At 38.8% G+C, this 144,179-nt stretch overlaps 10 protein-coding genes and 1 long non-coding RNA gene across 24 annotated transcripts in view; 8 read left to right on the forward strand and 3 right to left on the reverse strand.

The window, feature by feature from the left end:
* The window catches only part of LOC106092296 (solute carrier organic anion transporter family member 74D), a 112,694-nt gene extending 102,542 nt beyond the window's left edge, over positions 1 to 10,152 (forward strand). Inside the window, exon 9 of the mRNA XM_059369601.1 lies at positions 1,740 to 10,152. Coding sequence (XP_059225584.1) covers positions 1,740 to 1,909 — 170 coding nt within the window. The 3' untranslated portion in view covers positions 1,910 to 10,152. The remainder of the gene's footprint in view (positions 1 to 1,739) is intronic.
* Positions 10,153 to 12,969: 2,817 nt separating this feature from the next.
* Positions 12,970 to 15,201, reverse strand: LOC106092292 (U4/U6 small nuclear ribonucleoprotein Prp4). The gene is made up of 2 exons (XM_013259106.2): positions 13,880 to 15,201; positions 12,970 to 13,816 (listed from the first exon to the last, which is right to left on the reverse strand). The coding sequence occupies exons 1-2, from the start codon at positions 15,102 to 15,104 to the stop codon at positions 13,434 to 13,436; spliced, it is 1,608 nt and encodes a 535-aa protein (XP_013114560.1). The 5' UTR covers positions 15,105 to 15,201; the 3' UTR covers positions 12,970 to 13,433.
* A 3,017-nt stretch (positions 15,202 to 18,218) lies between these two features.
* LOC106092295 (enhancer of mRNA-decapping protein 3) lies at positions 18,219 to 21,275 on the forward strand. Its single transcript, XM_013259121.2, has 5 exons — positions 18,219 to 19,134; positions 19,201 to 20,145; positions 20,203 to 20,357; positions 20,418 to 20,502; positions 20,562 to 21,275. Exons 1-5 carry the CDS (start codon positions 18,746 to 18,748, stop codon positions 20,785 to 20,787), a joined length of 1,800 nt encoding a protein of 599 aa, XP_013114575.1. The 5' UTR covers positions 18,219 to 18,745; the 3' UTR covers positions 20,788 to 21,275.
* Positions 21,276 to 23,020: 1,745 nt separating this feature from the next.
* LOC106092293 (E3 ubiquitin-protein ligase Nedd-4) lies at positions 23,021 to 74,971 on the forward strand. 14 transcript variants are annotated; one of them, XM_013259109.2, is made up of 19 exons: positions 23,022 to 23,584; positions 23,666 to 23,900; positions 45,908 to 45,990; positions 46,072 to 46,153; positions 46,227 to 46,265; positions 48,346 to 48,515; positions 49,019 to 49,160; positions 53,968 to 54,095; positions 54,167 to 54,269; positions 54,993 to 55,186; positions 58,321 to 58,458; positions 59,032 to 59,215; positions 69,856 to 69,960; positions 70,790 to 71,030; positions 71,091 to 71,215; positions 71,289 to 71,430; positions 73,412 to 73,568; positions 73,635 to 74,327; positions 74,407 to 74,971. In XM_013259109.2, the coding sequence occupies exons 2-19, from the start codon at positions 23,736 to 23,738 to the stop codon at positions 74,507 to 74,509; spliced, it is 2,994 nt and encodes a 997-aa protein (XP_013114563.2). In that variant the 5' UTR covers positions 23,022 to 23,584; positions 23,666 to 23,735; the 3' UTR covers positions 74,510 to 74,971. The 14 variants fall into 14 exon arrangements, with proteins under 14 accessions (XP_013114565.2, XP_013114563.2, XP_059217793.1 ...); XM_059361810.1 differs by having other exon boundaries at positions 23,022 to 23,335; XM_013259110.2 differs by having other exon boundaries at positions 23,022 to 23,335; positions 23,669 to 23,900.
* A 10,819-nt stretch (positions 74,972 to 85,790) lies between these two features.
* LOC106095262 (serine protease 1) lies at positions 85,791 to 90,699 on the forward strand. The gene is made up of 3 exons (XM_059362189.1): positions 85,791 to 86,154; positions 90,028 to 90,290; positions 90,359 to 90,699. The coding sequence occupies exons 1-3, from the start codon at positions 85,880 to 85,882 to the stop codon at positions 90,670 to 90,672; spliced, it is 852 nt and encodes a 283-aa protein (XP_059218172.1). The 5' UTR covers positions 85,791 to 85,879; the 3' UTR covers positions 90,673 to 90,699.
* A 905-nt stretch (positions 90,700 to 91,604) lies between these two features.
* On the forward strand, positions 91,605 to 93,658 carry LOC131994945 (uncharacterized). The gene is made up of 4 exons (XR_009396986.1): positions 91,605 to 91,696; positions 91,765 to 92,176; positions 92,272 to 93,197; positions 93,256 to 93,658. It is a non-coding gene; the product is annotated as an uncharacterized LOC131994945 (long non-coding RNA).
* Positions 93,659 to 112,893: 19,235 nt separating this feature from the next.
* On the reverse strand, positions 112,894 to 113,709 carry LOC106094341 (brachyurin). The gene has a single exon (XM_013261551.2). The coding sequence runs from the start codon at positions 113,707 to 113,709 to the stop codon at positions 112,894 to 112,896; it is 816 nt and encodes a 271-aa protein (XP_013117005.1).
* Positions 113,710 to 118,019: 4,310 nt separating this feature from the next.
* Positions 118,020 to 118,958, forward strand: LOC106094337 (brachyurin). Its single transcript, XM_013261544.2, has one exon. It carries the CDS (start codon positions 118,045 to 118,047, stop codon positions 118,891 to 118,893), a length of 849 nt encoding a protein of 282 aa, XP_013116998.2. The 5' UTR covers positions 118,020 to 118,044; the 3' UTR covers positions 118,894 to 118,958.
* A 3,411-nt stretch (positions 118,959 to 122,369) lies between these two features.
* On the forward strand, positions 122,370 to 123,288 carry LOC106094340 (brachyurin). The gene has a single exon (XM_013261549.2). The coding sequence runs from the start codon at positions 122,395 to 122,397 to the stop codon at positions 123,232 to 123,234; it is 840 nt and encodes a 279-aa protein (XP_013117003.2). The 5' UTR covers positions 122,370 to 122,394; the 3' UTR covers positions 123,235 to 123,288.
* Positions 123,289 to 128,553: 5,265 nt separating this feature from the next.
* On the forward strand, positions 128,554 to 129,427 carry LOC131998101 (brachyurin-like). Its single transcript, XM_059370263.1, has one exon. The coding sequence runs from the start codon at positions 128,559 to 128,561 to the stop codon at positions 129,375 to 129,377; it is 819 nt and encodes a 272-aa protein (XP_059226246.1). The 5' UTR covers positions 128,554 to 128,558; the 3' UTR covers positions 129,378 to 129,427.
* Positions 129,428 to 133,624: 4,197 nt separating this feature from the next.
* On the reverse strand, positions 133,625 to 134,549 carry LOC106094339 (brachyurin-like). The gene has a single exon (XM_013261546.2). It carries the CDS (start codon positions 134,526 to 134,528, stop codon positions 133,680 to 133,682), a length of 849 nt encoding a protein of 282 aa, XP_013117000.1. The 5' UTR covers positions 134,529 to 134,549; the 3' UTR covers positions 133,625 to 133,679.
* Positions 134,550 to 144,179: the final 9,630 nt, after the last annotated feature.

Consider the following 144,179-nt stretch of genomic DNA (forward strand, 5'->3'; position numbering starts at 1 on the left):
ATAGCTCCCTTATATATGAATCACCCGATTTGCACTTCAATGGCCGCAGTAACAACAATTTTCAAACGATCTGTCCAAAAATTTCGGTTCCAAATTAGATATAGCTCTCATATATAAATATCTGTTGCTCGAATTTATAATTGTAGGGTAGGTGTAGGGTATTATATAGTCGGCTTCGCCCGACTTTTGCCTTTCCTTACTGGGTTTTCTGATGTTTTCGCCAGGATTCTAAACCAGGCATGTAGCGTTATAAGCGGACATGCTAACCTCTGCTGCTACGGTGGCCTCCATTTAGTTTATTGTACCCTTTACCATAGGATGGGGGGTATACTAATTTCGCCATTACGTTTGTAATACCTCGAAATATGCAGCTAAGGCCCCATAGAGCAGCCTGAAACTTTGCACAAATACTTCTTATTAGTGTAGGTCGGTTGGGATTGTAAATGGGCCAAATGGGTCCATGTTTTGATATAGCTGCCATATAAACCGATCTTGGATCTTGACTTCTTGAACCACTGGAGGGCGCAATTCTTATCCTTTTTGGCTGAGATTTTACACGTAGTGTTTTCGTATCACATCCAACAACTGTGCTAAGTATGGTTCAAATCGGTTCATAACCTGATATTGCTACCTGATAAACCTATCTTGCGTCTTGACTTCTTGAGCCAATAGAGGGCGCAATTTTCATCCGATTTGGCTGAAATTTAGCATGAAGTGTTTTGCTATGACTTCCAACAACTTTGCTAAGTATTTTTGAATTCGGTCCATAACTTGACATAGTTGCCATATATACCAATCTTGGATCTTGACTTTTTGAGCCAATAGAGGGCGCAATTTTCATCCGATTTGGCTGAAATGTAGCATCACGTTGTTGGTTATGACTTCCAACAACTGTGCCAAATATGGTGCAAATCGATCTATAACCTGATATAGCTGCCATATAAACCGATCTTGGATCTTGACTTCTTGAACCACTAGAGAGCGCAGTTATTATCCGATTTGGCTGAAATTTAGCATGAAGTTGTTTGTTATTACTTCCAACAATTGTGCCAAATATGGATCAAATCGGTCTATAACCTGATATAGCTGCCATATAAACCGAGCTTGGATGTTGACTTCTTGAACCACTAGAGGGCGCAATTCTTATCCGATTTGGGTGAACTTTTGCATGAAGTGCTTCATTATGACTTCCAACAACTGCGATAAATATGGCTCCAATCGATACATAACTTGATATAGCTGCCATATAAACCGAACTGGGACTTCTAAAGCCTCTAGAGGGCGCAATTCTTATCCGATTTGGCTGAAGTTTTTTACAACGGCCTTCAACATATGTGTCCATAATGGTCTTAATCGATCTATAGACTGATACAGCTCCGATGTAAACCGATCTCCCGAATATGCTTCTTGAGCCCCTACAAGGCGCAATTCTAATCCGAATGGACTGAAATATTACCCAATGACTTCTACTATGGTCTTCAACATTCAATTCATCGGAATATATTTTGATATATCTCCAATAGCATAACAATTCTTTCCCACTATTCTTTGTTTGCATAAAAAGAGATACCGCTCAAAAAACTCGACAAATGCGATCCATGGTGAGGGGTATATAAGATTCGGCCCAGCCGAACTTGGCACGCGCTTACTTGTTTATTTGTTTTTTATTTTAGATAAATTTTTCTATCAGACTTTATTAAACCATTTTTTTAAACTGAAATTCCTTTTGTTTCTTCTAGGCATTACAGCGGGCATTATGTTTTTGGCCTTCATTATGGATCTGGTGGTTTGGAGCAAAGCCCATCGCATTGATATTGCGCCTGAAGAGAACAAAAAAGACGATGATGCGAAATCCTCTGAGACTGACTACAAAAAGGCCGCCGCAGTATCGCCAGATACTCGAGTTTAAATCAAAACCCCACGCATTTTGTTATAAACTCACTCACACACACACACACAACCATACATGAATACACGCCCCCATGCAAACTCACACTCAATACACATACTCCGATATTAATTATGATTTATTTTTGTTGTTTTACACATCAGGCAGGGATTCTGTATGTGCACTTTCTGTACACACACAAACACATCCCCACACAAATATTTATGTCAATATGTACTAGTGAATCCCTTGTTTTAGCATTTAATTTTTTAATTAGGAATACTTGGGGAGTAATCCCCATGCAACATAAACTATGCAACTTTTCTTTCAAACTCTTTTTTTTTGTTTAGTGTATTTTTTGTGTAAAGTATGTTAGTTGTTAAGAGACCGGCATATGAAAGGAAGAATGTCCCTTAAGCCTAAACCTAAATGTACAGTTCACCTTTTTTTTCTTTTTTTATTGTTGTTCTTTTGCAACTTATCGCCGATTTCGAAAGAAAAAAGTTTATTGGTTCTGTCGGTTTGCAATAGAAAATGTCTTTCTACAAAATTTTGTTAACACCTCCTCAAGGCCAAAAGAGATCTCAAATTGAAATTCAAAATTACAGTAGAAAATATTTGTATTCGAAATTCATAGATAACTTGAATGCATATAGAATTCAAATTAATTGACAATTTTATAAAATTTTAATTCAAATTGAATTTAAATTTTATTTTAAACTGAGTTCTAATTCATTTCAAATTATGCAATGCAATTTAAACTGTTTTTATACCCATCACCGTAGGAACACAACATCAAAATATCAGTTTCCGACCCCACAAAGTATATATATTTCGGATCGTCGTCAAATTCTAAGACGATTTAAAGATGTCCGTACGTCTGTCCATCTATCCCTCTGTACGTTCGTCTGTTGTAATCACTCCACAGCCTTCAAAAATTGAGATATTGAGCTGAAATTTTGGCACAGATACGTCTTTTTGATGCACGCTGGTGAAGTTCTTGAACGGGCCAAATTGGACCATATTTGGATATAGCTGCTATATAGACCGATTTTCCGATAAAGGGTCTAATGCCCATAAATGCTTTGTTTTTCATCCGACTTCGCTGAAATTCGAAAAAGTGAGTAGCTTTAGGACTTGCGATATCTGACCCATATATGGTCCATATCGGACTACATTTATTCAGCTGCTATACATACCGATCTGCCAATAAAGGGTCTGAAGCCCATAAAAGCTTTATTTTTTATAAAAAATTATTCTTATTATTCTTATAAAAGCTTTATGTATTACCCGATTTCGCTGAAATTTGAAACAGAAGGTTATCGTAAGCCTCCTGATGTCTGACCAAAATATGGATCAAAACAGACCATATAAGGATATAGCTGCCATACAGACCGATCTCCAGATAAAGGGTCTAAAGCCCATAAAAGCTTTATTTTTTTGCCGATTTCGCTGAAATTTGAAACATTGAGTAGTTTTACGCCTCCTAACATAGGACCTAAGTATGGTTCAGATCGGACTATATTTAGATATATCTGCAATATAGACCGATCTGCCGATTAAGGGTCTGAAGCCCATAAAAGCTTTATTTTTTAACCGATTTCGCTGAAATAATAAACAGTTGGTAGTTTTACGCCTTCTAACATAGGACCTTAATATGGTACAGATCGGACTATATTTAGATATATCTGCAATATAGACCGATCTGCCGATTAAGGGTCTGAAGCCCATAAAAGCTTTATTTTTTATCCGATTTCGCTGAAATGTTAAACAGTGGGTAGTTTTACGCCTTCTAACATAGGACCTTAATATGGTACAGATCGGACTATATTTAGATATAGCTGTCATATAGGCCGATCTGCCGATAAAGGGTCTGAAGCCCCTAAAAGCTCTATTTATTACCCGATTTCGCTGAAATTTGAATCAGTGGGTAGTTTTAGGTCTCCCGACACCCGTTCCAAATATGGTTCGGATCGGACTATATTTGGGTATAGCTGCCTTATAGACCGATCTCCAGATAAAGGGTCTAAAGCCCATAAAAGCTTTATTTGTTAACCGATTTCGCTGAAATTTGAGACATTGAGTAGTTTTACGCCATCCGCTATCCGAACCAAATATGGTGAAGATCAGACGGTTTTTAGATATAGCTGTCATATAGACTGATATGCCGGGTTAAGGGTCTGAAGCTCATAAAAGCTTTATTTATTACCCGATTTTGTTGAAATTTGAAATACAAAATTCAACAGTGACTTGTATTTATTAGCCCACTCAATATCCGTGTCGAATTTGGGTGCATAAGTTATGCAATTTTTACCGGATTGTGCCGAAAGGGGGTTTTCATATATACCCGAGGTGGTGGGTATCCAAAGTACGGCCCGGCCGAACTTAATGTCTTTTTACTTGTTTTTTTTTTTTAAACATTCGAATGCAATTTCAAATCAAATTCTTCGAATTGAAACAGAATCTCATAAGAAAAATTTTAAAATTTCTACTAAAAATATTAAAAATGTGTATGGACTATTTTTGCAAGTCCATTTAGAATATTGATACACGTGTTTTGGTTTTATTAACACAGACTATCCAAAGTTATAATATGTGGATTAAAAAAAAATATTAATTTTCCAGCAGTAGTCATTCCCAGACTAGCACTGGCGACATATACTGGCACATATACAATTTTTATAGCTTCACTACAAAAAATTGTTGTACACCTTGTCGTCATCATGGTCGAGACTCACTACTATTCTAGAAAAATTCATTACATTTTCTTGTTTAAACAAAAAAAAAAGAGACATCTTAAACAGTGTAAGGGAGCCACAGAACCACAATTACAAACCCATTGCTTTGTATAACTTGCTCAATCGAAATAACCGATGTTAACATTCCCCAGGACCCAGCTTACCAAGACCCTAACAAATCAGCTCTTGAAATGACTGTGGGGAAAACGATTTTTCACCACGATCAAACCTGAATACAAGGACTCAAGGTGGAAATGGTAGAAAAAATTCCCTTAACATTTTTTTTAAATTTGTTTTTACTTTATAGATTTTATACATTTTTATAACTCCTTATATATAAAAAAACTTCTTACATTTATATTACATTATTATAAGGAACATTTTGTTAAGATTATGTGCGTACATGTCTTTAAATTTAATTTTTAAAACTTTGAAATGTGTTTTAATGCTTAGTCGTCGACGTGCATATGTAAACTATGTGCAATTTAATTTATATCTCCTTAGCGTAATAATAGAAATAATAAAGGAACAAAATAAGAACTATAAGAAAATTATACAAATACAATATATAAACGTTGTTTATAAGAACACTCAAAGCTAGAAATGTGTGCAACAGTAAAATCAAGGCATATTTGTAAGGTAGTCGCATCGGCGAATTGCTACAACAAACCATCTTTTTTGATACGTCAAAATTTGTAAACAGGGCGAAGAAAATCAAATCGAATTTGCTTCGATCAATCAGGGCAATAGGAAAGAAGAAAGAAAGAACCGATTTTGGTGAAATCTTGCCAGTATGTTATGATCAGTAACAAAACAATTCATGCCAAATAGGGCGATACATATATATGGGAGCTACATCTTTATCTAAATCTGAACCGATTTTGATGAAATCTTGTAGGTATATTAAGATCAGCAACAAAACTGTCCGTGCCAAATTTTGTGCGGATCGGTTAAAAATTGTAGCTACTACGGCCATTTAAATGCAAATCGGGCGATACATCTATATGGGAGCTATATCTTAATCTGAACCTATTTTGGTGAAATTGAGCAGATATGTTAAGATCAGTAACAAAACAATCCGTGCCAAATTTTGTGCATATCGGTTGAAAATTGTACCTACTACGGCCTTTTTAGTGCAAATCGGGTGATACATATATATGGGAGCTATATCTAAATCTGAACCGATTTTGATAAAATTTTGCAAATATTTTAAAATCAACAAGAAAACAGTTCATGCCAAATTTTGTGCAGATCGGTTGAAAATTTTAGCTACTACGGCCATTTAAGTGCAAATCGGGTGTTACATATATAGGGGAGCTATATCAAATCTGAACCGATTTTTACCAAAACCAATGGCGTTTGTCCTTGGGCCAAAAAAGTGATATATGCAAAATTTCATGATGATTGGATAACAAATACGACCTGCACTTTGATAACAACAATACATGGACTCACAGACGGATGGACGGACAGACGGAAATGGCTTAACCGAATCATAAAGTGATTCTGAGTCGATCGGTATATTTATCATTGGGTCTAGCTCTTCGCCTTCTTAGCGTTGCAAACAAATACACAAATTTATAATACCCTGTACCACAGTGGTGGTGTAGGGTATAAAAATGTTCAAAACTCCAGTTAGCTCCAGAGGCTTTACCAACAAAAGTGGCTGGAACATTGAAATCCGATCTGCGTGGTGTTTATTGCTGTCGCAAAAAGATTAGCTGCGAGCTACCATCTATACTGCAGTATAGACTGCAACGGCAGTTGCGGACAATCAGCGGTATCGAGAGGAGAATCTCAATGAGAGGCTGAGCAGCACCGGCTCTTGTACAAATACTGGGTGCCTATAATTTTCGATATGATAAAGCTAAATTTATAAATTGATGTTTGTCGCTGTCTTGTATTCTAGAGAACTATTTTTCAGTGGCGACATTAATGTCTTGGCGGCAACCCATGGCGAAACAAGTACGGATGGTCTCATTTCAACAACAACCACAAATCATAAGGTGCAATCTGCCATCTTATCATCAAGCTGATCGACGTTTTCCCAACACACACAAAGAAATTTGTCTACGTGTGTGTATACGTGTGCGTACATGAGCAGAGAATATGCGAAAAAGAAGATAACAACAAAGAGAATGCTAAGAAAAATCTAACATCTTAATGCCGTCAAACTTTTGCCGGCGGTTAACAGCAGTTCGCGTGAGACCATTTTATTAAATCCGCTATGGCTGCAACCGAAAGTTTCGCCACAGGTGCATACCCAGCTTAAAAGTGAATCAACCATGGTATATTCATTTACCGGTAGGGGCAGTTGCCAAACAACAAAAAATTGAGAGCACTATCTGTCAAAATCAGTGATAAGTGCAACTCGGATTTTAAGTATGTTACTAGTAGGCACCATTTTTCGTTGTTTGGGTGTGTTATGGTTCTTAATAATAATGCACACACACAACCAAAACTCGTTGACAGATAGTGCGCTTCGAGGGAAAAAATTGTACTCAGCTATTTGCTGTACACTACCCGGGTTAATTTGTGTTGGAATCATGGCATAATTCCCAAGGAGTGTATCGTAAACAGCCGACTACAATTTTTTCTCTCGAAGTGCACTATGTGTCAACCAAGATATATTCATTTACAGGTAGTGGCAGTTGCCCAACAACAAAATAGTGAGTACATAATCTGTCAAAATCAGTGATTAGTGCAACTCTGATTTTGAGTATGTTACTAGTTCTCGCCATTTTTCGTTGTTTTTGTGTGCTATAGTTCTTAACTATAATACACACACAACCAAAACTTTTGATATAGCCCCCATATAGACCGATTCGCCGAATTAGGATCTTAGGCCCACAAAAGCCACATTTATTATCCGATTTTACTGAAATTTGGGTCAGTAAGTTATGTTAAGCCCTCCGACATCCTTCGTCAATTTGGCCCAGATCGGTCCAGGTTTGGATATAGCTGCCATATAGACCGATCCGCAGATTAAGGATCTTAGGCCCATAAAAGCCACAATTATTATCCGATGTCGCCAAAATTTGAGACAGTGAGTTGTGTTAGGCTCTTCGACATTCTTCTTCAATTTGGCTCAGATCGATCCAGGTTTGGATATAGCTGTCATGTAGACCGATAAGCCGTTTTAGGGTTAGGCCCATAAAAGCCTCATTTATTATCCGATTTTGCTGAAATTTGGGAATGTGAGTTATGTTAGGCCCTTCGATATACTTCGTCAATTTGGCCCTGATCGGTTCAGATTAGAATATAGCTGCCATATAGACCGATCCGCCGTTTTAGGGTCTTAAGCCCATAAAAGCCACATTTATTATCTGATTTTGCTGAACTTTAGGACTGTGAGTTATGTTAGGCCCCTCGACATCCCTCTTCAATTTGGCCCTGATCGGTCCAGATTTGGATATGGCTGCCATATAGACCGGTCCTTCGATTAAGGATCTTAGGCCCATAAAAGCCACATTTATTATCCGATGTCGCGGAAATTTTGAACAGTGATTTGTTTTAGGCCCTTCGACATTCTTCTTCAATTTGGCCCAAATCGTCCAGAATTTGATATAGCTGCCATATAGACCGATCTCTTGATTTGAAGTCTTGGCCCCATAAAAGGCGCATTTATAATCCGATTTCACTGAAATTTTTCAGGTCGGTCCAGATTTGGAGATAGCTGTTATACAGACCGATCTCTCGATTTTAAGTTTTGGTCCCCTAAAAGGCGCATTTATTGTCCGATTTCGCCGAAATTTGCGACAGCGAGTTGTGTTAGGCTCTTCGACATTTTTCTGCAACTTGGCCCAAATCGGTTCAGAATTTCATATAGCTGCCATAGAGACCATATCTTGATTTAAAGTCTTAGCCCCATAAAAGGCGCATTTATAATCCGATTTCACTGAAATTTGACACAATGACTTATGTTAGGCTTTTCGACACCCGTGTCGTATATGGTTCAGATCGGTTTATTTTTAGATATAGCTACTAAAAAGACCAATATTTTGTTATACACAATTGAACAATGAATTGTTCGTATTAGTATTTGGTCCAAATCGGAACATATTTCGATATAGCTGCTATGGGGCATAAGGTATGCATTTTTCTACGATATTTGACGAAAGGTGTTTTACATATATACCCGAGATGGTGGGTATCCAAAGTTCGGTCCGGCCTAACTTAACGCCTTTTTACTTGTTTTTTATATCGCCCAATAGAACGCGGCACATTTCCCAATCAATTAGTAGACAATTTTCGTCCTAATGCCAGGCTCAAAGCATCTCATTCACAAACAAACAAAAAAAATCAAATTTCTATGTTGCTGCTTACACAGATTTTCTTTTGAGTGTATCTAACAAAGATTTTGTGTGATCGTTGTAACAGAACAAGTAAATCGAAAAACATAACTAATCAAAATGTATGCAAAAAAAAAACACAATTCCTTTAAGTACTAAGTAAATGCAAACACAAACCCACATTCATATGCATACATACATACATACATATATTAACAAACACGATACTGCTGTTCAATAGTTTTAAGAAAAATATATTTGGAAAACATATTTAATGTGAACAAACAGATGGCAAAAACAAACAAGAAGAAATGCCTAACAATAAGCAACAAAAACAAACATAAAAATCTCAGTTTAATGAAATTATATACAAAAAGAAATATACATATTACTACTACATACATATATAGGTTAAATCATGACCGACTGAAGTGAAGATGTGTCAAGCAACCGTTAGGGTTTTGGGTGTTGCAAACTTCATATGCAGATGGCAGTGACATCAGCCAGCCCTGCGCCAACAAGGACCCAATCGACTATCACATAACAGAACGGCTATACTTTATTTAATTGATGAGTGTTTAATCACCCCATCACTAAACGATGATAATGACTATGTTACACACACTGTATGTTATTCATTCTATGTTAAAAAAAAAAAAAAAAACAAAAAAAGGAAATTGCAACCTATCTGTGGTAGTTATTATTTAGTTACAATTTAAATACACATTTAAGTTATTAATATATACACCTTTTTTGTATTTGTTTTAAGACAAAAATCAAATAAAATAAAATGAAGTGAAAACCCAAACGAAATTCCATATTAGTCAAATAGAATACTAAAAAAAACAACTGTTACAAACAATTCAACTGTCCAGACATGAATGATGCATTTCTATAGCCAACATTTTATTGGCACACACCATAGGCACAAACACGCCACCTACATACAGATCAAGGTTAACAAACTAAATGTATGGTGATGATGATGATGATGATAAAACCCTATAACGAACTATCGGTTTAAACTAAGAGCGAAACAAACAATTATAGATGAAACACTGTTAAAAAATTTCTTTTTTAACAATGTCATGTGATTGATGTGTTTTTCTCTTCGTTTTGTTATAACAAACGAAAGAAACATTAAATGTAAAATGTCATTTGAAAATGTAAATAGTTTTAAGTGTTCTTTGTTAACTGAAAACAAAACACGCCAATTACCTCTGCAAAATGAAAAACAAAAACAACATTAAAATACTAAAATCTTGTATCATTTGAAATAAAAATGCATTTATGTATGAATATATATCAAACAATAAAGTTTTTTTTTAATATGGTAACAGTATTTGGAAACAGTATTTGGAACAAGAAAGGTGATCAGAGAATATAATACCAGCTGTATTCGGGAACTCAAAAATTTGTGAAAATTTGCACACATTTTTACTGGAAGTCGTCCGCGTACTTTATTTGCCAGCAGAAGAGAGCGCGAGAGAGAACAAATTTTGACAGTTAGAAAATAGAGAACCTGTAAATTTCTATTGGGTCTTTTTTTGCCAGCAGAAATTTGCAACTTTGAACAGATGTTTTGTAAAGGTCAACTGTTTTATGAAGAGCAGCCGTTACATGAAAATATAAAAGCTAACGGCAAAATGGATCAAAAAGACAGAGGTAAGAAAAAAATGTAAATATTGTTTAAAGATTATTATAAAATTGGTTTCATTTTTATTTACTTTTAATGAAGATTCATGACAGCAGCTAGTGTTCAGTACCAGAAAACTCGACGAATGAAGTTGTAATTTACCTCAAGTCGGTTCTTCTACTATAGAAGGTAAAATGTGCAAAATTTGCGGAATTATTTGGAAAATCTTGACAAATTAAAACTTTATATCCGTTTGAAATTTTGCACAAATACTTCTTATTGGTGTAGGTCGGTTGGGATTGTAAATGGGCCATATCGGTCCATGTTTTGATGCAGCTGCCATATAAACCGATCTTGAATCTTGACTTCCTGAGCCACTAGAGGGCGCAATTCTTATCTGATTTGTCTGAAATTTTGCATGAGGTGTTCCCTTATGATTTCCAACAACTATCATAAGAATGTTCCAAATCGGTCAATAACCTGATATAGCTGTCATATAAACCAATCTGGGGTCTTGACTTTTTGAGCCTCTAGAGGGCGCAATTCTTATCAGATATGGCTAAAATATTGCAAGGCGTATTTTGTTATGACTTTCAACAACTATGCTAAAAATGGTTCAAATCGGTCCATAACCTGATACAGCTGCCTTTATCCTATCTTGAATCTTGACTTCTTGAACCTCTAGAGGGCGCAATTCTTATGCGATTTGGCTGAAATTTAAATGAGGTGCTTCTTTATGATTTCAAATAACTGCCCCAAGTATGGTCCAAATCGGTCTATAACCTGATATATGGTTGCCCAAAAAGTAATTGCGGATTTTTTAAAAGAAATTAAATGCATTTTTAATAAAACTTAGAATGAACTTTAATCAAATATACTTTTTTTACACTTTTTTTCTAAAGCAAGCTAAAAGTAACAGCTGATAACTGATAGAAGAAAGAATGCAATTACAGAGTCGCAATTTTTATTGGAATTGGCTGATATTTTACATAATGACTGTTACTATGGTCTTCGAATTGGACTATAACTTGATATACCTCTAATGTCATAGCAATTATTTTCTTTTATCCTTTGTTTGCCTAAAAAGAGTTACCGGGAAAAGAACTCGTTAAATGCGACCCATGGTGGAGCGTATATAAGATTCGGCCCGGCCGAACTTAGCACGTTCCCCAAACACATGGCTTTTCAATTGGATATTAAAATTCGTTTTTTTTTTTCTTTTAAGCACCTTTTGTTTGAGCTTTACATTGTCAGGTTGGTCTATATACCCATTTGGCGGGATTTGGACGGCCCCCCGAGGCACCCGACCCCAACATTAGACACCATGTTTCGTTTTGTAAGAGTGCAAACAAATTTTCGAACGAATCGCATCAACAATCTCCGAGATCTGGTGGTTTTGAAAATTAGGGTAATGAGCAGTGATTTTTAGGGGGGAGATGGCACTCAGACATTTCGACTCAAATATGGATATCAAATTCATGCTGCACTCCCAAATCCATTTAATGTTAGCCCTATATTGCCATGGTCAGTAAATATGCAATGTTTGGAGGGTATTTTGGGGCTGGGGCGACCACCGCACCTTTCCCCTGAAAATGGATATCAAATTCGTTCTTAACCCCCAAATACCGTTGATTTGAGCTCCATATTGCCATAATCGGAAATGAAGTACAGTTTAGGGGAAGCTTTAGGGCGTACCCCCAAACATATTGTCATAATGGGTCAATCAACCTATTTGACTTATTTTTGGAAAGATTTTTGGAATTGCCACCTAGACTTGAACACAAGTTTTAATGTTATATTCGTAATCTACTCCTAAATACCTTTCATTTGAGTTCCATATAGACATGGTCGGCTACTTGGTGGGGAGCCACCTCCCATTTATTGGGTCTAATATTTTATGCCATTTTTGTTATCTATTGTCAAATACTTTTCATTTGAGGCCCATATTGACATAAACGTCGAATATATCTGTTAAGAGAAGTTTTTGGGTCGGGGAGGCCCGCTGGGTACTGGGACCCAAATTTTAATACGATATGCGTTTTCTAGTCTCCAATACCTTTGATTTTATACCGCTTTTTTGCCTTTCGGTCTACTTTTGGTTTTGGATGGCGTTGTTGGGGTAAGGGGGAGGCACCGCCCACATCCGGTTCAGCCGTTTTTGAGTCTATACGGAACAAACAAACAAACACAAAATAAAATTTCAATGTTTTTTTTAATACAAAGTTTCAATGACATTTCTTTGAAATTTCTAATACACTTTTCTTTCGGAACAAAATTTTCTCTAAAATTTCAGTTTTTCAAAGTATGGCAAAATCTTATGATTTTTCAAAAAATCAAATCCATTAGCAGAATTTCGCACAGAAATTTTCGTCAAAGTTTTCTTTGCTTTTGCTGCGTACATTAAGAGTGAAATCATTTGGTTTATGGTACAAATTTTGTTTATTTTGTTTTTTTTTTTAAATTATGACTTTACAAGCGAAACACTTTCGTGTTCCATTGGATTTACATAATAAATTTTTGTCTTACGAGCCAGATTGTTGTTTGTATTTTTTTGTTTTTACTATTTTTGTGAATTATTTGCAATATAACAAAATTAATTTAATAATGTAATAGGTATTATATATTTCAACATTAACAGAGACAATGAGACGGCTAGAGTGTACCGGCCGTCTGCACCAATAAAACGAAGAAATTGCTGTTGTTGATTAGGGCCGGAAGTCAGTTAAGCTCTTAGTTTGTAAAGTTTTCTCTTGTGGATGGTGCTTAACGGGAAAGAGTATGATGTTGCTGGAAATTATGAGTCTATATATAAAAACAATGTTCAGACTTCAGTTATTACGAAATGGGATAATCAGACGTAACATTGATGTAAACTAGTACTAGCAGTCGGGTGACCATAATTTGAATGTTCGATCAAATGATGTTGTCACAATGAAATTGGAATTCGAAGATATATCTAAAGAGACCACTTTTCCATCGTGGCCTTGTAATGTCTTAAGGGGTTGCCAGGTTTTGTTTGACCAAATTTTAGTGGTACAATCATAGGAGCAGGTGGCTAGGAAACTACCACCATCTCGCTGATACTTTACATCAGATATGAGATTTAGATGGGCTGGTATGGTATAGACTGGCTGACGCCGCCTTAGATCCCATATTTTGCAAGTGTTATCTTGAGAACCAGTGGCAATATGAAAGCCGTTCGGTGAAAAATCAACACCAAATATGGAACCCAAATGACCTTCGAGAAACATTATGCAGCGACCTGTAAATAAAAGTTAAAAATGAGCGCATTCTTATATAGAAACAAAGCAAGTGTTTGACTAACCTGTTCGCAAATCCCAAACTCTGCCAAAGGCATCAAGTCCTCCGGTGACTATTACACTACCCTCTGCTTGAAAAGCCAGGCAATGCACAGCCTTAGCATGTCCCTCCTGATGCAGCACTTCTGTTTTTTGTTCAAGATCCCACAAACGCCAAGAAGAGTCATAACAGGCTGTGGCCAAAAATCGTCCTGAGGGATGAAAACCTACTTTGGAGACTCGATGAGGCATGTGTCCTGTGATATCAGCTATTGACTCTTCAGAGTTAAATCCCCAAAGCTTAACGGAACCATCGTGACCTCCAGAGGCCATTGCGACTACGTTCTCCTCGTCTTTTTTGATGCCGGGACGAAAAGCCACACCACCCACATAGCTGGTATGACCTCGCAGTGTTTGTTCCAATTTACAGTCCGGCACAGACCATAACTTGCAAAGTCCAGACCAAGATGATGTAACCAAAAGTGTGGAATCGTCATTAAAGGCACTCCCGCTTAATGGTCGGGTATCTCCCACTTGGCTACAATGTGGGCCCAATGATTGCAAACGCTTTTGTAGCTCAACCATTCGCCCGGCCCTTGTAGCACTTGGCACTTCGAGTGACTCTCTAGCCTTCTCCAAACGTTCCTTGGCCCTGGGTAGAGAATAGCGTGCTATCCAAAGTCTTGCCACCCGCAAGGTTTCTGGACCTTCGTGATACCAAGTTGTCTCCTGTTCCTTCTGCAACTGCTTTCTCTCTTCCTCCTCTGTCTGTTTTTGTTTTATCGCATTTTCACCCAGACTTGCCAATAATTCTCGAAGTCGCCGTCTACGCTCTGCTGGTCCTTCGCCGAAATAACAAATGGGCTCGTTTAACTGTCGCAAATTGCGTTTAATTTCAGCATCATCCGTTGATACATTTATTTGGCGCGCACGTTTCTTCCGCTCAAACTCTTCGAGTAGAGCAACTTTATCTTTGGATATCTCCGTTTCCAAATCAAAGTAGTCATCGTTTATTTTATTTGCTAGGGCGGCAGCTGTAGGAGGGGGCGCTGAAGCAGCGATTTGTTGGTGTTTCTTTGGATCTTCATAATCCTCATCCGAATCAATGTCTTCCAATGCGCTCGATGTTTGCGGTGCTACACCGGTAGTGGACGATGCTGCCGCCAAGCGTTTTCGTTCGGTCTCCTCCAATGAACCATAATAGAGAGTTCTTTGCCGTTTAACATATTGAATGTCTTCATCATCAGACATATTACAATACTCCGCGAAATTATAAAAACAAAAACTAACTTTTTATTTAGAACCAAATGAGAAGCCAAAATGTGTGGAAGTGGATGAAAATAAACCAGTAAACGTTCAAACTAGAGAAGGGATCATACATTCAATTATCGACAAATCGATTTTTGTTCGAAAAAATCAAAGTCCACTTTCAGTAGTTCAAAATCGAATAATCGACTATGAAATCAAGCTATCGAAATGTCAACTTCAATAAACTCTCATAAACTGGCATGGTACAATTAAGAGATGTGTCATTAGCAAAACAACAAAAACCAACCCCCCTCTTCCAATTTTTGCGCCATAAATGGATTTGCTAAAAAAATAACACTCCGTTTTAATAAATGTTTACTTTTTACCAGAAAAGCGTGGCAGATTGGCCAAACGAATGTCAACATATGTTTGTAGCCGAAATTTTCGGTGAAAAAGTAGTACTCTGTTTATAGTAAGGAAAATGCCAAAACAAAATTTTTAGTGGCAACGCTTGACATCATTGTCGACATCATTTTTGTTTTATTGGTTTCAATGGTTCGTTTAATCTTCGTTAAAAAAAATATAATGAAACCTTACGTGCAGATAAAAAACGTATTTTGGTATGAAAATAAAAACAACACATAACTGTCAAATTCCGCTCGCGGAACAATCTATGATTTCCGCGACTATTCCGAAAGCAGAATAGAATACCAACCCTTACACTGGTACTCACAAACTTAACGGTTGAAATTGTATTCAGCTTTCGGAAAAGTCGCGGAAATTTTTAATTGTTTCGCGAGCGAAAGTTAACAGCTAGCGAATATTTTTGTTTCTGTAGCGCAGTATGCACCTCTGGCGAAATTTTCGTTACCATAAGAATGCATTGAAATATCCTAAACGAAATTTTCGTTTCCGGTACAATTACCGAAAAATGAAATTTTCTTTGCACAACAGGGTGACATAATAGTTTTTTCTTGCAACTGCGAATGAATATATAACAGAAAATAAAAAAGTTATTTGCAAATAAAAACGATACATCATTGCACATATGTACTTTTTTAGCCAAAAATGATTAAAATTCGGCCAAAATTAAAAATCGATGTTTGTCGCCAACTTGTATTCTACACAACTATTTTTCATTGGCGACAGCTTATACCAGCTTATACCGAAACACTTCTTTTTGTCTGTACTGCTTTCTCTATTTAATATAATTATTCACAAATAAATAAGCAAAAACGAACATTTGGAATCAATAAAACAAACAAAAATGATGCCAGCCATAGTTTTAAGTGTTGCCACTCTAAAATATTTTTTGCTATTTTCCCCACTATAAGCAGAATACTGCTTTTCCGCCAACGTTTCGCCGTCGTTTTTATATGGAGTTTGACAGCATTCCGCTCTAAAGCCTAGTACTGATCTCGACTTTTCACACGAACAACTGTCAAAAAGCGTGCTATGTTCGGCCGGGCCGAATCTTATATAGCCTCCACCATGGATCGTATTTGTCGTGTTCTTTCATGGTATCTCTTTTTAGACAAACAACGGATAAAAGAAAGGAATTGTGCTAATTTTTAATGAATTTAATGTTGAAGACCACAGTAGACGTCTATGTGTACAATTTCAGCCAAATCGAATAAGAATTTTGCCTTTTAGGGGCTCAAGAAGTAAAATAGGGAGATCGGTTTATATGGGAGCTGTATCAGGCGAAAGACCGATTCAGACCATATTTGACATGTATGTTGGAGGTCGTGAGAGAAGCCGTTGTACAAATCGGATAGAAATTGCGCCCTCTAGAGACTCAAGAAGTCAAGACCCCAGATCGGTTTATATGACAACTATATCAGGTTATAAACCAATTTAAACCATAATTGGCACAGTTGTTGGAAATCATAACAAAACACCTCATGCAAAATTTCAGCGAATAAGTATAAGAATTGCGTCCTCTAGTGGCTCAAAAAGTCAAAATCCCAAAATCGGTTTATATGGCAGCTATATCAAAACATGGACCGATATCGCCCATTTACAATCCCAACCGAACTACACTAATGAGAAGTATTTGTACAAAATTTCAAGCGGAGAGCTTCTAAAGTTAGCGTGCTTTCGACAAACAGACGGAAGGACATGGCTAGATCGACTTGAAATATCATGACGATCAAGAATATATATACATTGTGGGGTCTTAGACGAATATTTCGAGGAGTTACAAACGGAATGACGAAATGTATATACCCCCATCCTTCGATGGTGGGTATAAAAATGGTGACGAATATAATGCTAACACATTCCCTTCAGGTGGTACTGAGTTCTGTGAGCAAAAAAGTAGCGACATATCGCTTCGTCAGGATAAATTTCGCACAATGCTCACAAAATGGGTCGAATAAACTCTGCTTCCATACTGATGTCTTTGTTGTGTGCTGTTGTTTAACTTTTGTTTGTGTTCTGACAAAGAAAAGAGTCCTTCGGATTTGGCAATAATTTAAAAGGCTTTTTCGCTGTGAATGGGAATTCTGTTCTGCTTTTGGAATAGTTGTAAAAAATTAACAAAATATCTGTATTTTTTTAAACATAATTACAGGAAACTTTTGATACCAACACAATCTTGCCTTCATATTACACAAGGATTAATTGTTTTTAATTGCTTTAATTTGCTGTGTTTTATTTTAAACCACGTTTGCACTACTCAATAAATCCGGATTTAATGGCTCAATCATTTGTTTTCCCTTTATAAAATCAGCTGACGAGAGCCATAAATCCGGATTTAAAGAGCAGTGTATACTGGGTTCTAGCCCTATCAAGTGCAACTCTGTTCTGGTTGAAATATCAGTGCAAAGTTACACTGATAAGTTTTCGATAACATGCAATAGAAGATAATAAGAAACGATTAATCGTGGTTTACACTATACAGTACTAAAATAAAACACGGCATTTGTGTCCTAAGCGTATATAGAGCGTTTGTTTTTTTTTTCACTCATTTTTCTTTACTTTTAATTTTTTTTTATGGATTTTGACAATAGTTCGGTCATGGGAAAAGACTAACAGAGTATGAAACCCAAGTTTTTTAGCCACTAAAAGTTGACTTTGACTTTTCGACTTTTTTGCACAAATAATCGATAACTCGAAAGTTGACTTTTAGATCCCTACGCAGGTGAAATCGTGAAAAATAAAACAAGATTAATAATTGGTATTAAAGAAAATTAAAAAGTTAACATTACAACGTGCAATTAACCCAACAATTGCAAAACATAAACAAATGCAACACAAAATCACAAACGCATCGGATGAATTCAAAATATATTTGTTTAAAAGTATTGGGAAATTGAAAAAGTTGGCCAATTAGGTACAAAAATTATTTGCGTTGTAACTCCAGCATAAATCTGGAGAAAACTGAGAAAGCCAGAACTTCGCCAAGAAAAAGAAAAAAGCACACAAGCACTGTCATACACTAAAGTGAGGGGCTCTCGATTAACGGTTCTAATTTTGTTGGAATATAGAGACGATAGACAGATAGCCCGAACATAAGACTGATAGTAGTAGGAAGCCATCAAGCCAATTTCAATTTCAAGCTCTCTTGTTGGCAATATTTGGCGAGAGAAAATTCTCCAATCGAACAAAACGTCGTAGCTAGCGGTTGGCCACAGGTGGAAATGGAAGACGATTGGACGGGCAAAGCGGTATCCATTGAGTGCGATGCCAAGCTAGGCGTATTTCAGGGCATTATATCTCAGTGTACTCCCTCGGAAATAACCATAGTTCGTGCATTTCGCAATGGTGTGCCACTACGAAAACAAGACGCCGAGGTGACGCTGCGTTCTTCAGACATTTTGAAGATAAATCTATTGCCGGCATACAATAACCAGAGTACCGTAACTCCTTCTGTAATAAATAAGCCCACCCCGGTTAAGCAACCGAATTTCGCCAACGTATCCAACGGAGGGGGTGCACACAGCCAAAACCATATACAAAAGCAGGACGTCAATTCTGCACTTAGCAACAAGATGAAACAAAGTAATGCGCCCAATCAAGAAGCTAATGTGTGAGTAGATAGATTACATTGGTTAAATTATTTTTCTTCTCTTAAACTAAACGATTGCATTTTCAGCCTATCACCCACATCTTCAAGAGCGCCCAGCGCACAACAACTAACGGCGTTCAACAACGGCAAAAAATCAAATTCACCCAATCCCTCGAGCAGTGTGGCCCTGTTCTTTGGCAATTTAATACCGCCAAAAGTAGAGGTGAGGCTGGGCGCGGCAAGTTGTTCGGCCTCAGTTTGTTCCACTTCTAATAGTTGTAATGCGGAGAGTTTTGGCAGTAGCGGCGGTGCATTAACTAGCAGCAAGCCCATCGATATTGTTCAGAGTGGAGGTTCTTATTACCCTGGCCAGAAAGAAAATGGCGCAGCCTCCTATTCGAGCGGAAATGGCAATGGCAATGGCAATGGTAATGGCAGATCACAACGCCAATCCATAAATGGTAATAGCTGCACAAGCATGACCAACGGAAATGGATCTCGTAATAAGCAACGCAACAACAAACAAGTCCGCAGGGAGAACAGCATTAAACATAGCCAAACGTTTAGCGCATCCATTGACGATCCTCTCCTGCATGAGGATTTCGATTTTGAAGGTAATTTGGCCTTGTTCGACAAGCAGGCTATATGGGATTCTTTGGAAGCAGGCAAAAAGCCGGATCTGGTGCAACATGCTGTATCGGCTTCCAACCAAAAAAAGTACAGGCACGATGAAAATATTCTTCATAGTGAACCGGCAAAAATGCGACAGATAGAATCGCTGTTTGAGGGCTCGGAGGATTTTGTAACGGACGAGGGACTTATAATACCAACGATACCCACATATGTGAGGTCGAAAATTGAAATGTGCGCTCAGAAATGTGGCCTGTCGCTGCAGCGCCAATTGGATTTGCTGGCTCGGGGAACTACTGACTTGGCAATTTTGTTGCTAGGTGGTGCACGACGTTTGACTCCGAACAATCGTCATCAGTGGCCAACAGTGGCAATCATATGTGAAAAATCGGAAAATTTCAGGTAATTATTTTATTCATTCGTCTCTGAATCATTCATATTAACACTTCCCCTTTATAGATCGAGCAATGTCGGAGCCGCTACGGGCCGTCAGCTAGCTTCGCATGGCCTGAAGGTACTACTTTACCTCGAAGAAGACTCAAATATAGAACAGAAGAGTATAGAAATTTCGCTTTTCAAGGCGACTGGGAATACGGTGGTGTATTCCGTTGAAGGTTAGAATGCCATTATTATTTATTTCCATAACACTAAATTTGTCTATCAACATTTTTCAGCTCTCCCCACACCTGATCTTGTGATATTGTCGACAAATTCTGCTAATTTGTCGGCCAATGTGAAAAAATGGTTAAGTGAAAACCGGTAAGTTATGACCACCTTCCACTCAGAGACGCCTTTCTATTTCAATTTCTTTTTTGCAGTGCATCCATTCTGGCCATTGATCCGCCACCAAGTGGCATTAATGATGTTTCCATTAAATATTCAATTTTACCAATCTTACCATTAAATGGCATATCATCGAATAGTTGTGGCAAATTGTATTTATGTAATCTGGGTATACCGGACAAATTTTTTTTCGATGCTGGCATTAAGTACAAAAGTCCATTTGGGCATAAATTTGTGATAGCGATCCACTCAAAGGACTGAAACAATCATCAGAATTTGAAACAAGCATTCAATCATGGAGATTAAACAAAAGCAAAGCATAAAGGAATCTTCAAACAATCAAACACACACAACCAAGCAACAATTTAAGCAACATTTTAAACGTGGCAGCAATTTTAACGCAGTACGATCGATAACTTTGTCGGAGGAGGTTGTTTTGCCGTGCAAACTTCTTAAAAACAATCGAGAGCAACATTCACATTAACAACAACAGCAACAAGAACAGAACAAATGCCATTTTATCAAAACGAAAAACAAAAAGCTTTAATATTTTCACTGACTGTTCTTTGTTGAATATTGAAATGAGCCTAAATAGGTAAACCGCTCCACTAATTAGTGTTGATTTCAAAATAACATTCCCGCCAAATTTAACTCTTACCCTCTTCCATTGTCCCCTCCATCGTGCAATGCAACAACATCAACAATTCTGAGAAATAAACAGAAAGAAGATTCCACATAATGTTGTTTAAGTGTTAGAATTAAAAATATAATAAGTCATAAGTTTAGGGTCATGTGGGAAATTTGTCCATATAAGACAATGTACCTATAATACTTGCCCAACCGCAAGAAGCCATTGGCTCTCATGCGGTCTCTATGTTGATGCTCAAGCTTGTAGATTGGGAACTTCAATTGTCAATTAAATGTGAAGAGAAAAGCCAGAGAATTCCTACTGAAGTCTGGTCTACGCACATAGATCGATCCAGGACCATTCCTGTCAAGAAAACAAAGAGACTCCATGGTTAGAGCGCCTGAAGGTTGTAATGTCAGTGCCGGTGTTGGTAAGTTTTGGTCTGCTGTCACACTCGAACAGTGATGGGCACACTAACAAAATTGTGTATTAATGGCAGTAAAACCAGAACAATCGACTAAGTAAAGTTGCTATGTGGAATGACAACTATGTGTCATTCGAACAAAGCGACACTAAGTTGATTACACAGAATGGGTGGTGGAGTGCAAAGAGTTATAAATATAAAATTAAAATATTAAGTCTTTGGTAGTTGCGACTCTTGATTTATCGAAGGTTCTCGATAGTCAGCCATGCCACGATTTTTTAAGGACGTCGCAAACACATCCTTAGAGGCGAATTATGGACCGCGAATTATTTGTAAGGTAAGAAGCAGTAAGAAGTAAAATGCCCGTTGATTGAAACATGAAGTTTCGCAAGGGTGATGTCGACTGCCCAGACACGTCGAGTTGGATCTTCATGATTTGGACCGAGAGTTAAAGCGCTCTAGATAAAGCAACATGTTAAGAGGTTCAAATAGCATTCACGAGGATACTGTGGGGAAGCGGTTAACAGCTAACGAGACCTTTCGCCGCCCGCATCTCCTGTGTTTGCAATGCTCATGTTTGAGTGAGCACCCTGTAAATGCAAATCCTCTCAGTGTTGCAAAAAAATGTATAAATCCGTTGGAGCATCTTCGATTGGAAATTCAACGATTCAATGCTGACTATATTCGTTTTTAGTGAAATTTTCACATGATTACTTTTTTTAGATAATGCATTTTGAAGCAAAAAAAACCTGCTGATTTCATTCAGTAGCATCTTCGCTCATAACTTGTGAAAAAATTATCATAAAAGCATTATGTTGTCATTGTAGTTATTTTTGTAATAGCAAATTACAAATTTTGCCCATGAACATTCCACTAAGGAACAAGGGCAAACTTCTCACATATCAATGAGTGCAGTCCGATTCAAGTTTAAGCTCAATTATAAGGGACCTCCTTTTTATAGCCGAGTCCGAACGACGTGCCGCAGTGCGACACCTCTTTGGAGAGAAGTTTTACTTGGCATAGTACCTCACAAATGTTGCCAGCATTAGGAGGGGAAAACCACCGCTGAAAATTTTTTTTCTGACGGTCTCGCCAGGGTTCGAACCCAGGCTTTGGGCGTCATAGGCGGACATGTTAACCTCTGCGCTACGGTGGCCTTTTGTAGCATTTCAAAAAAGTAACCGCGAAAACATGGGTTTTCAACTGTGAAAAACGAATGATAAGAAAAAAAACGCTGCTATAAATGTAATTGATGGACATATTGAGCTGAAGGCTATAACTCTTTCCTTATACCTTAACTAGCAGTAAATAAATTATGATTTCCAAATTTCGCCAGAGAAAATTAATCTATTGTAGTAAAAAACATCCTTTTATTGTTTGCATCACCCTGTATTTCTGCCAACAACTGTGTTATCGAAAATAATCGAAAGCTACCACCATCGAACCGTCGACGCAGTTGTTTATTTCCGATCTTAGTGTTCCTTTTTGATTTTATTTTATTTAAATTAATCTAAAGTGAGATAAGTAAATCATATATATGGTATAAATTAAACGACATTGCAAAAGCCACAAGGTGAAACCAAGTGATGAAGTAAGGAAGAAAAAAGCTAAAAAAAAATTTTAAGATTTATGTGCATGAGTTGAGGGGTGTGTTTTGTGTGGCTTTCATTGCAGAATACATACGTTGGAGAGACAACAACAAAAAGTCAAGTCAAAGTACCGTGTAAATTTATTCGAATAGTAATTTAAATTGAATTGTAAGTTCTAACGGGAGTTAAGAGGATGCAAAGAGAGGTCAGAGAATTTCATGTACTTTACTTCAATCTAAGGCATTGCGAAATTTCACAAGTGTTTATTACCATTGTACTGATTAAGTTCTTATCGAATATGATTAAAATTCAGTGATGTGCGATGATGACCTGTTTTGTTTGATTGTGTGCAGTGTTCTTTGTGTGGAGTGCAAACTCTTAACTCTTTATGGATGTACAATGTACATACATACATATGTATGTAGTTTTCGTCTTTTCTTTATGAATGTACTGTGCGAATGTATGTAGTTTTCGCCTTTTTTATATGTGCGATTTCAGAAGGCCACCACCCTTTCCTACGATTTTGCTTTTGGATTAAATGCTGCCTGTATTTAAATAAATAATAACAATGTCTACACGCTCGGCCTCAGCAACGGATGGAGGTGATGCTCCTCGCCCTCCGCCCAGACGTCGAGCTTCTGCTGCCGCAGGCCAACAACAAAGGCGTTTCTCTTCCAATTCCAGCCAAGAATTTAGTGCCGGTCATACACCTCGTCGTTCTTTAGCTACAGTGGTAAGTGTCAAGTGATTAAAATTAAAAAGTACCTATGTACCTAGTTGTTTTTTTTTTTCAATTTATATCTGATTTCTTCATCTCCCTATTACCTATTATTATAAACTTTTGAACGGTGTTGTCGTTGTCGTTGTCGTTGTCGTTGTCGTTGTCGTTGTCGTCGTCGTCGTCGTCGTCGTCGTCTCCATCAAGCCGACAAACGACGAATATACGATAAAGCAAATTCAACATATGTTTTTGTTTTCTTCTTTGCATTGTATTTATTTGAAACAGCTGTTTTGATTAAAACACAACAATAGCTACCTATACATAGGCAAAGAAGAATGCGAAAAAGTGGGCATTATTCATTTGGGTGGAAACAGGCGTGAGTAGGAGCGAAGAGCTCTTCCACCAAATGAACCCTCACTATATATATGAGCAATGTTGTCGGTGTTACCAGTGTTGCCATTATGAAAATGTTTTTCCTACCTGAAGTAAATAATAAATGTTTCCAAAAATTCAAAAAATTGAATTTTCGTAACTTTTTTCGAACCTTCTATTGGGTTGCCCAAAAAGTAATTGCGGATTTTTCATATAGTCGGCGTTGACAAATTTTTTCACAGCTTGTGACTCTGTAATTGCATTCTTTCTTCTGTCAGTTATCAGTTGTTACTTTTAGCTTTAGAAAAAAAGTGTAAAAAAAGTATATTTGATTAAAGTTCATTCTAAGTTTTATTAAAAATGCATTTACTTTCTTTTAAAAAATCCGCAATTACTTTTTGGGCAACCAGTGGTATGTGGGCATCATAGGGTTTTTTTAATACCGTGCACGTTAAGCACTTCGCCATGGTTCTGGACCATGTCGGAGAAATATCGTAATGCAAAACCTCTTAAAGTTTTATATGTATAGGCATGCTTGTTCCTGATCCCCGGAGCAAAAGAAACCTCATTCCTGGATCAAAGTTTCGGCATTAAATTAGTTTTCCAGATTTGCGTAAGGTGCCATCACATTACATGTTTTTGTCTTATGACATTTCTGTTTGTTATTTTTCGATTAGAGCGGTGCTCTATTCCTTCTGACAAAAATATAATAACATCAGCTGTTTTTGTTGTCAGTTGAATGAAAGCAACTCCAAATAAATTGTGTTCACAACCTTATAATTTATACAGCTTTCTCAAAACTTGAAATTTTTTTGCCATAAAAAATCTGCTTTTGATCCATTTTTAGGTTATGTCATACAAAAATAACATATTAGAGTGATAGCAAAAATGATGAATCGTATGTTAATTGGCAATTTTGACACACATAATGAAATACCAATAGTACATAAAAATTGGCATGTCATAAGACAAGAACATATAGTCTGATAACACCTTTACTAGCTATTGAGGTATGCCATACGCAGTTTCAAAATGCGACATAGATCGTCCTGCTTAGGCCCCAAAACTGTTAACACCGGTGATTCCGCGTTTGTTGGGTCAGTAATATATGCAGGTAAATTTGGTTTGTTTTTGAAAATTTCTAAAAATATCGTTTAAGAACAGCACCCCATACGTTCTCAAGAAGTCAAATTGCCTGATGGTTTTATGTAGAACCTGCAACATACCATACAAGTTGAAACTCATAAAATACATTTCATATATACGATAAATCGATTAGATCAGCACATTTTATGACCTCCAGATAAGAACTGACTTAAGGCCAAAACAGAATGACCGCGTTGAGCTTTGTTTTTGAGCGTTGCGTTAAAAAGTTCAACTCTGCAAACAAATCCCAAAAATGTAAATTGTGCCCATGAGCATTCCACTGAGGAACAGGGGCTAACTTCTCACATATCAATGAGTGCAGTCCGATTCAAGTTTATGCTCAATGATAAAAGGGCCTCCTTTTTATAGCCGAGTCCGAACGGCGTGCCGCAGTGCGACACCTATTTGGAGAGAAGTTTTTACATGGCCTAGTACCTCACAAATGTTGCCAGCATCAGGATGGTAAAACCACCACTGAAAAATGTTTTTTTTCTGAGAGTCTCCTCAGGATTCGAACCTGGGTCTTCAGCGTCAAAGGCGGACATACTAACCTCTGCGATACGGTGGTAAATTTCTTTATTGTACTTTACACCAGTTTCAAATTTCTTTTTGTTCAAAACATTCAGCTTTTCCTTTCAAATTAGGTGGAGATTATTAGAAACGGCAACACTGTTTGATGTTGTAGTAGGCTCCCTCAATTCAATTGAGAACAGCTACTACCTCCGCCGCCGCCGTCGTCGTAGTGGCTAAGGCTCGCAGCTCACATGACATTTGTGTGTAGTCATTTCACGAATGGGTCTCCTCTTTCAGTTCAGTTTAGTTAGGTTCACGAGAGAGTAAAAACGTTTTTGGGACAATTGGTGAAATTGTTCCTACATTTCGGTCTGTCTCTGTGTATGAGACGACGTCATGAGTCGGAATCGAAAAGAAAAAACCCAAAAATGTTAATATTTTAGTGAAATTTTTCTGTAAAAAATTTGTGTTTGAAATCATTTTTTATTAAACGATTCGCCAACCATTGTTAAATGACGTAGTGGTGTGTTAATTAAAATTGCAAAACAAAAAAAAATAATTTGCCTGCCTCCACCTAGTTAGTGGCCTTTTCCGTTGTATGAATATATGGTGTGTTCGTTGTGTGCGTGCGTGTGTGTGTGTGTGAGCTAGTATCACTGCTCATCAAGATTAACGAAAAAACAAAAAAACGAAAAAACCCATTGTTTTATTAAATTTAGAAGGAAAAAAAAGCCCTCTTTGAGTCTCATTTAACTTGAAAGTTAATTACATATACCAAACAACAACAACTTGTCATTTTTCCCTACCCTCCGTGGCCTTAACATCAAAATAAGAAGACAAAAAAAAAAAAAATAAAAAGGGTAAAAAGCCAATTGAAAATTTGGACAATTAGTCATCATCCATTGAATTAAAGCAACGAGAAGAAGGAGGGGGCGACCTTTGTAGAAAAAGAAGTAATGCCATCATCGGCCACAGCAGCGACAGCGACGCCTCCGCAAAAATATTAATTAAATTATGAAATAATCTGGATACCAGGCCATCACAACTCGTCAAACCCCCTTAATCGAAGGGTAAAACGAGGAAGAATCTACATAATTGAGCATTGAGTGCATGAGGTTGGGTTGTCGCCAATAGCGTAGAGTACAGCGAATGAGTGTGCCTGATTGAACTTATTTTTACATTAAAGAAATCAAAACAAACCAAATAAATAACAGCCGCAGCACAATGAGAAATGACAAAAGTCATTAGCAGAGGCAATTGAAAAATAGCACATTCCGTGGAGGGATATTTTGTGAAATCAAAATTCTTTCCCTCAGCCGACCAATCAAGCGAAAACCACGATCACTATCCACTCCCCCTTACTTCTCCGTCCATTGTATCAAAGCCACAGAGCAAGAACAACCGTCCGCGTCATTTAAACCAGTTTCAAGATATTTTTTTTTACCCGCTTCTCTCCCGATCTTTTGCAGCGTATAACATTAATGGGAACAGCAGCAACAACAACAACATCGAAACCAAAAACAACTACATATACAACGGCGGTTTGTTGATGAAGAAGTACGTTCTACTTACTACTTTGGTTGTCGGGCTTATTACGCTTTTTGTTCATGTGAATGCTCGTTTAAGCGTGCTGAAGTGAGCGCGTGTGTGTGCCCGCGTATGTTTTTTTGTTTGTTGAAATTCCTATCATAAAAAAAGAGAGCAACGACACAGCGCTAGACTGACTATACAACGATAACAAAGGTGGTAAGGTGGTTCCCCATGTCCCCCACAACAGCAGCACTCTTCAAACACGATAAAGAGAACATCCCAAGAGGGAGAGAGTAGAGGCGCAAAACAAAAAAAAAATATATAGAAGCAACAATATTCAAAACATTTGAGATATTTGTGTAAATATACCACACCACCTCGAAACCCAGGAAACTACATATTACCAATCTAAACTAAAATATGGCTGAGGGTCTTGGCGAAGGACAAGTTCATGGTTACATGGATGTAAGTAAAAACCATATCCTTGGCCAACCGCATACATGCCATCACACAAATTACCTTACCTTACTATCTTTACGCAGGCATAGTATAAGTCGTAGCTTAAGTGGCTATTAAAAATTTAAAGAAATGTCAACATTTGTTGCAACACCTAGCACAGGTGATGAATATTGGTTGTTGTTATTGCTGCTGCTACTGTTGTTGTTGCTTTAACTATTCTATTGTCTTTTCAACATCGTCGTTAGAATTGCAGATGACCTTTGAGTGACAATAAGAAGGCAAAAGAATATGTACAAGGGTTTCCCTTTCCTTTACAATAAGAATTTCTAATTAACAAAGTTGGTATAGGGGTATAATAATAGGATGACTTACATGTGGATACATACCAACATAGGTGGTACAAATGATTGTACATTCATATATAGGTGCTACGAATCTTCCTGGTAATTAAAATACGCTCCCTTTATTGTTCGAGCTCGGACAATAGTTTTTCCTCATTTAATGTCAGGGTTGCCAGTATTTTTCTTGTCCCCGAACATTGAGTCCTTTGTCCGCAAAAATTCCCAATTACAAATGAATATCCCCAAACAATTTTAAAACTTTTTTTTATAAAAAAAATTATAATTTATTTTTTGGTCGGCCAAACCGACTAAGAATGTGTGTCACTTGAAGGCACGTATACACAATTTTTGAAGTTATAAATGGATAAAATGGACAGCGATATGGGGCCTGTTTTTTTAGTATTATACATTCAATACAAGTCAGTTGTACTGGAAAGATAACCATTGCCAAGTTGGACTGGATATATTGCTATCGTTTTCATGCAATAGCATTCGATAACAGGTGCTGTGCATAAGTGGATAGAATTGTCCTGGATAATTATCGATATCATGCAATTACAGGTAATAATCACCGGTTAATCGTGATTTGGACTTTATAGTACTGAGGCAAAATTGCAAATTTTGCTCATGAACATTCTACAGAGGAACAAGGGCAAACTTCTCACAAATCAATGAGTGCAGTCCGATTCATGTTTAAGCTTAATAAAAAGGGGCCTCCTTTTTATAGCCGAGTCCGAACGGCGTGCCGCAGTACGACACCTCTTTGGAGAGAAGTTTAACATGGCACAGTACCTCACAAATGTTGCCAGCATTAGGAGGGGAAAACCACCGCTGAAAATTTTTTTCTGATGGTCTCGCCAGGATTCGTACCCAAGCGTTCAGCGTCAAAGGCGGACATGCTAACCTCTGCGCTACGGTGCTGAAGCAAGTACCTATAACTTGATATAAATTTTACCGATGGATTTTATTGAAATGTCTATCAAAACATTTTGAACATTTGAAAAATTCCTTCTAAAATTCCTTTTAAAAATCCTCAATTTTTGCTCCGAATCTCCATGAAATTCTCAAGTCCTCAAGTCAAAAATGTAGTCCTCAGTATTAGGGAGAAATCCCTAATACTGGCAAAACTGTTTGACGTTATTGATCGGTCATATCAGTGATGATAATTATGATACTTTGGTACTTTTTTTTGATACTTTTTAGACATCGCAAGCACCACGGCAACCCGCGCCATAGTGCTTTTTCGAAAATAACAATTTTTCATTATATGTTTTCGAAGACTCAAGAAAGATATATATAATATAATTTCATTATATTATATATATCTTCTTTATATATGTTCTTTAGACTGCATTGACTTTCCTGTCACTGCACTGCCTGATGTGAGCGTTTTAGGTTCTTTGCCTAGTCTAGTCTTCCGGCTCTTAAAAGTATTTAGACGTGGTGATTCTTATATCAAAAATTAACATGTACAGAAAGGAAAGCGTCAGAAGATACCATCCAAATGAACCCCATGGTCGGTCACCTTTGGCTTTTGGCGTGCATGATGTGAGGTCATACCCTAATAAACGTTTTAGAAAGTAAGCGACCTCAAGTACAACAAGTGCTGTAAGGAGACGCCATACAGGGATAAAGAGTATTCAGAGATGGAGTCGCGCCGTCTCAAGCCAAATACATAACTAGTAACGCTATTAAATAAGGTGTTTAGCTTACGTCTACTTACCCAGTCGCAGTTAGCAAACAACTCACAGCCGTGGAGAATGCCAGGAACAACATAATTCCTTGCCAAGAGAGACTTAACGCGCAGCGGAGTAACCGACTGAGTGGCGCAGAGAGCACGCAATTTTGAATATCCCTGACCAATGACAGAGCCGATATGATTACTCGAAGTCAGAGTGCTGTTAATAACCACGCCCAAGTTCTTTGCATGAGGAACGATTTCCAATCTAGCGTCCTTAATGAATATACCGAAATCACATGAAAAACGAGACAGCCTGTTTCTGATAACAACACACTTGGACTTTACAGGGTTGAGAAACAGGCCATTGGCTTTCGCCCACGTGCTGACTCTTGACAGATCATGATTAAGCAGACGTATGTTTTAAGTAATCTCATCCCTCGGACTTCCGATATATATCTGCACATCGTAAGCGTACATATGTACCTTACAATAAGACAATTGACTCGCCAAGTCGTTACTGTACAATGAAAAGAGAAGAGGACCCAGATACAATCACTGAGGAACACATTTTAAAACAAGCAGAGGCGACGATACAGAAGAATTATAACTGACGGACTGAGTGCGGTGTGACAGGTACGACAAAATAAGACGAACGGACGTAGAAGAAAAATTGTAAAGATGTATCAGGTTACATGAGGAGTAAAAAGGGGGAGCAAGAGTCTTACAAATCTAGGATCAATGCCATCAGATCCGACAGCGTTAGACTTTACAGTCGCGCCACACTCAAGGCGGGTCCAATACAGCTGAAGCCAAAACCAGAGTCGTCATCAAGAGAGGGGGAGATATTGATGCCATAGAAATTGGAAATAACTGGGAACTGTGGGACATTAACAAAGCTCCAATTTTGTTGAACATCTATTAGTATCTTTCCCAAATCCTATGTCTCGAATAACCTTCCAAGTTCTCTTGGAGCCTGTTGCAAAAGTAAAGCGTCTGTGATAGAAGTCTTTCTTGGCTATCATAATCAACTTATTGACGTGGTCTCTTGCTGAGCGAAAGGCATCATGTAACTCAGGCATCCTGAAACGTCTCCACCTGCGATGCGACATATTCCTCTTGTGAATAGCCGAACGAATATCCCGGGAGAACCACGGTTTCGATCTGGAGGACACTTCTCTAGTCTTGAGTGGAACCGTAAGTTTCTGTAGCTCACGGATATTCCTCTGTAGAAAGTCAGTTTGTTCATCGATAGTTTCCATACGAAATATCAGATCCCACTCGATAAGCACAGCACTCAAAAGCAAAAAATCATGGTCGAGACTGACAAAATCTCGATATGAATAAGTTTCCCTAGTCCTGGTGAGCTCAAATTATTGAGTTGCCCAAAAAGTAATTGCGGATTTTTCATATAGTCGGCGTTGGCAAATTTTTTCACAGCTTGTGACTCTGTAATTGCTTTCTTTCTTCTGTCAGTTATCAGCTGTTACTTTTAGTATATTTGATTAAAGTTCATTCTAAGTTTTATTAAAAATGCATTTACTTTATTTTAAAAAATCCGCAATTACTTTTTGGGCAACCCAATATAACATAACATAACATAAAAAGATCAAGTCATGGTTCAAAAACATAAGGCTGACAGTTGGTCGTATAGGAGGACTTTAGAAGTGTCACTAACAAAGTACAGATCGAGAAGCGTACTGGAGGATGCGGAAAAAATGCGTGGGAATTGTTGCAAAAGCCCCAAGGAAGACATTTCAAACGTCAAGCCCGTGTCCGGTAAAACGTTAGAGTTGAAGTCCCCAGCAACCACAATGTCTGAGTAAGCAAGAGTGAGAGAGAGAGAGGCGGACAGAGAAAAAATCTAGAGTATCCGTACGGTTGTTCGGTCTCTAAACGCACCCCACTAAATGATTATGAAGAATTGGATTCCAGAAGTCACTGAAATGAATGCGTCCTATCCCATGGGTCATATAAGGGAATTTGCTAAAAAAAGACCACACATCCATAATGTGGCATAGTCCTTGTAAAAGATGCTACCTCAAGCTTAAGTCCGTATTTCTATTTTATGGACAGTTGAAATTTGAAAAAGTTCGCATTGTAAGAGCTCAAGTTTTCTATTGTGAGACTAAATTAGCTTCCTCCTTATATGATTGGCATTTGTTTATATGTACATGTGGCTTTTTTGGTAGTATAACAATACCCAAAAAAAAGCATACATACATATAAATATTTGTTAATTTCGTTTACTTTGGTTTTAGCTGCGGATTGTTTGTGCGTACGTTTCTCTCCCCATAGTTCTTGTTTGTACTATTACTTAAATTGATACAGAGTGAAGTATATAATAAAATGCGAGCACATGCGTTAGCGTAAAGCATGCAGAGGAAACTTTTTTTTTTGTAAACAAAATGTACAATGTGTTGCAAAAGGCAAACTTGTAGACTGGCACAATTGTTTGCCATATAAATTGAAAACAAATATTGAGTGTCCGAGTACATACCTGTAGCTGCATGTTTGTCGATAAATACACGCCCCACATGAAAAGTATTTTTGAAGTTACAACACAAAAAATTAGGATATCAATTATAATGAAAAATAGCTGGTATACTAGTCTTCATGGTCTTCTTAGGCGTCTTCTTCAATCATTGAAATGTGTAGTGTTTAGGTTTTCTGTAAAGTGTTTGGATAACATTTTATCAACATTAGCTAGCCGCGCTCGATGATACATTGTCCATCAGTTATCGATAAAACGCATGTGTTTTTGGTGGGTGTGTGTATCGTATTGCAGATAAGAAATGTTAACAAATCAATAATCGTAATTAAATATGACTGGGTATTTGTCTTTCTCATTAAAAAAAGCAATAATGATATGTCTTCTAACGTTTTTTAAAACTTGGAAAAATATAAATTGGCGGGCCAAAGTACAAGATATGGAAATTATCTTAGACCAGTGGCTTGTAAATACACACACACACACACACACACACACTATTGCACAAATTTGTGTACGTGTACAAGTACAGAAGCCCATGTGCATGCAAATATTACGCACATTATCACATGTGCACAGGCTACCCCAAAGGCAACACGTCTAGATTCGGAAACTGCAACGCAGTCAGCCAAAAGGCTGCGGTCATCTGGAGGGCATCCCATGCCTAAAAGAACTAAGGCGAACAAAAGTAAGATGGGTCCTAGAACCTTTGCTAATGTCACTAGGGACAGGCAATTGGTGATGGCAATTGTAGACAAGCGAGAAGAACAGGGCTGCAAACCTAGGAATAATTGGAGTGGGATAGTCAATGGACTGTCATCAGTATGCTCCGATGTCCTTGCGGAGTTTCCTGGGTCTCCTTCAGTTTGTGACGATGCAGGCTGGTATCGAGGCTGATACAGACTAATTGACCTCGGCGATCAACGCTCAATTGAAATGTATCGTTGTGCGCTAAAAAAGATTGGTGAGATCTGGCCAGGTGCAGCTCTAGATTTAGTCAAGAAGGAAGATATTCCTTCTCGACCATTGGCCAAGGATTCCCGCAGATCCTGAAGCGATACTTGGAAGACTAAGATAATGTAATCCCAATCTTTCAACCACCGACTGGTGACCGGAGACATGCAGTATTCGTACTAAACTCCGGCTGTCTCGCAGACCTCAACATGTCTGAAGGCATTGTATCCTACGGATTGAACAAGTTGAAACTGATGGTCTATAGAAGCGGTGGGGTTGGGGAATCAGGAGACGACTCAGCAGTTGTTGCTGAACACTTGCCTGAGGAACTATCGATCACAACGCTAAAGTTTAGCGGGTTGCAGGAGACTTAAAATCTCCCTGCCACAATCGAGACGGGAGGGGATGGCATCGAAACGGGACCCGACAAGCCTTGTGTGAGTGGGTCACAAAGTTGGACTGGGCTCAAAGTGCGCGCCAGCGGTGAAGCACGGAATTCAGAAAGTACTTAGACAGCAGCAGTTAGTGAAAAATCTAAGGAGAAAGCGTCCACACAGCAAATGCCCAGTGTCCTGAGGAAGAGTGGTTCCACAGGAAGGAAGAGTGGTTCCAAAGTTCTAAATAAACAAGTCTCAAACCTTAAGTCGCTGGTTGAAGCTGCTTCTGTAGGAAGAGGAAGAAAAGCCTCATTGTAGGAAGTGATGCTAATGCGAATCACCAGATATGGGGAAGTTCGGATTTCAACGAAAGGGGTTGCTTATCGAATACATCATAAGTTGCTATCTTGTAATTTGTAATAAAGGGAAAAACCCGTACTTTATTACCAGGAACAGGCAGGAGGTTCTAGATATTACCTTTGGGAAGTTTTGGATGACCACAGCTTCTCTGATCATCGTTATATTATTTTTAGCTTTGGAGAAAATACTGAAGTAGTGGTCCCTCGGCTAAACAGAAGAAAGGCGGATTGGGATAAATTTCGGCACGAATTCTGCCCCACTATCCCTTCTAGACTTGACTGCGATTACCCAAAGGCTTTCGGGTGGACGCAGTCTGATTTAAGGGAGTGGGCGACAAACGCGAGACGAAACAGTCGGTAGGACGGCGAAAGTCCTATGGGGTGATCCGGATCGTGAGAGGACGAGGCTATAACTGAGAGAAAGTAAGAAGGATGTCAGTATAGCTTTTGGAGTCATAACGGGACACAAAGGACTACGAGCTCACTTATGCAAAATCGGTGCAGTAAGTGATAGCATGTGTAGGGCATGTGGGGAAGACGATGAGATGTTGGAGCATATCCTGTGTCATTGCCCGGCTTTCGCTTTCGATATCAGACATGAGCCATCTTAGGGGAGTGGTATGGAAAACAATAAAGAATTTTGTAAGTAGCACGGAATTCCTAAATTAAAATTTTCTTTTTCGTGGTTACTTTTTAGTTTTTAGAGCGCACAATAAGCCGATTACCGGCTTAGGTGTATGCCCATATTGGCATGGCGCGGATAAATATCTGCACCCTCTTTTGAACCTAACCTAACCTAGATACTAACCATATTCATTTTTATACCCACCACCGAAGGGTATATTCATTTTGTCATTCCGTTTGCAACACATTGGAATATCCGTTTCCGAGCCTATAAATAATATATATTCTTGATCAGCGTAAAAATCTAAGACGATCTAGCCATGTCCGTCCGCGTCTGTCTGTTGAAATCACGCTACAGCCTTTAAAAATAGAGATATTGAGCTGAAACTTTGCACAGATTCTTTTTTTTTTTGTCCATAAGCAGGTTAAGTTTGAAGATGAGCTATATCGGGCTACATCTTGATATAGCCCCCATATAGACCGATCCGCCGATTTATGGTATTACGCCCATAAAAGCCACATTTATTATCCGATTTTGCTGAAATTTGGACCAAATCGGTTCAGATTTGGATATAGTTGCCATATAGACCGATCTCTCGATTTAAGGTCTTGGGCCCATAAAAGTCGCATTTATTGTCCGATTTCGCCGACATTTGGGACAGTGAGTTGTGTTAGGCACTTCAACATCTTTCTGCAATTTGGCTCAGATCGGTGCAGATTTGGGTATAGCTGCTTTATAGACCGATTTCTCCATTTAAAATCTTGTCCCCATAAAAGGCTATAAATGTGCCTTTCGCCCTTTCCGATTTCGCTCAAATTTGACACAGTGTGTCAGTGGTGTCGGTATGTATTGGGTTGCCCAAAAAGTAATTGCGGATTTTTCATATAGTCGGCGTTGACAAATTTTTTCACAGCTTGTGACTCTGTAATTGCATTCTTTCTTCTGTCAGTTATCAGCTGTTACTTTTAACTTGCTTTAGAAAAAAAGTGTAAAAAAGCATATTTGATTAAAGTTCATTCTAAGTTTTATTAAAAATGCATTTACTTTCTTTTAAAAAAATCCGCAATTACTTTTTGGGCAACCCAATATTTGGATATGGCTAACAAAAAGATCAATATTTTGTTCTGCAAAATTCACCAATGACTTGTACTTATAAGATCACTCAAAATCCATGCCGAATTCGATCCAAATCGTACTATATTTGGTATAGCCTCTATGGCGGCATAAATTATGCATGTTTCACCGGAATCTAACGAAAAGTGGTTTACATTTACACCCGAGGTGGTGGGTATCCAAAGTTCGGCCCTGCCGATCTTAAGGCCTTTTTACTTGTTATTATTCAAAAAAAAAAATGTACTTCCCTTTATTGGACAATAATTTTAAGGGTTAAGGCAATTAGGTGCTGGCGAAAAGCTGCGCAATTTTTAGCTCATGTCGATATCTAACTCAAATTACAACACAATCAAATTATGACGTTTTACAACATTTTATAGCGCAATTTATGAACCATGCAATTGAACAGACGTGTCAAATCGTAATTTTAGAAACCTCAACTTTTGTTTCTTATTAAAAAAATACAAATGTTCGAACAGTAGAGAATTCTAAGAAGAATCGGATAAAGCGGAAAGTTTGGGATTATTGGGCATCGAATGACGTAAAAACAACAAATTAACTCTCTCCCTGTTCGCTTTCAGAAAAGTTGTTTATGCAAATATCTGTATTTGTTTATTTACAGATTTTTTCTTTGTACCATTGCATTCGTATACCCTAGCCCACTACTGTGGTACATGGTCCGTCCGTCTCTCCATGTTAATTTGTGTACAGACTACAGCTCGCAATTTTCATCCGATCGTCTTCAAATTTGGTATGGGCATGTTTTTCGGCCTAGAGACGAATGCCTATTGAAATTGGAAAAAATCGGTTCAGATTTGGATATAGCTCCCATATATATGTTCGTCCGATTTGCAGCAATACTGCAATGAAATGGTCATTTGTTAACCGATTCCCGAATGCCCTGTACCACAGTGGTGGTGTAGGGTATAAAAAAAAAACCAATTTATGCCGATGGTTAGGTTAGGTTAGGTTTAGGTGGCAGTCTGCCATCAGACTCACTTAGACGTTTTTATCCATTGTAATACCACAGCAAAAGAAGAAGGAAGATGCCTTCGCTTTCTATTGGGTTGCCCAAAAAGTAATTGCGGATTTTTCATATAGTCGGCGTTGACAAATTTTTTCACTGCTTGTGACTCTGTAATTGCATTCTTTCTTCTGTCAGTTATCAGCTGTTACTTTTAGCTTGCTTTAGAAAAAAAGTGTAAAAAAAGTATATTTGATTAAAGTTCATTCTAAGTTTTATTAAAAATGCATTTACTTTCTTTTAAAAAATCCGCAACTACTTTTTGGGCAACCCAATAGTTCCTGCCGTTGACCCATCCAGATCGCTTTAAAAAACCCAATAACTTGCGAATGTTCACATCCGCTAAATCAGACAGGTTCTCAAAAAATGAGAACCTAAAGTGGAACTCCTTCTAACTGCTAGTGCGGGACACACACACACAGAAGGTGTTCTATAGTCTCTTCTTCATCGATGTCCTCACAGCTTCTGCAAAAGTCGTTGCTGGCAACCTTTAGTCTATCAGCATGTTTTCCGATTAGACAGTGACATTTCGTTACGGACACAATGACTGAGGCGTCTGTTCTAGCCAATGACAGCAAAGCAGTAGACCTCTTCAAGTCTGAATTAGGCCTCTTAGCATTGGAATGCTCGCAGCCCCCTCTTTCTGACAATCTATCATTCGTTGTCCTTTGGGCCTGGTCCTGAAAACTTAGCTTACATGTTGCTAGAGGCATACTCAAAGATTCCAGTATCCCTGGAATGTGTAGGGTAGTTCCTAGTCTCGCAAGCTCATCCGCTTTACAGTTCCCTGGGATATCTCTATGGCCCGGCACCAAGAACAGGTGAATTTTAAAATGTTCAGCCATCTCGTTGAGAGATCTGCGACAGTCGAGGTCGTTTTGTGTGTTCAGAAATACGTTCTCAACAACCTTCACTCTGTCAGCATGTTTTCCGATTAGACAGTGACCTGTCATGACGGACACACTGACTGAGAAGTGTGTTCTAGCCAATCACAACAAAGCAGTGACCTCTTCAAGTCTAGATTAGGCCACATAGCTTTGGAATGCTCGCGTTGTCCTTCGGCCCTGATCCTGAAAACTTAGCTTACATGTCGCTAAAGGCATACCCACAGATTCCAGTATCCCTGAAATATTTAGGGTAGTTCCTAGTCTCGCAAACTCGTCCGCCACCCTGAACAGGTGAATTTTGAACTGTTCAGCCATCTCGTTGAGAGATATGCGACAGTCGAGGTCGGTTTTTGTGTTCAGAAATACGTTCTCCAGGGATTTAGTGGCTGCCTGGCTGTCTGAGAAGATATTTTTGCCAATCGTCGTAATGTCATTATATCTTAGCCATTCCACGACTTTCTTAGTTGCAAGGATCTCTGTCTGATACACACTGCAGTGGTCGGGTAACCTCTTCGATATGACCAGTTCTAGATCTTTAGAGTACACCCCAAAGCCTAGCTGGCCGTTTAGTTTGGAACCATCCGCATAGAAGTCTATGTAAATTCTGTTACCTGGGATATCGTAGTTCTAATCGGTTCTATAAGGAATAGTGGTACAGTTCTTTTTATGAAAAAGCGGCTCAGGTAGGGTGTTAACCACACTGCCTGGAACATTGGATATTGTATCAAGGATAACACAGTGTCTGTAGCCGCCACATGACCAATGAGAAAGTTCCCTTAGCCTCACTGCAGTGGTCGCTGCCATCTGGGTAGCCACAACGCATAAGATGTAGCATTAAATTCAGTGCATCAGATGGTGTCGTCCTCAGTGCGGCTGTGATACACAAACAAGCCATCCTTTGGATCCGGTTAAGTATTGAGCGGTAGGTGGACTTTTAAAGCGCCGTCCACCAGACCACAACACCATATATTAAGATTTTAGGTCTGACAACTGCAGCATATACCCAATGCAGGACATGCGCTCTAAACCCTCAACTTTTGCCAATGGCTCTCTTGCAGGTATATAGGGCAAGAGTTGATTTTCTTGCCCTTTCCAAAATGTTGGATTTGAAGTTCAACTTCCTGTCCAGCAAAAAACCCAGGTATTTTGGGCTTTCTGTAAGTGGAACTTTCTCTCCAGCCAAGGAGACAGATGTCTGTAGATGACTGTAGGCAACTTGTATCTCCTGCTGAAAAGAACTACTTGTGTCTTGGACGGATTTATACCTAGACCATTTTCGATAGCCCACTTTGCTGTTGCACGTAGAGCTTCCTGAATTATATCTCATAGAGTGCTGGGAAACTTCCCCTAACGCAATTGCCACATAATAAGCATACGAGAAAACTTTTACACCTTTTTTCCTCCAGAGACAATAATATATTGTTAATGGTTATATTCCAAAGTAGAGGAGACAGAACACCTCCCTGAGGCGTTCCTCTGCTGCTTTAGATCCACATATCCCAAGCCTGCCGTAATGCATCTATTAGTAAGTAAGTTAATAATAAACTTTGTTACGGTAGAGTTGATGCCTAGAAACTCCAACTCCTTCATGCTTTACATCGGTTTTGCATTATTGAAAGCACTTTCAATGTCAAGAAATGCTACCATTGTATATTCCTTGACGGCGAGAGAACCCTCTATGTAGCCGACTAGGTTGTTGTTGTTTTTGTAGTAGCAGTGTATGGTACACCGAGGCGGCAGCCTTTGACGATGAAGGAATTCATCGGGTCAATCCGGTATATAGAACCGGCAGCCATGGGATTGAGCCGACAAGGTCGTGAAGGGCTGTTTCAGTGGATTTGCCTTTACTAGATGCATGCTGCTGCTGCGACAGGGATCTCCAGGAATTTATGGCGATAGGCCAACTATTGGGTTGCCCAAAAAGTAATTGCGGATTTTTCATATAGTCGGCGTTGACAAATTTTTTCAACGGCTTGTGACTCTGTAATTGCATTCTTTCTTCTGTCAGTTATCAGCTGTTACTTTTAGCTTGCTTTAGAAAAAAAGTGTAAAAAAAGTTTATTTGATTAAAATTCATTCTAAGTTTTATTAAAAATGCATTTACTTTCTTTTAAAAAATCCGCAATTACTTTTTGGTCAACCCAATATTTTTGACAACAAACCTCTATGTTGCCGACTAGGTCTGTTTCAGTGGATTTGCCTTTACTATATGCATGCTGCTGCTGCGACAGGGATCTCCCGGGATTTATGGCGATAGGCCAACTATTTTTGACAACAGGTGCGATTTTATGTTAAAGTCAACAAAATCCACTTTTCTTCGCTATATGGTCATAAAATATTAAGAAACTTAACTTTTTTTTTGGAAAACATGGTGGTTTGTTGTTGTTTTTATTGATGATATTGGCGCCTTTAAATAACCAATAGACGTAACCTTTCCGGGGCGATCGGAATGGAACGAGCTTGCTCAACTCAATTAAGAAACTTAATTTTTTTTTTTGGAAAACATGGTGGTTTGTTGTTGTTTTTATTGAAGATATTGGCGCCTTTAAATAACCAATAGACGTAACCTTTCCGGGGCGATCGGAATGGAACGAGCTTGCTCAACTATGGAGCTTGACAAGGATAGCTACAACAACAACGTTAAAGAGCCGATTGAAATTAATCGAAAGAATATGGACTTCCATACGAATCGTCGCAGACTTCATCTAGGCCTTGTGGGTATACTTGGGTATACTCTAAAGAATTAGGAATGGGAATATATAGAAGACACCAGTCTACTGTAGTGAGTATCAAGCGGAGATGCTTGCAATTGAAGAAATGGCGGAGTGGCAAAGATATTATGCATTAGCGAAGATTGGGCTGAATGTTTTCTCAGACTTCCAGCCAGCCCTTAAATCACTTGGGAATGTATTTTTTGAATTCAAAATCCATCCTCGAATATCGTAGATCTTTCAACGAGAAAGTTGAACAATTCAAAACACGCCTATTCTTGGTACCCAGGCACTGAGATATCCTGGGGAATAGTGTTTGCAAAGCTGTTTCAGGGGAACTGGAATATGCGGGCATGCCTATAGCTTCATTCAAGCCAATTCTTTGAAATCAGATCTGAAGGACAATGCATGACAGAGGGTTACAAATTGGAGGCTTTAAAGGCTACGACACTGTATGGCCTAATCTAAACTTGAGGATGTCTATCGCTTTGCTGTCATGGACTAAAACGCAAGTCTCATTGATTGTTTGTGTCATGACATGTCACTTATTGTTTGAGGGGAAAACCTGCAGATAGACTGAAGTTGAGTTGCAGTTAACGAATTCTGCAGAAAGAGGAGACTGCACTAGCAAGCAACAGGAGTTCTACTTTATTTGAGGAGGCATCTTCCTTCTCCTGTTCCTGTATCTCTATCACAATGGAGGAAAATGTCTAAGGGAGACTGATTGCAGACTGTAACTGAAATCTAGGAATACAAGTTTATCTGTCTGGCAAAACGAAGTTCTATTGCGACTGTTTTTTGTATTGATTTCTAGATTAGTTCACGCACGTGATCCTCTATAGGGCCCAAATCTTATCGGTTAAGTGTGCAATTCTACTTGCCAAGTTTTGTTAAATGGTATTCTTGCCCCAATCTAAACACAAAACAATCTAATAATAAATTTTTCATAACGCAAGGAGCTAGTGACCTTTTTTCTTGGTAATGTCTTGTACTGGAATACAAAATAAACTCATTTCTAATTTTTAATTGATTATGATGTATTATCACCACCATAGTACTATCTATAAAATTTTTATGTATGACTGCAAAATAAGAGCTGTGTTATTTATGGGCGTTCGAAATAAAAAAAATTGTTTTCGCCAATTCATTCAACCAAATGCAAAGACTTAAACTGCTAGGCTAAATGATCCATCTAATCTTTGCATAAATGAGTGTCGCATATGGTGGAATTTGCTTGAAGGGAAATTTATGAAGCAGTTCTTTAACGCGTTCAATGTTCCCATACCCATCCCCACATTGAACTTTGAGCCGTTTGTCAACAATTTCCTCACCCAGTTTAAAATGCGAATTTGCCCAAGAGCATTCCATTGAGGAAAAGGAGTCCACCGTGGCGCAGAACAGAAAGAAATTTTCAGCGGTGGCCATCCCCTTCTAATGCTGGGGTCATTTGTGTGGTACTATGTCATGTTTAAACTTGAATCGGGCAGCATTTATTGCGCTGTGAAAAGTTTGCCCCCTATTCCTCATACAATTAATGATTCATTTAAAGTCAATACTGACTTCCAATACCATCACTGGGGTCCAGAATATTGCATTTAATTTTATGCAAGAGTTAGAAAATGTAGATCCATTGGTAGGTTGTTGTTGTTGTTGTAGCAGTTTGCTGTGTTCTATCTTACGTCTGCTTGATTCTGTTGAGTGTCAAGACCCAGAACCTCTGCGACTAAGATGGGGTGCGTCCACAGGGATCTGGGTCTGAGTCGAATGGGTCTGGCTGGGCAGTTAAACAGGTCAATTTCTTCAGGTGCAATGGGAGGCGGTCGTTCTCCTACACCTTCCCTATAAGTATTGGATTGCCCAAAAAGTAGTTGCGGATTTTTCATATAGTCGGCGTTGACAATTTTTTTACAGCTTGTGACTCTGTAATTGCATTCTTTCTTCTGTCAGCTATCAGCTGTTACTTTTAGCTTGCTTTGGAAAAAAGTGTAAAAAAGTATATTTGATTAAAGTTCATTCTAAGTTTTATTAAAAATGCATTTACTTTCTTTTAAAAAATCCGCAATTACTTTTTGGGCAACCCCATACAATGTGGGAGCTATATCCAATTCTGAACCAATTTTGATGGACCTCGGCGGAGCTTTTCCGATGGGTTGTCAAACAATACGTAACAAATTTGGAGCAAATGTGTCTGGCTGGGCAGTTAAACAGGTGACGTGCAATGTGTGGTCCCTGGTTACAATCGGGACATACATCTTGCATGTCGGCATCAATCCTTGCTCTGTAGGAATTGAGGCGGCTGCGTCTGCCGGAACGTAATTAAGTCAGAACTACTCTGGTTTGCCGGGGGAGGACAATTTCTTTAGGTGCAATGGGAGGCGGTCGTTCTCCAAGGACTACATTCAGCCGGTAGCCATTTACCGCATTTGCTACCGTGTCTGCACGAATGTTGTCTAGACCTGCTTGATATGCCGCTTGATCTAGAGGTTCTCTGTTGTAGCGCTGAACCTCACGCTCTAGAGCATCTAGATCTACCTTAAGGCTACTGGGCGGTGGATATCTATCCACAAGATGGTAATTTGAATGGTCTCTGTGATAACAGCCCAAAAGGTATTGCTAAGACAGCATGTAGTTATGTCTTCGCACTGCTAAAATCTTTATCTCCTGATGGAGGTGGTTCACATGAGAACTTAAGAGGCAGCCCGTTGCAGTTCGGAGGGCGGTATTCTGACAGATCTGAATATTATTCCACTGCGTGTCACAAAGTTGACGAGACCACACTGGCGCTGCATAACTTACCACAGACCGGCCAATTGTTTTGTACGGGGTCAGCAAGGTTTCTTTGTCTGCACTCCAAGTACAGCCAGCAGGTGACTTGAGGATCTGTGGCATATGGTAAGAATGTGTAAGCCAAGTGTTTTGGGACACTTGATGGTCGGAATCATTTCTTCATCGACCATCTCAGTCAGCTCAGTATTCACCTCACGCGTGTTTGTAGTGCACAATGTGGCTGAAGATTTGGTGGCAGATATCTTCAGATTTCTTTCAGCGAAATATAAGGCAAGTTCGACCATCACATTCAGCTCAGTATTCACCTCAGGTGTATTTGTAGTGCACAATGTGGCTGAAGATTTGGTGGCAGATATCCTTCAGATTTCTTGCAGCGAAATATGAGGCAAGTTCGTTGAGGTAGACGTTCAACCTATCGCAGATGCCAACAATGGGCGGGGGCCTGATGCCACGATCGTACAATCGTCAGCATATCTCTATGCCGTCTGGCGGGGGTGGAATGGAGGATAGGTAAAGGTTAAACAGTGCCGGAGATATCACCTCACCTTGGGGAACTCCCTGTTTCACTCTAGGGTGCTTTGACTTCTTATCTTGGCTTATGATTGGCGACCAGACAGATAATTCGCGACCCAGCGCTTTAGGCCTGGTTGGAGAGACGTGTTGGCGATGTCCTCAAATAGTTTGGCATGGCTGAACGTGTCGAATGCCTTCGATAGGTCCAGTGCCACGAGGACCGTCCTATCACATGGCCTGGCCTGATTGAGGCCAGGGCAAATGTGTGCGGTGATGGCATGCAAAGCAGTTTTTGTGCTGTGCAGTCTTCGAAAATCATGTTGATGCTCGGCGAATGGAAATTCTCTTACGAGACTCGGGAGGAGTAATGCCTCAGGCGTCTTTGCTACTGGTGAGAGTAGGGAGATCGGTCTCTACGACTCCCCCAAACTCGGGTCCTTTCCAGGCTTCAGTATTGGGATCACTTTGCCCATTTTCCAGACATCGGGAACTATAACAGTTCTCAAAGACAGGTTGAGGACAGTAGTAAGGTACCCAACTCCAGGTAAATCCAGATTCTTTAACATCAATGTAGAGATTCCGTCGGGGCCCAACGCCTTGGATGATTTGGCGCCACGTATGACATTCGTAACTTCGCCCACGGTAAATTGTGATGACTGTCCATCGGCTCGGAGACCACGGATACGGCGAATGACTTTCCTCCTTGCTCTGTCACTCTCGGGATGCACAATAAATTGACGATTGAACAACCTGGTGCAACACTTCGCATCAGTCACAGTTACGTCGCCAATAGTGACTGAGGTCCAGTCATCTCGTCTACCGAGGTACGAGAGTGACTTAACAGTTGACCACAGTTTGCCTAAACAGGAAGTACCATTGCTCCTAGTGTTCCAGCCCCAAATTCCGCTTATGTTCGATGACGACCCTATTTATTTCCAGATTCCGCTCGCTGGTTCTAGGGTTAGTGGTTAGTTCGTTAGTTGGCCACAGTTTGGCTAAACTGGTACCTAAGTAACATTGCTCCAAGTGTTCCAGCCACAAATTCCGCTTATGTTCGTTGACTACCCTATTTATTTTCAGACTCAGCTCACTGATTCTGGGGTTAGTGGGGCAAATACAACGAATTCTATCACTCTTGTCTGCGAGTGCCACTGCCTGCGCCGGGAAATTGGGTCGCACTTGGGATATTCGACCGGCTGGTATAAAGCGAGCGGCTGCAGAGTTAATAATGTCTCTGAATTTTCTCCCTGCAACTATCACATTCGAGGGAGGGTGTCAGTTCACTGAAGTGGCGGTTGGTGTACTTTCTGAAGCCGACCCAATCGATCTTCTTCTGATTGATAGACGCCCGGCGCTCAGAGGTTATGAAGTCGGGTGGTCGGTCGATTGTGAAAATAATGGGGAGGTGGTCTGACCCCAAAGAAATTACGGCTTGCCAGGTTACGTAACTCAGGAGATAAGGGGATGCAATGGAAATATCTAACGAGCTGCTGCATGTAGATATACCAATGCACTTAGAATCTCTCTTTTTCACTCATATTCTATTTAGTCATGCCTGTCCGTCAAGATGCTGAACCCAACGCATCGACATCAGCATTTTTCCCTCTATAAAATCAGCTGTTTTTAGCGAAAGATAACGAAAGGCATTGTTCGTTTCTTTTTCTCCTGTACTAGTTTATTCGCCAGAAACTAGGAATACCCTTAGATATGCCTTCTTTAGATTTGCATGTCTATATTATTGGGTTGCCCAAAAAGTAATTGCGGATTTTTCATATAGTCGGCGTTGACAAATTTTTTCACAGCTTGTGACTCTGTAATTGCATTCTTTCTTCTGTCAGTTATCAGCTGTTACTTTTAGCTTGCTTCCGAAAAAAAAGTGTAAAAAAAGTATATTTGATTAAAGTTCATTCTAAGTTTTATTAAAAATGCATTTACTTTCTTTTAAAAAATCCGCAATTACTTTTTGGGCAACCCAATAGTTAAGTCGTTGTATGGGGTATGTATGATTGTACTGTACTGTACTGTACTGGCCTTTCTGTATCTTTTATTAATAGCATCTCTTTCATTTATAGTTATTTTTCATAACATAAATATTAAATAATATTTAATCAATAAATCAATTTATTTCTATCATTTCAGAATGACGCTACCGACACCTGCCATTTGCGTATAGTCATTTTAAGTGGACAATCACTAGCCAAGAAGGATATATTCGGAGCAAGGTACTCTATAAAGCTCTTATGAATATCAAAGAGAAAAAAATAAAAAACGGCTAATTGTTCTGTTTTTCTTTTTCATTACAGTGATCCTTATGTTAGACTAGATCTAAATACCATAAATGGTGATATAAATATTGATTCCGTTTTGACAAAGACTAAGAAGAAGGTAGGCAAAATAGCTTTTTCCCCCCCAAACCTACGAAAGCTTCAATGTTTAATTTCATTCACTTTATTTGTAGACCCTAAATCCTACATGGAATGAAGAAGTTGTTTTTCGGGTAAGTTTATAGAGACTAGCCATGCTTTTAATTTTCAGCCGTTTTTGAGTCTATACGGAACAAACAAACAAACCGACAAACAAACACAAATTGAATTTTATATAAAAGATGAAAGCTATATCTAAATCTGGACCGATTTCTATGAAATTCACCAGCAGTTTCGAGAGTCAAGAAAAAATCCTTCCTACTAAATTTCAAGAGAATCGGTTAACAAATGACCATTTTGTTGCATTAGTACTGCAAATCGAACGAACATATATATGGGAGCTACATCAAAATCTCAACCGATTTCTCCGAAATTCTCCAGTACTGCCGAGAGTCATAGGAAAATCCTTCTTGGCAAAATTTCGAGAGAATCGGTTAACAAATTACCAATTTATTGCATTATTACTGAAAATCGGACGAACATATAAATGGGAGCTATATCCAATCCTGAACCGTTTTTTTTTCCAATTTCAATAGACTTCGTCCCTAGGCCAAAAAACATGCCCGTACCAAATTTGAAGACGATCGGATAAAAATTGCGACCTGTAGCTTGTACACAAGTTAACATGGACGGACGGACAGACAAACAGACAGACGGACATAGCTAAATCGAATCAGAAAGTGATTCTGAGTCGATCGGTATACTTATCAATGGTAGATTGTGATATTGGAGATATATAAAGTTATAGTCCGATTCGGACCTAAAGTAAATTGAATGTTAAAGACCAAAGTAGAAGTCATTGGGTAATATTTCAGTCCATTCGGTTAAGAATTGCGCCTTGTAGGGGCTCAAGAAACATATTCGGGAGATCGGTTTATATGGAAGCTTTATCAGGCTATGGATCGATTAAGACCATATTGGACACGTATGTTGAAGGTCATGGGAGAACCGATGTACAAAATTTCAGCCAAATCGGAAAAGTATTGCGCCCTCTGGAGGCTTTAGAAGTCAAGAACCCAGATCGGTTTATATGGCAGCTATAACAGGGGCGCCCCGGTAGCCGCATTGGTACCGTGCTTGAATTACCAGTGCAGTGGTCGTGGTTTCGATTCCCGCCAGAAGCCTTGGTCTGTCGCTACTGTGGTATCACAATGAACTTACAATTGTCTTTAAGTCTGTGAGTGAGTCGGTTAGTCTGTAAGACTGTAAAGAACTGCCACTCTTACCTAACCTAACAGGTTATATATCGGTTTGAACCATATTTATCGCAGTTGTTGGAAGTCACAACAAAATACTCCATGCTAAATTTCAGCCAAATCGGATAAGAATTGCGCCCTCCAGGGGTTCAGGAAGTCAAGATCCAAGATCGGTTTATATGGCAGCTGTATCAGGTTATGAACCGATTTGGCCCATACTCAGCACTGTTGTTGATGCGAAATTTCAGTCGAATCGGATGAGAAATGTGCCCTCTATTGGTTCAAGAAGTCAAGATCCAAGATCGTTATATATGACAGCAATATCAGGTTATGGACCGATTTCAACCATACTTAGCAAAGTTGTTGGAAGCCATAGCAAACAACTTCATGCAAAATTTCAGGCAAATCGGACGAGAATTGCGCCCTCTAGTGGCTTAAGAAGTCAAGACCCAAGATCGGTTTTTGTGACAGCTATATCAGGTTATGAACCGATTTGGACCATACTTAGCACAGTTGTTGGAAGTGATACCACGTGTAAAATCTCAGCCCAATCGGATAAGAATTGCGCCCTCTAGATCCTCAAGAAGTCAACACCCAATATCGGTTTATATGGCAGCTATATCAAAACATGGACCAATTTGGCCCATTTACAATCCCAACCGACCTACACAAATAAGAAGTTTTTGTGCAAAATTTCAAGTGCCTTGCTTAACTCCTTCGAATGTTAGGCTGCTTTCGACAAACGGACATGGCTAGATCGACTTAAAATGTCATGCTGATCAAGCATATATATACTTTATGGGGTCTTAGACGCATATTTCGAGGTGTTACAAACAGAATGACGAAATTAGTATACCCCCCTCTTATGGTGGAGGGTATAAAAAGAACGTTATACAAGTAACTGAATGACTGAATGTCTTACTAAATCACTTTAAATTTTCTTTCTTTGTCGTTACAGGTGAAACCCTCAGAACATAAATTGGTCTTTCAAGTATTCGATGAAAATCGTCTGACGCGAGATGATTTTCTTGGCATGGTGGAACTAACTCTGGTTAATTTGCCGACAGAACAAGAAGGGCGTACAATAGCACCACAAATTTATCCCTTGAGGCCTAGAAGGTCAGTAGGGTATGTTTAATTTGAATTTTTATCATTTAATTTCTGTTTTCTTTTTGGTTTGTTTTTTTTTTTTATATTAACTCAACTATCAACTCTACTCTGAGCAACAACCAAAAAATGAAAAAAAAACCCATATAATAAGAAAATTAACAAATGCGCTGATGCCTGAAACCGTGTGTTTTGTATGGCACCACAAACCTGTGGTCAATTTGTCAATTTCATTCACAAATTAAAAACTTAAAAAAATTGAGTAAAATGTCAAACTCTCTTGGTGGTCTATATACACTTATGTACTTGTATCCTAGCTTTTGTTTATATCTGTTTTCCCATTTATGTTTACACTACTCATTGGTTTTGTTTCCAACGAAGGTTCATTGTCTATCCCCTCTTCCACATTTTATGTTAGTTGTTGGTTTTAGTCAACTTTTTATTATTTTGTTTGTTTGTGTTTTTTTTGCTACTCGAAGAGTTTCTAATGAAATATTTCATTGTTTTTGAAAACAAAAATGTAGTGCCAAATCACGTATCAAGGGTACTTTGGAAATCTATCATGCCTTTATACACGAGCAACGGGAACCGGTTGATGCGGATCCAAGTTCCGGCGATTGGGAGCATGTGGAAAATGTGGCATTGACAGGAGCAGCACCAGCAGCGGTAAGTGACGAAATTATGGTTGTCATTGTTTACTTCAATAACCCTGAATATTTTTTTGGCTAATTTTCGATGAAAATGCAAAGGTGTAGCTTTATTTTCGCCCAAAGCGACAAATGTTTCTTTTTGCACTCTTTCGGGCTGAATGACATTTTTTTTTTGTAATAATTTAGGGTCTTTGATAGAAATGAATGTGACATAACACTCAACTAACCGAAAAATTAATAATGTTATTACACCCAACGACATTAAACCCAAAAAGCAGTTACTTAACAAAACTTCAAACATATTAAAGAGGACACAAACATATTTATGTGCTTATTCGCATGAACATTTTCTTTGACTTTGTATTGGGTTGCCCAAAAAGTAATTGCGGATTTTTCATATAGTCGGCGTTGACAAATTTTTTCCCAGCTTGTGACTCTGTAATTGCATTCTTTCTTCTGTCAGTTATCAGCTGTTGCTTTTAGCTTGCTTTAAAAAAAAGTGTAAAAAAAGTATATTTGATTAAAGTTCATTCTAAGTTTTATTAAAAATGCATTTACTTTCTTTTAAAAAATCCTCAATTACTTTTTGGGCAACCCAATATAAAATCTCAGTCTATGTGGAGTAATGCTTGCACGTTGCCAGGCTCAACTTCTTTACTGCTTCTAGTTTAAACTACTTCTAGTTTTCGCCATAGTGATTGCTTGAAGTTTCAAAAACCAAACATTGCAGACGTCATGCAGACGGTGGTACGTCACAACAAACAACATAGGTTAGGTAAGAGTGGTAGTCCTTTATAGACTCACTTAGACAATTTTAAGTCCATTGTGATACCACAGTACCCCTGCACTGGTAATCCAAGCACGCTACCAACTCGGCTACCGGGGCGCCCAACAAACAACATAAAAGCCACTGCTTACTTTTATGTTATCCTCGAGGCTATCGCCATATTTTGTTTTGAAAAACGTTTTACCATTTACCAATTTTACCCTATTTTATAGAGAAGCGCTGCAGGCATAAAACTTTTTCAATTAAAAAATATCGTGATTCTTTTTTTGAATAAATTTTCGATAAAAATTCAAATTATCGTTCAAAACTCAAATTTTTGATAAAAATTAAAATTTTCGATAAAAATTAAAATTTTCGATAAAAATTAAAATTTTCGATAAAAATTAAAATTTTCGATAAAAATTAAAATTTTCGATAAAAATTAAAATTTTCCATAAAAATTAAAAAAAATTTGATAATAATTAAAATTTTCGATGAAAATTAAAATTTTCGATGAAAATTCAAATTTTTGATGAAATTTCGAATTTTTGATGAAAATTCAAATTTTCGATAAAAATTCAAATTTTCGAGGAACATTCAAATTTTCGATGAAATTTCGAATTTTTGATGAAAATTCAAATTTTCGATGAAAATTCAAATTTTCGATGAAAATTCAAATTTTCGATAAAAATTCAAATTTTCGATGAAAATTCAAATTTTCGATGAAAATTCAAATTTTCGATGAAAATTCAAATTTTCGATGAAAATTCAAATTTTCGATGAAAATTCAAATTTTCGATGAAAATTCAAATTTTCGATGAAAATTCAAATTTTCGATGAAAATTCAAATTTTCGATGAAAATTCAAATTTTCGATGAAAATTCAAATTTTCGATGAAAATTCAAATTTTCGATGAAAATTCAAATTTTTGATGAAAATTCAAATTTTCGATGAAAATTCAAATTTTCGATGAAAATTCAAATTTTTGATGAAAATTTAAATTTTTGATGAAAATTCAAATTTTCGATGAAAATTCAAATTTTCGATCAAAATTCAAATTTTCGATGAAAATTCAAATTTTCAATTAAAATTAAAATTTTCGATGAAAATTCAAATTTTCAATTAAAAGTCAAATTTGTGATGAAAATTCAAATTTTCGATGAGTGTGGTAATTGTATCATAGATGCGTTTTCGCTATTAATACGCTTCAAATACAACATACCAACGCACGGCCCTTGATGCCATCACACCTAATATGTTTGAAAAGTCTTCTAACCAAAGACGAAACGCGTCCCATAGTGGTTGGTGTGTGTGTTGCTATCTTTGGCTTTCTTTTTCCATTTGCATCTCCGAACATTGAGCTCGTCTCAACAGAGAAACAAACAAAAAGTAAACATTTTAATTTTCATCGAAAATTTGAATTTTTATCCAAAATTTGAATTTATTGAAAATCTGAATTTTCACTGAAAATTTGAATTTTCATCGAAAATTTTAATTTTCCTCAATAATTTGAATTCTAATCGATAATTTAATTTTCAAATAAAATTTTAATTTTCATCAAAAATGTTAATGTTTATCAAAAATTCAAATGTTCATCAAAAATTAAAATTTTCAACTAAAATTTGAATTTTCAACTAAAATTTTAATTTTTAACTAAAATTTAAATTATCAGCGAGAGTTTGAATTTTTATCGAATATTTGAATTTTCATCGAAATTATGAATTTTCATCGAAAATATGAATTTTCATCGAAAATATGAATTTTCATCGAAAATATGATTTATATTGAATATTTGAATTTTCATCAAAAATTTGAATTTTCTTTGAAAATGAATTGAATTTTTTTGAAAATGGATTGAATTTCCTTGAAAATTTGAATTTTCATCAAAATTTGAATTTTTATCGAAATGTTGACTTTCATCGAAAATTTGAATTTTTATCGAAAATTTGAATTTTCATCCATATTTTAAATGAGTTCAGATTCACATACGATTTGTGCTTATGATCTCAACTATAAGTACTACGAACAATAGGCTGTGAACTGTAGGCCGGTCAGTCGGACGGACGTGGTTCACGATGGTGCCGATGAGATAAAGAAACCCAATTATCGAAACGCGTCCACGAGTGGGGTGACATGTGTCCAGCCTTGTCTGAGAACTGGCAATTTCTTTTCTTCAAGACTCATTTAACATTCTCTCCTTTGGGTGTTGCATTCGCTTGGTCATTAAGCTCGACATGAAAAACAATGAAACAAAAATTTTCTCGCAAATTTTCGATGAATATTCAAATTTTCAATAAAAATTAAAATTTTGGATGAATATTCAAATTTTCGATGAATATTCAAATTTTCGATCAAAATTCAAATTGTCGAAAATTTGAATTTTCATCGAATATTTGAATTTTCAACAAAAATTTTAATTTTCATTGAATATTTAAATTTTTTTCGAAAATTTGAATTTTCATCGAAAATTTGAATTTTTATCGAAATTTTGAATTTTCATTGAAATTTGAATTTTCATCGAAATTTTAAATTTTCATATAAAATTTGAATTTTCATCAAATATTTGAATTTTATTTTTTTCATCGAAAATTTGAATTTTTTATCGAAAATTTGAACTTTTATCGAAAATTTGAATTTTTATCGAAAATTTGAATTTCCTCAAAAATTTGAATTTTCATCAAAAATTTGAATTTTCATCGATAATTTTAATTTCAAATAAAGTTTTTGAATTTTCAATTAAAATTTTCATCAAAAATTTGAATTTTCATCAAATATTTGAATTTTATTTTTTTTCATCGAAAATTTGAATTTTTATCTAAAATTTGAACTTTTATCGAAAATTTGAATTTTTATCGAAAATTTGAATTTCCTCAAATATTTGAATTTTTATCGAAAATTGAATTTTCATCAAAAATTTGAATTTTCATCGATTATTTAAATTTCAAAATTCGTTGACAATTTAAATTGTCAATTAAAATTTTAATTTTTAATTAAAATTTAGTTTTCAGCGAAAATTTGAATTTTCATCGAAAAATTTAATTTTTATCGGAAATTTTAAATTTGATAGCTGTCAAATTTCGATCGCGAAACAATTGAAAATATCCGTAAGCAGAATAGAATACCAACCCTAAGTCGAGATTTCGTTATGAGTCGTAATATCTCGTGGTTCGTGATTTTCTCGTGAGTCGTGATTAGTGTTGTGAGTCGTGATTTTGAATCTGTCACTCTCACGCAGGATCACGTGGTGAGAAGTTTGCCCCCGGTTCTTTAGTGGAATGTTCATGGGCAAAATTAGCATTTGCAATAACTCGCCTTGTCATATCGAGCATCATAGGCACTCAGTAGTATTTGTGCAAGAGCTGGTGCCGCCCGGCGTCTTACTGAAACTCTCCGCTCGATACTGCTGATTGTCCGCGACTGTCAGTTTCTTTTGTTAACACCCCAAGTGCTGCCGTCAAGTGACTTGAGGAATTTGTTTCTAGTTTTGACTTAGTCGCAAATTGCATTGGAGTGTGCGGAGTACCTGAAAGGCTGTAAAATGTGACATCAATTATTTTGGGATAGTTTGGGGTCGGAATCGTTACTCTTACATACAGCTGCAAACGTATCTCTGCAGTTCACCTAGGTAGGAATGTGTGTAAGTGAAGTGAGTATATATTTTAAATTTGAAGCGAAAGTAGTTTTTGACGATTAGGATTTAGCAGTTGTCAATACTGGGGATTGAAGCCATAACCATACAATCATCAGCATACGTTCTCGACGACATTTGGAGGAGTCGAGTTAGAGTATAAGTAGAGGTTAAACAATGCCGGAGATGTCAACTGACCTTGAGCCTAATACAACCCAAGGGCCTTTGATTTTTTATCCCTAAATTTAATATACGACTGCCGATCACACAAACAAGTTGCGATCCATCATTTTAGGCCTGGTTGATGCTGAAAGGCTTTTTTACATGACAAGGACAATATTTTTAGGCTTGCGTTTCAGAGAGCTTTTGTCATGACTTCTTGCATTCTTTTCTATTCTTGTATTAATTTTTGTCTTTTTTATATTTCAGAATGCTTTTGTTGCAAATGGCAGCCATGATGCTTTGCCTTCCGGTTGGGAGGAACGACAGGATGCTAATGGACGAACATATTATGTTAATCATACCGCTCGTACAACGCAGTGGGAGAGACCTACAAAGTATGTCTTTTGAAGCCATTAATCGAATTTAAATGCTAATTGTTTCCATTTTTTCTTCCACCTTCTTACAGTTTGAATACAAATCATGCTAATATAAACATGGAAGCAGCTGCTTCAGATTTCCAAAGACGATTTCACATCAGTGTGGATGATTCGGAGACAAATCGGACCGCCGTAAGTATTCTTTTCGAGTTTTAATCGATCCAAGGCTTTTAAAAATGTTTCTCTTTCTACACAAGGTGTAGCATTGAATAAAGAAAATACTGAATGCGGTATGAACATCTTTTCTCGATAGCTTTAGGGACAGCACTTGTTATTTACGACACATACACAAATGTTCTTTCTATGTTATACTGTTTTCAAAGCAAAATATTTTATCCTTTATCTATCAGTTTGTCTTAAGAAATAACGCTGGCGCTGATGTTAGTTGTACTTCCATGAACCTTACAAATGCCTCAGATACGAATGTGCAACGGTTTAGCACTTTCTTACAAAGTTCTTTAAGTACAGACAGCTCTTCGAGTAACTGTTTGAGCACCGATGCCGCAGATAGTGTAGATGATGGTGTCCGTTGTTCTGAATGTGGTTCGGTACATTTTGAATCGGAAGACGACGACGAATTGGTTGCGGATAATTGTACCGACAAGGCGAGCGAACATCTGCAAACAGCAATTCGGAGGCGAAATAGTCGTAGAGAACGACGTTGTGATATTCTAGATAAAAATCTACATCTGGATCTTTTCTTCGTATGTGTTAAAAAGTGTCTATGGATTTTTGTTATACACTTCTGCTTCATTTGTAAACCAAACCTCCCTTGTAGCTAGCTAGCCCTATAGTTTTGTACACATGTTGCTAAATGTCGGTTAATATTTAATTTGGATATTAATTTGTTTGTAGGATACCTTAAGCCAAATTAGCTCAGATGATAATGCTATGGAAACGTTAGGAAACTCAAACTCAAGTGACTCCAATAACACCACCACCAACAACAACAGTAACAACATTGACATTAACCGCAATAACTCCAACTCAGTACACATTTTAGATCATAGAGATGCTAGCACTAATGATTCAATGGATGATTATACCAGGTTGTGTCATATCGCCGCTATCAAATCTCAAGATTCATTCAGTGGCATATTGAAACTATTCACTTAAAAGTAATTAATGGAAAAGGCCTTAAGAATATCCAAAAGAAAAAAAATTAAACTTAAAGTCGTACTAAGTTTGCAGTCCCTTCCATTTTGGAGAATTATAAAAAGTCTTTAAAATATTTTGCTTCTCTTTAAGCCCTAGCTTCATAACTTTAGATTCATGACTCGAGATTCAATACACAAGTTTCCTAGTTTTGAAATTCAAAACATTCGTTTTGTTTATTTCGGTAACGAGATAGACAAATACGAGGGCGTTGCCAAAAGGAGGCCACCTAACAAAGAAGCACAACAAATTTGGAAAACTGTTTCTTTGTTTCTCAACATGATTTCCTTTTAGCTTGATACACTTTCCAGCGATTTTCAATAACTTCGATACCCTGTTTGTAGTAAGAACTGTCTGTTGGAGGCCACCGTAGCGCAGGGGTTAGCCTGGGTTCGAACCCTGGCGAGAACATTAGAAAAAAATTTCAGACCATTAAATGGAGGGCCCTTATCATTGAGCTTAAACTTGAATCGAACAGCACTCATTGATATGTGAGAAATTTGCCGCTGTTCCTTAATGCAATGTTCATGGTCAAATTTGCATTTGCACTCCCTACTTGCTCAAAACATCCATCTCTTCATTACCGGCAAAAATTTCCGCCAATCCCATTTTTTAAATTTGGAAAAAACAAGAAAGCACGTGCTAAGTTCGGCCTGGCCGAATCTTATATACCCTCCACAATGGATCGCATATGTCGAGTACTTTGCGCGGTATCTCTTTTTAGGTAAACAAGGAATATTGAATAAGAACTGTTATGTTAGTGGAGCTATATCAAGTTATAGTCTGATTCGGACCATAAATAAATGCCGAACATTGTAGAAGTCATTGTGTAATATTTCAGTCCAATTGAAAGATGAACTTTGCAGAAGTCATCTCAGTCCAGTCCAAGTCTCAAGAAGCAAAATCGGGAGATCAGTCTATATGGGAGTTGTAAGGATCGATGTGGATCGATTAAGACCATATTAGACACTCACGTCGAAGGTCATGTGAGAAGCCGTTCTATAAAACTTGTGCCAAATCGGATGAGAATTGCGCCCTCTAGAGGCTCAAAAAATCAAGGTCCCAGATCGGTTTATATGACAGCTATACCAGGTTATTTACCGATTTGTGCCGTATTAGGTGCAGTTATTGGAAATCATACCAAAACATCACGTGCAAAATTTCAGCCAAATTTGATTAGAATTGCTCCCTCTAAAGCCTAAAGAAGTCAAGACCCAAGATCGGTTTATATGGCAGCTATATCAGGTTATGTACCGATTTGCCGATCATACTTAGCACAGTTGTTGGAAGTAATACCAAAACACCGCGTGCAAAACTTCAGTCAAATCGGACGAGAATTGCGCCCTCTAGGTGCTCAGGAAGTCAAGACCCAAGATCGGTTTATATGGCAGCTATGGTCTCCAACATTCAATTCAATTATGGTCCGAATGGACTAATTTAGTCATTCTGTTTGTAACTCCTCAAAATATTCGTCTAAGGCCCCATAATGTATATATATTATTTATCGTCATGATATTTTAAGTGGTTCTAGCCATGTCCATCCGTCCGTCTGTTTGTCGAAAGCATGCTAACTTTCGAAGGAGTAAAGCTAGCCGCTTGAAATTTTGCACAAATACTTTTTATTAATGTAGGTCGGTTGGGATTGTAAATGTAACCAAATCGGTCCATGTTTAGATATAGCTGCCATATAAACCAATCTTTGGTCTTGACTTCTTGAGCCTCTAGAGGGCGCAATTCTCGTCTGATTTGACTGAAATTTTGCACGTGGTGTTTTGGTATCACTTCCAACAGCTGTGCTAAGTATGGTTGAAGTCGGTTAATAACCTGATATAGCTGTCATTTAAACCGATCTGGGGTCTTGAGTTCTTTGGTTTTTAGAGGGCGCAATTCTTATCCGATTTGGATGTAATTTTGCACGTGGTGTTTTGGTATCACTTCCAACAATTGTGCTAAGTATGATTCTAATCGGTTCATAACCTGGTATATCTGCCATATAAACCGATCTTGGATCTAGAATTCTTGAGCCGCTGGACGGCGCAATTCTCATCCGATTTGGCTGAAATTTTGCATGTGGTGTTTTATTATGACTTCCAATAACTGTGCTAAGTACTGCGCAAATCCGTACATAACCTGATATAGCTGCCATATAAACCGATCTGGGATCTTGACTTCTTGAGCCCCTAGAGGGCTCAATTCTCATCCGATTTGGCAGAAATTTTGTAGAACGGCTTCTCGTATGACCTTCAACATGCGTATCCAATATGGTCTGAATCGATCAATAGCTCGATACAGATCCCATATAAACCGATCTCCCGATTTTGCTTCTTGAGCCGCTACAAGGTGCAATTCTTATCCGAATGAAATATTACACAATGACTTCTACAATGTATGTTTTTATGGTCCGAATCGCATTATAACTTGATATAGCTCCAATAGCATAACAGTTTTGTTTGCCTAAAAAGAGATACCGCGCATAGAACTCGACAAATGCGATCCATGGTGGAGGGTAAATAAGATTCGGCCACGCCGAACTTAGCACGCTCTTACTTGTTCGCTCTCACTCAGTTACTCGCTCTCTTCTGCTAGTAAATAATGTAAGCGAACTACTTCCAGTGAAAATTTTGTGCAAATTTGCACACATTTTTGAGTACGCGAACACTCCTATTGTTGCCATTTGTGCAAAAACCCAAAAAAATCAAAAAACAATTGTCAAAAAAAAAAATCGAGAAATCGAAACCGATTTCATCTCCCATGTCGATTTCACACTCCCCTTCAACAATTTTTTTTACCAAATTTTTTTCAACTTAACGTTTGAAATTTTTACATTTTAATTTAGATTTTCTACAATAACGGATTAAATTTAGAATTTAATATTTCCACAAATTCAGTTTTTTTCCTTTAGACGATTTAAATTATTTATAAATTTAAATTGCTGTGAATAGTTTCATATGTGCGCAAGTGAATGAAGCAACCATTTATATAGTGCGTATACATTGCTCATGGTGTTGTTTCCTTATTCGTTCAATAGATTTCTCTATAATTCACTACGACATCCCACAAGTAGGCTAGAAACATCTATAACGTCCATATTAAATGATCTGCGGCCGGTACGCCACACCATACAAAATTCCCAAGATGCGGCGTACACAACGACGAATAACAACAGGTTGGGGTCAAATGGTCAAACATATGTTTTACAAACACTTTATTCACACACAGAAATTATTCACAACAACAACACTGTAAAGGCATAATAACATTTCAAAATTGGCATTTACGAGGTCTGCTCGAAAAATAACCGTTATTTTCAAATTTCGTTAGTTACGTATGCTCGATTTTCGAGTTTTGTTTTTGTTGTGTTGGTGCACGTGTATGTTTTATATGTTGGTAATATCAGCCATTTTGGATTGTCAGTTTGTTTTTGACAGATAAAAAGATTAGTCGTGTAACTATTCGCAAAAATGGATCAAAGACACTGCATTAAGTTTCCAAAAAGCTAGTTTCAGAAGTGTTTCGAGGATTGGAAAAAACGGAAAAATAAAAACATTTTTTGAAGGGGATTACTTTGAGATAGTTATTGAGGTATAAATAAATACTTTTTGAACAAATTTATTTTTTGATCGGACCTTGTATTTGCTCCCTAAGTGGTTGTGCGTTGTGAATAGCTTTTATGTGAGAATTGTGTGTCGTTCCAAAATGCAATGCGTATGAATTGATGCTCCGAATTTATCCTAATTAGGCCTCTACCCTACAATGCACTTCATTTTCCACCTCCCAATGGACTAACTGCAAGGACATCTGCCAACAACGATGCGCATCCACCTGCTTCTCAAAGTATTAATCCTCCCTTAAATCGGCTGGCTTTGGAAAATTTGCGTAATCGCAATTATGCGGGACAATCATCATCCTCCAGACAGTCTTCGGTTTGTAGAATTCCAAAAAATTTCATTTGTTTCTCTATTTTCATCGTTGATCGCATCATTTGAAGGGAAAGATGTCGTTGGTTTTAACAAAAATGAATTATAAAAAATTAACCCAGACCATAACTTGTCTCTGTTGCTTGTCAATTTTCACACCATTCAATGCGGTAAAACTATAAACAAATTTCTTTCATTATTTGTATATCTTCACTATATTTCTGTGTGTATGTGTGCCAGTAGAGTTAGTTTTGTGATTATATTGTGTATCTTGCACCATGTGATGAACGTGAGTGAGTGTTTTTTTTTTCTTTAGTAATGATTGAAAGTAAAAGTAAAGATTTCATAATAGAATATTTCAATTCGAAATATATCCATATGAACATACCAACTCATCTCAGTGATATAGAATGCACGACCAACTCAACATGATTTGTTATTTGTACTTGATTACTCAACCTCATATCCATTATTTCGCGACCAAGATATTAAGGGGGGAACCTATTTTTAGGTAACCTTTGAACTGATATAATGTAAACATATAAGCAATGATAAATTCTTTCAATATGATCTGTCGGAGTACATCAGTTGCTTCTTCTCCGTTGTATGTGAATGTAATTCAACTCGTGGTTCATACAACACTCAAATTTTTTGGTAAATGCAGATTGGTCCGTATCTATAGTTTTTCTTTGTAGTGTTCAAACGTATTCAAAGCCCAGACTATCCTCCCCTCGGTTATGATGTTCTCAACCATGAATGATAACTAGGCCATTTGTTGTGTCACAGGAACATCGATACTATCCGGGTTTTGCGTAGTAGCAAGAGCTGGCAAAATATCGATGGTACTATCCATATTTAATTTTTTGACTGAATATCGATTGATATTATAAATAAGCAATCCGACACTAAAGGTATCCCTTAAGATACATTGCACCTATAGAGGGCGCAATTTTCATACGATTATTATTTATTATATTATTTTGTGCAATGTTTTCTCTCATGACTTCCAACTGATTTTATTAACGTTCGTTTTATTTGGTCTATACATTGATATTGCTTCTATATAAATCGATCTCCTGATTTTTACTTCTCATTTTCATTTGAAATATAGGTGATGGGATATTAACGATAGTATCCATACTATCGATATTTATTATTAAAACTATCGAAAATATCGAATGTTGCGATTAGCCAGTAGCTCGAGCGTCTTAGAGCTAGATTCCGTCCAGGTTCCGTCTTCTCTTAGATTGAATGTATGCAAGTGTTTTCGGTTCGTTGTAGAACAATCTGCGGAACCTGAAGGTCTCATACACTCCTTCTATAGACTTAAAACAGACCCATGGGGCCGTATTGGACAATATAGTCGAAATTCGTCTATGTTATATATTGGGTTGCCTAAAAAGTAATTGCGGATTTTTTAAAAGAAAGTAAATACATTTTTAATAAAACTAAGAATGAACTTTAATCAAATATATAATTGCCATTTTGTTCGATAACCTTTTGCCATCTTCCTGGCAAATTTAGTATTCCACGCTCATAGAACTTCTGGCCTTTATCTGCAAAAAACTGAACCAAGTGCGATTTTATAGCCTCATCATTGCCGAAAGTTTTACCATTTAAGGAGTTCTGCAAAGATCGAAATAAATGGTAGTCTGATGGTGCAAGGTCAGGGCTATATGGTGGATGCTTCAAAAGTTCCCAGCCAAGCTCACTCAGTTTTTGGCGAGTGACCAAAGATGTGTGCGGTCTAGCGTTGTCCTGGTGGAATATGACACATTTACGATTGACCAATTCTGGTCGCTTCTCCTTGATGGCTGTATTAAATTTGTCCAATTGGTGACAGTAAACATCCGAATTATTCGTTTGGTTCCTTGGAAGCAGCTCAAAATATACCACACCCTTCCAATCCCACCAAACAGACAGCATAACCTTCTTTTGGTGGATATCAGCCTTTGAAGTGGTTTGAGCTGGTTCACCATGCTTGGACCATGATCGTTTTCGACTAACGTTGTTGTAAACAATCCATTTTTCATCTCCAGTTATGATTCGTTTTAAAAACGGATCGAATTCATTGCGTTTAAGGTGCATATCACAAGCGTTGATTCGGTTTGTTAAATGAATTTCTTTCAATACATGTGGTACCCATATTAAAATTGACGCCAAACAAACAAATCTAAATAAAATTGCGGGCACTTTTTTTCTAAAGCAAGCTAAAAGTAACAGCTGATAACTGACAGAAGAAAGAATGCAATTACAGAGTCACAAGCCGTTGAAAAAATTTGTCAACGCCGACTATATTACTACTATATTACCGACAATTACTTTTTGGGCAACCCAATATATAACCTATGACCTATCATGTATATGTACATGTAAAAAGGCGCTAAGTTCGGCCGGTGTAAACCACCTTTCGTCATTATCCAGTGAAAAATGCATAATTTATGCCGCCATAGCAGCTTTATCGATATATGGTCCGATTTGGACCAAATTCGACACATTGTTCAATTTTTTAGAACAAAATACTGGTGTTTTTGGTAGCCATATCCAAATATAGACCGATCTGAAACATATACGATGTCGAAAAGCCTAGCTTAAGTCACTGTGTCAAATTTCAGCGAAATCGGATTATACAATAAATGTGCCTTTTATGGGGCCAAGACTTTAAATCGAGTGATCGGTTGATATGGCAGCTATATCAAAATCTGAACCGATTTGGACCAAAGCGAAGAGGGCTGACGAAGGGCCTAACACAACTCATTGCCCCAAATTTCGGCGAAATCGGACAATAAATGTGCCTTTTATGGAGCAAATACTTAAATCGAGAGATCGGTCTATATGGCAGCTATATCCAAATCTGGACTGATATGGGCCATATTGCAGAAAGTTATCGAAGAACCTAACGCAACTCACTGTCCCAAATTTCGGCGACATCGGACAATAAATGCGCCTTTTATGAACCCAAAACCTTATATCGAGAGATCGGTCTATATGGCAGCTATATGCAAATTTTAATCGATCTAGGCCAAATTGAATAAGGTTGTCGAAGGGCCTAATACAACTCACTGTCCCAAATTTCGGCGATATCGGACAATAACTGCTCCTTTTATGGTCCCAAAACCTTAAATCGAGAGATCGGTCTATATGGCAGCTATATTCAAATCTGAACCAAATTGAAGAAGGATGCCGAAGGGCCTAACACAACTCACTATCCCAAATTTCAGCAAATTCGGATAATAAATGTGGCTTTTATGAGCCTAAGACCCTAAATCAGCGGATCGGTCTATATGGGGGCTATATCAAGATATGGTCCGATATAGCCCATCTTCGAACTTAACCTGCATAAGGACAAAAAAATATGTTGTGCAAAGTTTCAGCTCAATATCTCTATTTTTAAAGACTGTAGCGTGATTTTAACAGACAGACGGACGGATATGGCTATGATCGTTGCAAACGGAGTGACAAAATGAATATACCCCCATCCTTCGGTGGTGGGTACAAAAATCGGAACATTGCCAAAATTACAAATACGTAGGCCAGAATTCACAATTAGTTCATAAATCCATTCTCCCTCTGATGGCCCGTCTTCGCCATTGTGAGTGGTGCGCGTGGCATTTCAACCCAGCATGAATCACATCTCCCGATCGCTTTGCACTGCCTCGTTAGGCGGGTCCGTTTCCTCGTAGGGGAGGTAAATCGGTGAGATCAGCAGGGAATTAAAGTTTCTGGTCTGGAACTTTTCGGTTGTCAGATTGAAGGATTAGACTCAAACTTTCCCTGTCCACTATACAAGTTTCACGGTGTATTTCCTATTGCTTTACCCAGGGACCAGTACATGGCAAAACCGAAATCCAATTAAATAACGCCAGCATTTTAGGTATAAAAAAATAAGCATCCCTAATTTTGTTTTTTATACCCACCACCGTAGGATAGGGGGTATATTCATTTAATCATTCCGTTTGCAACACATCAAAATATCAATTACCGACACTATAAATTAAACATATATATTACGGATCGTCGTTAAATTCTTAGACGATTTAACGATGTCCGTGTGTCTGTCCGTCTGTTTTAATCACTCTACAGCCTTCAAAAATTGAGATATTGAGCTGAAATTTGGTACAGATACGTCTTTTTTATGCACGCTGGTTAAGTTCTTGAACAATCCAAATTGGACCATGTTTGGATATAGCTGCTATATAGACCGATTTGCTCCTAAAGGGTCTAATATCCATAAATGCTTTATTTTGTATCCGATTTCGCTGAAATTTTAAACAGTGAGTTGTTTAAGGCTTTCCGACATCTGACCCAAATATGGATCGGATCGGACTATATTTAGATATAGCTGCCATATAGACCGATCTTCCGATAAAGGGCCTGAAGTTCATAAGCTTTATTTATTTATTACTCGATTTCGCTGAAATTTGCAACAGTGGGTTATTTTAGGCCTCCCGACATCTGACGTAAATATGGTTCAGATCGGACTATATTTAGATGTAGCTGCCATATAAACCGATCTCCCAATAAAGGGTCTGAAGCCTATAAAGCTTAATTATTACCTGATTGCGCTAAAATTTGAAACAGTGCGTATTTTTAGGCCTCCCAACATAGGACCCAAGTATGGTTCTGATCGGTCTATATCTAGATATAGCTGTCATATAGACCAATCTGCCGATTAGGGGTCTAAAACACCTAAAAGCTTTATTTATTACCCGATTTCGCTGAAATTTAAAACTGTGAGTTGTTTGGAGCCTCCCGATATCCGAGCTTAGTTTGGTTGAGTTCGGACTATATTTAGATATAGCTGCAATATAGACCGATCTGCCGATAAAGGGTCTAAAGCCCATAAAAGCTTTATTTATTTCCCGATTTCACTGAAATTTGAAAAGTGGGTAATTTTAGGCCTACCGATATCTGATCTAAAAATGGTTCAGATCGTACTATATTTAGATATAGCTTTCATATAGGCCGATCTGCCGATAAAGGGTCTGAAGCCCATTACCAGATTTCGCTGAAATTTGAAACAGTGAATAGGTAGAGGCCTCCTAACTTCCGACCTAAACATGGTTCTGATCAGATAAATATAGCTGCCTTATAGACCCCTTTATTTATTACCCCATTTCGCTGAAATTTGAAACTGAGTTTTTCTGAGTCTCCCGATATCCGACCTTAATATGGTTCAGATCGGTTTATAATTGGATACATCTGCCAAAAAGACCAATATTTTGTTCTACAAAATTAAAGTGTCATATATATTAAACCACTCAATGTCCGTGCCGAATCTGAAGTTATCCAATTTTCACCGGATTGTAACGAACTGGCAAACTATAGGCTGAAGCTCGGCTTTGGAAATTTGATGGGGTAGAGGTCACGGTGGCACATAGATGAGTATCTGTGTCCATTCGGTCTTCGTGAGCAAACTTTGAATTGAATGTTTCTTCCTTACAAAAAATGTCAATAGTATTGGTACACCTTGTGAATTGGTACACGTTTTTGTACAGCCGTATTGGTACAGATAGATTTTCGGTATTTTAAAGATCACCGTAGCGCAGAGGTTAGTATGTCCGCCTATGATGCTGAATGGCTGGGTTCGAACTCTGGGGAAACCACGAGAAAAAATTTTCAGCGGTGGTTTTTCCCTTCTAATGCTTGTGATATTTGTGAGATTCTTTGCCAAGTAAAAAGAAGGCCCCTTATCATTGAACTTAAACTTGAATCGGACTGCACTCATTGATATGTGAGAAGTTACTCCTGTTCCTTAATGGAATATTCATTCATTTTCCAAATGATTTAGCCGAAATTCAGTAGAGTTGGCAAGAAAAAGATTTCGTTAAGTTCTAACCTACTTCCGCGTTTTAAACAAATCTTGTTGTTGTAGCTCCGTTCGCTGTAGGTATACATCTGATTCACTCCGAATTTATTCTGAGATTTTCAGTGGATCGGTCATGAGGTGGTGACTAATTTCGTCTTTTAACATTCCAATATTCCTCATTTTATCCCTAAGTGAGGATTCAAGCTCGGTGTGTTAAAAGTTAGGGTGATTCCTCTGGTGGCAACTTAGGAGATACAGTTTAATTAGCAGTTAATTATGATACTTAACCTTAAGCATCTTGATCTTGGACAGATCTGTGGGTTTCCCCATAATGTCTTGCTTACTGCAATGACCCATACTGGAACAGTGTATTTCATCACCCGTCAGCTAATTGTCTTAAAGGTTGGCAATAGGTTTTCCTTGTCCATTCACCAAGGGCTATGTTTTTTACAGACGCCAGTAGCCTGGGCTGACATCGACCATTACCTTGACCAATTTTGTGGCCTCAATCGTCCAGACGTTGAACAATGTCTCTGATGAACGAATAAGATTATGTCCTCGGTCGTTGCGGAGTGCAAATGGCTCCCATTTATAGTGGTCCTTTGACTTGAATTCATGAGTCATTTTAAGAGAGCCTTAATTTTTTGAGGTTAGTTGAAATTTTGGAAGTTAAGTACGGTTATGCCCCCAACAGCAAAAACCGCCTAAATATGCCCATTTCCATAGACGCCTCAATTTTCATTCGATATAGCTTAAATTAGACGCCCCGGTAGCCGAGTTGATAGCGTGCTCGGATTGCCAGTGCGCGAGGGTCGTGGTTTCAATTCCCATCAGAGACTTTGGCCTGTCGCTTTTGTGGTAATACAGTGGACTTAAAATTGTCTAAGTGAGTCTGTAAAGGACTGCCTCTCTTACCTAATCTAACCTAGATGAAATTTAGTACGTAAAATACACACATGTTCTTCAACACTCACTGCAAATATCAGCACTCACAGCAAATACCAACCAATCCCATGGCACGGGATAGCTGTATGCATCACACAAGCTGGAACTTTGAGGTCCGATCTGTGTGGTGTTCTTTGCTGTGCCGAGAATCTTAGCTGCGAGCAACCGGGCGCGTCCACAGGTTGCGAATAGTGCAATGCCCCATACGGTGTAGCTGCAACTGCAGCTGCGGACAATCAGCGATATCGAGAGGAGAGTCTCACTGAAAGGTCGGGTGGCACCGGCTCTTGCACAAATACTGAGTGCCTATGATGATCGATATGACAAGACGAGTTATTGGTGTCTTATGGTGCCAATGGCCATTCTGTTCCCGCGGCGATCGGTCTTTTGGACTAGAACGAGCTTGCTCACCTACAGAGCTTGACGAGGATCGCTACCTCCACATGAAAATGTGGTTACAACAACAACAACAACAATCCCATGGCAGCCGGTTGTACGTACCGGATTGACCCGATTTCTTCTTCATCTGCAAGGGCTGCCGCTTCAGTGTACAACACACTGCTAGAACAACAATCAGCCACATAGATCCAGATGAAGTACGCTCATGTTCTTCAACATTTACAGCAAATCTTACCCCATAGATCTGTAAATAGATTTAGCGTTCATATATAAACAAATCCCCGCATTTGAATTCTTGATCTTCTAGAAACTTCAAATTATGCCAGAAGTGACTGATCATTTTAACAGAATCCATGGTGCTAGGTAACAAAGAATTTTCAACAACAACAACTTAATGAAATACTGATGTCAATCCCATGGCAGCCTGTTGTACGTACCGGATTGATCCGATGAAGTCCTTCATCGACAAGAGCTGCCGCCTCAATGTACACCACACTGCTGATGTTATCGATTTGTTTTTATTTTTACTGTGTTACAGTCCTACCTACTGCATACTTACTACACATTAAAGTCTAAAGTCTATTTGTATAGGAATTTAGTGAGTGAGGGAGAAATTGGGATTCTGGTGTTTTTTACAATAATAGTATATGGGCAATAGGTACACTATTTTGATCTATTTTTAAGATAATTTTTATTAGTTTTTTAATTTAATTTAATTTTTTTTATTTTATTTTTGTTTTTTTATTTTTATTTTTTTTTATTTTTTTTTTTTTTTATTTTATTTTTTTTTTTTTTTATTTTTATTTTTTTTTTATTTTATTTTTTTTTATTTTTTTTTTTTTTATTTTTATTTTGAAATTTTTTTTATTTTTATTTTTTTTTATTTTTATATTTTTTTTTGAAATTTTATTTTTTTTATTTAATTAAATTTTATTTATGTAAATTTAAGTTTATTTTTTTTATTGTTGTAAAACTATAATGTTATATAAATAATATTTATTTTTTTGTATATATCCTTTTATTAAATTTATTTTTATAAATTTTTTTCTGTCAAAACCACAACCTTTTTTGAATTGATTCTTTCGCCAAATAATCTGATATTATAAAGGGAAAAAATAGTTTAATTTAATTTTTTTTATTTTTTATTTATTACTTATTATTTTTTTTTTTTTTAATATTATTTTTTTTGATTTTTTTTAATTTAATAATTTTTATACCCACCACCGTAGGATAGAGGTATATTCATTTAGTCATTCCGTTTGCAACACATCGAAATATAAATTTCCGACCCCACAAAGTATATACAAAGTAAGTATATTTGTTTGTCCGTCTATCTGTCTGTCCGTCCATCTGTTGTAATCACTCTAGAACCTTCAAAAATTGAGATATTGAGCTGATATTTCGCACAGATGCGTCTTTTTGATGCACGCTGGTTAAGTTCGTGAACGGGCCAAATCGGACCATATTTGGATATAGCTGCTATATAGACCGATCTACCGATAAAGGGTCTAATGCCAATAAATGCTTTATTTTTTATCCGATTTCGCTGAAATTTTAAACAGTAAGTAGTTTAGGGCTTCCCGACATCTTACCCAAACATGGTCCAGATCAGACTATATTTAGATATAGCTGCCATATAGACCGATCTGCCGATAAAGGGTCTGGAGCCCATAAAGGCTTTATTTTTTAACCGTTTTCGCTGAAATTTGAAACAGTGGGTTAGTTTAAGCCTCCCGATATCTGACCTAAATGGGGTTCAGATTGGACTATATCTAGATATAGCTGCCATATAGACCGATCTCCCGATTAAGGGTCTGAAGGCCATAAAAGCTTTTTTTATTACCCTATGTCGCTGAAATTTAAAACAGTGGGTTATTTTAAGCCTTCCGACATATGACCTAAATATGGTTCAGTTTGGACTTTATCTAGATATAGCTGCCATATAGACCGATCTCCCGATTAAGGGTCTGAAGCCCATAAAAGATTTATTTTTTATCCGATTTCGCTGAAATTTAGAACAGCTAGAAGGTTAAGGCCTCCCAACATCTGACCTAAATATGGTTCTGAACGTACTATGTAGATATAGCTGCCATATGGACTGATCTGCCGATAAGGCGACTGAAGCCCATAAAAGCTTTATTTATTACCCGATTTCACTGATATTTGAAACAATAATTTTTTTTGAGCCTCCCGATATCCGACCTAAATATGGTTCAGATTAGACTATATTTAGATATTGCAGCCATATAGACCAAGCTGCCAATAAAGGGTCTAAAATTTGCATTTGCATATCTGCCAAAAAGACCAATAATTTGTTCTACAAAATTGAACAGTGACTTATGATTATTAGAACACTCAATGGCCGTGCCGAATTTGGTTGCACAAGTTATCCAATTTTCACTGGATTGTGACGAAAGGGGGTTTACATACATACCCGAGGTGGTGGGTATAGGTAAAGTTCGGCCCGGACGAACTTAATGCTTTTTTAATTGTTTATGTTAAATTTACTTTTTATAAGTTTTATTCTATTTTAAATGTGTTTTTTTTTTAATTTTAAATTTATTTTAAATTGCTGTTTTTTAATTTTATTTTATATTGTATAAAATATATTATATAATTTTTTTTTTAATTTGTGTTTTAGTTGTTTTTTTAGTTATTTTATTTTTTTTTTTATTTTTTTATTTGTTTTTATTTATTTTTATTTTTTTTATTTATTTTTATTTTTTTTATTTATTTTCATTTTTTTTTTTATTTTTAAATTTTTTTTACCCGGACATGTATGTATGTACCCGATTGTATGAATTTGTTTTTTTTTATAATTTATTGACATATTTCAATCGAATTAAATTTTTTTTTAATTTTATTTTTTTTTAAATTTTATTTTTTTTTTTAATTTTATTTTTTTTTTTAATTTTATTTTTTTTTAATTTTATTTTTTTTTAATTTTATTTTTTTTTAATTTTATTTTTGTTTAAATTTAATTTAATTTTTAATATATGTTTAAACATATTTTATTTTTAAATTTTGATTAGGTTTTAATATGTTTACTATTTTTTTTATAAAATTTTTCATTTTTGATTTTTTAAATATCCCCTTTAATAAAAGTGATCCAAAAATTCATCAAATTACACTTCATGTAAATGTAGACCGGTCTGATTCAGATCGTGTATTATGTTGTTTGTACAAATATTGTCCAACATATCAGATTGACATATTTTGTATGATTAAAAAATGAAAGATAAGTGGTGCTTTTGAAGTTCAACTTTATATAATTCTTGTTATTCTACCATTTGCAAGTAGGCTACCGTCGACCTTTTGCAATTAAGTGTAATAATCCGACTATTGATTTGCATCTGGCAACTTCAAATCGCTATAATGCGTAAACATCAATTAATAACTCATGCTACATGCTTGTGCTTTATAAAAAATACCCCAAATCAGAGTTAATGTAAATATTCCTATTTTTGTTTTACTTTCTTGATTTATGACGCAGACTGAAGATGCCGATCAAACAGATAGTGGAAATCGTTCGCAGACATCAGCTTCATCGACTAGACGAAATTCTGTGGAGGATAATAATGCAGCTACTACTGAACAGGTAAGGTTGGGCAGTGTGAATTATACGAAGAAAAGGGGAGGAGTTACACCAGAAATTGGTTACAACAACTTAAAACAAAGATTTACGGCCGTATTCACAAAACTTAATAAGGCCTTAAAATAGGTTAATTTGACCGTTTTATAAAGGAAATCTGTCTAATAAACCTATTTCAAATCTACATTCAGTTTTGTAAATGCCGGTGTTAATATTTATAGAAAAGGTTAACCTTTGAGATTTGTTTTAATTTTCACAAAAAAATTTCACCGAAATTTGATTAAAAGTTGGTAATCTGTTCGTCTTTTCACGCGAATACCTGTCAAACTCAGTACGATAAACTTAAAAATGAAAAATGTGAACAAACTCTCATTTACGCTTAGGGATGGTATTAAAATCGTTCATTATGGAAAGTTTTCACAAAACATTGTTTCCTTATTGCAGAATATCTCAAAAAGCGTTTTTTGCAATAAAATGCATATTGGCAACACTCTCATCATATGTTTAAATAAATTGTTTCACAACAATTCTGACAACAGAACACAGTACCCTGCTTTACATAGTAGAAATATGATTTCAAAGAAAATGGCATGACAATTTGCTTAATTTTGACGAAGAAAAATTTTAAAGAAATTTTTATGGGTTCTCAATGTTTTTGGAAAATTATGTCAAATTATGATTTTTTTTAAAAGGGTTTGTAAAATTTTGAATTTGTGAAAATATTTGCGCAGTTTTGATTTTTGCATAGAAAATTAATTTTCGGGGACAATTTACTTGGAAAATATTATCCAAAGAAATCAAATAGAAGTTTAATTTTTAATATTTTTTCTTTCAGGCTGCCCCTAGCGCAGATGAAGAACCCCTTCCTCCTCGATGGTCCATGCAGGTAGCACCCAATGGTCGTACATTCTTCATTGATCATGCCTCAAGGCGTACCACTTGGATAGATCCACGTAATGGACGCGCCAGTCCCATGCCAAATCAGACACGGCGTGTTGAAGATGATTTGGGACCATTACCCGAGGGTTGGGAGGAACGCGTACACACAGATGGGCGTGTATTTTATATTGATCACAGTAAGATTACAAAAATTAACCTTCTCAGTGATATGAAATCATACTCTGGATATTTTGCAGACACAAGAACAACACAATGGGAAGATCCACGACTGTCAAATCCAAATATTGCCGGACAAGCGGTACCTTATTCCAGGGATTACAAACAAAAATATGAATATTTCAAGAGTCATCTTAGGAAACCTGTAAGTGCTATGAAATTTTGTTGAATCATCTTAGCCCTTATGGAATAACAATTTTTGGAAATGTTTTTTGCAGACCAATGTACCCAATAAATTTGAAGTGCGTGTTCGTCGTATATCAATATTAGAGGACTCATACAGGATTATTAGCCAAGTAACCAAAACTGATTTATTGAAGACCAAGCTGTGGGTAGAATTTGAAGGAGAAACTGGTTTAGGTAAGGAATGTGATGGCAGCAAAAAAAAATACTTAAGTTTGGTCCACAGACGAGCAAATGAAAAAACTCACAATAAATGTTAATACAACAAGTAAAAAGGCGTTAAGTTCGGCCGGGCCGAACTTTGGATACCCACCACCAAAGTACATATATACCACCGGGTATATATGTAAACCACCTTTCATCGTAATCCGGCGAAAAATGCATTATTTATGCCCCATAGCAGTTATATCCAAATCTGGTCCGATTTGGACCAAAATTGACACGGACATTGAGTGGACTAATAAGTACAAGTATAAAAAACAAATATTGGATTTTTGGTAGCCATATCCAGATATAGACCGATCTAAACCATATACGATACGGACGTCGAAAAGCCTAACATAAGGCACTGTGTCAAATTTCAGCAAATTCCGATAATAAATCTGGCTTTTATGGGCCCAAGACCTTAAATCGAGAGATCGGTCTATATGGCCGTAATATCAAAATCTGAACCGAGCTGGGCCAAATTGAAGAGGGATATCGAAGGGCCTTACAAAACTCACTGTCCGAAATTTCAGCGAAATCGGACAATAAATGCGCCTTTTATGGGCCCAAAATCTTAAATCGAGAGATCGGTCTATATGGCATCTATATCCAAATCTGGACTGATCCAAGCCAAATTAAAGAAGAATGTTGAAGGGCCTAACACAACTCACTGTCCCAAATTTCGGCGAAAGCGGACAATAAATGCGGTTTTATGGGCCCAAAACCTTAAATCGTCAGATCCGTTTATATGGTAGCTATATCCAAATCTGAACCGATCTGGGCCATATTGCAGAAAGATGTCGACGGACCTAATTTAACTCACTGTCCCAAATTTCAGCTACATCGGACAATAAATGCGCCTTTTATGGGTCCAAAGCCTTAAATCGAGAGATCGGTCTATATGGCAGCTATATCCAAATCCAAAGATATCGAAGAGCCCAACACAACTCACTGTTCCAAATTTAGGCAAAATCGGTCAATAAATGCGCCTTTTATGGGCCCAAAACCTTTAATCGGCGGATCGGTTTATATGGCAGCTATATCCAAATCTGGGCCAAATTGAAGAAGGATGTCGGCTGGCCTAGCACAACTCACTGTACCAAATTTTAGCAAAATCGGTTAATAAATGTGGCCTTAATGGGCCTAAGACCCTAAATCGGCGGATCGGTCTATATGACAGATATATCCAAATCTGAACTGAACTGGGCCATATTGCAGAAAGATGTCGAGGAGCTTAACACAACTCACTGTCCCAAATTTAGGTCCATAAATGCGCCCAAAATGGGCCCAAAACCTTAAATCAGCGGATCGGTCTATATGGCAGCTATATCCAAATCTGGACCGATGTGGGCCAAATTGAGAAGGATATCGACTGGCCTAACACAACTCACTGTACCAAATTTTAGCAAAATCGGTTAATATATGTGGCTTTTATGGGCCTAAGACCCTAAATCGGCGGATCGGTCTATATGGCAGATATATCCAAATCTAAACCGATGTGGACCAAATTGAAGAAAGATGTCGAAGGGCCTAACACAACTCACTGTCCTAAATTTCAGCAAAATCGGATAATAAATGTGGCTTTTATGGACCTAAGACAATAAAATATGGGAGCTATATCAAGATATAGTCCGATGTAGCCCATCTTCAAACTTAACCTGCTAATGGACAAAAGAAAAGAATACGTGCAAAATTTCAGCTCAATATCACTATTTTTAAAGACTGTAGCGTGATTTCAACAGACAGACGGACGGACATGGCATACTTTATAGGGTCGGAAATGCATATTTCGATGTGTTGCAAAGGGAATGACAAAATTAATATACCCCCATCCTTCGGTGGTGGGTATAAAAATCATTGCGAAAGTTTTATTTTTGATTGATTTCTTACTAATTTCTTATAACCTTCTTGTTGTTTTGTTTCATTTGTTCCTTTTTATTTGAAAATATTTCAGATTATGGTGGCTTGGCCAGAGAATGGTTCTATTTGCTCTCCAAGGAAATGTTCAATCCCTATTATGGCCTTTTCGAGTATTCTGCCATGGATAATTATACACTACAAATAAATAATGGCAGTGGTCTCTGCAATGAAGACCATTTGCACTACTTCAAGTAAGTTTTAAAAATGAGTTTTTGATAAGTTCTAAGTAGTTCTAATAAGTTTTCTGATAATTCAAGATTCATTGGTCGCATAGCTGGCATGGCCGTGTATCATGGCAAACTTTTGGATGCCTTCTTCATACGCCCCTTCTATAAAATGATGTTACAAAAGGCTATTGATCTCAAGGACATGGAATCAGTGGATACGGAATATTATAATTCCCTTATGTGGATTAAGGAGAATGATCCCCGTCAACTGGAGTTAACGTTCTGTGTCGATGAGGACACTTTTGGGCAAAAGAGCCAGCATGAATTGAAACCGGGTGGTGCCAATATTGAGGTGACCGACGATAACAAAGATGAATACATCAAACTGGTTATTGAATGGCGTTTTGTGGCGCGTGTCAAAGAACAAATGACTGCCTTCTTGGATGGATTTGGTTCCATCATACCCTTGAATATAATCAAAATATTCGATGAACATGAGTTGGAGCTGCTCATGTGTGGCATACAAAATATCGATGTCAAGGATTGGCGCGAGAACACCCTTTACAAGGGCGACTATCATCAAAATCACATTATCATACAATGGTTTTGGAGAGCTGTGCTCTCCTTCCCCAATGAGATGCGCTCACGTTTGCTGCAGTTTGTTACAGGCACCTCTCGTGTACCTATGAATGGTTTTAAGGAATTGTATGGGTCGAATGGCCCCCAAATGTTCACCATTGAGAAATGGGGTACACCCAATAACTATCCAAGGGCCCATACATGGTATGTAGCTACTGACTGTCTGTCTTATCAAAAGATTTTCCATTTTCGATAACTTTGTCTCCTTCTTTTTTAAATACAGTTTCAATCGCTTGGATCTGCCTCCTTATGAAGGCTATTTGCAATTAAAGGACAAACTTATTAAAGCCATCGAGGGAAGTCAGGGCTTTGCTGGAGTCGATTAACAACAACTTGTTCATGATAATGCTGATAATAATGATGGATGCAAATGCTTACGTTTCTATTATGGGTATTCACAATCACAACGATGGCGTCGCCCCTCAGAGTGGACCACAATGATGGCGACAATCATAATTCCTAAACAAAAATCGAAAATACCAACTTTTTGGAAAACAAAAAAAAAAGAAAGAAAAAAGAAGAAAATTACGCCGCCAAGAATGGCCATAGCCGATCCAGTCTACGAATGTTTCGAAACCATCATACAACGAAGACTAAATAAATACACAATAGACGCGTAATTAAGTCGTGGCCTTTTTCCAAAAACACTTGTACTTATTTATTTGCCTGTTTCCCCTTCTTGTTTTTTCTTTTTGTATAATCATAATTTTTACTAATATGTTTGTAATTAAAGCAGACGCGATAACTATAGAAAAATAAATTATTTGACAATTACTTGAACAACTATACTTGAAACTGTTAATTGCATCATTTTTTTTTTAGCATAGTTTGTGGTGGGACTTTTCGGAAAAAAAAAACTCAACAAGAAACCAGTAAGGAAAGGCAAAATCGGAATACCCTACACCTATCCTATAAATACAATGTGAGAGATATATCTAATTCTGAACTAATTTTGATGGACCTCGGCGTATGTTTTCAGGTGGGTTATTAAACCATTTGTATCACATTTCGAGCAAATATCTTCGAACTGTACTAACTAAAGTTGACAAATGACAACATTATTTCAAATTGCCCTGTTTCTAAAATATATACTAAATCCCAACCAATTTCGAGCAAACTTGTTAGTTTCCTCTGGAAGTCGTCGAGGAAAGCGTTGTACTAAATTTTGGCATGATTGGTCAATATATGCGCTTGCAGTGGCTCTTGGAGTGAAAATCGGGCTTTATACATATATGACAGCTATATCTAAATCTGGGCCAATTTCTATGAAATTCACCAGTAATGTCAAGAGAGTCAAGAGAAAATACCTGCTGCCAAATTTGGAGAGAATCGGTTAACAAATGACCATTATATTGCATAATTATTGCAAATTGGGAGCCAGGGACGTAGCCAGGATTTAATTTTTTTTTGGGGGGGGTCCACCCCACTTCTTTTTCGAAATCGAAAATTGCCAAAATTCTTCTGTTACTGTGAAATTGGTAAAAAAAAACCTCAACTTTTTTTTTTGAAAATTGTAGTCACTATTGGGTGCCGGAACTGACCCATCGGCGGTGAGTCAAGAGAAAATCCCTCCTGCCAAATTTCGAGAGAATCGGTTAACAAATGACCATTATATTGCGTAATTACTGCAAATCGGACAAACATATATATGGGAGCCAGGATTTAATTTTGGTGGGGGCCCACCCCATTTTTTTTTTTCAAAATCGATAAAATTGCCAAAATTCTTCTGTTACTGTAAAATTGGTAAAAAAAACTCAATTTTTTTTTTGAAAATTGTAGTCGCTATTGCGTGTAGGAACTGACCCATCAGCGGTGACAATTGGTCATAAAGTCAGAGCTGAATTTTGCACTGATTGGCAACACAGTGCAATAAATGGCTTCGAACGCTAGGCAGCGCTTGCTTGCTGCTGCTCCGTGTGCCCAGGTTACATTAACAACGAAAAATATTCAAGAATAGAGCTGCCTTAGAAAAATTCTAGAAAGAAAAATTCTAAAGAGGTAGCGCAATGAAATTTGGATTGGTCTAAAGTAGACGACTGAAACCAGTTACAACAATTTTTCCCGTCATGTTTTGGGGGAAAATTGGCTTATCGAAAGTCGGTTATTTTTTTATATCCCAAAAATCAAAAATCAATCAAAAAATTTCTTAAAATTCTTAGGAGTGAGATTTCTGGAATCTGTTTTAATGTCTTGTTACATTTGATGATTCTAAAAAAAAAATTATGGCAATAACCCTACTTCTTTTAACAGCAGGTTCTATTTGATATCAAAATCATTAAATCCAGCTTTCTTCGCTAAATGGTCATAAAATATTAAGAACATTATTTTTTTATTGTAGGGGCTTAGGAATGAGAATGAGAATTTGTCCCTTCTCGATTCCTGGTGGTAATGTTCTTCCTAACAGTAATGTTCTCATTAGGGGAGGATTGGCACCTCAGACACTTCGACTCAAATATGGATATAAAATTCGTGTTGTACGTTCCAAATCTCTTTAATTTGACCCCCGTATTGCCATGGCCGGTAAATATGAACCGTTTGGAGGGTGTTTTGGGGCTGGGAATAGATATCAAATTCGTTCTTTATTCCAACCAGAAATGAAGTTCACTTTACGGGGGTGCTTTAGGGCGTACCCCAAAACACTTGGCTCCTAAATTGGATAGCAAATTTGTTTTCTACTCTACCTTTCATTTTTATTTTTTGGGAGGAAAAGCGCCACCTATACTTGAACGCAAATTTTAATGTCATATTCGTAATCTACGCCCTAATACCTTTCATTTTAGCCTTTTCATATAGCCATGGTCGGCTAATATGCCCATTTGGGGGTGGGCGACCTCCCATTACTTGGACCTAATGTTTTATGCCATATTTGTAATCTACTGCCTAATATATTTCATTTGAGTCCCATATCGACATGAACTTCGAATATATCTGTTTAGAGAAGTTTTTTTGGGGCAAGGGGGAGGGTCCGCCTCCCCCCGATATCTAAAAATGTCCATTTTGGGCGTTTTTGTGGGGCTGGGGTGACCCCCTATACTTCGACATGAATTTGTATGCCAGATTCGTTATCTACTCTCGCATACTTTTTATTTGATACCCATATTGTCTTTATCGGTCCACTTTTGATTTTGGGTGGCGCTTTTAGGGTAACGGTGAAGGGTCCGCCCCCTTCCATTGTCAATAGATTATAAAGCCTATTCCTACTTCCTGCCCATATTCGTAATCTACTCCCGAATACCTTTCATTTGAGTCCATATTGCCATGATCGTGAAATATACCTATTTTAAGGGGTTTTGGGGCTGGGGCGGCCCCCCAGGTACTTGGACCCAACTTTTATTATGAAATACGTACTCTTTTCTTGAATAACTTTCATTTGAATCCCATACTGTCCCGATCGGTTCACTTCGGGCATGCCGCAGTGTGACACCTCTTTAGAGAGAAGTTTTACATGGCATAGTACCTCACAAATGTTGTCAGCATTAGGAGGGGAAAACCACCGCTGAATTTTTTTTCTGATGGTCTCGCCAGGATTCGAACCCAGACGTTCAGCGTCATAGACGGATATACTAACCTCTGCGCTACGGTGGCCTCCTAATCGATTAGTATATTGAACTCACATAACCGAAAATCCGGTTTTTATACCCACCACCGAAGGATGGGGGTATATTCATTTTGTCATTCCGTTTGCAACACATCGAAATATCCATGTCCGACCCTATAAAGTATATATATTCTTGATCAGCGTAAAAATCTAAGACGATCTAGATATGTCCGTCCGTCTGTCCGTCTGTCTGTTGAAATCACGCTACAGTCTTTAAAAAGAGATATTGAGCTGAAATTTTGCACAGATTCTTTTTTTGTCCATAAGCAGGTTAAGTTCGAAGATGAGCTATATCGGACTATATCTTGATATAGCCCCCATATAGACCGATCCTCCGATTTCGGGTTTTAGGCCCACAAAAGCCATATTTATTATCCGATTTTGATGAAATTTGGGACAGGAAGTTGTGTTAGGCCCTTCAACATCCTTCGTCAATTTGGCTCAGATCGGTCCAGATTTGGATATAGCTGCCATATAGACCGATCCTCCGATTTCGGGTCTTAGGCCCACAAAAGCCATATTTATTATCCGATTTTGATGAAATTCGAGACAGTTAATTGTGTTAGGCCCATCGACATCCTTCGGCCCAGATTGGTACAGATTTGGATATAGCTGCCATATAGACCGATCCTCCGATTTAGGGTCTTAAAGCCATAAAAGCCACATTTATTATCCGATTTTGCTGAAGTTTGGGACAGTGAGTTGTCTTAGGCCCTTCGAAATCTGTCTTTAATTTGGCCCAGATCGGTTCAGATTTGGATATAGCTGCCATATAGACCGATTTCATGATTTAAGGTTTTGGGCCCATAAAATGCTCATTTATTGTTCGATGTCGCCGAAATTCGGGACAGTAAATTAAATGAAGCCCCTAGACATACTTTTGCAATATCGCAAATATCGGTCCAGATTTGGATATATCTGCCATATAGACCGATATCTAGGTCTTAGGTTTTGGGGCCATAAAAGACGCATTTATTGTCTGATGTCGCTGAAATTTGAGACAGTGAGTTTAGTTAGGCTCTTCGACTTCCTTCTTCAATTTTGCCCAGATCGGTCTAGATTTGAATATAGCTGCCATATAGACCGATCTCTCGATTTAAGTTTTTTGGGCCCATAAAAGAGGCATTTATTGTCCGATTTCGCCGAAATTTGGGACAGTGCTTTAAGTTAGACTCTTCGACATTTTTATGCAACTTGGCCCAAATCGGTCCAGATTTGAATATAGCTGCCATGTAGACCGATATGTTGATTTCAAGTCTTGGCCCCATAAAATTCGCATTTATAATCCGATATCACTGAAATTTGGCAAAGTCTTATGTTAGGCTTTTCGACATCCGTGTCGTATATGGTTCAGATCGGTTTATTTTTAGATATATCTACTGTACTTATTAGTATTTGGTCCAAATCGGAACATATTTTAATATAACTGATATGTGACATAAGTTATGAATTTTTCACCGAATTTTGATGAAAGGCGGTTTACATATACATATACCCGAGGTGGTGGGTATCCAAAGTTCGGCCCGGCCGAACTTAACGCCTTTTTACTTGTTAAAAACCGAATTGATCACCCCTAGGAGAAACCCTACAAAGAACTCGGCATATAAGATCCATGGTGCTGGGTAAAGAAGATCCGATGCAACCGAACTTAACACCCTTTACTTATTTTTGGCCAAAACAACCATTAAGAGTCTTTATTTCTATAAAAATTTCTATATCTAGCAAATAATCATTCTTTTTAAATCTATCTTTGTTTGTAGTACAAATTAAAAAAATATAAAGTAGGGTACATTCAAAATGGTATTAATTACATGCAGAACATGAGATAATTGTCAATTGTCATATGACGTTGTCTGGCGTCCAGATAATCGAACTCAAACCATTTAAAAAAAAAATAGATAGTGGTCAATACTTAAGTATTTTGTTAAAATAACTCGAAACGAATTCATTAAGTTGAATAGCTTAGATTGGAAATTTTTATTATTAAAAAAAAAAAAAATAAAGCGTGCTAAGTTCGCCAGGGACGAACTCCACCACTAAGGATCAAATTTGTCAAGTTCTTTGCCCGGTATCTTTTTCAGAGACAAACAATGGATTATTGATAAGAATGGCCAAGCTATTGGAGCTATACCAGGTTATGGACCGATTGGGGCCGTACTGGGTTTGGATGTTGAAGACCCTGGTAGAAGTGATTGTGCAAAATTTTAGCCAAATGGGATTAGAATTGCGTTTTCTAGGGGCTCAATAAGTAAAATCGGGAGATCGGTTTATATAGGAGCTATTTTACCGCTATAGGACCGCTTTGGACCATATCCGGCATGTATATTGAAGGTCATAGAAAAAGTCATTCTGCAAAATCTCAGTTCAATCAGTCAAGATTTACGCTCTCTAGGGGCTTAAGAACTGCAATCGGGAGATCGGTTTATGCGGGCGCTATATCAGGTTTTGGTCCGATCAGGACCATACTTGACATTTACAATCCGGACCGACCTACAAGCGCCAAGCTTTACTCCTTTGAAAGTTAGCGTGATTTCGACTGACAGACATACAGACGGATGGACGGACAGACATGGCTGGATCGACATAAATTGTGATGGCGATCAAGATGAAGGGGTCTTAGACCAATATATCGATGTATTACAAATGGAATGACGAAGTTTGTATACTCGTACCCCCATCCTGGAGGGTTTAAAAAAGTAACTAAAGCAACTGCCGGCTAAACACACTTAGACTTGATTAACACTAGGAATTTAACTTGTGTCAAATTTCACTTTTTAAGAAAGAGAGCGAAGTAAGGGATGGGGTTTCCTTTATCACTTTCGCCAACAAACTGAGACTTAGAACATAAATAACATAGCCTACACAGGCTTGAACTTTGAGCTCCGACTTGTGTGGTGTCCATCGTTATCACGGGTAGCTTAGCTGAAAGCTACCGGGCGCGTTCACAGGTTGCGGATGGTGGAAAGCTCCGTTTTTATGCGGAGTAGCTGCAAATGCGGCCGCGGACAGTCAGCGATTTTCGAGAGGAGAGTCTCAGTGAGGAGTCAGGTGGCACTGGCTCTTAATTAAATACTGAGTGCCAATGATACTCGAGATGACAAGGCAAGTTATTGGCGCCTTCAAATAACCAATAGCCAACATCAGCGTCTGTTCCCAGGTTGGGGGCGGCTAGCGGCGAGCGAATGCGGCCGCGGACAGTCAGCGATTTTCGAGAGGAGAGTCTCAGTGAGGAGTTAGGTGGCACTGGCTCTTAATTAAATACTGAGTGCCAATGATACTCGAGATGACAAGGCAAGTTATTGGCGCCTTCAAATAACCAATGGCCAACATCAGTGTCTGTTCCCAGGTTAGGGGCGGCTGGAGGCGAGCGTCGGATCTTGGAGCAAGCGGCTTGCAATAACAAGGGGTACGTGTGCAATCCCACAAAACCCATGCGTTTGGGGCGCTGGGCCAGTAATCCGCCCCCGGAAAACTATGAGAACTACTATGAGAAACAAAGGAATTGTAGAAACGGACCCCCCCCCCCAACGTTGACGACCCACGCAAACGATAAAAGAACCATAATTTGCCGATCTGCACCTGCAATGTCCGCACTCTTTATAGAGAAAGTGCAGTATACTCGCCCACGGATGTATTAGAGAAGTACAAGGCAGATCACCGTAGCGCAGGGGTTAGCATGTCCGTCTATGACGCTGAACGCCTGGGTTCGAATTCTGGCGAGACCATCAGAAAAAATTTTCAGCGGTGGTTTTCCCCTCCCAATGCTGGCAACATTTGTGAGGTACTATGCCATGTAAAACTTCTCTCCAAAGAGGTGTCGCATTGCGGCACGCCGTTCGGACTCGGCTATAAAAAGGAGGCCCCTTGTCATTGAGCTTAAACTTGATTCGGACTGCACTCATTGATAGGTGAGAAGTTTGCCCCTGTTCCTTAGTGGAATGTTCATGGGCAAAATTTGCATTTGCATTTTACAAGGCAGATATTAGCGCCTTACAGGAAGTGCGATGGACTGGGAATGGCGTCACTACAACACCAAACGGTGACGAACTATGCTATGGTGCTGCCATAACACGAGGCATGAATTTGTCTGTGGATTTGTGGTTAGTCGAAGACTGAAACACCTTGTCTCCAGCTTTACCCCGGTGGATGAGAGGCTAGCCACAATCCGCATAAAAGCCAAATTCTTCAACATCAGCCTTATTTGTGGCCATGCCCCGACGGAAGACAAAGACGAGCAGACCAAGGATATTTTCTACGAGTGCCAAGAGAGAGAATATGACCGCTGCCCCGCCCATGATATTAAAATCATTCTGGGAGATTTTATTTCAAAGATAGGGAAGGAAGACATTTTTGGTCCAACAGTGGGAAAGTTGAGCCTCCACGAGATATCGTCCAGTAATGGGTTGAGGCTGATTGATTACGCCGCGGCAAAAAACATGGTAGTTAGTAGCACCAGATTTCAACATAAAAATATTCACAAAGCCACAGGGCTGTCACCCGATCAAAACACGAGGAATAAATTGATCACGTTGTGATAGAGGGAAGGCATTCATCCAACGTGTTAGATGTACAATCGATCCGTGGAGCGAATACAGATTCGGATCATTACCTTGTTGCAGCAAAGGTTCACACTCGTTTGAACATGACAAGGAAAGTACGATCTGACACTGCATGGAAGCTGGACATTGAAAAGCTGCAAACACAACAGATGGCAGTGGCATACTCCAATCGACTGACCCAACTGCTTCATGAAAGCACTCCTTGTTCCGATGATATAATGGCGCAGTGGCAAACTATTGCCCACTCCATGGAAAATACCGCGAAATCCGTACTTGGGTAACGGAAGCCTCCTCCAAGAAACCCATGGTATGACCAAGAGTGTCGAGATGCTACTGAAGCCAAGCCATGCGTCATATAGAGCAACCCTGCAATCACTAGCAACGCGCCAGATGAAGGAGAGGTATCGGGAGAAAAGGAGAGAGGAGAAACGTCTATTCTGCAGAAAGAAAGGGAAATGGAAAGATGTGAGAGTGTGAGCGAATTGAGATGTACAGGAGTCAGAATGAAGTCCGGAAATTCTACCAAAGAATTAAACATCAAACCGATGGCTTTGGTGCAGGCACATCCTCCTGCAGAGGCAAAGAAGGAAATCTGGTAACTAACGCAGATAACATGCTGAGGATATGGAAAGAACATTTTACCCAACTGCTAGTGTTACGATGTTGGCGGCGAAGATAAGAATGATAATGGTATAGAATGTTTACGTCCTAGTCAGAATAAGGTCCAAGTACCAGTAACCCGACTAAAGAAACAAGGCAGTAGGAGCCGACGGGTTTACCCGCTGAACTATTAAGACCGGAGGCGACACGCTGATAAGACGTATGCATCAGCTTATCTGCGCAATCTGGATAGAAGAATGCATACCCGATGATTGGAACCTCAGCATACTATGTCCCGTACACAAGAAAGGAGACACGACGGAATGTGCCAACTACAGAGGAATAAGTCTCCTCCCCATCGCTTACAAGATACTCTCGAGCGTACTGTGTGAAAGATTAAAACCTAAAGTCAATGAGATAATTGAGCCCTATCTATGCGGGTTTAGATCTGGTAAATCCACCCTAGACCAGATATTCACACTGCGCACAAACCTGGAAAAGACCCGAGAAGGACAAATCAACACCTACCATCTCTTTGTTGACTACAAAGCCGCCTTCGATACTCCTTTACGTTCAAAGGTATTTCAAGCCATGTCTGAGTTTGGCATCCCTGCAAAATTGATAAGACTCTGAAGGATGACACTAGCTGATAGGCGTTCCTCAGTAAGAATAGGAAAGAATCTCTCCGAACCATTTAACACCAAACGAGGTTTCAGACAAGGAGACAGCCTATCGTGTGATCTCTTTAATATGCTGCTGGAGAAGATTACACGAGATGCAGATGTGAATAGATATGGCACACTAATCACAAGAGAGCACATGCTACTCGCCTATGCCGAAGTAGTAACTGCAGCCTTTGAAAGAATCGAAAGAGAGTCAGTGAAAATGGGTCTGACAGTAAATGGAGATAAGACGAAATGGATGGTTTCAACTCCCAAAAAGCCCTGCATAACCGAGCAGATAAAGACAAGTAAAAGCGTGCTAAGTTCGGCCGGGCCGAATCATATATACCCTCCACCATGGATCGCATCTGTCGAGTTCTTTGTGCAGTATCTCTTTTTAGGCAAACAAAGAATAATGAATATGGACGGAGGAGGAGGAGGAGCTATGTCAAGTTATAGTCCGATTCGGGGATTAAGAAGCAAAAGCGGGAGATCGGTTTATATGGGAGCTGTGTCAAGCTATAGATCGATTCAGACCATATTAGAGACGTATGTTGAAGGTCATGGAAGAAGCCGTTGTACAAAATTTGTGCCAAGTCGGATGAGAATTACGCTATCTAAAAGCTCAAGAAGTCAAGATCCCAGATCGGTTTATATGGCAGCTATATACGGGTATGGACCGATTTGGACGATACTTCGTAAATGTTGGAAGTGATACCAAAACACCACGTGCAAAATTACAGCCAAATCGGATAGGAATTGCGCTTTCTAAAAGCTTAAGAAGTCAAGACCCAAGATCGGTTTATATAGCAGCTATATCAGATTATGTTGGAAGTTATATCAAAACACTATGTGCAAAATTTCAGTCAAATCAGGCGAGAATTGTGCCCTTTAGAGGCTCAAGAAGTCAAGACCCAAGATCGGTTTATATGGCAGTTATATCAAAACATGGACCGATTTGATCCATTTACAATCCCAACCGATCTACACCCATAAGAAGTATTTGTGCAACATTACAAGCGGCTAGCTCTACTCCTTCAAAAGTTAGCGTGCTTTCGACAGACAGACGGACATGGCTAGTTCGACTTAAAATGACATGACAATCAAGAATTCATAAACTTTATGGGGTCTTAGACGGATATTTCGAGGTGTTACAAACAGAATGACGAAATTAGTATACCCCCATCCTATGGTGGAGGGTATAAATATGGAGAGATTTGGGAACCACAACTTTGAGATGGGCAATTACTTTATCTACCTCGGCACCGCCGTAACCGAAACGAATGACATCAGTTTTGAGATTAAGCGAAGAATAATACTGGCAAACAGATGCTACTTTGGACTAAGTAGGCAGTTTAGAAACAAGGCCACCTCTCGACAGACGAAGATTACACTATACAAGACACTGATACTACCCGTGCTGTTATATGTTTCTGAAGCATGGGTACTTGCGAAAGCAAATGAGGCAGTGCTTGGAGTATTTGAGAGAAAGATTCTTCGTAAAATATATGCACCAGTTTGCGTTAATGGAGAATATAGGCGATGTATGAACCACGAGCTGTATGAGCTGTATGACGACGATAGCATAGTTACACGCATCAAAATACAACGGCTGCGTTGGCTAGGTCATGTTGTCAGAGTAAATGAAGAAGCTCCAGCAAAAAAGTATTTTGAAGGCAAACCGGGAAGACCAAAAGCCCGATGGAAAGATGAAGTTGTGGGAAATACCTCGAAACTTGGTGTCAGAGATTTTAGAATGAGTGCAGAAGATCGAGGCGCTTGGAACGCTATTCTACGTTCGGCTAGTGGAACAAATATTCTGTCATAGCCAATTAAAGTAAGTAAAGTAATTTTAACGAAATGCCCCCCACATATTTCTAATCCATTCGACGCCCATGGATATGGCGTTAACATTTTTTTGTCTTTTACTAAATTAATCAATACCGAAGTGAAAATTTGAATGTTAAAATAAGTTCTAGGAACATTTGCTTATTTATGTTTATTTGTAGCATTATCTTTTAGATAATCTTGAAAATGAAAGCACATGCAGACAACAAACACAATGGGGGGGGGGGGGGGGGGGGGGGGGGGTAATAGAGATATACTAGCTAACGATGCATTTGATTCGTATCTTCAGTCTTTATAAAATGACAGGCATATGTCAGGGCCATGCTAGTATAGAACATTAAATCAACATATATAGAGTGATTAAAAGCTTTGGCCGCCGCCTAACAAACTCCATAACAAGTGAAGTCTACATTTTGTCTATTCATTACCATGTTCACGCGAAATAGTTGGAAAGAAATCTATTTCGCCCTATTGATTATATGGGTATTTGGCACATTTGTAAATGCCATCAATTTAGATCATGTCCCCCATATAAGCGATAAATTTAATACAAACCGCATATCTGGCGGTGATATAGCTGCTGAAAACCAATTCCCCTATCAAGTGGGATTGAATATAGAGACATCGCCCGGAAAATTCACCTGGTGTGGTGGAAGTCTTATTTCAAATCAATGGATTGTAACAGCGGCACATTGTGTACACAGGTAGGCGTTTTGTAAAACAATTTTTATAGCTTAAAAAGTAAAATTAAACCAATGTTAAAAAAAAAATTTTATTCAGTTAATGTTTTAAATGCATGAAAAAAACATATCGGATAAAAAAAATATATATGAGAGTTTCACTAGCCGAACGTAGAATAGCGTTCTAAGCTCCTCGATTTTCTGCTCGCATTCTAAAATCTCTGACACCAAGATTCGAGGTGTCTCCCACAACTTGATCTTTCCATCGGGCTTTAGGTCTTCCCGGTTTGCGTGTACCACCATGTTTGCCTTCAAAAGACTTCTTTGCTGGAGCTTCTTCATCCATTCTGACAACATGACCTAGCCAAGGCAGCTGTTGTATTTTGATGCGTGTAACTATGCTATCGTCGTCATACAGCTCATATAGCTCGTGGTTCATACGTCGTCTATATTCTCCATTAACGCAAACTGATCCATATATTTTACAAAGAATCTTTCTCTCAAATACTCCAAGCACTGCCTCATTTGCTTTCGCAAGTACCCATGCTTCAGAAACATATAACAGCACGGGTAGTATCAGTGTCTTGTATAGTGTAATCTTCGTCTGTCTAGAGGTGACCTTGTTTCTAAACTGCCTACTTAGTCCAAAGTAGCATCTGTTCGCCAGTATTTTTCTTCCCTTAATCTCAAAACTGGTGTCATTCGTTTCGGTTACGGTGGTGCCAAAGTAGATAAACTTACTGACTGTCTCAAAGTTGTGATTCCCAACTTTCTCCATTTTCTTTATCTGCTCGGTTGTGCAGGGCTTCTTGGCAGTTGAAACCATCCATTTCGTCTTATTTCCACTTACTGCCAGACCCATTTTCACTGACTCTCTTTGGATTCTTTCAAAGGCTGTAGTTACTACTTCCGGTGACCGATCTATGATATCGATGTCGTCAATATATGCGAGTAGCGTGTGTTCTCTTGTGATTAGTGTGTCATATCTATTCACATCTGCATCTCGTATAATCTTCTCCAGCAGGATATTAAAGAGATCACACGATAGGCTGTCTCCTTGTCTGAAACCTCGTTTGGTATTAAATGGTTCGAAGAGATTCTTTCCTATTCTACTCCCATACTGAGGAACGCGTATCAGCAAGTGTCATCCTTCAGAGTCTTATTAATTTTGCAGGGATACCAAACTCTGACATGGCTTGAAATACCTTTCAATGTAAAGGAGTATCGAAGGCGGCTTTGTAGTCAACAAAGAGAAGGTAGATGTTGATTTGTCCTTCTCGGGTCTTTTCCAGGATTTGGCGCAGTGTGAATATCTGTTCTAGGGTGGATTTACCAGGTCTAAAGCCGCATTGATAGGGCCCAATTATCTCATTGACTTTGGGTTTTAATCTTTCACACAGTACGCTCGAGGAGACTTATTCCTCTGTAGTTGGCACATTCCGTCTTGTCTCCTTTCTTGTATACGGGACATAGTATGCTGAGGTTCCAATCATCGGGTATGCGTTCTTCTAGCCAGATTGCGCAGATAAGCTGATGCATACGCATGGTTCAGCGGGTAACCCGTCGGCTCCTGCTGCCTTGTTGTTCTTTAGTCGGGTCATTGCTACTTGGACCTCATTCTGACTAGGAGGTAAACATTCTATACCATCATCAGGGATTGGTTCTGCGGCATCCTCTTCGCCGTCAACGTAGAACACTAGCAGTTGGGTAAAATGTTCTTTCCATATCATCAGCATGTTATCTGTGTCAGTTACCAGATTTCCTTTTTTGTCTCTGCAGGAGGATGTGCCTACACCAAAGCCATCGGTTTGATGTTTAATTCTTTGGTAGAATTTCCGGACTTCATTCTGACTCCTGTACATCTCAATTCGCTCACACTTACGTCCTTCCATTTTCTTTTCTTTCTGCGGAATAGACGTTTCTCCCCTCTCCTTTTCTTCCGATACCTCTCCTTCATCTGGCGCGTTGCTACTGATTGCAGGGTTGTTCTTTATGACGCATTCATGGCTTCAGTAGCACCTCGACACTCCTGGTCGTACCATGGGTTTCTTGGAGGAGGCTTCCGGTACCCAAGTACGGATTTCGCGGCATTTTCCATGGAGTGGGCAATGGTTTGCCACTGCGCCATTATATCATCGGAACAAGGAGTGCTTTCATGAAGCAGTTGGGTCAGTCGAGTGGAGTATGCCGCTGCCATTTGTGTTTGCAGCTTTTCAACGTCCAGCTTCCATGTAGTGTCTGATCGTACTTTCCTCGCCATGTTCGAACGGCTGCAACAAGGTAATGATTCGAATCTATGTTCGCTCCACGGATCGACCGTACATCTAACACGCTGGATGAATGCCTTCCATCTATCACAACGTGATCAATTTGGTTTCTCGTGTTTTAATAGGGTGATGGGAGTAGTATGACTAAATCGAAACCAAATTTTATGAAATTTTTTTATGAGGAGCTATATCTAAATAATAGGATGGGGGTTAGACTAATTTCCTCATTCCGATTGTAACACCAAATATGGTTTTAATTGGTACATAACCTGATATGGCAGCCACATAAGGCAAGCAACGAATTTGATAACCAATATCGAGGCCAATGGCAATATGGGCTTCAAATAAATGATGTATCGATATGTGAGAATAGAGATGTTGATATATTTTCAGGGCGAAATGTTTGGGAGACAACCCCACTCCGCAAAACACCCCTAATTAGGGCATATTTACGAACCATGTCGATGTGGGGCTCAAATGAAAGGCATTGGGGAGTAGAGCACGATATTGAAATCCACTTTCGGGACCAATTTTCTGGGAGTCTATCCCTTTTCCCAAATACCCCACAAACAACAAATATTAGCTGACCATCGCAATATGGGGCTCAGATAAAGGTATTTGGGGCAATGTGGGACCATGTTTTTGGGGCACCGCCCCTTCCCCAAAACACTCCCCAAAGGGTAAAAATTTACCGACTATGGCAATATGTGGTTTATATGAAAGATATTTGAGATTAGAAAACAAATTTTTGTGTCACGTGTTTGGGGGACGCCTCATCCTACAAACTCTCCTTAAACCAATGGCAATTTGGGGTTTAAAAAATGGTATTTGAGAGAAGAGCACGATGTTGATATTTTTTTTAAGGGCCAAGTGCCTGGGGCGCCACCTCACAACCGAAAACACCCCTAAATCGGATATCATGAGAATATTGGGCTGAAATAAAGACTTTTAAGAATGGAGTATGGAGCCCACCGCCTGGGTTCGAAACCTGGCGAGACCATCAGAAAAAAAATTTCAGCGGTGGTTTTTCCCTCCTAATGTTGGCAACATTTGTGAGGTACTATGCCATCTAAAACTTCTCTCCAAAGAGGTGCGCACTGCGGCACGCCGTTCGGACTCGGCGATTAAAAGGAGGCCCTTATCATTGAGCTTAAACTTGAATCGGACTGCTCTCATTGATATGTGAGAAGTTTGCCCCTGCTCCTTAGTGGAATGTTCACGCGCAAAATTTGCAATTTGCAAAAATGGAGTACATCTAATATCCAAACTTAAATGACATTAAACCCTCCGAGTAAAATTTGTAGTCCAATAAAGATCAAATGGGATTCAGATAAAGGCACTTATATGGTTGTAATGTTAGTCTAGCGATATGCATGAACTATTTTCGTAGCATGATCTTTCACTAAAAGCTCTTTAATTGTCGAAAATAAATATTTAAAGAATAATTTTGTTCCATATAAAGTAAAAGAAGGAGCAGCGGAGCGGGCCCGATTCAGCTAGAACAAATAAAAATAAATTAAAAAATAAAAAAAAAACTATGTATTGTATTGTATTATGCTTAGTGCAAAGCCAATACTTCATTATAAATTATAACTTAAAATAATTACAACTTTGTCTCTTACCGCTATAGCATTACCGGTGTGATTGTCTATTTAGGATCTACACATCGTTTGGAGCCCAAGAAAACCTACCGCGTTGCCTTAATAGATATTCACTTGCATCATCATTTTCATTTGGGAACTTTAGAAAATGATATAGCTTTGATGCGTCTTCCCGCACAGGTGGCGCTGAGCGATGCTATTCAACCGATACCGCTGCCAAAATTATACGATAATCATCCAACATATGAGTATCTGGAAGCCATAACCTCTGGATGGGGTCGAGAGAACGATGGTATGATTCTTCTGAACAATAACTCCATTAAAATGTCATGTTGCCAATTATGCCAATTTAAATTTTAGCATCTCCCAGCATATCAACTTATCTGAGATATGTAGTGCGCTATACACTCACCAATCCTGAATGCCAATTTGTCTATGGCAACTCAGTTAAGGCCAGCAATATTTGCATCGATACCACGGGGGGCAAATCCACATGCAGTGGCGACTCGGGGGGACCCTTGGCCATCAGTGATGATTCTAATGGTCTTATGCTTATTGGCCTTACCTCCTTTGGCAAATCTTCGGGCTGTACAAATGGAAGTCCTGCAGTCTTTACCCGTTTAACCTCCTATTTAAATTGGATTTATCAAACCTCAGGAGTGGCGAATATTTAGAACAACAGCCACTCGAAAACTTGTAAAGTGTTATGTGTGCGCTTGGTCGGCGTTTGAAATGGCTACCGGTTAGCTGTGGTGAGACTTTCAGGGCTAGGGGCCTCAACCCGCCAAAACAAACCCTGCACACAAACATCGAAAAAATGAGGGGGATACTATTTCACATACAAAACTTTACTACTTGCGAACAAAAAAAACTCAAGGGGAAACACTCTTCACAGGGATCTTGATGTCACAATCCCGCGCTAGCCCGCCCAACCATGGTCCAAGGCATCCACTTACCATATTTCTACTTGGACCCCAAATTCCACACACAAAGCTATGCACCTACTTCATCGCGCTGCCCCCGCAATTACAAATTTACCAACACATAGTCATTTTAATTATTACACATTACAATCAGCACATATTTTATTAACTAAAAAAAACTGAACATTATATGAAAATTTTGCTATAAAAATATAATTGTTTCTTAACCTGGATTTACAACTATTTTTTTTTTGCAAAACAAACAAAGAATAATACCTGGTAAAACAAAACAAACAATTTCCCTTTTTTTTTTTTTCGCCCAATTCACCTAAGGCAAGACTAACCGAATATTTCTTTAACCTTGTCTTTCGCTTTAATACCAGCGCATAGAAATTACCTACCACTAAACGAGCTCGCTTATCTGGTTATCTTTTGCCGTTAATGTCTTCTCTCGGCACAACAAAAAAAACTAAACAAGGTTCATAGACAATTCAATATAATCCCCCTGGGAGGCACAATTTCTCTTAGCCTCAGGCTATTATTCCTTTTACAAAACACAACAATTAACACTACGTTAAATATAAAACTAACCTAGGATCTGTTTTTTTTTTCTTCTTTTCTCTTTTTTTCTTTAGTATATAATGGTTTCTCTTGTTCAAATAAAAAAAAAATTAGCTCTTGCTGATTTTTCAACTTCTTCTTTGCAGCTAGCGCTCAGCCACAATACTGAATATACTTGGACGAAATCTTGGATATAGGTGGACGACACACACAGGTAACAGAATCTACTTTTACCTTAATTTTTTTTTGACACAAATTAACAATCTTCTTCCAACGTTTCAGAAGCGCTCCCGCGGTCTTCACAGACGGAGAGGGAAGCAAAACGCTCACCAGAGCTTCAATTCACGCGACACGCCACAGTTTCCTGCCGCAAGTTGCAGTAGAGCTACTGGCAAACCGAATAAAATGATGGTAGCTAACCAATTGTTGGTTCCACGGCTGCTGCAACCAAGGGCAAAGCACACAGGATCTAGAATCAACTTTCGCGGGCAATTTATTGGCAGTTTGGCAACGAATGAGTCGTGTTGGATGGCGAATTCACCAATCTCAAATATGTAACGTCACACACGCAAAAAAAAGAAACAAGCACTGGCCGTCCGTCCTCAGAAAACCAGTGCAGCTATGACTGTTGGCAAAAATACAACAAATTACTTTTACACACGCTCAATATCCACTACACCTGTTACTTACAAAGGTATGAGTTAACACAAACTAATTATTTTAAATAAAATCGGCAACAAAAAAAAACACTGATGAATATTTCTTTTTTTTTCTTTTGACTACGATCAGTTTCACTGGCTGGGCTTAGAATGGCTCTTTCGCTTGCTCATGAGGCTTATATATCCCCGCATACCCTCCCGCCACAAGCCAATTTTCCAGCCAAACCCATTTTCTTTAGCTATTTTCTTTTAGGCCCATTCTCATTTTCCCCAAATACATCGGTCGTCCTTTTCCCACTGGGGTCGATTTCGATTAACGTGGCCACACTCTCGACATACATCTACGGTCGTACGACCAATCTTCGAACAAATCGTGCAGATTTCTCATGGTCCTGGCCAAAATAAAAATCACAAGACCATTGTAATTTCTTGGGGGTAATAGCATACATGATACCCCATAGCATATCAATCAATGCCTTTCAATGTCCACCGTGCCTTAAAGTCCATACCCGCACTGAATTCACAAAATCACTCATTACGCCCTACGCCAACGTACCTAGCGTATCATCACGTAATTCACTAATTGTTAACCAACCCTGGCTTCGATCGCATGATGTTCGCAGCCAACTTTACGCACATCCCCATTCACTCGCACGCCACCACCACGATACCACGATCCATCCACCAGAAGCCCACTGCAGAACACACCAGAATTAAAAATTACATCTTTAAAAGAAAACGTGTGTTCTTCATCTGGGAATATCTCCCTATCGGCGAAACCGTCAACTTTTGGATATCGGTGGTGGCGTGCATCGCACCAGCCGATCATGGAAATAACCATAACCACCATCACACCGTACCCCCCACCCCCTCATCTAATCGGTGTCATCTTTCCCTGCCACCAACACATTAGGGTGGCCTGCAACAAAACATCGGGGAACGGCGAGGCTCCGCAGACGGCAACGATGTGTCAGGACAGGTAGGATTTCCAACGTGGGGAACACCCACGCCTGAGATGTCTCATGCCGGGCTCTAGGCGTTATATGGCCGCTGTAGGTAAGTATGACTGTCTCACGAAAATGAGAGAAAAACTAATTTCACATATCATCCACAGGCTCGTAGTTGTTGTTGGCGTACTACTGGTATTGACGAAGCCATGGCCATTCAGTGGAACTTGCGCGTGAAAACGTATTTGCGAAAATCCAGCTCTATCGGTCATGAGGGTTGTCGTGCCAATATCTCTACCTGTCCTCATGTTTCCATTGACCCCTTCACCATCACCATAACCAGGTCGAATGCCATGGCCCAAATCCACTCAGGTACCATGATCGTTGTGGTTGTCTCTAGTTAGTGTCCGTAGACATTTGTTTTTTTCTTGAATTAAAAAAAAACAACACATGGCCAAATGGAAATGATTGTGTTCCTTCTGGTTTATGAAAACATACAGGCATAGTTTGTGAATTTAGTGACAGTGGTCGAATATGATTGTGGAAATAAATACTAGATAATGTCCCCGATTCACCGTATTTATGTGCAAAACATGAGGATGCAACAGGTATAGTTTTAGTTACAGCCCATCATGAAAATTCAGTGTACGTTATTGCAGCCAAAATATTCGTGTTTCATGAGGACAAATAGATATAAAAAAAATACTGTCGCCAAAGTACTTATTGGCATGCCACACACATGCACCCTTATTGGGAGTGAAAATATAAGCATGACGCAGTCAGTGGTTGATGTTTTCTTTTTATTATGGCAGCAGCGAAACAGTGGGAAAAATCAAAATAGCACAAAATGTGCCGATCGTTATAAGAAAGTGGTACGTTATTGTTGTTGTACCCAATGGTACGTACAATTAATGTGTGCATAAACAGACGTACATTGAAAGTTAAATGAAATTCATCTTTTCCGTGAGGGGCCTAACCGTTTGAAGGCCTATGCGGTCGAAGCTTGCCATGAATGTTTAAAAATATTAATGCATCAAATGCACAAAATACTGCAAACGATCAAGTGGTATTTTGACGCGAAATCGTAGGTATGGTTTGCTTAAATCTGCCCGTGCTTTTGCATAACCAAATGTGACCGCCTACTGGAAAATTTACGTGTTTTAGAAAAACGTTAGTAAGATTGGGTAGATATGTTACGCGGACGGACGTACATTCGCCAGCTGGACGGATCGAAAAACGGATAAAAAAACAAACTATGCCAATGTATAGGAATATTATTTCAGGGTGTTTTACAGGGCATGACATACCCCTAATGTTAGATTTTATATTTGATTCCTTTTTTTTTTTTTTTTTTTTTTTTTTTTTCTAAATGCGTACAACACAAAAAAACATAACCATGTACTACCCAATATAAATATGGATACAAATAGTTCATAATATGTAACTGGACAATACGGCCTATGATTACCGGGTTCCACAGGACTAGGTACTGGGACACAAAAGAAAACGATGTTTTGAGAGTTGTGAATATTATGGTTATCTAAATTTCATTAAAGTGATATACCTCATTGCAAACGATTGTCATGTAGCATATTCCGCGTTGGGAAATGTATTTAAGAAAAGGTATAAATATTGCAGGAATGTATTCTCGGCCTGTATTGTATTCTTGGTAACATTCACTGATCTAGACCCCCAGGTAGCTGACGCAAGCAAAGCTACGATTCATACTGCTCATACTTCTATATACCAGTGGTCGAAAAAAATGTAGGTAGTATGGTGACAAAGTGTGCATCATAAAAAAAAAAAGGAAATAGGTCTTCATGTTGCCCTGTCCCACCGTGTTAATGTACGATCTGATTTGTTCCACTTCGACCCAATACAGGATATCATCAGACATTCCACAACTAATCGGGTACCTTCAGTCCAGTGATAGCTAATGCATCTCGCTATGTCTAACTTTTCAAACAATGTCAATGGTTAACAAAAACTATTTTCCCAATTTGCTACATTTGGGTAAGACAGTCACAGAGTAATGTCACATGGTTTGGCTTAATCTTGGTAACCCATGCTCAAAAGTCGACTCAATAGGGATTCGTTTATGTTTCTCAAAACTAGATCTGCGTTCACGTCAGCGGCATTGGTCTATCTTTTAAGGTCCTTCACATGACTTACCCCCATTGGTTTTCCGTTCAGATCCTCAAGGGAATACATATTATTTCCTATCGGTTTTACGATACGACATTTTATGAATTTACGGGCGAATTTAGCATTGAAATTTTTTCCAAAGTCACTTAGGACATGATTCCTTTTGTATACTTCCTGTCCAGGAGAAAATGTTACCATTCGAGCCCTCGCATTGTACCTCTTGGCGCTCCGTTCGTAAGCTTGATGCATATTCTGTTTGATTTTATTACGAATCAAGTCCATTCTGTCGTCTCTTTTCAATTGCACAATCTCGTGATCAGACATAGAATGTAATTTTCGGGCTAGTTTATAATCAGCGCCATGGGTATACATATTGTACCCAAATAGGGCGAAAAATGGGGTTGCCCCTGTCGCACTATGAATCGACGTTCGAAGAGCACATTCAATGTCTGTCAAGTATAGATCCCAATCTCGGTGATCATTTTCTAGATAGGCTCTGATGGCAGCCAGCACCGATTGGTTCACCCGCTCGGATGCGTTGGACTGTGGGGCGTAGGGTGCTGTTTGTAGATGGTTTATACCGTATGTTTCAATCATATCTTTAAAAGTTTTCGATACGAATTGAGCCCCGTTGTCGCTATGAACCGTTTCGGGCACCCCAAACTTTCGGAATATGTCCTGTATCAGAAATTTCACCACGTTGGAAGCGGTCGCCTCACGCATCGCTTTCAGGAACGTGAATTTGCTGAAATGGTCTACCACGATAAATATAAAGGCATTTCCACTTTTGGAGCGCGGATATTTACCCAAGAAATCTATATAGATCTTCTGAAAGGGACGTTGGGTTACCACCTCGTCACCGATTGTGGGTTGAGTATATTCATTGGTGGGCTTGGTTTCCTTGCATATAGCGCAATTGGTTACATATTGTCGCACTTGTGATGCCATTTGTGGCCAATAATATTTTTCTTTTAATCGATACAACGTCTTGGATATTCCTCCATGAGCAGCAGTGGTGTTGTCGTGGGCTTGTTCTATTAGGGTATGCGTCAAAGCTTCAGGAATCCACAGTTTCCACTGAAATTCTTGGGTGTCTGGGTCATACGACGCATGGCCCTTCTTGAAAATCATATTATCCACAATCTTGAGATCAGGCAATTGTGCTTTATTCTTTTCCACCACCCCTCTAATCTCCTTATACGCCTCACTCTCAAACTCAGTCGTCTCGAATTCCAAGACCTGGTTCATATCTATCTCGTCAGCTGTAGGTAATCGTGACAGCATATCCGCCACCACGTTGTCTTTCCCTTTTCTGTGCTCAATGTCGAAGCTATACCCCTGGAGTTGCAATGACCAACGAGCCAAACGACCGCTTAGGTCTTTTAGGTTCATTAGCCATTGCAAGCTCGCATGGTCAGTAATGACGGTGAACTCCATGAGCTCGACATAGGGTCGGAATTTGCGGATGGCCATCACAGCTGCGAGACACTCTTTCTCAGTAACGCTGTAGTTTCGTTGGCATTTGTTGAGCTTTTGAGAATAGAAAGCTATGGGGTGCTCCTCCCCTTCGCTGTTGAGTTGGAAAAGTACGGCGCCTATCCCGTATTCCGATGCATCACATTGGATATAAAATCTCTTGGAAAAATCGGCGTGGCGTAAGACGGGTGCCGAGGTTAAAGCTCTCTTTAGGTTTTCAAATGCTTGTTTTGCCTTCTCATCCATCGTGAACTTTGTGGACTTTTTCAGGGTGTCGGTGAGCGGTGCTGAAATTGTGGCAAAGTTTTTAATAAACCGACGATACCACCCTGCAGTACCGAGGAAGCTTCTGACCTCTCTTGCATTTTTGGGCACTTTGATCCTTTTAATGGCCTCTACTTTTTCGGGGTCGGTCCTTAAGACTCCTTCGCCCACAATAAATCCCAAATATTTTAGTTGCCTGAAGCAGAATTGGGACTTTTTTAAGCCTATCGTGAGATTCGCCTTCTTTAGACATTCGGCAACTTCTCTTAGCAGACGAAGATGCTCGTCAAATTCACCTGATATGATCAACAGATCGTCCAAGTATACAAAGACATTCTCCTTCAGTCGTTGGGGAATGACTTTATCCATCAGGCGGCATAATCTTTGCGCAGCATTGCACAAGCCGAACGGCATCACACGGAATTGATACAATGGACGGCCTGGGACCGTAAAGGCAGTGTAAGACTTGCTTTCTTCGTCTAGCTCGATTTGCCAGAATGCGTATTTTAAATCCACACTGCTTATATAGAAAGTCTCATCTATTCGGCTTAATATGCCATCTATATTTTGCAGTGGGTAGGCATCTTTTACGGTTAGTTTGTTTAACTTCCGGGCGTCTAAGCAGAAGCGGTTTTTACCCGGTTTTCTCACCACCGTTGTGCGATTACTCCACGGGCTGTCACTTTCCTCAATCACATTTAAGGCTAGCATGTTGTCTACTTCTTGGAATGTTATTGCCTGCACCGCGGGTGACATGGGGTAATGGCGGTCTTTTACCGGTTCCGCCCCGTCAATCAGTTTTATGGAGTGCTTTTCCAAAGTGGTACAACCCAGACCATGTTTCTCAAATGTCTTAAATTGTTCTATGACTTTATTCAGCCGCTTAGCTTGTTCGGATGAAAGTTCGTGGGGATTCAGCCGATGTTCGGAATCGGTACTGGCCATATCATTGGTGATCTTTTCGAGATTTAACTCAGAGACGCCTACGACATCAGGGGCTAATTGAAACAGTCGCCAGAAATCAATGCCTAAGTAGAGATTCTGTTCCAAGTCGGGACATAGATATAAAACCATCTCCTTAGTCTCCCCTTGGTATTCAACGGAAGCCTTTACCATTCCCACAACTCTATACAGTTTCCCACCTGCAGTGCTAACGTTGCTGGATAGGGGTATCATTGGAATTTCCACCTCATTAATCAATTCTCTACAGTCTTTTCCCAACATGCTAACGGACGCCCCGGTGTCGAGAAGACCGTGAATGACCTTTCCCTGAATGGTTATGTCAGCAAAAACTCTGGGATCCTTTCGACGACCTACGATTTTCGTTATCGAGTCCGTTAAAAATCGCCTCTGTTGGCGCCATTGGGTTGCTTTTTGCCTTAATTTGACTATTTTCTTTGGGATCGTTTTTACTTCCGAATTAAAAATTCTCTCTCTTACTTTCTCATAGTTTCTTTCTCTTATCTCCAGTGGAATATAATGCCTTTGGGATGGGGTAAAATCCCCACAGATATTCTTAGTACTATCCTTATTTTCTCTATTCCTAATATCATTTAAACTCTTAACTATCTTATCTTCTACTTGCCGTGGGGCACCGGGTTGTCGGACGGACGAGGTTCCCCCCTCTTCTCTCCGCCCCTTCTCTGGTTTCCCTGTAGACATATCGGGCATTTCGGCGTTACGGTGTCTGGTTTACCGCACCTGTAACAGAACAGTTTTCGGAACTCCGCCTGGCAGTCCATGAACATATGTCCAGGTTCGCGGCAATTCCAGCAAATAATCTGTGTTCTGGACTGACTTTGCACTCGAAGTGCTGAAATATTCTCCTCCTGAGGTTCCTGAATCTCCTCGACCGGACATTCTATCTCCTGTCCAAATATCTCGCTCACTTGTCTCATGGGTCGTTGTGGTACGGGCAGTGGCCTATTTTCACGTCTGGGAAAGTTACGCTCTGCTTCTATGCATTCAATGCGCAACTGTTCAACAGAAGATATGGTCATCTGGTAGACATGACGCTTTATCTCTTCTCTTATGTTGCCTTTCAAGATCTTTATCATCTCATATTCATAGATGGGCTGCATTAATCTAGAGCGTAATATTCCCATCTCGTGAAAATAATTGTTGACGGACTCATTGGGCCTTTGCCTCCGTTCCAACAACTCCCGTAGTATGTCAAATTTTGACTGTGGAGTTTGATATTGACTTGTCAGCGCATGTTTCAGACTTTCCCAATCGGAATCGACATTATTTCGGCGGTGTAACCAGTACCATTCCCTGGCTTGGCCTGATACTAAAAACGAAAAATCTCGTAAAACCTCTGCCCATGGAATATTGTACTGGGCTCTCATCAACTCAAGCCTATAAATAAAATCATTGACCCTTAGTTCGCGAGGATCCCCGCTAAAAATCAAACCCAACTTATCAACTCGTATGCGCAAGGGCTCATTACTAGGGTACACCGCTGGTGCACTGTCTAGATTGGTCGACGAGGTCGTACCGGGGTATGATATGATCGGGTGAATATCTGCCGTGGGCAAAGAAGCTACATTGTTCCCATAATCAGGTATCGGTCCTTCTGCAATGACCGATCCAGATGCATTGGAGCCAGAAATGGGCGTGTCTCCTCTTGTTGGTATGGCCGACTGTTTGCGGACAATACCAGATAGATCATCCATGCCTTTCGCCAAGGAAGCTATCATCCTTCTAACATCGCCTAATTCGTCCCTAACCATTTCCTTGACCCGTTCCTCTAATGATCGTTGGCTGGACGCGGCCTTATTCTTTACCGGACCTCTAGCCTCTTGCGGCAATGTTTCTCCTGCCCCATTACCTGATGACTGACCGCCACTGGCAGACGCGTTAGCATTGTTCTGTTCTTTATTGATTATAGAAGTTGAGAGATCCCTAACTTGGGCCCCATTCGTGTTCGTACTTGGTTCCGCCATATCGCCCTTTACAAGTCTTCGTCTACTATGTTCAGGGAAATACACTGAATTATTCAAATCAAATGACTCTGGTAGGGTTCTTTTCTTTGATCGAGTATTAATATTCATGCCTCAATTGAACAGCCCTAAAAATCAATTCGCTTTAGGCGGTTCGCCGTAACCCAGATATGTATTAATGCTATTATTTATTTATTATTATTATTATTGTTTTTTTTTTTTTTTTTTTTTATATATAAATTGCTGTTAAATTAAAATAAATATGACACTCAATATTACAAACATCAATCGCTACTTCTAAAAACATAAAATACTTGGTTGACAAATACTACGAAATTGAATTTCCAATCAGATCATTAATTTGTGGGGGCAATGCTTTCTCAGAAGCAGTGCGTGCATTTTGTGTGGTTTTCCCTTCTTAATTACTGAAAGAATTATAAAGCGCCCTCTATTGGAGGTGTAAAAAAAAAATGTTTCTCTAGACAATTTTACGAACTGAACATTTGCAAAACAAATAACTATCACTTCAATGTCCATGACATTTCTTAAAACCTTTACTTTCATGAAAAGTTCATGGCTTACTGTACTCACAATACACTGACTTTCAAAACGATACGTAAATTGAAACGGCTATTGCACTTTCCCAAAATTGAAGCGATATTGTCATATTGTTATATATTGCACCGATGTAAAACACAAAACAAAAATTGTAAGGCAAACTTCGGACATAGACAAAACATTCGTCGTCCTTATGAGAACTAACGAGTTATTGCACATATCCGGTGTAAAATGGAGAAATTATTCTATTTTCAACCTACTAGATCTAATATTGCACATCATAAATTGCTTTTTACAAGGTTGGTTGCAATAAAATATCATAGTTTGTAAAAACATTTGTATAATTTCTTTTGGTCTATTCTCAACACTATCATTCTATGGCTATGTGCGTCGGTCTTCTTGCACAGATTTAACTAACCTAATATCACATTAAACAAAGGCGTTATTCACATCGCCATTCTGAAACGCGCATCAGGTATTTTCTGTCTTACTTTTCGTTTGGGCGCCATCTCTGTTATGTGTGCGCTTGGTCGGCGTTTGAAATGGCTACCGGTTAGCTGTGGTGAGACTTTCAGGGCTAGGGGCCTCAACCCGCCAAAACAAACCCTGCACACAAACATCGAAAAAATGAGGGGGATACTATTTCACATACAAAACTTTACTACTTGCGAACAAAAAAAACTCAAGGGGAAACACTCTTCACAGGGATCTTGATGTCACAATCCCGCGCTAGCCCGCCCAACCATGGTCCAAGGCATCCACTTACCATATTTCTACTTGGACCCCCAAATTCCACACACAAAGCTATGCACCTACTTCATCGCGCTGCCCCCGCAATTACAAATTTACCAACACATAGTCATTTTAATTATTACACATTACAATCAGCACATATTTTATTAACTAAAAAAAACTGAACATTATATGAAAATTTTGCTATAAAAATATAATTGTTTCTTAACCTGGATTTACAACTATTTTTTTTTTTGCAAAACAAACAAAGAATAATACCTGGTAAAACAAAACAAACAATTTCCCTTTTTTTTTTTTTCGCCCAATTCACCTAAGGCAAGACTAACCGAATATTTCTTTAACCTTGTCTTTCGCTTTAATACCAGCGCATAGAAATTACCTACCACTAAACGAGCTCGCTTATCTGGTTATCTTTTGCCGTTAATGTCTTCTCTCGGCACAACAAAAAAAACTAAACAAGGTTCATAGACAATTCAATATAATCCCCCTGGGAGGCACAATTTCTCTTAGCCTCAGGCTATTATTCCTTTTACAAAACACAACAATTAACACTACGTTAAATATAAAACTAACCTAGGATCTGTTTTTTTTTTCTTCTTTTCTCTTTTTTTCTTTAGTATATAATGGTTTCTCTTGTTCAAATAAAAAAAAAATTAGCTCTTGCTGATTTTTCAACTTCTTCTTTGCAGCTAGCGCTCAGCCACAATACTGAATATACTTGGACGAAATCTTGGATATAGGTGGACGACACACACAGGTAACAGAATCTACTTTTACCTTAATTTTTTTTTGACACAAATTAACAATCTTCTTCCAACGTTTCAGAAGCGCTCCCGCGGTCTTCACAGACGGAGAGGGAAGCAAAACGCTCACCAGAGCTTCAATTCACGCGACACGCCACAGTTTCCTGCCGCAAGTTGCAGTAGAGCTACTGGCAAACCGAATAAAATGATGGTAGCTAACCAATTGTTGGTTCCACGGCTGCTGCAACCAAGGGCAAAGCACACAGGATCTAGAATCAACTTTCGCGGGCAATTTATTGGCAGTTTGGCAACGAATGAGTCGTGTTGGATGGCGAATTCACCAATCTCAAATATGTAACGTCACACACGCAAAAAAAAGAAACAAGCACTGGCCGTCCGTCCTCAGAAAACCAGTGCAGCTATGACTGTTGGCAAAAATACAACAAATTACTTTTACACACGCTCAATATCCACTACACCTGTTACTTACAAAGGTATGAGTTAACACAAACTAATTATTTTAAATAAAATCGGCAACAAAAAAAAACACTGATGAATATTTCTTTTTTTTTCTTTTGACTACGATCAGTTTCACTGGCTGGGCTTAGAATGGCTCTTTCGCTTGCTCATGAGGCTTATATATCCCCGCATACCCTCCCGCCACAAGCCAATTTTCCAGCCAAACCCATTTTCTTTAGCTATTTTCTTTTAGGCCCATTCTCATTTTCCCCAAATACATCGGTCGTCCTTTTCCCACTGGGGTCGATTTCGATTAACGTGGCCACACTCTCGACATACATCTACGGTCGTACGACCAATCTTCGAACAAATCGTGCAGATTTCTCATGGTCCTGGCCAAAATAAAAATCACAAGACCATTGTAATTTCTTGGGGGTAATAGCATACATGATACCCCATAGCATATCAATCAATGCCTTTCAATGTCCACCGTGCCTTAAAGTCCATACCCGCACTGAATTCACAAAATCACTCATTACGCCCTACGCCAACGTACCTAGCGTATCATCACGTAATTCACTAATTGTTAACCAACCCTGGCTTCGATCGCATGATGTTCGCAGCCAACTTTACGCACATCCCCATTCACTCGCACGCCACCACCACGATACCACGATCCATCCACCAGAAGCCCACTGCAGAACACACCAGAATTAAAAATTACATCTTTAAAAGAAAACGTGTGTTCTTCATCTGGGAATATCTCCCTATCGGCGAAACCGTCAACTTTTGAATATCGGTGGTGGCGTGCATCGCACCAGCCGATCATGGAAATAACCATAACCACCATCACACCGTACCCCCCACCCCCTCATCTAATCGGTGTCATCTTTCCCTGCCACCAACACATTAGGGTGGCCTGCAACAAAAGAGATAGTAAAGAGACTAACACTTCACAGCAAAATGAAACGAATTTCAATTGAATTCCAGGTGAATTCAAATAGCACTTCAAACTAAAAGAAAAAATCTCTATTAAAAGACAAACTTTAAAATATTGTCCTGTTTAATAGTGCTGGCCACTTCAGAATTGAGTTAAATAAAAAAAAATTGATTCATATATTAACTATAAATTTACATATATTTTTTTAAATGTTATAGGCGTAGGTATTTAAAATTAATTAAAATTTTTTTCTCAATTGGTTAAGAAATTACTTGATTACAAAAACACGGACGGACAGACGGACATGGCTGAATCGAATAGGGAAGTGTTTTGAGTTTTTATTGGTACACTGCATCTCTGTGGATTAAAGGTAACTACCATATAAATGTGTATCAGTCGCATTCTTAGATGTAAACTCCTCATATTTACCCTTAATGGCTGGTTCTATGTTCGACAGTGTTAAGCACCCAAAATAAGTCAGTGTTCAATTTTGTAGAACAAAATATTGGTCTTTTTGCCAGCTATATCCAAATATAAACCGATGAGAACCATATTAAGGTCGGTTATCGGGAGGCTGAAAACAACTCATTGTTTTAAAATCGAAATCGGGTAATAAATGAAGCTTTTATGGGCTTCAGACCCTTTATCGGCAGATGGATCTATATGACAGCTATATCTAAATATAGTCCGATCTGAACCATATTTTGGTCCTATGTCGGGAGGCCTAAAACTACTCATCGTTTCAAGTTTCAGTGAAATCGGTTAAAAAATAAAGCTTTTATGGGCTTTAGACCCCTTATCGGCAGATCGGTCTATATGACAGCTATATCAAAACATAGTCCGATCCGAACCATGTTTTGGTCCTATGTCGAGAGGCCTAAAACTACTCACTGATTTAAATTTCAGCGAAATCGGGTAATAAATAAAGCTTTTATGGGCTTCAGACCCTTTGTCGTTAGATCGGTCTATATGATAGCTATATCTAAATATAGTCCGATTTACACTATATTTGGTTCAGATGTCGGAAATTACTCACTGTTTTAAATTTCAGCGAAATCGATTAAAAATTAAGCTTTTATAGGCATCAGACCCCTAATCGGGAGATCGGTCTATATGACAGCTATATCTAGATAAACTCCGATCTGAACCATATTTAGGTCAGATGTCGGGAGGCTTAAATGAACCCACTGTTTCAAATTTCATCGAAATCGGATGAAAAATAAATCATTTATGGGCATTAGACCCTTTATCGTCAGATCGGTCTATATAGCAGCTATATCCAAATATGGTCCGATTTGGCCCGTTCAAAAACTTAACCAGCGTCCATCAAAAAGACGTATCTGTGCCAAATTTCAGCTCAATATCTCAATTTTTGAAGGCTGTAGAGTGATTACAACAGACGGACGGAGAGACACACGGACATCGTTCAATCGTCTTAGAATTTTACGACGCTCCGATATATATATATACCTTGTAGGATCGGAAATTGATATTTCGATGTGTTGCAAACGGAATGACTAAATGAATATACCCCCTATCTGAACTGAAGCTTTTTCAAATACATTATCTTTTTTTTTTGTAAAGCATACTTTTAGGCAGTAAACTATTCTATGACATTTATGCAGAGCAGGAGTTACATATGTGAAACAACAGTTCGGGGGCCTTTTGAATATACATATTGGGTTGCCCAAAAGGTAATTGCGGATTTTTTAAAAGAAAGTAAATGCATTTTTAATAAAACTTAGAATGAACTTTAATCAAATATACTTTTTTACACTTTTTTTCTAAAGCAAGCCAAAAGTAACAGCTGATAACTGACAGAAGAAAGAATGCAATTACAGAGTTACAAGCTGTGAAAAAATTTGTCAACGCCGACTATATGAAAAATCCGCAATTACTTTTTGGGCAACCCAATATTTCGTTAAGACACATTTTTTGTGTAACAAACATATGCCACCGTGGCGCAGAGGTTTGCATGTCCGTCTATGACGCCGAACGCGTGGGTTCAAATTCCGGCATGAACATCAGACAAATTTTCAGCTGTGGTTATCCGCTTATTCTGCCATATTAAAACTTCTGTACTAAGTGGTGTCACTATGCGACGTGCCGTTCGGACTCAGAGGCCCCTTATCATGGAGCTTAAACTTTAATCGAACTGCGCTCATAGAGATGAGAGAAGCATCCCCTGTGGAATGTTTACTAGATATTCAAATACGATTATTTTTCTTTAAGTTTCTCTCCAATTGAATTTTAGGTATGAAAACATATAAAAATATGCTTAACTTTTTTTTTAGAAATTTTTATTTCGAGTTGACATTATTAATTTTTGTTTCAACTGTAAATTTTATGTAGTACTATATATTTCTAATGTGAAATGGTGTAATAAAACTCATTATCAATATTAAAAATAAAAGCTTAAACTGTAAACAGGCATTATCTTTTTTTTTGAAAATCCGTCATAGCATTGATATCGATAAGCCATTTCTAGAATAGATCATAGCCAATATTTTTTTGCTAACTTTAAGCAAAAATAAAATGGCAATGCAATATTAAACGTTATGCCTTTAAATCACATGACCTAAGCAGAGGTATAAAGCCTAAAATCTTCTTTTTTGTGGCATATCTTCAGCTTTGCTTTTATATCTATTTTATTACACTAATGCTTACAATTGGCTCAGTTTTTATCTGATATCTGTGAAGGCCTTCAGAGAGGAAAATATGCAGTGATAATATACATTTTTCATTGTGGATACCCATCAACGGAAGTTGTGAAGTGGTTATTTAATGGAGTCAACAACCTTTGACAAACATGCTTCCAATCAAATACATTGAAAAAAAAAAAAAAACAACGAGTAAAAAGGCATTAAGTTCGGCCGGGCCGAACTTTGGGTACCCACCACCTCGGGCATATATGTATGCACAATCCGGTGAAAATTGGATAACTTATGCACCAAAATTTGGCACTTATGCACCCAAATTTCAATAAAATCGGGATAGCTTAAGACCCTTAATCGGCAAATCTAAATACTAAATATAGTCCGATCCGAACCATACTTGGGACGAATATCGGGAGACCTGAAACTACCCACTGTTTCAAATTACAGCAAAATCGGTTAAAAAATAAAGCTTTTATGGGCTGAAGATCACTTATCGGCAGATCGGTCTATATGGCAGCTATATCGAAATATAGTTCGACCTGAACCACTCTCCCCCTCACTCTAATTCTGAAGAATGCCAGATTTTGACGAAGGGCTATTCAGGTGAATTTTTTAGTACTCTTTTAGCAACTTAAACTTCATTAAATCCCTGCAGATCACAAACACCCACACAAAACCGCCCTCGACTGTCGCTGATCTCTTAACGAGATGGCTGAACAGTTCAAAATTCACCTGTTTTGGGTGCGGGGCCACAGAGATATCCCAGGAAATTGTAAAGCGGACGAGCTTGTGAGACTAGGAACTACCCTACACATTCCAGGGACACTGGAATCAGTGGGTATGCCTTTAGCGACCTGTAAGCTAAGTTTTCACCCGGACCCGGCCCGAAGGGCAACGAATGATAGATGGTCACAAAAAGGGGGCTGTGAGCATTCCAAAACTATGTGGCCTAATCTAGACTTGAAGAGGTCTACTGCTTTGCTGTCATTGGCTAGAACAAACGTCTCAGTCATTGTGTCCGTCATGACAGGTCACTGTCTAATCGGAAAACATGCTAACAGATTGAAGGTTGCCAGCAACGACTTTTGCAGATGCTGTGAGGACATCGAAGAAGAAGAGACTATAGAACACCTTCTGTGTGTGTGTCCCGCACTAGCAGAGTTCCACTTTAGGTTCTCATTTCTTTGAGCACCTGTCTGATTTAGCGGATGTGAACATTCGCAAGTTATTGGGTTTTTAAGGCGATCTGGATGGTTCAACAGCAGGAACTAGAAGGCATCTTCCTTCTTCTGTTCCAGTGGTAACACAATGGACGAAAACGTCCAAGTGAGTCTGATGGCAGACTGCCACTTAAACCTAACCTAACCTAGCAACTTGAACAAAAATATTGTTGGCATCCAAATTTGGGGTCAAGTGAATGAAATCCCGATGAGGGGATATATAGGCCCATCAGACGAAGGGCCCGGTGAAGCCAATGACGGCAATACTAATACAAATCTATTCTCAGCATTATGATCGCTCTGAGGTCGCCAACATCTGAGGTGCGAAATGAAATTCTGCATGATATTATCCCTTGGGTCGATAAACTACTGTTATTCTGACATTTTTAGGTTGAATGGGTAGCTCAACATAAGGATGAGTTCAGTCGGATGCCAAATGAGGTCAAATAAAAAAATCTTTACAACCTTACAATGGAAAGTAAAGAATTTCAAGTATTATTTGGAAAACCCCTGAAGTGTTGGAAAAATTCCTTCGTTTTTATTATTTTATGTCATTACTCGGTTGTGATTTGGGCTTCGTGTTAAGATTAAGGCGTTTCGAGTGCTAAAACTGATATTGGCCAAACCATTTACGTGTGTCCATTGTTGTGTAGATAACTTTTATTAGAACTTTATTCCGAGTAGTTATCTATTGAGTGCTATGAAAACTACCGCTGTTGATTTTTTTTTTATTAGCATTTTGTCTTCTGTTTTTCAAATAATAAATCAAAGAATGTCGCGCGTCCACGTTTTATTATTAGAACGAAATGAAACAAAAAACGTCAGTCATTATAATCAAAGAAATTGAAAGACAATTTCATTTTAGATTTTGATAACTTCTATGAGAACCCTCAATTTTTAGGTGGCCCCCATTTGAATGAGTTGAAGAGCTGCAAATATTTTAAAGAAATTTTGGGATTTTTAGGAAACAAGCGCGATTCGCAGAGCCCGAATTGCTGCGTCTTTTTATACCCACCACCGAAGGATGGGGGAATATTCATTTTTTCACTATGTTTGCAACACATCGAAATATCCATTTCCGACCCTAAAGTATATATATTCTCGATCAGCGTAAAAATCTAAGACGATCTAGACATGTCCGTCCGTCTGTCTGTTGAAATCACGCTACAGTCTTTAACAAGTAAAAGCGTGCTAAGTTCGGCCGGGCCGAATCTTTTATACCCTCCACCATGGATCACATTTGTCGTGTTTTTTTCCCGGCATCTCTTCTTAGGCAAAAAAAGGATAAAAGAAAAGACTTGCTCTGCTATTAAAGCGATATCAAGATATGGTCCGGTTCGGACCACATTTAAATTATATGTTGAAGACCTGTGTAAAATGTCAGCTAATTCGAATAAGAATAGCGCCCTTTGGGGGCTCAAGAAGTAAAATAGAGAGATCGATTTATATGGGAGCTGTATCGGGCTATAGAGCGATTCAGACCATAATAAACACATATGTTGATGGTCATGAGAGGATTCGTCGTACAAAATTTTAGGCAAATCGGATAAAAATTGCTACCTCTAGAGGCTCAAGAAGTCAAGATCCCAGATCGGTTTATATGGCAGCTATATCAGGTTATGAACCGATTTGAACCTTATTTGACACAGTTGTTGAAAGTAAGAATAATATACGTCATGCAAAATTTCATTCCAATCGGATAGGAATTGCGCACTCCAGAAGCTCAAGAAGTCAAGACCCAAGATCTGTTTATATGACAGCTATATCAGGTTATGGGCCGATTTGAATCATACTTGGCACAGTTGTTGGATATCATAACAAAATACTTCGTGCAAAAATTCATTTAAATCGGATAAGAATTGAGCCCTCTAGAGGCTCAAGAAGTCAAGTCCCCAGATCGGTTTATATGACAGCTATATCAGGTTATGAACCGATTTGAACCGTACTTGGCACAGTTGTTGGATATCATAACAAAACACGATTTGCAAAATTTTATTCAAATCGGATATGAATTGCGCCCTCTAGAGGCTTAAGAAGTCAAGACCCAAGTTTGGTTTATATGGCAGCTATATCAAAACATGGACCGATATAGCCGATTTATAATACCAACCGACCTACACTAATAAGAAGTATTTGTGAAAAATTTCAAGCGGCTAGCTTTACTCCTTCGGAAGTTAGCGTGCTTTCGACAGACAGACGGACGGACGGACAGATGGATGGACATGGCTAGATCGACATAAAATGTCGCGACGATCAAGAATATATATACTTTATGGGGTCTTAGACGAATATTTCGAGTAGTTACAAACAGAATGACGAAATTAGTATACCCCCCATCCTATGGTGGAGGGTATAAAAATAGATATATTGAGCTGAAACTTCGCACAGATTCTTTTTTTGACCATAAGCAGGTTAAGTTCGAAGATGGGCTATATCGGACTATATCTTGATATAGCCCCCATATAGACCGATCCGCCGATTTAGGGCCTAAAGCCCAAAAAAGCCACATTTTTTGTCCGATTTTGCTGAAATTTGGGACAGTGAGTTGTATTAGGCCTTTCGACTTTCTCCGTCAATTTGGCCCAGATCGGTCCAGATTTGAATATTGCTGCCATATAGACCGATCCGACGATTTAGGGTCTTAGGACCATAAAAGCCACATTTATTATCCGATTTTTCTGAAATTTGAGATAGTAAGTTGTGTTAGGCCCTTCGATATCCTTCGGTAATTTGGCCCAGATCGGTCCAGATTTGGATATAGCTGTTATATAGACCGATCCTCCGATTTAGGGTCTTAGGCCCATAAAAGCCACATTTATTATCCGATTTTGCTGAAATTTGAGATAGTGAGTTGTCTTAGGCCCTTCGACATCTTTCTTCAATTTGGCCTTGATCGGTTCAGATTTGGATATAGCTGCCATATAGACCGATTTCTCGATTTAAGGTTTTAGGCCCATAAAAGGCGCATTTATTGTCCGATTTCACCGAAATTTGACACAGCGACTTAGTTAGGCTTTTCGACATCCGTACTGTATATGGTTCAGATCGGTGTATTTTTAGAGATAGCTACCGTATTTAATAGTATTTGGTCCAAATCGGAACATATTATGATATAGCTGCTTTGGGGCATAAAGTATGAAATTCTCACCGAATTTTGATGAAAGGTGGTTTACATATATACCCGAGGTGGTGGGTATCCAAAGTTCACAACACAACGCCCTTTTACTTGTTTAAAATTTTTCTTTGTATATTTGAAATCTCAAATTCAATAGATATCGCCAAATATCTATCTTGTCTGAAAGGAAACGAAGGCTATATAATTTTTTGATATCGGAAGGGGCGGACCCTCCGCCTTACCCCAAAAGTACAACCCAAAAACAAAAGTGTACCGATCAGGTCAATATGGGATTCAAATGAAAGGTATTCAGGAGTAGAATACGAATTTCGTATTAAAAATTGGATCCAAATAACTGGGGGGTGCGGCCCCAACTCCAAAACCCCTAAAATAGGTTCATTGGACGAGCATGACAATAGGGAAATCGAATGATAGGTATTCGGGAGTAGATTACGAATATGGTCAGGAAGAAGAAATATGCTTTATATTTTATTGATATCGGAAGGGGACGGACCCTCCCCGTTACCCCCCAAAAAAACCTCCAAAAATCACAAGTGGACCGATAAAGATAATATGGATATCAAATGAAAGGTATTGAAGAGCAGAAAACAAATATGGTATTAAAAATTGGGTTCAAGTACTCAGGATCTCTCCCTAATCCCAAAATGTGTAAAATGGGACAATTTGGTCGTCCATATCAATATGGGGCTTAAATGAAAGGTATTTGGGAGTACAATACGAATCTGGCATACAAAATCAGATTGAAGTGTAGGGGGTCACTCCACCCCCCAAAAAACGCCTCAAATGGGCATATGACCCATCATGACTATATGAGACTAGGTTTGTATGTTTGTTCCGTAGAATCAAAAAAAGATATCGGATGGTGGCTGACCGTATACCAAAAACGCCGCTCAAAACCAAAAGTGGACTGATAGGCACAATATGGGTATCAAATGAAAGGTATTGGAGACTAGAAAATGAATATCGTTTTAAATTTTTCGGTCCAAGTGGCCAGCGGGCCGCCCCAACCCAAAAACTCCTCTAAACAGATATATTCGACGTTCCTATCAATATGGGACTCAAATGAAAAGTATCCGGCAGTAGATTACAAATATGGCATGAAAAAATTAGGTCCAAGTAATGGGAGGTCGCCCCACCCCCAAATGGGCATATCAGCCGACCATGGCTATAATTGGGATTCAAATGAAAGATATTTGGGAGTAGATTAAAAATATGAAATTTGAGTTTAGGTCAAAAATACGTCAAGTAGGTTAATTGACCCATTATGGCAATATTGGACTCAAATGAAAGGTATTTAAGAGTAGAAATCGAATTTAATATCCAATTTTGGGGCACGCCCTAAATCACACCTTAAACTGAACTTTATTTCCGTCTGTAGCAATATAAAGCTCAAATCAATGGTATTTGGTGTAAAGAACGAAGTTGATATCTATTTTCAGGGCAAAGTGCCGGTGGCCGCCCCAGCCCCAAAACACCCTCCAAACGGTTCATACTTACCGAACATGACAATATGGGGTTCAAAATAAAGGGTTCAGATTTAGATATAGCTCCCATATATATGTATCGTTCGATTTGCACTTAAATGGCCATAGTAGCTACAGTTTTCAACCGATCTGCCCAAAATTTGGCACGGATTGTTTTGCTACTGATCTTAACATATGTGCAAATTTTCATCAAAATCGGTTCAGATTTAGATATAGCTTCCATATATATGTATCGCCCGATTTGCACTTAAATGGTCGTAGTAGCTACAGTTTTCAACCGATCTGCACAAAATTTGGCATGGATTGTTTTGTCACTGATCTTAACATATGTGCGCGATTTCATCAAAATCGGTACAGATTTAGATGTAGCTCCCATATATATGTATCGCCCGATTTGCACTTAAATGGCCATAGTAGCTACAGTTTTCAACCGATCTGCACAAAACTAGGCAGGAACTGTTGCGTTATTGATGTTAATATATTTGCAAAATTTTATCAAAATCGGTTCAGATTTAGATATAACTCCCATATATATGTATTGCCCGATTTGCACTTAAATGACCGTAGTAGCTACAGTTTTCAACCGATCTGCACAAAATTTGGCACGAATTGTTTTGTTACTGATATTAACATATGTGCAAGATTTCATCAAAATCGGTACAGATTAAGATATAGCTCCCATATATATGTATCGCCCGATTTCCACTTAAATGGCCGTAGTAGCTACAATTTTCAACCGATCTGCACAAAATTTGGCACGAACTGATCTTAACATATGTGCGAGATTTCATTAAAATCGGTTCAGATTTGGATGTAGCACCACCCACACATAATTATCGCCGGATTTGTACTTATATGGCCGTAGTAACAACAATTTTCAAACGATCTGTTTAATAGTCGGTTCAAAGTAAGATATAGCTCTCTTATACATATAATTTTACATATTGCCCGAATTTATTTCTAGTTTTCGTATACATTTATTTGATGATTTATATTTCCATAAAAAACAAAAAACTAAATAAAATAAATTACTTGTTGACCACACCGGATACTTCCTCGATCCAGTCCAAGTAGGCAGTGACACGGGTGAATACACCGGGCCAGCCCTTTTCACAACCCAAGACAATACCAAAGGAAGTAGCACCAATAACATAGTTGACATTACCCTCCTTGTGGACCAAGGGACCGCCCGAATCGCCATTGCAAGTGGACTTGCCATTCTTGCCGCTAATGCAGATTTGTTTGTCGGTGATAGAACCAAAGTAGAAGTTGTTGCAACTGCCCTTCTTGATGACAGGAACTTGGATGTAACGCAAAAACTGGGTAATGCCAGCAGCAGCATCACTATCTCTGCCCCAGCCGGAAGCCCACACATTTTCGCCTTCATAGGTGGAGTATTGACCATTCTTTTTGGGCAAGGTAGCAGGTTGGATGCGATCATTGAATTCAATCGGAACAGGCAATTTGATCATGGAAATATCATTGGTCAAGGTATTGAAATCCCATTCGGCGTGCACCACAATGTTCTTCTTGGAAACATAGATACGTTGTTGGCCCTTTTCATTATCGTTCTTGATATCAATGGCACCCAAGTACACGGTGACACCATCAGCACCATCGGTACAGTGAGCAGCGGTCAAGACCCAGCGATCAGAAACCAAAGTACCACCACACCAGGCACCCTGATTGCCAAAGACCAAACTTAAACCGACCTGATAGGGGAATTGACCAGCCGTGGCCAATTCACCATTGGTGATGCGACCCTCCAACTCATGCAAGGGCATGCGAGGAACGCCAGCCCATGCAACGGCAACAAACAAACTTAGAACAATAAAGGATTTCATTTCTTGGCGTTTCAAAGAGATAACTGATTTACGTCGGAGTAGTACAACTCTTATATAGGGTATTTTCAGCTAAAAGAAGTCACAAATCAATCAATTAATCACTTTGATGCATTACGATGTAAACGTCATTATCTTTGGGTTTGGAAAAATTGATTAGCAAAAATATTTATTTATTATCACTTACAATGACAATATTGTTATGGAACAGATTTGTTTGTTGCACAATTAAATGGCTAATTTATTTAAGCTATTCCGTCTTTTTAACTTTTTTCATGCTTGAATCACCAATGACAATTTGGGCTTCTTAGAGGGTAGCAAAGCATACCTACATGGCTTTCTCATGGTCAATGGACGATATGTTTCTCGTTTTTTTGGGGAAAATCTCTTTCCCTTTGAATGATATCATCAATGCTTTGGGACAATCAAAAAAGACAATACACACAAAATATGTGATAAACATATTTTTAATTAAAAATTAATTTAAAATGAGTATTTCATTAAGATATCAGTTAATGCAAAGTTCGTTGGTATTCTGTCTGCACATGAATATCAAAAAAAACAAGTAAAAAGACGGGGCCGAACTTTGGATATCCACCACCTCGGGTATATACGTAAACCACCTTTCGTCAAAATCCGGTGAAAAATTCATACCTTATGCCCAATAGCAGCCATATCGAAATATGTTACGATTTGGACCAAATACTAATAAGTACAGTAGCTATACCTAAAAATAAACCGATCTGAATCATAAACGACACGGATGTCGAAAAGCCTAACATAAGTCACTGTGTCAAATTTCAGTGAAATCGGATTATAAATCCGCTTTTTATGGAGCCAAGACTTTAAATCGAGATATCGGTCTATATGGTAGCTATATACAAATCTGGACCGACCTGAGGCAAATTGAAGAAGAATGTCGAAGGGCCTAACACAGCTCACTGTCTCAAATTTCGGCGACATCGGACAATAAATGGTCCTTTTATGACCCCAAAACCTTAAATCGAGAGATCAGTCTATATGGCAGCTATATCCAAATCTAGACCGATCTATGCCATATTGCAGAAGTATGTCGAGGGGCTTAACTTAACTCACTGTCCCAAATTTCGGCGAAATCGGACAATAAATGCGCCTTTTTTGGGCCCAAAACCTTAAATCGAGAGATCGGTCTATATGGCAGCTATATCCAAATCTGGACCGATCTATGCAATATTGCAGAAATATGTCGAGGGGCTTAACTTAACTTAGTGTCCCAAATTTTGGCAAAATCGGACAATACGTGTGCCTGTTATGGGCGCAAGACCTTGAATCGAGATTTCGGTTTATATGGCAGCTATATCAAAATCTGGGTTGATCTAGGTCAAATTGAAGAAAGATGTCGGGTGGCCTTACGCAACTCAATGTCCCAAATTTCATCAAAATAGGATAATAAATGTGCCTTTTATAGCCCCAAAACCTTAAATCGAGAGATCGGTCTATATGGCAGCTATATCCAAATCTGGAGCGATCTGAGCCAAATTTAAGAAAAAAATCGAAGGGCCCAACATAACTCACTGTTCCAAATTTCGGCGACATCGGACAATAAATGCGCCTTTTATGGGCCCAAAACCTTAAATCGAGAGATCGGTCTATATGGCAGCTATATCCAAATCTGAACCGATCTATGCCATATTGCGAAAGTATGTCGAGGAGCATAACTTAACTCACTGTCCCAAATTTTGCCAAAATCGGACAATAAATGTGCCTTATATGGGCGCAAACCTTAACTCGAGATATCGGTCTCTATGGCAGCTATATTCAAATCTGGACCGATCTATGCCATATTTCGGAAGTATGTCGAAGGGCTCAACATAACTCACTGTTCCAAATTTTGGCAAATTCGGATAATAAATGTGGCTTTTATGGGCGCAAGACCTTGAATCGAGAGATCGGTCTATATGGCAGCTATATCCAGATCTGGACCGATCTATGCCATATTGCGGAAGTATGTCGAAGGGCCTAACACAACTCACTGTCCCAAATTTCATGAAAATCGGATGATAAATGTGGCTTTTATGGGCCTAAGACCCTAAATCGGTGAATCGGTCTATATGGGGGCTATATTAAGATATAGTCCGATATATCCCATCTTCGAACTTATCCTGCTTAGGGACAAAAAAATAATCTGTGCAAAGTTTCAGTTCAATATCTCTATTTCTAAAGACTGTAGTGTGATCTCAACAGACAGACGATGGCTAGATCGTCTGAGATTTTTACGCCGATCAAGAATATATATACTTTATGGGGTCGGAAATTGATATTTCGATGCGTTGCAAACGGAATGACAAAATTTTGTCATTTTGTCATGCCAGATTTGAAATCTACTCTCGAATACCTTTCATTTTAGTCCCATATTGAAATGAACGTCCAATATATCTGTATGGGGGAGTTTTGATGTTGGGGCGGCCCGACAAGTACTTAGACTGAAATTGTAATACCATATTCGTATTCTTCTCTCCAATACCTTTCATTTGATATATATATATTGTCTTGATCGCTCCACTTTTGATTCTGGGTTGTGTTTTTGGCATAAGAGGGAGGGTCCGTCCCGCTTGCGATACCAAAAAATTATATAGCCTTTGTTTCCTTCCAAAGGTATTCTCCTGAATACCTTTCATTTCGGTCCCATATTGATATGTACCTTCAATATGTTTGTTTGGGAAACTTTTGGGGTTGGAGTGGACCCAACTTTTAATACCATATTTGTATTTTACTCTCCAATACCTTTCATTTGATACCCATATTGTCCCGATCGGTCAACCTTGATTTTGGGTGGTGTTTTTGGGGTAACGGGAGGGTGCGCCCCCTTCAAATGTCTATAAATTATATAGTCTATTCCTCCTTCCTGACCATTTTCGTAATCTACTCCCCAATACCTTCCATTTGAGTCCCATATTGTTATTATCGTCCAATATACCTATTTGAAGGGGTTTTGGGGTCGGGGCAGCCGCTAGGTACTTGGACCCAAATTTTGACAGTAAAATTGCCATAAGGGCAATAACAACCAGCAGGGTAAGATCACGAACAGTCTTGCAGTGTAAGAAGGAGATTAACGCCTTCTCTGAGGATGGCAAAATCCGCATCGCTTGGGTACCGGGCCATAACGGAGTAAGGGGAAGGCCAGAGGACTGCCGTCAATAAACCTGGTTAACCCGCAGCCTTTCGGGTCGACGCAGATCGAGTTAAGGGAGTGAGCGACGTATTCGCATGCAACATTGTGGAACAGCGAAACTGTCGGTAGGACGGCGAAAACCCTATGGGGGGATCCAGATCGTGAAAAAACGAGGCTATTACTGAAAGGAAGCAAGAAGGAGGTCAGTATAGCTATTGGTATCATAAGGGGACACATAGGACTACGAGCTCACTTATGTAAAGTCGGGGCGCAAGTGATAGCATGTGTAGGGCATGCGGGGAAGATGATGAGACGTTGGAGCATTTCCTTTGTCATTGCCCGGCTTTCACGTCCAACAGATACCGGTACTTAGATGGAGACACAATATCAGACATGAACCAACTTAGGGGAGTGGTATTGAAAACAAATAAGAATTTTGTAAGTAGCACGGAATTCCTAACTTAAAATTTTCTGTTTAGAGGTTACTTTATAGTTTTTAGAGCGCACAACAAGCCGATTACTGGGTAAGGTGTATGTCCATAGTGTCATGGGGCGGATTAATATCTGCACCCTCTTTTCAACCTTACCTAACCTAACCTCGGTAAGCTAAGAGTGGCAGTCCTTTACAGACTCGCTTAGCGACAGACCAAGGCTTCTGGCGGGAATAGAACCGACGATCCCTGCACTGGCAATCCAAGCACGCTACCAACTCTGCTACCGGGGCGCCCCCTGTAGATATATATACAACTCTGGGTTAAATTATTTAAATTGAAATTTAACATTAAGACCAATAAAATGAGAATAAACCTATTATTGTAATAATTTTTTTCACATATAGACAATATCAGATGTAATATCGTAAACAAAAGAAACTCCTTTTTTTGCTACATAGGTACTTTCAAAATTTATCAATATTCTAAACGGTGAAAAAAGCAATTAATTGCAATTGTGTAACAATTACAATAAATTTACGCCAGTATCAATGGACTGGGCAATGTAAGAGAATTCGCTTACCAATTTTATTGGCCTCTTCAAGTGTTGCTGAAATTTTCCCAGATAATAAAGATTATCTTCAGTGCATCGATGTGATTTATAGATTTATGGCTTTTGATGGTAAAGAATGGCGTATAAAAAGCAGGCCATCCGCCCTTAGGACAACTCAGTAGTCAATTCAGTTCGCTTTGACAATGAAGTCCTTTATTGTATTCAGTTTATTCGTGGCCGTCGCATGGGCTGGTGTCATGCCCGCCAAGCGCCAAAACCTGCCATTGTTGCCTCGCATGCCCTTGGACAAATTGGAGGGACGCATCACCAATGGTGAATTGGCCAAGGCTGGTCAATTTCCCTATCAGGTCGGTTTGAGTTTGGTCTTCGGCAACCAGGGTGCCTGGTGCGGTGGTACTTTGATTTCCGATCGCTGGGTCTTGACCGCTGCTCATTGTACCGATGGCGCTGATGGTGTTACCGTCTACTTGGGTGCCATTGATATTAAGAACGAGAACGAAAAGGGTCAACAGCGTGTGTATGTCTCCAAGGAAAACATTGTGGTGCACGCCGAATGGGATTTTAACACCTTGAGCAACGACATTTCCATGATCAAATTGCCCGTAGCCGTTGAATTCAACGAACGCATTCAACCCGCTGCCTTGCCCAAGAAGAATGGTCAGTATGCCAACTATGAAGGTGAGCTTGTCTGGGCTTCCGGCTGGGGCAGAGATAGTGATGCCGCTGCTGGTGTTACCCAATTCTTGCGTTACATCCAAGTTCCCGTTGTCAAGAAGAGCACTTGCAACAACTTCTTCTTTGGTTCCATCACCGATAAGCAAATCTGCATTAGCGGCAAAGATGGCAAATCCACCTGCAATGGTGACTCTGGCGGTCCCCTGGTCCACAAGGAAGGTGGTGTCAACTATGTCATTGGTGCTACTTCCTTTGGCATTGCCTTGGGTTGCGAAAAGGGCTGGCCCGGTGTATTTACCCGTGTTACTGCCTACTTGGACTGGATCGAGGAAGTTTCCGGTGTTGTCAACAACTAATTTCCTAAAATTTGCTACTATCTCTTTGTTGTTGTAATAAAGATGATATTTTAAATTTGCATATACATAGCCGTGCTTTTTTTATACTGATTTCGTCGTTCTGTTTTGTAATACAACGAAATATTGATCTGGGTCCCGACGAAGTATATATATGTTTGATGCTCTTAACATTCCAAGTTGATTAAGCCATATCTGTACTTCTAGAAATATTAAATTTTGCACAAAAACTTCTTATTTGTGTAGGTCGGTTGGATTTGTAAATGGGCCAAGTCGGTCCCTGTTAGATGTAGCTTCCACATAAAACGAACTTTCCACTACATTATTATTCTTGAACCTCTAGGAGTCCAATTCTTATCGGTTTTAACTGAATGATGACTTCTCCTATGATTTGCAATATGCCACCAAGTATGGTCAGAATAGGTATAGCTCCCATATAAAACGATCTCCCGATTTTACTTCTTGAGCCCTTGCAAAGAAACCAATAAAAATCGGTTTCAATCACGAAATTTGTCGACCCAATTAATTTTTTAATTGAAACTGCTACAAACACGAAAGTGATAAAATCAATCACAGTTTTCGAAAAAGGTGATTGAAAAAAGGTTCCATTAAAAAAAATTCCATATTCAATTAAAAAAATTATTGAAATTTTTGAAAATTTCAATTAAATTTTTAGTTGATCCAATTTTTGAAAATTTCAATTAAATTTTTAATTGATCCAATTAAAAGTTTAATTGAAAATATGCAAAAGTTATATTAAATTTTTTGCGTAAAGGGCACTGTATAGGGCGGACCCCGATTTCGATGCGACATGGTTTACATATAAAAAACTCCTTGAACACAAATTTGAGATATATGTTCGGGTCCATGATCCCTCCTTATCATACAACGGAAAATACGATAAAAGAAAGAGTAGCGAGGAGGGTTTAGGTCTAGCTATTGACATAGGCTAATAGTAATTAATTAATATTTTTATTAGAGTAACTTTGTGAATTACATGCAATAGGGGATAAACCCCCCCAGAAAAACATTTAATGCCAAAGAAGCCGTTATGCCATACAAACCACATGCCATAGTTTGATCATAAATAAGATTAGAATTGCGTCTAGAAATTTAAGAAAGTGGTCAAAAGACTCTTCGTGGGTGAGTTTTATCTTATGTGTATAGAAAGCATTTATCAAAATTTCAAAGAACTAACTGCCCAGACGGCTAAATTTGTTTTTCTTTTTATACCCTCCACCATAGGATGGGGGCATACTAATTTCGTCATTCTGTTTGTAACACCTCGAAATATGCGTCTAAGACCCCATGAAGTATATATATTCTTGATCGTCATGTCATTTTAAGTCGATCTAGCCATGTCCGTCCGTCTGTCCGTCCGTCCTGTCGAAAGCACGCTAACTTTCGAAGGAGTAAAGGTACCCGCTTGAAATTTTGCACAAATACTTTTTATTAGTGCAGGTCGGTTGGTATTGTAAATGGGCCATATCGGTCCATGTTTTGATATAGCTGCCATATAAACCGATCTTGGATCATGACTTCTTGAGCCTCTAAAGGGCGCAATTCTCGTCCGATTTAACTGAAATTTTGCACGTAGTGTTTTGGTAGCACTTTCAACAACTAAACTAAGAATGGTTTACGTCGGTCCATGTTTTTAAATAGCTGCCATATAAACCGATCTTGGGTCTTGATTTCTTGTGCCTCTAGAGGGCGCAATTCTTATCCGATTTTATTGAAATTTTGCACGTAGTGTTTTGGTAGCACTTCTAACAACTACCCTAAGTATGGTTTAAATCGGTCAATGTTTTGATATAGCTGCCATATAAACCGATCTTGGGTCTTGACTTCTTGAGCCTCTAGAGGGCCCAATTCTCGTCCGATTTAACTAAAATTTTAAACGTAGTGTTTCGGTAGCACTTCCAACAATTGCGCTAAGCATGGTTTAAATCGGTCCATGTTTTGATATAGCTGTCATATAAACCGATCTTGGGTCTTGACTTCTTGAGCCTCTATAGGGCGCAATTCTGGTCCGATTTAACTGAAATTTTGTACGTGGTGTTTTGGTATCACTTTCAACAAGTATGTTTCAAATCGGTTCATAATCTGGTATAGCTGTCATATAAACCGATCTTGTATCTTGACTTCTTGAGCCTCTAGAGCGCGCAATTCTCATCCGATTTGCCTGACATTTTGCATGAGGTGTTTTGTTATGACTTCCAATAACTGTGCTAAGTATGGCGTAAATCGGTATAGAATCTGATATAGCTGCCATATAAACAATTCTCGTCCGATTTAACTGAAATTTTAGACGTAGTGTTTCGGTATCACTTCCAACAACTACGCTAAGCAGGGTTTAAATCGGTCCATGTTTTGATATAGCTGTCATATAAACCGATCTTGGGTCTTGACTTCTTCAGCCTCTAGAGGGCGCAATTCGTATCCGATTTGACTGAAAATTTACACGTAGTGTTTCGGTAGCACTTCCAACAACTACGCTAAGTATGGTTTAAATCGGTTTATGTTTTGATATAGCTGCCATATAAACCGATCTTGGGATCTTGACTTCTTGAGCCTCTAGAGGGCGCAATTCTCATCCGATTTCGCAGAAATTTTGTACAACGACTTCTCTCATGATTTTCAACATACATGTCTAATATGGTCTGAATCGATCAATAGCTTGATGCAGCTCCCATATAAACCTATCTCTCGATTTTTCTGCTTGAGCCCCTACAAGGCGCAATTATTATCCGAATCAACTGAAATATTACACAAAGACTTCTACAATGTTCAGCATTCATTAATGGTTCGAATTGGACCATAACTTGTTATAGCGCCAATAGCATAACAGTTCTTATTCAATATTCTTTGTTGGCCTAAAAAGAGATACCGCGCATGGAACTCGACAAATGCGATCCATGGTGAAGGGTATTTAAGATACGGCCCGGTCGAACTTAGAACGCTCTTACTTGTTTAAGTCGATCGGTATATTGTTACACAGGATTCATCTCTTCTCATTTTGTGAGTTACAAACTAATTCTGTGATAATACCCTGTACAACAGTATTGTGTAATATGAATTTTTTCATGAACATTCCATTAAGGTACAGTGGATACTTCTCCGATATCATTAAGTGCAGTCCGATTAAAGTTGTATCTCAGTAATGGTGTAAAATGGGGTATTAAAGTATCAAGTGTCCAAAGACCATATATGTTTTTACTATCAAACGATATCAAAATTCTTAGATATTAAGGGAGCTTAAAATCACTTGTGTAACAACTAACTTTGGCCAATATCAACGGAAGAGTCAGTGTAAGAGTCAGTGCTAGCAAACACTTAAAGGTTCTTAAAGTATTGCTCAAATGCCAATAACAATAGGTACGAGTTTATTTTGCAGTGCCACAATGATTGTTGATTTATGGCTTTTAATGGTTAAACATTACCTATATAAGGGAGGCCATTCTTTGCCACGGGCTAATCAGTAGTCAATTGCATTGCACTGTGACAATGAAATCCTTTATTGTGCTAAGTTTATTCGTGGCCGTTGCATGGGCTGGTGTCATGCCTGGTAGGCTTCCAGTGTTGCCTCGCATGCCCCTGGATGAATTGGAGAGTCGTATCACCAATGGTGAATTGGCCAAGCCTGGTCAATTTCCCTATCAGGTCGGTTTGAGTTTGGTCTATGGCAAAGATGGTGGCTGGTGTGGTGGTACTTTGATTTCCGATCGCTGGATCTTGACCGCTGCTCACTGTACCGATGGTGCTGATGGTGTTACCGTGTACTTGGGTGCCATTGATATCAAGAACGACAACGAAAAGGGTCAACAACGCGTCTACGTTTCTAAGGAGAATATTGTGGTTCATCCCAAATGGGATTTGGAGACTGTATCCAATGACATATCGATGATAATGTTGCCCGTTGCTGTGGAATTCAACGATCGCATCCAACCCGCTACCTTGCCCAAGAAGAACGATCATTATTCCACCTATGAAGGCGAAAAAGTCTGGGCTTCCGGATGGGGCAAAGATAGCGATAACGCTCCTGGTGTTTCCCAATTCTTACGTTACATCCAAGTTCCCGTTACCGATCAGGGAATCTGCAACATCTTTTTCTTTGGCATCATTACCGATAAACAAATCTGCATCAGTGGCAAAAATGGCAAGTCCCCCTGCAATGGTGATTCTGGTGGCCCATTGGTATACAAGGAGGGTGATGTCAACTATGTCATTGGTGCTACTTCCTTTGTTACTGCCTTGGGTTGTGAAAAGGGCTGGCCCGGTGTATTCACCCGTGTCACTGCCTACTTGGACTGGATCGAAGAAGTCTCCGGTGTAGTGAACAAGTAATTTTTTTTTTTAACTTTGTTGTAATAAAGGCACGAGTTTGAATGTTGAAGAATATGTGCGTTGTCGTATTCAATAAGGTAAAATAGTTGAAGTTAGTGCTAAGTTCGGATGGGCCAAATCTTTTACTTCCTCCATCTTGGATACCATTTATCAAGTTATTTGCCCGGCATCTCTTTATAGCCAAACAATGTACAATGTATAAGAATTGCTATGCTATTGAAGCTATATCAGGATAGGGAACGACTTGGGCCATACTTGGTTTGGTTTGGATGGAGACCATAGAAAAAGTCATTGTGTGAATTTTCAACCAAATCAGATAAGGATTGCTCCCTATAGGGTCTGAAGAAGTAAAATCGGAAAATCGGTTTATATAGGAGCCAGAGACATAGTCAGGCTCCCGTACTTTGTCTAAAGAAAAACATTTTAATAACATTTATTCTAAATAAAAAATTTCAGTAACATTTTTTCTGCAAAGACAACATTTTGCTGACGCTAGGGGCCGCCTTAAAATTATTTTATCTTTAGGACAAAATTGTAATGAAATCCTTAAGGCATGGTTATGCTCTTGTATTGGGTTGCCCAAAAAGTAATTGCGGATTTTTTGAAAGAAAGTAAATGCATATTTAATAAAACTTAGAATGAACTTTAATCAAATATACCTATTTCACTTTTTTTTCTAAAGCAAGCTAAAAGTAACAGCTGATAACTGACAGAAGAAAGAATGCAATTACAGAGTCACAAGCTGTGAAAAAATTTGTCAACGCCGACTATATGAAAAATCCGCAATTACTTTTTGGGCAACCCTAAACACACTGTAAATGTAGGAAAACGTGTCAGCAGTTTGCCCCTGTTCCTTAGTGGAATGTTCATAGGCAAAATTTGCATTTGCATTTGTCAGCTGTTTTATTTTGGCTTATGAATACACATACAAGTGATTGCCGAATGTCTGTCGACCGTAACCGGAAAGTAGAATTCATTAAAAAAAAATTTAAATGAAATTTTTTCTAAACTAATTTTGATGAAAATTTTCTAAATACAAAATTTTCCCGAAATATTCTCTAGTGGTAAAATTTCTGGAGACCACCGTAGCGCAGAGGTTAGCATGTCCGTCTATGTTGCTGAACGCCTGGGTTCGAATCCTGGCGATACCATTGGAAAAATTTTCAGCGGTGGTTTTTCCCTCCTAATGCTGGCAACACCAAAGAGGTGTCGCACTGCGGCACGCCGTTCGGACTCGGCTATGAAAAGGAGGCCCCTTATCATTGAGCTTAAACTTAAATCGGCCTGCACTCATTAATATGTGAGAAGTTTGCCCTCTGTTCCTTAGTGGAATGTTCATGGGCAAAATTTGCAATTTTGACAAAACTTCAGCACGGGCCGGACCCTACTTGAAATTAATTTTTAAAGACAACATTTCTTTAAAATTTTTTTCTATAGACATCATTTTAATTACACTTGTTCTAAATTTTTACAAAAAAAAATTCAATAACATTTTTTTAAGGACTAAATTTCAGCGAAAACTCTCTAAGGAAAACCAAGGTTAGGTTAGGTTGACAAGAGGGTGCATATAATAATCCGCCCATGTCACTATGGACATACACCTAAGCCAGTAATCGGCCTGTTGTGCACTCTAAAAACTATAAAGTAAACTCTAAAAAGAAAATTTTAAGTTAAGAATTAAGTGCTACTTACAAAATCCTTAATTGTTTTCAATACCACTCCCCTAAGTTGGTTTATGTCTGGTATTTTGTCCCCACCTATGTACCGGTGTCTGTTAGCCACGAAAGCCGGATAATGACATAGGAAATGCCCAACGTCTCATCATCTTCCCCACATGCCCTACACATGCTCTCACTTGCCGCACCGATTTCGCATAAGTGAACTTTTAGTCATATGTGTCCCATTATGATACCGAAAGCCATACTCTTCTCATTCTTGCTTCCTTTCTGTAATAGTCTCGTTTTCTCACGATCCTGATCTCCCCATTGGATTTTCGCCTTCCTACCGACCGTTTCGCTTTTATTTTACTCCAGAAAAGGTACAAAAAAGCGGTGTATGATCGGGCGCCAGAGATTTGAAAACGTTCGAAAACGACCCACAATAAGAAGTATCTTTGCAAAATTTCGTGCGGATAGCCTTATTCGTTCCGACGGTGTTGTGATTTCGTTTACCTGTTGAACGAACGGACAAATATGGCTAGATTGACTTCCAATACTCAGACGCTCAAGAATATTTTATACCCACCACCGTGGGATAGGGGATGTATTCATTTAGTCATCCCGTTTGCGACACATGGAAATATCAATTTCCGACCCTACAAAGTCTATCGTTTCGGATCGTCGTAAAATTCTAAGACGATATAACTATGTCCGTGTGTCTGTCCGTCCGTCTGTTGTAATCACTCTGAAGCCTTCAAAAATTAAGATATTGAGCTGAAATTTGGCACAGATACGTCTTTTTGATGCACGTTGGTTAAATTCTTGAACGGGCCAAATCGGACCATATTTGGATATATCTGATCTGCCGCTAAAGGTCCTAATGCCCATAAATGCTTTATTTTTTATTCCATTTCGCTAAAATTTGAAACAGCTCCCCGACATCTGACCCAAAATATGGTCCAGATCGGATTATATTTAGATATAGCTGCCATATATACCGATCTGCCGATAAAGGGTCTGAAGCCCATAAAAGCTTTATTTTTTAACCAATTTCGCTGAAACTGGAAACAGTGAGTAATTTTAGTCTTTCCGGCATCTGACTTAAATATGGTTCAGATCGGACTTTATTTAGATATATCTGCTATATAGACCGATCTGCCTATAAAGGGTCTGAAACCCATACAAACAGTGAGTAGTTTTACGCCTCCCAATATAGAATCCAAATATGGTTCAGATCGGACTATATTTAGATGTTGCTACCATATAGACCGATCTGCCGATAAAGGGTCTGAAGCCCATAAAAGCTTTCTTTTTGAACCGATTTCGCTGATATTTAAAAAAGAGAGTAGTTTTATGCCTCCCAACATAGAATCCAAATATGGTTCAGATCGGACTATATTAAGATAAAGCTGTCATATAGACCGATTTGCCGATAAAGGGTTTCAAGCCAATAAAGGCTTTATTTTTTATCCGATTGCGCTGAAATTTGAAACAGTGGGTAGTTTTAGGTCTCCCGACATCTGTCCCAAATATGGTTCTGATCGGACTATATTTAGATATAGCTGCCATATATACTGATCTGCCGATAAAGGGTCTGAAGCCCATAAAAGCTTTATTTTTTAACCGATTTCGCTGAAATTTGACACAGAGGGTTATTTGAAGCCTCCTAACATCTGACCTAAATATGGACAAATCGGAATTTTTAAACAGTGGGTTATTTTAAGCCTCCCGATCTCCAAATAAAGGGTCTGAAACCCATAAATGCTTTATTTTTTAACCGATTTCGCTGAAATTTAAATAAGAGAGTAGCTATACGCCTCCCAACATAGAATCGGAATATGTTTCGGATCGGACTTTATTTAGATATAGCTGTCATATAGACCGATCTTCAAATAAAGGGTCTAAAGCCCATAAAAACATTATTTTTTAACCGATTTGAAATTTGAAACAGTGATAAGTTTTACCCTTCTCAACATAGGACCCAAATATGCTTCAGATGGGACTATATTTAGATATATCTGCTATATAGACCGATCTGCCAATAAAGGTTCTGAAGCCCATAAAAGCTTTACTTATTACCCGATTTCGCTGAATTTTCAAACAGGGAGTTGTTTTGAGCCTCCCGATATCCGAGCTTAATATGGTTGAGGTCGGGCCATATCTAGATATAGCTGCAATATAGACCGATCTCCCGATTAAGTGTCTGAAGCCCATAAAAGCTTTATTTTTTATCCGATTTCGCTGAAATTTGAAACAGTGGGTAGTTTTAGGTCTCACGACATTTGTCCTAAATATGGTTCGGATCGGATTAATTAAGACTATGAAGCCTATAAAAGCATAACTTTTTTCCGATTTCGCTTTAGGCCACCCGCCATCTGACCCAAATATAGTGTAGCTCGGACTGTATTTAGACATAGCTGTCATATAGACCGATATGCCGATTAAGGGTCTGAAGCTCATAAAAGCTTTATTTATTGCCCGATTTTGTTGAAATTTGAAAAACAAAATTCAACAGTGACTTATATTTATTAGACCACTCAATGTCCGTGCCGAATTTGGTTGCATAAGTTATAACCGGATTATGACGAAACGGGGTTTATATATATATACACGAGGTGGTGGGCATCCAAAATTTGGCCCGGCCGAACTAAACGCCTTTTAACTTGTTTATAAATATTTCGAAGCGTAACGAACTAAATGACGAGATTCTGGGAAAAATTCACTTTATAGGGCGCACCCCCCAGTTCTGAGCCAGTAACAAGATTCTGAAGTCCGTTTTTGGGACAAAGGCCCCTCGATCTCCTAGCGACCCAAAATGGCCCCTTGGGGGGGGGGGGGGGGGGGGGGGGGCGTGCTCCCTATTATTGTCGTTGGGGCTACCCAGGGCTTGCCGCGTAGATGTGGCAACAACAGTTTAATGCCCTCAGGAGTAAATTTAATGTGGGCTCCCTTTACTCATCATCTTCGCCCTCCTCCTCTTCATCCTAAATGGTATCACACCCATTCTTTAGTGGTGGGTATAAAATAAAGCATTTTTAAGAGCCCGGAGTCGGAGTCGGGCAATTTGCCTGGAGTCGGAGTCGAGTCTAAACTGCCCGACTCCGCAGCCCTGTGTAACACACCGATATATTGATCTGTGATCCCATAAAGTATATATATTCTTGATCGTCTTGTTATTGTAAGTCGATCTAACCACGTCCGTACCCCTGCGAATCCATCAAATCATGCCAGCGGTCCAACGAATAAATTTTAATGAAGGTCGTTGAGAATTGCAAATGGACCATATCGTGATGTGATATAACTTCCAACAATTGTGACAAGCTTGGTCCAATTAATGTTTTAAGCTGAAGTAATAGTTAAAAATATACGTATATGGATAAAAATAATGAAATATTTATAACTAACAAATAAAGGCGTGGTCTTTTGATGGTATTTCTTGTTTATCCTATCTAGCCTATCTATCACATGCAAATTTTTCCCATATTATTATTAGATACGAAGTAGGGGTTTATCTGTTTGCAATTCTATGTGATTGCGATATTTAAATGCTCTGCATGGGGGATAAGATAATCCACTGCAATAGAAGTTCTTTGTCACAAACATAGAACGCCGAACTTTTTTTGGGCATATAAAAAGTGCTGTTATCGTTTCTAACACCATTCGACAATGAAACTTTATATTGGTTTGTGCTTTTTGGTGGCCTTTGCCTCGGCTGGCTTGGTGCCGGTCATCCCATTGGAGGAAATCGAGCAACGCATCACCAATGGTGAATTGGCCAAGGCTGGTCAATTCCCCTATCAAGTTGGCTTGAGCTTGGTCATTGGCAACTCTGGAGCCTGGTGTGGTGGCACTTTGATTTCTGATCGTTGGGTCATGACTGCTGCTCACTGCACGGACAGTGCTGATGGTGTCACCATCTACTTGGGTGCCATCAATATAAAGGACGACAATGAAAAGGGTCAACAAAGAATCTACTCCTCCAAGTCTAATATTGTTGTACATCCCGGCTGGAATCCCAGCACCTTGAGCAACGATATTTCCCTGATCAAAATGCCCATTGCTATTGAATTCAATGAACGTATCCAGCCAGCCACTTTGCCCAAGATGGATGGCAAATACTCGACCTATGAAGGCGATATGGTGTGGGCTTCTGGTTGGGGCAAACCTAGTGATGCGGCCACCACCGTTTCTCCCGAACTACGCTACATTGAGGTGCCAGTTTTGAAGCAGAGCACCTGTAAGACCTACTACGTAGGTGCCGTAACTGATAAGATGATTTGCATTAGCGGCAAAGATGGCAAATCCACCTGCAATGGTGACTCGGGCGGCCCCTTGGTCTACAAGGATGGTGGTATTAACTACGTTATCGGAGCTACTTCCTTTGGCATTGCTTTGGGCTGTGAGAAGGGCTGGCCCGGTGTATTCACCCGTGTCACATCTTACCTGGATTGGATCGAAGAGGTATCGGGTGTTGTCAATAAGTAAATGACATCAATTTTTATTCTGGAGTCAAATATATTTAAATAGAAAAAATATGCACCTGAGTTTCAATATAAAGTTTGGTTGTTGATGCTACAGCAGTGTGTTGTACCCTAAGGGCGGCAGTCCTTGCTAATGAAGGACTTGATCAATTTAATCCGTACAGCCGGCTGCCATGGGATTGATATATGTATAGTTTTGTGTTTTGTTGTAACGGATCCACTGTGCGGTACAAACATATTTGTGTTAAGCCAATCAGAAGGCTTTAAAAGTTTACAGCAACAATTCAACTGTCTTGATTTTATACTCCATGCACTTCCATTGTCTTCGAGTTGAGTTGAGATCATTTAAAGGCTTCTACTGTTAAGTTTGATTTTTGTTACCTACATCCCTTTGGCGGTAACGATACGATGTAAAGTATAGTAGTGTATATACCTACTTTACTTCGTTTAATTGGCTATGACAGAACATTTGTTCCACTAGCCGAACGTGGAATAGCGTTCCAAGTGCCTCGATCTTTTGCACTCCTTCTAAAATCTCTGACAAATCCTCCATAAATCCTTCCTGGTTCGCCTTGAGGTTATTTGAGGGTTGACGGCTCAACAGAAGAATGATAAAAGTCCTTCCAAACGGCTTGCCGAACAGCACAGGACACCCCACCGCCAAGAAGCAGTAATCCTGTTAAGGTCTGCTGAAAAGGCTTAAGGTTTTTGGTTCAAGTCGAGTGTGAGACTCTATTGCTATCGACAAAGTCTGGGCTTGACGGAACACTGGTACGTATAAGTACTGACGTATGGTTGTTCATGCCACACGCATGAATGGATTTCAGTTTTCGCCTGCTAGACCATAACACGGCCGGCCCATTAAGCGAAAATCCGAGGGAGCATACAGTGTGTGTGGTGATTAGTGCTAACGCTTCTTCGCGATCAGAAAGTTGGAAATTAAAACTAAAAGGGAGAAGTCACAGACGGTCTTTAAGTGATAGGAGGAGATGAGTTTGGCACAATTCGCAAGGTTTGGTGCCGGGCCACAGAGGAGTACAGCGAAAGAATAGACAGGCAACTAAAGATGGCTAGAAGAATGCAACACATTTTAAAGCGACTGAACAACATTGCGACATGCGTTGTCAATATTGAGGACAAGTAAGAAGGAGATCAGCACAGCTTTCTATTGGGTTGCCCAAAAAGTAATTGCGGATTTTTCATATAGTCGGCGTTGACAAATTTCTTCACTGCTTGTAACTCTGTAATTGCATTCTTTCTTCTATCAGCTATCAGCTGTTACTTTTAGCGTGCTTTAGAAAAAAAGTGTAAAAAAAGTATATTTGATTAAAGTTCATTCTAAGTTTTATTAAAAATGCATTTTTACTTTCTTTTAAAAAATCCGCAATTACTTTTTGGGCAAAATCCGCAATTACTTTTTGGGGCCAAAAGAATGATGAGCATACTTATGCAGCAAAGGTGGGGCAATGGTTGTCTTTTATATTTCGGGATTAGGGAATACAACAAATTTTACTCATTGAAAATCGCTTTATTTTTTTCAAAATATTCCCCATTAAAATTTATACACTTTTGCATGGCTTTGAACCAATTGTCGCAGCACTTTTGCCACTCTGATTGAGGTATGCCTCTTCAGGTGTCGAAAAACTTTGATCTTTCATTTCATTTTATACTTACGGGAATAAAAAGTAGTCATTCGATGCCAAGCCAAGACTATACGGCGGGTGACTCCTCAAATCGATGTTTTCGGCCGGACCGAACTTTGAATACCCACCCCCTCGGGTATATATGTAAACCACCTTTCGTCAAAATGCGGTGAAAAATGCATACCTTATGACCCATAGCAGCTATATCGAAATAAGTTGCGATTTCTGCGAGATCTGTCTATATGGAAGCTATATCCAAATCTGGACCGGTCTGAGCCAAATTGAAGAAAAATGTCAAAGGGCCTAACACAACCCACTCTACCAAATTTCGGCGACATTGGACAATAATTTCGGCTTTTATGGGCCAAAAAACTTAAATCGAGAGATCGGACTATATGACAGCTGTATCCAAATCTGGACCGATTTGTGCCATATTGCAGAAGTATGTCGGGGGGCTTAACTTATTTCACTGTCCCAAATTTCGGCGACATCGGACAATAAATGCGTGTTTTATGGACCCAAAACCTTAAAACGAGAGATCGGTCTGTATGGCAGCTATATCCAAATCTGAACCGATTTGAGCCAAATTGAAGAAGGATGTTGAAGGGCCTAACACAACTTACTGTCCCAAATTTCAGAGAAATGGGACAATAAATGCGCCTTTTATGGGCCCAAAACCTTAAATCGAGAGATCGGTCCATATGGCAGCTATATCCAAATCTGGACGGATCTGAGCCAAATTGAAGAAAAATGTCGAAAGGTCTAACACAACTCACTGTCCCAAATTTCGATAAAATCGGGTAATAAATTAGGCTTTTGTGGGCCTAAGACCCTAAATCGGCGGATCGGTCTATATGACAGCTATATCCAAATCTGAACCGATCTGGGCCAAATTGAAGAAGGATGTCGCAGGACATAGTACAACTCACTGTCCCAAATTTCATCACAATCGGATTATAAATGTGGCTTTTATGGGCCCCAAGTCCCTAAATCGGCGGATCGGTCTATATGACAGCTATATCCAAATCTGGACCGATCTGAGCCAAATTGTAGAAGGATGTCGAAAGGCCTAACACAACTCACTGTCCCAAATTTCAACAAAATCGGAAAATAAATGCTCCTTTTATTGGCCTAAGACCCTAAATCGGCGGATCGGTCTATATGGGGGCTATACCAAGATATAGTCCGATGTAGCCCATCTTCGATCTTAACCTGCTTATGGACAAAAAAAGAACCTACTGAAATTTTGCACGTGGTGTTTTGGTGTCAGTTTCAACAACTGCGCTAATTATGGTTCAAATCGGTCTATGTTTTGATATAGCTGCCATATAAACCGATCTTGGGTCTTGACTTCTTGAGCTCCTAAAGAGGTGCAATTTTCGTCCGATTTCACTGAAATTTAGCACGTGGTGTTTTGGTGTCACTTTCAACAACTGCGCTAAGAACGGTTCAAATCGGTCCATGTTTTGATACAGCCGGCTTATAAACCGATCTTGGGTCTTGACTTCTTGAGCCTCTAGAGGGTACAACTTTCATCCGATTTGACTGAAATTTTGCACGTCGTGTTTTAGTGCCACTTTCAACAACTGCGCTAAGCACGGTTCGCATTGGTCAATGTTTTGATATAGCTGCCATATAACCCGATCTTGGTTCTTGACTTCTTGACCCTCTAGAGGGTGCAATTCTCATCCGATTTGACTGAAATTTTTTACGTCTTATTTTAGTGCCACCTACAACAACTGCGCCAAGTATGGTTCAAATCGGTCCATGTTTTTATATAGCCGTCATATAAACCGATCTTGGGTCTTGACTTCTTGACCCTCTAGTGGGTGCAATTCTCGTCCGATTTGACTGAAATTTTGCACGTGGTGTTTTGGTGTTACTTTCAACAACTGATATAGATGCCATATAAACCGATCTTGGATCTTGACTTCTTAAGCCAATAGAGCGCGCAATTCTCATCCGATTTGGCTGAAATTTTGCACGTGATGTTTTGTTACGACTTCCAACAACTGTGCTAAGTATGGCGCATATCGGTCGATAACCTGATATAGCTGCCATATAAACCGATCTGGGATCTGGGCTTCTTAAACCTCTAGATGGCGCAATTCTCATCCGATTTGGCATAAATTTTGTACAAAGGCTTCTCTCATGACCTTCAACATACGTGTCTAATATGGTCTGAATGGATCAATAGCTTGATACAGCTCCCATATAAACCTATCTTCCAGATTTTGCTTCTTGAGCCCCTACAAAGCGCAATTCTTATCCGAATGAATTGATATATCACACAATAACTTCTACAATGTTCAGCATTCATTTATGGTCCGAATCGGACTATAACTTAATATAGCTCCAATAGCTTAACAGTTCTAATTAATTATTCCTTGTTTGCCTAAAAAGAGATACCGCGCATAGAACTCGACAAATGCGATCCATGGTGGAGGGTATATAAGACTCGGCACGGCCGAACTTGGCACGCTCTTACTTGCTTTGTAGTAAATTTCACAGCTTTACAATTTTTTCGATCCTATTGCTTCGATGGTTTTTTTACTCTGTATTCTAATTTTTATCCCATTTTTATATATTTTTTTCCCTTCCAACAAAATTAATTTTAGTGGAAAAAACTCCAATAAATATTTTCTTTTATTTTTATGTTAAATCTACTTGTTAACAACACCAGATTTCTCTTCGATCCAGTCCAAGTAGGAGGTGACACGGGTGAATACACCGGGCCAGCCCTTTTCGCAACCCAAGGCAATACCGAAGGAAGTAGCACCAATGACATAGTTGACACCACCTTCCTTGTGGACCAAGGGACCGCCCGAGTCACCATTGCAGGTGGATTTGCCATCCTTGCCGCTGATGCAGATCATCTTTTCGGTGACCATGCCCACGTAGTAGGTTCTGCAGGTGCTCTGCTTCAAAACGGGAACTTCGATGTAACGCAACAAGGGGGAAACAGAGGTGGCGGCATCACTGTCCTTACCCCAGCCAGAGGCCCAGACCATATCGCCTTCATAGGTGGAGTATTTACCGTCCTTCTTGGGCAAAGTGGCAGGCTTGATGCGTTCGTTGAATTCAACGACAACGGGCAATTTGATCAAAGAAATGTCATTGCTCAAGGTGCTGGGATCCCAGTGATCGTGGATGACAATGTTGGACTTGGAGGTGTAGATTCTTTGTTGGCCCTTTTCATGGTCATCCTTGATGTCGATGGCACCCAAGTAGACGGTGACGCCATCAGCGCCATCGGTACAGTGAGCAGCGGTCAAGATCCAACGATCGGAAATCAAAGTACCACCGCACCAGGCACCCTGGTTGCCGAAGACCAAACTCAAACCAACTTGATAGGGGAATTGACCAGCCTTGGCCAATTCACCATTGGTAATGCGTTCTTCCAATTCCTCCAAAGGCATGACGGGCATCAAGGGAAGACGTTGTTGCAAGCCGGGCATAACGCCAGCCGAGGCAACGGCCACCAACAAACTCAGAGCAATTGCGATTTTCATTGTCAAAGCTTCACGAATTGACTACTAGCTTTCCTCGCCCTATTCGGGGTCTTTATATAGGAATTTTGCTCGTTTAATATAAATCATACATTTTCACTATTTTCGCCACGATAGTCCATTATCTTATCCGTCTAACAGTGACACTATTGTTGGCCAAAAATTATATACCCAAAAAAAAAAAAAAAAGATAATACGGTATTTTAGCAGTATAGCCATAATAGGCCTTTCAGCTATTCCCACTCCATATCTATTAAATTTGATAATAATTCTACTAAAATTATTTGAGACTGTGCCTGCTAGGCGTCTTTCCAAACTGCTGTGGAAAATTTAATTGAATGCGATGATTAGCATTGAATGTGGTGTAAAATCGTTCATTGGCCCTCAATGGCAGCAGGAGGTTCGAAATTTGAATGACAATGCGCATAGGTCAATGTCAATAGCCCAATTCATTAACACAATTTTCAATCAACCAAAAGGTTGTTACTTTTTGTTTATTCTTAATGAGTAGTGAAATTCAGTAGAAGGTGACTTTTATAGAAAAAATGGGCAAGTATACGAATATTCGCTGTGTAAAGCTGAGTATTCTGTTCAGCTTTTCGAGCTGATTGCTGTCCAACCCCATATAAGAAAACGTAGGCGAAAATAGCGAAAAAAATTCTAGTGGCAACCCTGGCATCATTTTTATACCCACCATCATAGGATGGTGGTGGGTATACCTAGTCGTTCCGTTTGTAACACATCGAAAGAATGATCTGCGACCCCATCTTATATACAAAAATTAATTTGTGTTTGTTTATGTGTTCCTTATAGACTCTGAAACGGCTGAACCGATCGTCTTGAAATTTTCACAGATGGTGCATAATGATCCCGTGGTGAGAATAGGGTACTATATTTTTTGATATCTGAAAGGGGGGCGGACCCTCCCCCTTACCCTAATTTTCAGAAACACAAGATCTCGGATATGGGTGGTGCGATTTAAGCGAAATTTTATGTGCTCTCTTATAGTAACCAAAAAACAAAAAATTGGTATTCAAATTTCGGATGGGGTACCTAGGGGGGGGGGGGGGCGCCCGACCTCAAAACCTACAAAATATATATATACACCAATCACGCCAATATGGGTCTCAAATGAAAGGTATTTAAGATTAGAAAACGTATTTGATATCTAATCGTCGGATTAAGTGTTTGGGGGACCACCCCAACCCCCAAAACACCCCTAAATCGGACATATTTACCAACCATGGCAATATGGGACTCAAACGAAAGGTATTTGTGAGTAGAATATGAATCTGATATCCATAAGTGAGATCAAGTTTCTGGGTGTTCACCCTTTCCCCAAAACGCCCCCCAAACAGGACTTATTTACTGACTATGGCAAAATGGGGCTTAAATAAAAGGTATTTGCGAGTAAAATACGAAACTGATATTCAAATGTGGGACCAAGTTTCTGGGAGTCCGCCCCTTCCCCCAAACACCCCCAAACAGGACTTATATACTGACCATGGCAATATGGGGCTTAAATAAAAGGTTTCTGAGTGTAGAATACGAATCTGATATCCAGATGTGGGACCAAGTGTTTGGGGGGCCGCTCATCGCCGAGAACATCCATCAAAGAGGACAAATTTACGACCAATATCGTTAGAAAACGTTATCAAAACTTATTTTGGGGCCATGTGTTTGGGGGACCCCTCATCGTGTAAACTCCCCAAAACCAATGACAATATGGGGTTTAAATAAATGTTATATGAAAGAAGAGCACGATGCTGATATTTTTTCAGGGTGGACCACCTCACCCCAGAAAACATCCCAAATCAGATATCATCAGAATATCGGGCAATATGGGGCTCAAATAAAAGGTCTTTGGAAGTAAAGCACAAATCTGATATCAATATTCGGGAAAAATGTCTATGGGGCCATCACACCCCCATAACACCACTCAAATCAGAAGTATTTGCTGACCATTGCAATATGAGGCTCAAATAAGAGGTAGCAGAAGAGGAGAGTAGAACACATATCTGATATATATTTTCAAAGCCAAATCACTGAGTGGCCGCCCCATCCTCCAAGCACCCGGTCATGTTTGCCGACTATGGAAAAATGGGGCTCAAATGAAAGGTATTTGAGTGTAGACCATGAATCTGATATCAACATTAGGGACCAACTGTCTAGGGGACGTCCCACCACCATAACAATCCCCAAATAGGACGTATTTGCTCACCAAGACAATTTCGTTCTTCAAGACAGTAGAGCTCGATATTCATAGTTTTTAGGGCCCATACCCCAAACCGGACATATTTGCTGACTTTTGCCATAAAAGGGTTTAATTAAATGGTATTAGGGATTAGAAAACGAATTTGATATCCAATTTTGAGGCCAATGTCAATATGGGGTTCAAATAAATGATCGGTAGATCAGTTTATATTGGAGCTGTATAAAGCTACATATCGATTCAGACCATATTGGACACGTATCTTGAAGGTCGTGGGAGAAGCCGTTGTACAAAATGCCAAATCAGATGAGAATTGCGCCCCCTATAGGCTCAAGAAGTCAAGACCCAAGATCGGTTTATATGACAACTATATCAGGTTATATACCGATTTGCGCCATACTTAGCAGAGTTATTGGAAGTCATAACAAAACATCTAATGCAAAATTTTAGCCAAATCGGATGAGAATTGCGCCCTCCAGCGGCTCAAGAAGTCAAGACCCAAGATCGGTTTATATGGCAGCTATATCAAAACATGGACCGATTTGAACCATACATTTTGCAATTGTTGGAAGTGATACCAAAACACCACGTATAAAATTTCAGTCAAATCAGAAGAGAATTGCGCCCTCCAGAGGGTCAAGAAGTCAACTCGCAAGATCGGTTTATATGGCAGCTATATCAAAACATAGACCGATTTGAACCATACTTAGCGCAATTAGTGGAAGTGATACCAAAACACTACGTACAAAATTTCAGTCAAATCAGAAGAGAATTGCGCCCTCTAGAGGGTCAAGAAGTCAAGACCCACGATCGGTTTATATGGCATCTATATCAAAACATGGAGCGATTTGGCCCATTTACAATCCCAACCGACCTACACTAACAAAAAGTATTTGTGCAAAATTTCAAGCGGCTAGCTTTACTTCTTCGACCCCGACCCAATAGAGTATATATATATTCTTGATCAGCGTAAAAATCTGAGACGATCTAGCCATGTCCGGCCGTCTGTCTGTTGAAATCACGCTACAGTCTTTAAAAACTGAGATATTGAGCTGAAACTTTGCACAGATTTTCTCTTTGTACATAAGCAGGTTAAGTTCGAAGATGGACTATATCGGACTACATCTTGATATTGCCCCCATATAGACCGATCCGCTGATTTAGGGTCTTAGGCCCAAAAAAGCCACATTTATTATTATCTGATTTTGCTGAAATTTGGGTCAGTGAGTGGTCAATATGGCCCAGATTGGTTCAGATTTGGATATAGCTGCCATATAGACCGATCCTCCGATTTAGGGTCTTAGGCCTGGGACAGTAAGTTGTGGTAGGCCCCGCGACCTCCTTCTTTAGTTTGGCCCAGATCGGTCCAGATTTGGATATAGCTGCCATATAGACGATCTCTCGATTTAAGGTTTTGGGTCCATAAGCCCCTCGATATACTTCTGTAATATGACATAGATCGGTCCAGATTTGGATATAGCTGTCATATAGACCGATCCTCCGATTTAGGGTCTTAGTCCGATTTTGCTGAAATTTGGGACAGTGAGTTGTGTTAGGCCCCGCGACATCCTTCTTCAATTTGGCTCAGATCGGTCCAGATTTGGATATAGCTGCCATATAGACCGATCTCTCGATTTAAGGTTTTGTGTCCATTAAAGGCACATTTATTGTCCGATGTCGCCGAAATTTGGGACAGTGAGTTTTATTAGGCCACTCGACATTCTTCTTTAATTTGGTTCAGATCGGTCAAGATTTGGATATAGCTGCCATATGACCGATCCACCTATTTAGGGTCTTAGGCCCATAAAAGCCACATTTATTATCCGATTTTGCTGAAATTTGGGACAGTGAGTTGTGTTAGGCCACTCAACATCCTTCTTAAATTTGGCCCAGATCGGTCCATATTTGGATATAGCTGCCATATGACCGATCCGCCGATTTAGGGTCTTAGGTCCATAAAAGCCACACTTATTATCCGATTTTGCTGAAATTTGGCACAGTGAGTTGTGGTAGGCCATACTTCTGTAATATGACATAGATCGCTCCAGATTTGGATATAGCTGCCATATAGACCGATCTCTCTGTTTAAGGTTTTGGGTCCATAAAAGGCGCATTTATTATCCGATTTCGCCGAAATTTGGGACAGTGAGTTGTGTGAGGACCTTCGACATTTTTCTTTAATTTGGCTCAAATCGGTTCAGATTTGGATATATCTGCCCTATAGACCGATATCTCGATTTAAAGTCTTGGCCGCATAAAAGGCGGCACGCCGTTCGGACTCGGATATAAAAAGGAGGCCCCTTATCATTGAGCTTAAACTTGAATCGGACTGCACTCATTGATATGTGAGAAGTTTGCCCCCGTTCGTTAGTAGAATGTTCATGGGCAAAGTTTGCAATATTTTGTTATACACAATTGAACAATGACTTGTCCTTGTTAGTATTTGGTCCAAACCGGAACATACTTCGATATAGCTGCTATGAGGCATAAGGTATGCGTTTTTAACCGGATTTTGACGAAAGGTGATTTGCGTATATTCCCGAGGTGTTGGGAATCCAAAGTTCGGCCCGGGCGAATTTAACGTCTTTTTATTGGACTGCCCAAAAAGTAATTGCGGATTTTTCATATAGTCGGCGTTGACAAATTTTTTCACAGCTTGTGACTCTGTTACTTTTAGCTTGCTTTAGAAAAAAAGTGTAAAAAAAGTATATTTGATTAAAGTTCATTCTAAGTTTTATTAAAAATGCATTTACTTTCTTTTAAAAAATCCGCAATTACTTTTTGGGCAACCCAATACTTGTTTAATGCTGATTTCTGGCGAATTTCTAAATTTCGTCTCCTCATCACTTACAAAATATAATCGATCGTAATGTGTGAGAGATTCGGATGTTTATAAAAAGTGTCTTCCAGTGCCTTCATCATTAGTAGTTTGCTGGATTTAGGATATTCAGATCTAGGATCTCTGTTGGCTGGATAATTGAACAGACCGACCTATAAATGCGTTACCACACAAAAAATTGAATACTATTGTCTGACCCAAAATCGAAGTGTGTTTTACTTTAATTAACTCACAATTGGTCAGGTGTAACCGATACCATACAAGAAATGACTTATCAATATCATTTCATCCATATGCATGAAGCACCAAAAGCCTATAAACGCAATAAAAACACATCAAATACCAAAGAAAATGAAAACAACAAAAACATAACACCAATATTCAATAACTTCCTTTAAGTCTGCCACAAATACATTGCATTTATGCCAGTGGCATGCAACCAATATGAGTGTGCCGCCACGCTCGCGCTATAACACTGCCATCTTTTGATAAGCATTTATTATTCATATTTACATACACACGAGTATATATTTACATACATAAGTGCAACGAAGGGTGAACTGGGTCTGAAAGTCAGGGAAAAGTTTCACAAATTAACTTTGGAGTATTTGTTTTCAATTATTGCAGATATCATCATATTCACTTGCTTTTATTGGTTGTGTTTTCTTTCTTTCTTTCAACACTTATCGCTCCAATTACAGCATTTGGTTTTCAAATTACAACCTGATTACTTGGATGGATATAACAAATCCTATCCAAAGCTTTATGGCACTAAGCTTTAATATGTCCCTCTCGAGTCGATATGATGACAATTAAGATGCTTGCATCCATGACAGTCATGTTTGAAGTAATCAACTATAAGCAGTATGACTGAGCTAAAACTTGTACTAATTGATATGGGACAAGTCTCCCAGCATATTCCCATTTATTTTTCTTAGTGTATAGTCAATCCTAAAACTGTTAACTAATAAGCATTTAAATAGACAACATATGCTAATTTTATTTTAATAGATAAGTGGGACAATCGCGTTTGTTACCATTTAAATCTGTAATTTTTTCTTTTTCTTCCATTATTGTGCATTATATGATGTAAGATTTCAGTAGCACATTGTAGTCATGTAATTTAATAAAAAAAAGAGAAAAAACGATAGCAACTATTTAATGTTTGCATTTGCTCCATTTTGCACACATCAACGTGTTGTGGAAGGAATAATTGTGAACAATCCATTGACATTTATTTCATTGTATTCAATATTTAATGTTGTTGTAATGGAAATCATGCATTAAAGTTCGTTTCTTAAGTCTTTTGTGTTTGGAAATAAAATCAAATAGTCAGCCAATTCGAATAAGAATTGCGCCCTCTGGGGGCTCAAGAAACAAAAATAGAGAGATATCGATTTATATGGGAGCTGTATCAGGCTATATACCGATTCAGACCATAATAAACACATATGTTGATGGTTATGAGAGGATTCGTCGTACAAAATTTCAGGCAAATCGGATAATAATTGCGACCTCTAGAGGCTCAAGAAGTCAAGATCCAAGACCGGTTTATATGGCAGCTATATCAGGTTATGAACCGATTTAAACCATACTTGGCACAGTTGTTGGATATCATAGCAAAACACGTCGTGCAACATTTCATTCCAATCGGATAAGAATTGCGCCCTCTAGAGGCTCCAGAAGTTAAGACCCAAGATCGGTTTATATGGCAGCTATATCAGGTTTTGAACCGATTTGAACCATACTTAGCGCAGTTGTTGGATATCATAACAAAACACGTTGTGTAAAATTTCATTCCAATCGGATAAGAATTGCGCCCTGTAGAGGCTCAAGAAGTCAAGACCCAAGATCGGTTTATGTGGCAGCTATATCAGGTTATGAACCGATTTGAGCCATACTTAACACAGTTACTAGATACCATAACAAAATACTTCGTACAAAATTTCATTCTAATCGAATAAGAATTGCGCCCTCTAGAGGCTCCAGAAGTCAAGACCCAAGATCGGTTTGTATGGCAGCTATATCGGGTTATGGACCGATTTGAACCATACTTAACACAGTTGTTAGATATCATAACAAAATACTTCGTGCAAAATTTCATTACAATCGGATAAGAATTGCGCCCTCAAGAGGCTCAAGAAGTCAAGATCCAAGATCGGTTTATATGGCAGCTATATCAGGTTATGAACCGATTTGAACCATACATGGTACAGTTATTGGACATCATAACAAAACACGTTTTGCAAAATTTTATTCCAATCGAATCAAAACTGCACCCTCTAGTGGCTCAAGAAGTCAAGACCCAAGATCGGTTTATATGGCAGCTTTATCAAAACACGGACTGATATGGCCCATTTACAATCCCAACTGACCTACACTAAGAAAAATTATTTGTGCAAAATTTCAAGCGGTTAGCTTTACTCCTTCGAAAATTAGCGTGCTTTCGACAGACAGACGGATGGGCATGGCTAAAACGACATAAAATGTTACGACGATCAAGTATTGGGTTGCCCAAAAAGTAATTGCGGATTTTTCATATAGTCGGCGTTGACAAATTTTTTCACAGCTTGTGACTCTGTAATTGCATTCTTTTAGCTTGCTTTAGAAAAAAAGTGTAAAAAAAAGTATATTTGATTAAAGTTCATTCTAAGTTTTATTAAAAATGCATTTATTTTCTTTTAAAAAATCCGCAATTACTTTTTGGGCAACCCAATATATATATACTTTATATACTTTATGGGGTCTCAGACGAATATTTCGAGGTATCACAAATAGAATGACGAAATTCGTATACCCCCATCCTACGGTGGAGGGTATAACAAGTAAAAAGACGATAATTTCGGCCGGGCCGAACTTTGGATATACACCTCGGGTATATATGTAAACCGCCTTTCATCGAAATCCGGTGAAAATTGTATACCTTATGCCCCATAGCAGTTATATCGAAATAAGTTCCGATTTGGACCAAATACTAATAAGTACAGTTGCTATATCTAAAAATAAACCCATTTAAACCATATACGACACTGATGTCGAAAAGCCAAACCTAAGTCACTGGGTCAAATACCAGTGAAATCGGATTATAAATGCGCCTTTTATGGGGCCAAGACTTTAAATCGAGATATCGGTCTATATGGCAGCTACATCCAAACCTGGACCGATTTGGGACAAGTTGCAGGAAAATGTCGAAGATCCTAACACAACTTACTATCCCAATTTTCGGCAAAATCGAACATAAATGCGCCTTTTATGGGCCCGAAACCTTAAATCGAGAGATCGGTCTGTATGGCAGCTATATCCAAATCTGGATCGGTCCGAGCCTAATTGAAGAAAAATGTCAAAGGGCCTAACACAACTCATTGTCCCAAATTTCGGCGACATCGGACAATAAATGCGGCTTTTATGGGCCAAAAAACTGAAATCGAGAGATCGGACTATATGACAGCTATATCCAAATCTCAACCGATCAAGGCCAAATTGAACAAAGATGTCGAAGGGCCTAAGACAACTTACTATCTCAAATTTCAACAAAATCGGATAATAAATGTAGCTTTTATGGGCCCAAAACCTTAAATCGAGAGATCGGTCCATATGACAGCTATATCCAAATCTGAACCGATCAATAAATGCGGCTTTAATGGGCCCAAAACCTTAAATCGAGAGATCGGTCCATATGACAGCTATATCCAAATCTAAACCGATCTGAGCCAAATTGAAGAAGGGTGTCGAAGGTCCTAATACAACTCACTGTCCCAAATTTCGGCGACATCGGATAATAAATGTGGCTTTTATGGCCCAAAACCTTAAATCGAGAGATCGGTCCATATGACAGCTATATCCAAATCTGAACCGATCTGAGCCAAATTGAAGAAGGGTGTCGAAGGGCCTAACACAACTCACAGTCCCAAATTTCAACGACATCCGACAAAAAATGCGGCTTTTATGGGCCGAAAAACTATATGACAACTATATGCAAATCTTGACCGATCTCACTGTACCAAGTTTTGGCAAAATTGGACAATAACTGCGCCTTTTACGGGCGCAAGACCTAAAATCAAGAGATCAGTTTATATGGCAGCTATGTCCACATCTGGACAGATCTAGGCCAAATATCGATCAAGAATATCTTTTTTAGGGTCAGAGGTCAATATTTAAAGGCGTTACAAACAGTTTGACTAGATTAGTATGCCCACCCCACTTTTTATACCCACCACCATAGGATGGGGTTAGACTAATCTAGTCATTCCGTTTGTAACACCTAGAAATATTCGTGTAAGACCCCATAAAGTATATGTATATTCTTGAACGTCTCAACGTTCTGAGTCGATCTAGCCATGTCACGATAGCGGTCGAACGCGTAAAGCTAGCTGCTTGAAATTTTCCACAGTTACTTTAACATTGATGTAGATCATTGGGGTTTGGGAATGGGCCATATCGTTTCAGTTTTGGATATAGCTCCCATATAAACCGATCTCTCGATTTGACTTCTTGAGCCCCTGGAAGCCGCAATTTTCGCCCGATTTCGCTGAAATTTTGCATGTAGTGTTCTGTTATGACTTCCAACAACTCTGCCTAGTACATATAACCTATAACCAGATAT

The sequence above is a fragment of the Stomoxys calcitrans genome, chromosome 1 (assembly GCF_963082655.1).
Source record: "Stomoxys calcitrans chromosome 1, idStoCalc2.1, whole genome shotgun sequence".
Taxonomy (NCBI): domain Eukaryota; kingdom Metazoa; phylum Arthropoda; class Insecta; order Diptera; family Muscidae; genus Stomoxys; species Stomoxys calcitrans.

What these genes read in the sequence shown, in the direction of transcription:
- LOC106092292 (XM_013259106.2), bottom strand. Translation starts at nt 15,104, where the DNA reads ATGTCTGATGATGAAGACATTCAATATGTTAAACGGCAAAGAACTCTC. An exon ending in AGTTTGGGATTTGCGAACAG is followed by an intron (nt 13,817 to 13,879) that starts GTTAGTCAAACA and finishes TTTTATTTACAG; the next exon opens with GTCGCTGCATAATGTTTCTC.
- LOC106092295 (XM_013259121.2), top strand. Translation starts at nt 18,746, where the DNA reads ATGGAAGACGATTGGACGGGCAAAGCGGTATCCATTGAGTGCGATGCC. An exon ending in GAAAAATCGGAAAATTTCAG is followed by an intron (nt 20,146 to 20,202) that starts GTAATTATTTTA and finishes TCCCCTTTATAG; the next exon opens with ATCGAGCAATGTCGGAGCCG. An exon ending in AAATGGTTAAGTGAAAACCG is followed by an intron (nt 20,503 to 20,561) that starts GTAAGTTATGAC and finishes TCTTTTTTGCAG; the next exon opens with TGCATCCATTCTGGCCATTG.
- LOC106092293 (XM_013259107.2), top strand. Translation starts at nt 23,736, where the DNA reads ATGTCTACACGCTCGGCCTCAGCAACGGATGGAGGTGATGCTCCTCGC. An exon ending in AGGCCTAGAAGGTCAGTAGG is followed by an intron (nt 48,516 to 49,018) that starts GTATGTTTAATT and finishes ACAAAAATGTAG; the next exon opens with TGCCAAATCACGTATCAAGG. An exon ending in TATCCAAGGGCCCATACATG is followed by an intron (nt 74,328 to 74,406) that starts GTATGTAGCTAC and finishes TTTTAAATACAG; the next exon opens with TTTCAATCGCTTGGATCTGC.
- LOC106095262 (XM_059362189.1), top strand. Translation starts at nt 85,880, where the DNA reads ATGTTCACGCGAAATAGTTGGAAAGAAATCTATTTCGCCCTATTGATT. An exon ending in GCGGCACATTGTGTACACAG is followed by an intron (nt 86,155 to 90,027) that starts GTAGGCGTTTTG and finishes TTACCGCTATAG; the next exon opens with CATTACCGGTGTGATTGTCT. An exon ending in ATGGGGTCGAGAGAACGATG is followed by an intron (nt 90,291 to 90,358) that starts GTATGATTCTTC and finishes TTTAAATTTTAG; the next exon opens with CATCTCCCAGCATATCAACT.
- LOC106094341 (XM_013261551.2), bottom strand. Translation starts at nt 113,709, where the DNA reads ATGAAATCCTTTATTGTTCTAAGTTTGTTTGTTGCCGTTGCATGGGCT.
- LOC106094337 (XM_013261544.2), top strand. Translation starts at nt 118,045, where the DNA reads ATGAAGTCCTTTATTGTATTCAGTTTATTCGTGGCCGTCGCATGGGCT.
- LOC106094340 (XM_013261549.2), top strand. Translation starts at nt 122,395, where the DNA reads ATGAAATCCTTTATTGTGCTAAGTTTATTCGTGGCCGTTGCATGGGCT.
- LOC131998101 (XM_059370263.1), top strand. Translation starts at nt 128,559, where the DNA reads ATGAAACTTTATATTGGTTTGTGCTTTTTGGTGGCCTTTGCCTCGGCT.
- LOC106094339 (XM_013261546.2), bottom strand. Translation starts at nt 134,528, where the DNA reads ATGAAAATCGCAATTGCTCTGAGTTTGTTGGTGGCCGTTGCCTCGGCT.